This window comes from Botryllus schlosseri, chromosome 14 (genome assembly GCF_051294905.1).
Source record: "Botryllus schlosseri isolate E-star chromosome 14, Bs_hap1, whole genome shotgun sequence".
NCBI lineage: Eukaryota > Metazoa > Chordata > Ascidiacea > Stolidobranchia > Styelidae > Botryllus > Botryllus schlosseri.
Window position 1 is genome coordinate 10,930,331 of NC_137249.1, and position 144,179 is coordinate 11,074,509.

Consider the following 144,179-nt stretch of genomic DNA (forward strand, 5'->3'; position numbering starts at 1 on the left):
TTTGCTATTAAATTATTTTACTACTAGTTTCCGGAACGTAAGCTGTGAGCTTCGATCACTTCGTTTGTGGTCAATTTATTTGCAAGAGAACAATGCAGGCTCAGTAAAACGCACGATCATTGAAAGATTTGTCGCTCTCACGGGTTTCACCAACGTTTCGCGAACAATCCGAATATACGCAAGATACAGAGATTTTTATCGACACCGATCACTTGATGACTTGAAATTGACTCGTGAATTTTGCTCCGAGTCACGAGTCAATCCACATCTCTAATACGCCGAGTCAAGTCAAGTCAAGTCATTTTGGCAAAGTGACTCGAGTCAAGTCAAGTCATACGAAAAATGTGACTCGAGTCATCCCAACACTGCACCAGACTGGTTGCCGTATCCACATATAGTGCTGAGATCGTCATGGTAGGGATGAAATCAACCTTGAGGCTCTCGGTTTGTTTTATGTGACGGGAAATGAGTTATTCAAATGGCTCTTATTCTGCTGAAGGTTACCAACCCCTATAATAGACGGATTCACGAATGACGAGCGGTGCTATTGCAATATATAAGTAGGCCTATAGGTCCGTACAAATTCGACGAGACACATGTGTAGGCTTATCATACGTCCTCCTTTGGCCTCCTTTGGCCTCCTTTTTCGGGTTTTTCAAAATGACCTCCGAGGACGCCTAAATATCCTCCTTTTTGGCAATTCGTCCTCCTTTACAGCTTTTAGAGCTAAGATAATGTATAGATTCGAGTGAAAATGGGCATAAATGACGCTAGATAGGAAATTCTCGGTCCGAACGAAAGCGACGACCTTTTTTTTAGTCAATCAACGGAAAATGTGAAAGAAAGACCGTATTTGAGAGTTGAGCCAGAAAGTTGACCTTTGCTTTAGTCAACCGACCACAATGTCTGTCGTAGTACCCAAGTAGTTTTGCTCTATTTGTAATACTTGCTCAAGTATAAATATGATTTCCCTCTATTTTTAGTTCTACTTCTACTCCACCATATTTACAGATTGTCAAGTGGAAGTGTTACGTTCTTCCCATGAACAAAGTCAGATAATACACCCTGAACGAATTGCGTGATTTTCAAAGTACGATATGAAGAAAGGTTAGGTATCAAATTTTGCAAAGATACTGCGGCGATAAGCTATAACTAGTAAAAAAATTACTGCATGCTGAATATGGTATGTTCTACATGCACGTGTAGTGGCGGTCAATGTGACATTTCCGAGGCTCTATTACTCCAAAACCAAATGCAGCACCTTAGACGCGAGTGAGGGAACTTGGTTCTGAACTATGTCGTAGATTCGGTCACTATTAGCTGGATATGTGATGTGTTTGCATTTCGAATCCGCAAGAGCGGAGAGGGGAGGATGATAAAGATGCAACAACTTTCTTCGTGACGCCCCTAACAAGGTCTCGCAAGTTCCCCCAGTTTGGAACCGTTGACATATTCTATTACAATAAAGTCGATTGCTGAAATTATAAACCTTTATATGATACAGCTCTGAGAAATTCTACGTCAGGGGTCGGCAACCTTTTGCATGCAGCGTGCCAAATTTCGAAATATTATCAACCTGTGTGCCGAACATTTTTATTTTTGTCACAATTATCTTTCCTACCAAGGAATCCCAAAATACCGCTTATCTGAAGCAAGCAACGGTAACGGTTACGCCAACGGTTCATAAAGTAAGGGTCACGAAGATTATAAATGTGGGTCGTGATTGCATTATTTATTAGGCTTCATCAATTTTTCTAATTATTTGCTTAAGCTTCCCTTAAATATTTTGAGGGGGGGTCACCCTTATTAAAATCAACAAAACCGGCGTCACGCCTGAAGCGAGAATAAAAATAAATATGCCTAAAATACTTTACTTTCTGTTGATTTACGAAATAATTTCGGGGCACCTATGAGCTTGTCCCCTCCACTGAGGGGTTTGTGGTAGGTGCGGCAGCTACGGTCTTGTGTTGAATATCAGTTTGGGGCGCACATTGTTATTCAGATATTGGTTTTGTAAGCTGACTAAATAAATGAATGTTTTGTAACGAATCATGTTGTATACTACTGTGTAGCACGCGACTGGTTTTCTGCACCTTCTCTATCTCATACATGCCCGTGAAAACGTATATCATACTAACCTAAGACATGCATTTCTTTCAGCGTGTGATGCTTGGGTCGCGTGATGTTAGTAAAACTCGATTCAGGTCGCGATCTAGAAACTTTTCTAACCACTGGCTCACGCCTTACCTCATACATTTTAATTGACGTCGGAGACACTATCAAGAACACTATGGACAATCGATTCAAGAAATGTTGAACATTTTTATTCAGAAGTAACTATGGACCGCATTCGGCCGTGGTGTAGCATATCAGGTTGCGAACAAAACCATGACTTATGGGTTCGCGTCCCGAGGGCGTCATGACTTTCTATCTTGAACGCTTCTGTTTCACTTTGTGCAACAAACATGGTTATAATATGTCGTGTGCGTCAAATCATTTGGCATGACATAAAAAATCATCTCGAGTACTAATTGTGGCGCTCGTATCAGGGGTTGCCGACCCCTGCTCTACACTCTAAAGATGCAGATGCTTCCATTTTGTTACAGTTAATGGGAGTTTGTGACTCTTCCGAAACTATTTATTTACTTGAGTAGTACTCGAAGCCAGAAAATTCGACTTCTACTGGAGTAACTTTGTTCTCTACTTTGACCTCCTCTGCCAATTAGGGTTACCATATTTTTGTGACTCAAATTCCGGTCACCCTTTAGCGCCTACTAAAATGAGGTATGAACACATTGTCTGTCAATATGACGTCACGCCAGCAAAGCTTTACCTAACATAACATAACATGGTTGGGTTATATTTTTATCTGAACAAGTTACACACAATGTACAATGCGATAAGACACAATGCGATGTCATGAACAGATAGGAGGATGTAGAACGACACGCATCAGTAGCGATCCTTAACTCTAACATCCACCTCGGCCTAGAGTGCCCGATGTCACAGTTCTTTTTCGATGTTGATCTCTTTGAAGCCGCGGCCCTTTCTTCTAGTTCTTTTCCAATCTTTGTGAGTGCTTTCTTTCGTCGGGTCTTTTTCTGGGCTTTTTTGTCGCCGTAAGAACGGCAACGGCAGGGGAAGAGGAGCCCAGATAAACCTCCGACGGGAATCGAACGCGGGTCGCCTGCGTGCTGGGCGCTTATCGTAACCACTACACTATCTCCTTCGCCTATCGACTATGGAAAGGAGTGGTAAGCCGTCGTGCATTTGACAGCACTGCTATACTGTTACGTCGGTGCAGCTATGTGGTTGTGTGTTGTAACCAGGACCGAAACAACATTTTTCATACCCCTTCCATCTAAAAAAAAACACTATCTTGGGTCCACAATCCGGTAATCGATGCAACTTCTGGATGACTTACTTTATGCATCTGGTTGTTAAACTTCGTGAATGAATTGGTGAATAATATTGGTTCTTTCCTACATTACTAAATTTGTACCCTCTCTCCACCGAAGGATTCAGAGCCAGCAGTAGAGTTGGTGGATGATGATGACTTTGAAAATGCAGGGAGCGTAATTGCAGGGCTACATCGTTAAGTCATGTTCATGACACACGGACAAGACCATTTATGATCCGAAATGACGGTCCGCACCAACAGGTGGTTTTCAACGTTTTATGGTCGCGACTCCAGCTCTAATTTGAAAATGTTCCGTGGCCCAGATCAGAATTTGATAAGCTGATTACTAAAAAAATATCAGCACCATTTCTTAGACCTACTCACGGCCTATTTTGAAATATGATTACGTTCAACATTCCCGCGATCCCAAAAATAAAGACAAATGACCCCCAGGTTTAGAGCCACTGTCTTTCACTAAACCATCCAAACAGACTCTACGAAAATACCGTTCTCTTATAATTGCGATTACAATTCGACTTGTTTCGGTAAATGATGGCCCTTTTTATTTATTTTTGATTGCAGTTTTTGCGAGGGCGTTGGTCTCCATATTAAAATCAAAGTGCCACTAAATCGTGCGAAGCGCGAAGATAAATTTCAAGTAGCCTAAATAGGCTTAAAACAATCTTCTTTATATGTATTTGCGAAACAATTTTTAGCCTACTTCAAGCCTTCAAAATTCCGGACATTTCGGCATTTTTTAGAATTTCCTTCCGGGCGCAGTTTGAACAGTGAAATTCCGGACATGCACGGGAAATTCCGGACGTATGGCAACCCTATGCTAAGTACCAGTATCAGTGCCATAGTCATTGTATCACCATTGCAATAAAACGGTAACGATACTGCTGCTATACGTTTTGCTCTATTGACTACGGAGATATGTTTCAGAACTCTTCCCATGTCTGCGATCTGGGATTTAAACTGAATTGAAAATGTTTAGCAAATAAGAAATGTCTTTAGGAAGAGTGGCTGCACTCCGTTGAGGTCATAATACCCGGGTATTATCAATCTTGTTTTCTCCAATGCCCAATTCAGCCTAGCTTACGACGAGAGTTCGTTCTCTTCATTCCAACGAGCGTTACAAAACAACGCAGACAATGGAATACTTATGGTAACAAGCTGTATAGGAATATGTAGGCTGGTCTCATAGTTTCACCGGCATTTAAATTTGTCGAGGCTGATGTAAGGGACCGGCGTATATTATTGCCATCGCAAAACAAAGCTGCTCTTCTGTATACAGGACAATCGATCCTTACAGCTCATCAGATAATAATGCGAGCGACGCGGTATCCATGGGTTCCCATTATTTATCAGTAATGTCAAATGTCATTTAATACGAATGTACTCTTTATAGTGAAAGGATCCGCCATAACCCGCGTTCTTTGGTGCTACCAGCAAGTTATGAATAATACGAAGCGACGCGGAGTCCTATCTAGTTAGAAAAGTGTGTGTCAGATTGGATATAGACAGCTAATCACATCACTTACTATCGTATTATTAGAAAAGGGTGTACCAAAATAAGATCTTGAATGCATCTATCAGTTCTCCGTAAATTTTAACCTCAGAGGTAGTTTGATGTAGCATTGATCAACAGCACCTGGCCATACGTATAGATTTATATATAAATATGTTAAAGTAAAAATATAATTGAATTGCAGGAATTATTTCCTTTTAATATATCTGCAATTCGTAAAAGTAGAGGCAATCGCTTCAGGATCCTGTATGCTCAGAATTCTATGAGTAAAACACAAGTACAAGTCCTTCGTACATTCGACCATTAAGATCCAGGTTAAGTTTTTGCAATTCGGCACCAACAAATGTTTTGATTGCATTATTTCTTTTGAATAGCATTTAGACTGGATTGAACATGCTTTGAAATTACGCTAGTGGCGCTAGTGGTCATTGCGATAACGTGCAGCTGATGTTAGGTTACGGATGTGCCTAACCCCAATATATTTTGCAGAGTTTGTATAAACGTAGAAAATTACATAAATCATGAATCTGAGCCCGAGGTCAGCAACCGCATTGACAACGTACTCTCTTTCGAGCCCGGTTGGCCAAAGTTGGGAGAGTGCCCTTTCCGATGTCATTGGAGTGCTGCGCATACAATACAGGTGGGACGATTACTCAGCAGATAGCAAGAATTACTTGAACATAGAAATATTTTCAATGTATAAAATAAATATTATTTCACCCAGCTGATATTGTCTATATCGATTCTGTTATCCTAAAACATGCTGGGATTTATACGGATATTGTAATGACAGCCCTGAGTAGACAATGGCTCAAATCACGACACGGAAACAGTGGACCTTTTACTTCGTTGATTTTAGCTGGCAAGAGTTGAATAGAGATTGGTCATCGAGAGCAGGCCGACCCTGATTTTCTGCGGGTTACATTCTTTCCTAGGATATATAAGAATAAAAGATTAATTGTCTATGTATATATAAATTAGGTGAATAGCGTTCATTTCTCTCAGACATAGACAATGAAGGCAAATACTTCAATACCTTCCGGATCCGCCTCAACAATAATTTATCGGTCTAGTGTGTGAAATTTGAAATCTAGACATGACTGCGCGTGTGCTCGACAAGATCACCCCATTCGCGTCATCACGTTTCATTTGTTTATCCAAGGTCCGATGATGATGTCAGGACGTTCCTTGACTCAACTGAAAAAGTCCGACAGCTTCAAATAAGCACCGCTGCTAGAATGGAATGGAATCGAAGAGTAATCAAGGAAGAGATGGACTCGGGCATCCACAGCCCACCAGTAAATTATATATTCAATCAATCACATCAAATAAGATATAAACCTGAATATCTAATTCAGTTTAGTGCATGGCTACCCAATGGGTTTTGATGGCCTGTACAAAATAGTACGAACATTACAATTATAATTATAATTATAAGTTTTATGTATAATTATCACAGAGCAATGTAAATTATATAAGCCAGAAATCCTTACATACTTTCTAGTTTCTTGTCGCTACTGATTCTATTATTGTGTATTTTCTTTTGTGGGCGTACTCCATACTAACACCTTCTATTTATGCAAAATCATATTTCGGCGAACATACATTCCAGAGAGCGAGACGCATCGCAAAGGAAGTCGCTATCGACTATATTCGCAGGTACCTTGACGGCGAAGAGGAAAAAATAACGGTAACAACACGAAGTAATCCGGCCGTGTGCTCGATGTTCATATCTGACACATCCTTGATTACGCCAGATGTACCGTAGACTCCAAGATATCCAGAGAGAAAAGGACGAGACACTCGCTACGATGCTTGAGTACGAGCGCGAAAAGACGAGACTCGGCGACGAAAGCGCCAGAATGGCAGTCTCCAATCAGAAACTCCGGGATGAGAATGAAGTCCTTCGAGAGGACAAAGAAGAACTCAAGTAATTATACCCTACACTGGATTATGAGACCGAATCCTCACTTGCGGAATATAATTCTTTCAATCAGCACAGTTGCGTATTGTGTGTAGTATACAAAGAAAAGATTTATTTACTCTTCTGTGGGAAAACATACAAAAAGTCTTACCATAAAAGATTTGTTATGTTTGTAAATAACGCGTTGCTGTATATTTTCTCTTCTGTTTGAGATCGATCACACATTCAGGCATTCGCACATTCATTCATTATTTCACCCGATTGCTATGGCAATGTCACCCTTAAAAGTCATACAAACCAAAAAATACTGTACAAAACCGAAGACGCGAAAAGTAAGTAGTGTTGTCTGAAACAAAGTAGTAGTAGCAGAAGTAGTATAAAACAAACACTTAAGGAAATAGCGCAAGCAGGCAAACTCTACTATTACCTATTGATAACAAAGAAGTATGCCTGTACTTGGTTACTTACCGCAACTGTTATTGGAGAATGATTGTCTTCAATTTTCAGCTGTATGGCAAATTTCACCAGTGATAGCTGAATAATGTGTTATAGACTGGAGAACGCGAAATATAAAACTGAAAACGACCACGGAAAAGATGAAAATGACCGACTCCGATTAGAGAATGGGAAACTGCGCGAGGAAAATAAGAAAGTTCGACAAGAGAACCAGGACCTGCGTAACGAAAATGGGGCACTGCGGTCAGAGAACCAGAAAGTCAGATCGGAAAACCAGATACTCCGTGAGGAATCTGCTAGTGTCAGAAAAGAAAATGCGAAGGTAATTTCGTAGCCTATTACACGTAATATACCCACCCACCTTTCCATTATTGGTTCGCCGAATGATGTTTTAACTCTAAATCAGGTGCGTATGCAGCTTCTTCATCTTACCGTGTTGGGATCAAGTCACTACCTTCGAGTCACGAGTCATCTCGAGTCATTGCACATTTTGACTCGAGTCAAGTCAAGTCACTCGATTTTTGGAGGTGACTCGAGTCAAGTCGAGTCAAGCCAATTCAAGTCACGAGTCAAGTCACTAGTCGAGTCAAGTTGGATTTTCAAAGTGCGAGACATGATTCAAAGTCATTGCACTTTGCTAAGTGTTTTAAATACAAACGGAACCATTTATTCTGAGCCGAGGAACGAATAGAAAGATGATTAATTGATTATACACCAAAAAAGGCGTTGTATGGCTAAGGCATACGTAGAACTGCTAAACTACACAAGTAGCGGTAAAGCCCCAGTCTATAATTATCAGCAAAAATACAGGTTAAAATACGAAACCTTAGAAAGTTGACAAATAATATGGTGCAATGCCCAACCCACTTACATGTCCATGATATACAATTATGAAAGTATGAACGATATTCGTTCTATCTAAATTATACAAGCGCGTTGGTTAAATAGGGCACTGTGAGCAGTTTATAGAACAGAGATACATTGCTAATATATTACTTTGCGACAACGCAAGCTTTAAGCTCCGATCACTGCGTTTGCGATCAATGTATTTGTGATATAACTACGGACGCTCGGTATAACGTGCCATCGTTGGGTGATTGGTTGCTCTGACAGGTTACACCAGCGTATCGCTAAGAATTTGAAGTTATACAAGACACAGCGATTTAGTCGACATCGATTACTTGATGACTTGAAATTGACTCGTAAATTTTGCTTCGAGTCACGAGTCAATCTGCATTTTTAAACGTCGAGTCAAGTCAAGTCATACTAAAAAGGTGACTCGAGTCTGACTCGAGTCAAGTCATGACTCGAGTCATCCCAACACTGTGTCTAAGTGCGAAATGATGGAGATCCAGGAGACGGTGAGCTGGAATTGTCTCTTGAGTCTTTGCTTAGGGTTCAAAGTAGATCGATGTCTAAGCCATACTATCTCAAGTCAATACAAATTAAACGCCACCGAGTGTCGACCTGGTCTGCCTCCTTCTGTGAAACGACCTCTTTTGAAAACATGGAAGTGGTCATAATCTATATCCACAGGTGAGGGGCGAGAGCCAATCTCTACGCGACGAAAACAACGAAGTCCGATGCGAAATTATAAAGCTCCGTGACAACAACACTTCTCTTCGGGACGACAACGAGCGCCTGCGTAACGCCAACGGGTCGCTGCTCACCGACAACCGAAAATTGATTCAAGATAACCTAGAATTGAACGCCCGCGAAGACGAAATGAGAATGCTCGTCAACATTCAGCAGAGTCTTTTGTCTGGGAAGCCAGGGGCGACCAAGGAGGCACTTCGTCTACAGCAGAGCGCCCTCGATACCGCCGAAGATAGCTCGTAAACTCCGTTCTGTTATACACACTGTCCCCGTCATTGCCGCTTTACATGATTGTTAGAGTTTCATATCGCATAACACAATGATTTATATATCCGATTCTCTTGCAAATATATGATATATATCAGACATGGGGTGATTACTTCATGAATGTAATCGATTGCGATTACGATTACTTCTGAATCACGCGATTACGATTACGATTGCAGCAAAATCAGGAAGTAGTCGATTACGATTACGATTACATTGGAAAAGTAATCACGATTACTCATGATTACATTTATTTTGCTTAGAACTTATCTTACAAGATATACTGAACACAATATAAGGATTGCATCGAAAAGGCCTAATGAGATAACAACAACTTTCTCAATAAATGATGCGCCATTTGCTCGTTACGTCATAATGCTCCCATTGCCCAAGTTAATAGGGGACGATTTATCGCATCCAACGATTTGCATTCTTGCCATGTCCGTAACTGCCGCACCCCTAACTCCCCAATAGGGTGGTGAGAGCGCTCGAAGGGGACTCAAAAGTATTTGGTAAAACCAACATAAATTATAGAGTATTTTCATGAGATTTGATTAACTTGAACATTTTTTTCGGACTTCGCGATTTAAACGTCTCTTGACAGCTTGATTTTAAAATGCATACCTCTCACCGCCATGAAAAAAGTAAGCATCATTTACAGGAATAAGCATTTCGGTGCCGGTCATTACCGCGCCGCGACATACCAAAAGACAAATGCAGTTTCGGCCAACATGCGACTCCAAGAAGTGTATTAGGCTTACTTAGGAAAACTTTGAGCATGTGCCCATTGTCAACAGACGCGCTGGGTGTGCGTGACTAATAATCCTATCCTTAAAATCAGAGCCCACAATATAAATGCCACCCGGGTCACCCACAGATGAATAACGAGAGTGCAGTTATTTCTGTGTGCGTCTCACGAAAGTTTTTATTTTCGTCATCTACGTTTGGGTGACTGCAATATCTTTTGATGTTATATATAACAGACAGGAGGTCAAGTATTAACAACATACAATAAAGTAATTACACAACATACCAGATGTTATAATTATGAATTAGGCCTACATGCCCTCAGCTCCACAGGTAAATCTTACTATCGGGGGCTGAGAGAGGATTGAAAATGAATAGTAATATAATGCAATTACTAATATTATTGTCGATAATTCAGTCTTCAACTTGAACATTGACCACCTTATTGGGGCCCAAGACCAACGTTCGGAGTGCGGGACGAATTGCTGTTTTGGTCCTAATTCTAGCTACTAGTGCGGAGCATGGACCGGAGCCGGATTGGATATCCGGTCGGATTATTTCAATTTTGGCCGGACCGGATCGGAGCCGGATCAGTACTTTTTCTGTTACGTCCGGAGCCGGATCAGAGCCGGATCACTGCTTTTTTGATACGACCAGAATCTTTATGGATAAGCATGACTTTTATAACTAAGTAACTACCAACCAACTACACGCAAGTAACGGCCAAGCCAGTGCGAAAATATACGAGGCATATTCATGAATTCACGGAACCCCCGTACCGTGTAGGGCCGGATTTCTGGCCGGACTTTTTCATTTTCGACCCGGAGCCGGATCAGTACTTTTGCCTGATACGGCCGGAGCCGGATCGGAGCCGGGTCAGAGAATTGAACAACCGGATCGGAGTCGGACCAGAGAATTTGTCGATCCGCTCCGCACTACTAGCTACAACCCACGCTATCATGGCATATATAAGTGGATGGCTATGACGGCAGGTAAAGAATTATGAAATAACGATTGGCGCCCGTTTAAAGTATAGAGTCATATCAGAATAAGATAAAGTGAACATAAAATTCTGGTTTCTACTTAATACAGATAGGCTACTGCACGCTGCCGTTTCGAGAAACGGCAATGAACGGTCCGGTTATGATATATATCAGCAGCTGTTGATTTTTAATGCTTCGTTGTGGAAATCGTAATGTTTTATTTGGCGAGTACAAAATTTCAAATCTTTGCCTGGTGTACGTACGTACTACATAGGCCTGCTGGTCGCCAAACACCAGCAGACAAACTGCGTTTAACTATAAGCATGACCTTTAACTAAACATCAATACATCAGTTACCCTTTGCAACTAGGCAGAATGGTGATTATTATCCTGCTGCGAGGTAGTGGCGTCTGGAGTGTAGCGATAACCTGATATATCGCATGGCAGCTCGGCAGGTGTTCTTACAATCACACTACAATGTACGTCTAATATATATTTACATAGAATGTGTGGATACTTCTCACGCAATCATGAACGAAGCTAATACTTCTGACGTAATAATGAGCAGTGGTGTTTGTAAATCAGACGTTTGTGCTATCATTAACCTGGTATAATCTCTTTTCCTTGTTCGCGAATGTTGAGTTTATGTCATAGTCCTTGTACAAATAAAAAGTAATCGCTCTTTTACAAGGAAATCGATTTGATATGGGAAGTAGTCGATTACGATTACGATTACTTCGGAATTTTTCCGACTGTAATCGATTGCGATTACGATTACTTGAAAATGCTGTAATCGTCGTAATCGATTACGATTTCTAATCGCGATTACCCCATGTCTGAATATATAACCTATGAATATGAATTTTTTTTCTATAGCGGATGTGAAACAGAATGAAAATCAGGGATCCTGGAGAGGAATCAGTTGATATGGTCTTACAGTTGATAAATATACATGCCGGTCTCCAGATAGATGTTTATATGCGATTGCGGTTGGATATGAAATTCTCTTGAGGTCTTAAATGTAGCCTACCCACTCGCATCGTATATGTGCAGTTTGTCATTTACCGCTGTATAAGCCATATAGATTTGTTGATGACGAGATGCAGTATAGGGCCATCTAGTCAGAATATATCAGTAGTAACGTTATTCTAGTAGTAAACAGAAGTTCGCCGCCTCCCAATTATGGGCCCCACGGCCAGGCACAATTACTGCAAAAAGCGACTGTGCCGTGATGCCCGTCTTGGTAATCCTGTTTCTTTGAGCGACATATTGCATGTTTTTTTTGTTGCGATGTAAATGTGTAGTACTAAGTAAAAAATTTGACTAGATATCATTCACAATTATACCGTTGCATAATTGCTACAATTTCCAGTTTCGTCACTACCGTAACCGCCACACTCCCACAGACACCAAGCCTGGATTCGAGGGAGGGTGTGTGACGGGTCAAAACTCACTCCCCTGAATTCATAAATTATGTCGTGCAATAAAAATTTTCACATCGAAATGAACCCGATTATTTTCGGCTGACACTCGCCGGGGGTAATCGTCAGCATCTATAGTAGAGAATTGGAAAGAACATTGTATATACACAATCATATCGCAAAATATATGATCACCGGCATGAAATTCCGAATAATTGGGACGGAGAGAGTGCTTCAGCTCAATGTACTATTTTTAGATTTTACGCAAACTCCTTCTATAGGCACAGGCTTATTCTTGGCGTTTGATGATGCCCCACCCCCCCCCCAAAAAAAATTCTGTCGACAGATTCCGTGTCGTCGGGAGAGGACGTTCAAACTTTCATTTGGGTGCCTTGGAGTCGACTTTTATCAAAATACGCCAACCAAGACTTTGCCTAGACAGGAGGAGTTTGTGCATCATCTAAAAATTCTACTATATAGTTGATGACGATTATCCCCGAAGAGTGTCAACCGAGAATATTCGGGTTAATTTCAATGTGAATATACTGTTCTATTTTCTATTGAAGTTCTCTACCTGCAAAAATCCCTTCAACAATTTTGTGTCATTTTTTCAAGATGAAAAACCAATTTCAGGCTAGTCGCGATCAACTTGGCATTACCGGGAAATAAATTGCATCAGTGTTTACTGCCAACCGTAAAAAGATGGTAATTGTACGAAATATAAGCAATCAGGCGTGGAATAAAATAATGTTGAGATCTGCATATGTTCTTTTGGATTTATTCGTGATACGATGTATATCTTGCGTTAGCGTCGACAATATCAGCCACGCGGTACCTGTGATCGTGAAAGTTTCGAAATTGGTTTAATATTACACTAGAATTGCCACCCTTTCCAAGGATAAGATTTCCGGGGGGAAACATAGTCTGCGGCCCGCGCTTGGTTCTATGTCAAGGTAAATGGTTTGAAATGGCTATTTGTATACGCTTAAGATTGTCAAGCCCTGGCCTATATAACAATATGGTTACCATACGTCCTCCATTAGTAGAATTTGACCTTCTTTTTCAGGAAATCGAAGATGTCCTCCGAGGACGCCTAAATGTCCTCAATTTTTTAGGAATTCGTTCTCTTCTGCAGTTTTGACAGTCAGTCTAATGGACATATAGGCACAACACAACGTGATTTACCGTAAAAATTCTTGAATCGTCAGTTTTCTAGTTCGGAAATCTATGAAGTGTTCCCCTTTCCGGATCCCAAGTTACGGTAACCCTAATAAACATGTATTCACAGGTGTCAAACTTGCACCATTTTATGATGCGCTAGACAGCAGAAAGTGCCATTTAAAACGATTTTCCCACGTTTGTCAAAGTAAAATGATGATACACGTCACGTGCTCTGACAGTCTGTACGTTATAGCAGAGCATTATAATCACATGACACCATCGATCGTGGATTCTTAGCAAAGTTGTAAAGCTCCGTTAGAATTAATGGATTACCATGGATGTGCTATTTTTCTCCATTGATAGACAACCAGTTCGCTCTCATATCATTTTCAGTGATATTCCCGGTATGGTATAAATATATGCAAAACTATCGACATAACTTAAACTACCAGTTTTATAATACATTGCCTGGAGGCATTTTGCGAGTGTGGATGCCATCACGCTCTACCGGCTTGCCAGCTATTCTGAATGTCGAAAGTCAGTTTCATTATAGAGATAGGCGTACTTCGAGACGAGAAATGAGAAGATAATATGCGAATCCGAACGAACGGTACAGACGACTGATGGCAAACGCGGAATCAGGTAAGACAACGTACAGAATGTGCTGAATTTTCGGGAAGTGGGTACTTTGCTGCACATGCACAGTGGTTTATGTACTTTATGCGTTACTTGAATGAGTGATAAGTAAGGCTTATCTCTGTTGCGTGAATAAGATTGACTATTCTTTTTCAGTTCAAACATACGAGATCTCTAAGAGTTTTAGATTTATATGTTCGCGACCAGACACTGTTATTGCATTGTCAGGTTGATTGGCACGATGCTAGTTAATTCTAAAATGTTATTGCCAGCAGACGCCAATCGTTCTTCAGATTTTATACTCAAAATACAACCATTCAGGCACGCATGGGCTTGTCCGGGTTCGCAAAAAGTCCTCTATGCACGCACGTCCATATCCAGAACGAAAATTGGGGAAGTCGTAATATTATGGTTTTCAGTGACGTCCAATGGCATTATCCGAAACGGATACAGGAAGTGAACAGAGTGTTCTTATTTCCCACACTTGTGACGACGACACAATTTTATTGCGATGAGATCTTACTGAGTAACAATCACTTGACTATGACATAAAGATACAATATTTGGTATGGTGTTGGTTTCGTTAAATGACGATACTGTCATAAAACTTTGTATATCAATGGATGAAATCAACAGAACAGTAGGCCGAGGGGTAGTAATTATCCTACATGCAATCTCAAAAGGTAATGAGTACAAGCCTCGTCTCTTCCAGAGCGTGACGCGATTGTTGGTATTGCCATGTCGCCTTTATGATTGAGACGTGTATTGATATATCTCGTTGCCCAAAAATAAATTGCTCTTCGCTCTCAACCTTTAAAAACCCGAAATGTACGAATCTTGAAATGATGGTCGAGTGAAGCAGGACCGGATGTTCTAAAATTATCAGCTTTAATTCAAGGGTTCGGAGTCTACGGCTAAGGGATTGTCCGACTGATTGCCGGCTAATAAATGGCTGACGACGAATTATAATGATCGCTATCAACGTAGTTAGTTGTTCATGGTATAATTGTGGAAACACAATATTAGAATTGGAAATATGCACGGGTGGATCACAAATTCCGTAACTCTAATCTTGTATTCTGTAATTTGAAATAAAACGACGGTTATGATCTCACAAATTAATCCTATCGGTGCTCGATAAAAATCAACCTGCATAACCCTTCCTGAATACATATTCAATAAGTGTATACTATATGTAGCGTACTTGTAAAGTGTACAGTACAGGGAGAGTTGATAACGGTTTGAAATAACGCGAAGTAGATCTGAAGATTTTGGTCGATGTTGTTTCAATATTTTTACTAAACCTGGTTATCATTTGGACATGGAATTTGATATTATTTCCGAGTTGTCATGTAACTTTTCAACGAATTTAAGGGCGGAGATAATAAAGTTAGCTGATCGGGGAAAATGCTAATCATGTGATTAAAAACTGCTAATCGGGACGCATTTTTGGTGGAGATAAAGTTAGCTGCTCCGGAAGAATGCTAATCGTGTGATTAAATACTGCTAATCGCGACACATAATGCTGGAAAAGGTTGCGCGCCATGCTTAGTCAAGATGTCCCGAGTTTTCAATCAAGTGGCGTTATCTGTTGCATCATAATGCGAAAACGCGTTATAGGATGTCAGTTGTCAATTTGTTGAATGAAACAGCAGCCTGCTGATAACTATGCTTCCACACCACAGTAATAGCTAGAATTATCATCATCGCAAAATGAAGGTCGTGTCCAATTCGCACGGTAGCTAAGAAACGTATTATAGAACGTTGATATCGCTCTGCAACGGCGGGTACATAATTCGCTGATTGTTTAGTGAAGCCATTACCTAGGAGACAGTCATTATCGGAAATATTTGTGCGTAGGAATGACACGCATTGTAAGCCGTTTTTATACTACTAATACTACTTAGCTATAGTTTGTTCCGGTTTGTTAAATCATGAGATTAACACTAACTTTATGCTCTTGCAATCAACCGGTTTCCTTAATCCTGGGTTGATAAATCCTGGCGAACGCGACAATCGACTTTAATGCTAACCCAACTTTATTATCTCCGCCGTAAGTGAGTCCCGGGTGGAGACAATGATTGAGACACAGTTCGAAATGAATTCAAAATTTGAAATAACAGGTTCTCTAATCTCTGGCACCCATATCAACCGACTACCAATTAACAAAACCGTTGTCTGATGGCAACTGATAACTGAATCCTGACGAGATGGGTTAGTGGTGGACCAGGGTTGAGCGTCCAGTTTATCAATTCATAGGTGGTGAGGGTGCACCCCGAACGGGTTGGATTTACTGATAAAACGGGTATCCCCGGCCGCGCTGTAAGCTCTCGACACTCCGGGATCGCTTGCTTTATCCATGTACCCCCAACGACGGCGATGGCGCGGTATAAAATTTACCCTACCTTTGCTCCAGTTCCGCAAGTCAAGCTCTGTAGTTATAGCGATTTATTCGAACTTTCCACTGGTCTATAATACCCATTCACCAAAACAACCGTCACCGGTCGCAAATTGTTGGTTGTAATGTATGAGATGTGAGGCACACTCGCTAATAAAAATGCACCGTTCAATAGACTATATAGACTCCCCCTAATCCAGTGCTTCCTTAGCCTGTTCACCACTCCCATTATCGTAATTTGGAACCCCAGATTTCCACTTCTATATGACGGAAAACAAAGAGAACAATAAATAAGTCATTTCAAACGATCATTTATTTCTCATGGCTGCTCCGGGCAAAATTTGCTCTTATTCGCGCATACTATATCAATAACAAAAACATGGACTAGTGTAGTAAACGATAACAGCGAAAAAGATTTCTTAATCTGCCGAACAACCCCGCGCATTGGGATTAGGGCTGGGCAAAATCGAGTACCTGAGTGATTCGATTCTGAATCACGTATTATGCTTCGAGTCGAGTCGAGTATTCGAGTATCACACATTATGACGTCATAACGTAATGTAATATGTCAAAGTTCAAATATGTACCATTTACGCCAAAGCAAAGACTATAATGCCCGTTATCCATCACATTAAAGATGCTTTGATATTTTTTCGACCATACCGATTTCATTGCACTTCGTGACACTTCGTTATGGAATGATTATGACTTCGAAAATGTGTTATTTCACGTAAGCTTTGTAGCTTTGTACTATGTTTCGTGTGCTTCAATGCAGCCAATCAGTGATTTAAGCCTTCCACATTGGAAACTAGCATCAAAACTATAATTCTCGTTGATAAATTAACTTTCAGTAGCGAGGAGCTTGTAATTTCAGTACTCGAAAATATCGTCTTTTACTACTCGACTCGAATCATTAAAATTAATACTCGATTCAGATTCGAGTACTCGAATCATTGTGCCCAGCCCTAATTGGGATACGTTTATGGGGAATGAATGTTTGCTCAAACGCCGAAAACAAGACTTATATTTCCAATGAGCAGCATCAACCAAAACGGACGTAATTACACTTAATGTTCCCTCTAATTTTGGACGAGTCTGCGCAGTGCGCACACTCACCAACTCACTGCGCCGACCCTTGAAAAACGGTGCGTAACGACTAAATAATGGTCATCACGTCGGATATTTTGCGCACAACTTAGATTTCATGTACGCAGAGACCGTGTCAGCACTGCGCATTTGCGCACGCGCGCATTTGCGCACGTGCACAGCTTAGAGGGAACATTGCCTATGAGAACCTAAATTTACATTTACAATTTGCAGATTTACGTTTGAGATTTAGGCGTTTGGGTGACTCAAGAATAACGGAAGCGAGATAAATGTTTCGAGCAGCGCTACCGAAAATCATGTACCAATTGCTTGATTCGATTCCGAGTCGAGTCAGAAGCTTAGAGTCGAGCTGGATACATTCGAGTACAATTCATTAGGACATATCATAACCATAAGAGATGAAATGCCCAAATGTAGATTATATACGACCGCGGAGAATGGAATGGCAGCTACACCTATTTCTGTAATTTATTATTATTTTAAAATAACATGTCATTGCGATTTGGGACAATACTGCAGGTCGGTCACTTAAGTACAAAAAATCCCTTACCGTGAACGTGGTGGGTAGCCAGCTGCTGCACATATTGAATGATATGATATACCTCCCATCGAGGTTTTAAGGCTCCCTCAGTGACAAGACGGTGTCGCGACCGTAACTTCCGTTCCGGAAATTACAAGGAGACTATAATTTCGGTACTTTGAAGCATTGGCTCTCACACCGTCAACGCAAATCTTGGATTTCACCGATTTCTGACACGAGGGTGAAGATTAGTTAAACGATACTTTGAGGTGAAAAATATTGCTTTCACGTCCATTGCAATGGGTGAAAACAAGTCAAATACGCCAATTATTCTTAGGATATGTCCCAGGGGTAGAGTGGGTTCTGCTTTCGTTTATCACCCTAAGAAGGCGCTAAAGCACTAGTTTTACTTTACATTTCTATCATAAAACATTGAAACATGTGTTGAGCAATGGTACTCCTTCCCACCTTAAAGTGGGAATATCAGCGGTATAAGCATTACGAGATCGTTTTAATGATCGCTTGGACACTCGACCTCGTTTATTATCTCATTTAACTCGTTTACAATATGTAAATAGTTTAGATTACAACATCAATGACGCGCGTTCAAAGCGTTGACGCACTCAAGACAAATTTCCACATTGCCTCTTTGATTCACTCAAAGCCGTGAAGTCGGGGTTAATTCCTTTTATCGTATACTATGGAAAGACGGCAAAAGCGAAACGATTCAACTTTCAGATAAATATGTGCTGACCGTATTTCTTCCACTGCTCGCTGTTGCGATTCTCGCGTGTGTCGGAGGATGTTTTTACATGGAACGAAGAAGACGTATACGCCGGAAAAGAAATGGCGGTATGTTAGCGCAGAATCGACGCCATATCAAGCAGAACGAATCAAATACCTTTGTATTCCAGGCGTTGACCCGGAGGATACTCGTCGTCAACATGACAATGAAGACGCCACGTCTGTGATAAGCCTTAGCTCCGCGAAAAGACGACACTATCTGAACCCTACTCCGACGACAGGTATTCCGACAGCTGCGCTGTAAATATAGGGATATCATCCTCAAGGTTACGGAGGGCTCACTTGAAACAATGTCGACATCGTGATTACATTTAATTGCACATATAATTGAAATCCTTACACTCGCCAATGAAGAATCGATTCTATTCTTGGTAAAAAGTCGCTTTATACCACTGTCTGGCAGTGAGTCTGATGATTTGATGATAAGGCGGGCGCTGGTAGGAAATACCTTCTTTCCAAACCTAGTAATCTTCTAATCTGATCTAATAACATATTCAGATGGGATGAATTTTTGCGTCACAATGAAAAACTCCGTTACAATGCAAAATGAAAGGCTGATTTTGAGGGGTTCCAGGAACATCACAATAAAATTATATTATCGCAATCAGTACCCGGTAGCTTTCGATTGATACCAATTTAATCAAATTTCACGCTCGGCAAGCAAGTCGGAATATTACCGTCAAATTGCCTTTAGCCAAATGGAAAGTGTGACGTAAACCGATCGCAGTGAGCAGTGAGATTTGCTTGTGTTGACACCATTGTAGGACACTATGGTATTATAGTTGCCGAACAATGATTCTGCCATAGCGGTGTTCAATTTATTCATTCCTAGCAGATGCAACTGTAAAATATGCTGAAAAACTTTTCACGAATGATATAGTGAATTCCCGGAATTCAGAATTCACCACATTACCGAAAAACGCTGCTGTGATGTGACGGATTTGCTGTTTCTGCCAAGCACGCAATTGTTTTGTGTAAAACGTCAGTCGAACAGTAATATCTAAAGGTCACATGACTGTAGAATAAAATTAATTAGGCCTTAAGGTCTTGAGGTGGTGGCAAAGAAGCAGTTCGGCAACAAAATTACGCGAGTATCGCAAATGAACTGACTAGACTAGAGCAATCTGCAGTCGCATAGACGCGAATAAAATAGGCTTGGTTGAGTAATCGGGCAAAGCAAAATTATGCTGATTTCTTTACTGACTACATCTGCCCGCCTGATCATTAGAAATCAATCCTGAATTTCCACCAATCAACAATAACGGTATATCACTATCAGCCACCACGCTTAATATCGATAAAATGAACGTGATCAATATTCTTGTTCCAGGCCGTACTGTGAGAGGGGCGGCGGTGCGAAGCAATTACTCGTCACACGGCGAACCCTTGTACGAAACGAGCAGCAGACGTAGAGCCTCGGTCGGAAGTCGCTCTCGGCAATCGAATTGGGATGACTACAGACGCGTAAGCCCGTCCGACGAACCATCCGGAAGACCGACCAGTCGGTTCAGCAACGGATACGGCGGCAGGCCGTTATCGCGGGCCCGTTCGATGTCAGACATCCGGTATAAAGACGAGGATGACAGAAGGTCGCTGCGCCGTTCGAGGTCATCGAGTAGCTTTGGAAGAATATCCAGCGACATGGCCGACTCCGGATACAACGAGAATCCGAGTAACTCCGAAACGGAAAACACGTACGAGTTTTTAAACGTGAAGCCAGAAAACGACCAGAACAATTCGTTTGAAAACGGTCGGCCGCCTTCTCCGGCGCGGTCGTCTTACTCCGTACGTACTGCGCCATCCCGAACGGGACACGGCGATTATTATCAAAGCCGGGATGTGAACACCCGATCCGCTGTGTGGTCGACAGCGGCACCGGATTCCCGCCGCAACCGTACGCTCCGGCGTTCGATGTCACAGCCTGATCTTTCGCGAATGGCGGATTCCAAAACGTACCCGCAGGGGATTTTGAAAAAAGACGCCTTGAGCGATCTCAGTAACAGGCGACCGACTTCGCAGTACGGTTATTCCGGGAGTCAGAACGGCGCTAATGATTACAGTCAATATTATATGCAACGCCCGCACCCTGGCAATGGACAGCAAACGTTTGAAGTAAGTCCATCTAGCTATCAAGGCCGTAACCAAGTCACAAGGTTCCGAGTCACAAGTCAATCTCACTTTTATAATTTTGACTCGAGTCATTTTCAATTCACCACCGAGTCAAGTCCGAGTCCAAGAAACCTAGGAGAGGACCGAGTCCGCGAGTCATAGCTAGGGTTGCATTTAAAACAAATGGTTGTTTGAAGCACTTTGCTTAAAACACTTTGTTTAAAACATATTTTAAACAGTGCTTAAACAAAGGCCCTTTAAAGAAAAATTGTTTTTTTAAGTTGCATAATTAAAATACTTTCCGAAAGCATGTTGTATGAGCCTTCGGATGACGATGACCACGCGATATATAGCCGATGTATACGATATGGGATGGTTGGAACCCTCGAAATAGTTGGTTCAACAGCTGTAGTAGGTAGATATAGATCATTGGTATAGTGAATGAATGTTCTGATGATGATGACCACCGACCGTAAAAACGCTGCAAGACGATGTAGTCCTGGTTAAAGATATTTTTGGTCCGTATATGACAGGGGTTTGAATCCTATTTCGTCAAAGGAGCTATATTTACAATTGTGAATATCAATCCAATATGACGTCACAATAAACATGCGTGGCGTCATGGTTTAGAAAAAATAAACATGTTTTAAACACAGGATTTGTTTTCAACACGTCTGTTTTAAATTGATTTTTGTTTTAAACACCACCCTATAGTCATAGTGGTTTAACTCGTGTCCGAGTCCAAGTCATTATGTCCACTGTTCAGTTTTCAGTTCAATCCGGTTCAACCCACTTTTTTCAACTATGCTCGAGTGCAGTTTAAGAATGGCTCGCATTCATAATATAGTATTTTTCCTCATTCTTAACAGTTTCTGGCCCTATTTTCCAAGTATCAGGACTGATAGACGTTATACCAAAAATATTTTAACTTTACTATTCTTCGAAGTTGCAATGAAATGTCTGTCGTGGCCGTCCTAGTCTCGAGTCATATCACTTGGTTCGAGTCATGCACAATGACTCGAGTCACCAAAATATCGCGACTCCAGTCATTGCAACCCTGCTAGCTATTCTAGCATTCTCAGTAGCGCCAGCGTAAATATGTAAGCTTAAAAATCGGATGGTAGTCATCAATAAATCATCTATATTTTGATAACACTTGCTGTCGATCATATAGTCAATGCAGCTTTGGACGCAACCGCAAAACATATACACTATGACAGGGGTCGCCAACTCAAAACGGGTCGCGGGCCACTTTTCAAATTTCGTAGAGGCCGCGGGCCGCATGAACTTTTTTAGACACACACCCCTTTATGATACTGAAAACTGTCATATCACAAAATGCAACCAGAATGCTAGCAATCCCAACGGCTAGTTTGATGGCATGGAAGGTTATGGCTGTTGATAACATAATTCTATAAGTTGAATTCCGGATTATACAAATAGCAATAACTATGAATAGATGTAAATCGCGCGTAGCGCGAAAAAATTTTCATTTGAGCGCATCTCCGCCTCCCCTTCAGATGCTGTCGCGCCCCCACAAGGGGCGCGCGCTCCCCAGTTTGGGAAGCACTGCCCTAAGCCGTTGTCTACGCGTCTCGGTCTTGGCAGTGTTTGGGCCATTGCAAGTCAAGAAAATATGCCCAATTGCCCATTCACATCAGCTGATTCTCCCTCGATGGAATGCTGTTGCCATCACCACAGCCGTTTTAGCTACAATGACGAATAGTGATGTTGGGCACAAGAGAATAGCTTATTTTGAAACAACAACAACATGTTGAAACTGTAGTTAATTTCAGCAATTCAAATTGGTTTTCTTAGCTTTCCTCCTAAATCTCAAATCAGGTCGTGGGCCGCAGAATATGACTTGGCGGGCCGCGTGTTGGTGACCCCTGCACTATGACTATAGGCTACATGGAATCTGAAACGGATTGGGAAGTTTTGTCTGCGGCGATTAGAACATGAGTATATCTCATTCCATGAGCAGAAATACCTGATCCTGTCGGTAATCTCAAAAGCTTATTTTGCCTTCGCTTTATAAGAAATACTAATAGAATGTGATCGATTGCCACATCTACTTCAGAATCCAGCTAATGCCAGAGCGAGTTCGAGACCCTCGTCAGCCATGAGTTACAGAGCATCGGGATACGACCCTTATTACGCTCGACAATACAGCGCCGATTATTCCGGCTACGGAACATACGGACAAGTGCCTGCATATACCGCCAACGGATATCAACACCGCCATCATCAGTTGCCGGGGAAGTACACTACAGGATACGAGACATACGGAAATTACAACGATTATTGGGGCAATTATTCTCGCAATCACAGAATGTCGATGTATTAACGGAATGTAACCTTCCGGACATATGTGTAAAATGAGGCGATTTGTCTAATGTCATCATGATATGACACGGAAAATTACTTTGAATATAGCATATATGCCATCCCGGGCGTAAAAGTTGTGATGATGAAGTCACTCTTGTCTGAAGCGAGCTTCGGCTCGAGATAGCCGTTCGCACCATGTCGTCTTCAAAATATTATAGGTCAAGTTGATAATTTGCATATTTCTTTTCATTGGTGGTTAACCACGACTGTGACATCATAGCGACGCATCAACAGTTCAGTTTGACACATGCCGAGCTGGTACGAAGTACGAACGGTTATCTCGCTGTACAAAATAATCATTTTGTAAACTGGTCAGGTATTGCAGTTATCATGTGATTTACTGCGACCTGTCACGGATCTTGAACTAGTCATAATGTACATGTGTTGAGTCGTGCAGTATTTCCCTAATTGTATCAGCATCCCTTAATGGTGACGTAATGCCGCACGGGCTAAGGGTCCCTATTTCCGTATCCTATGAACCAAGATGTGAAAGAAAATGTTAGCATTAGCAGCTCTTACGTCTCTACCCCGTATCTTAACTTTGACGGTTAAGAATATCCGACGACCACAATGTACAATTGTGCAACTCATAGTTACTCGAGCTCATAGCGGCACAGATTTCCATGGATATAATTTCGATGGTAGAGCCTTGAATATCGGTAATCATAGGGAGGTGGGAGTACTGTTGTTGTTGTTTGTGGTATTCGCGGTGTTTCTGCTGCTATGGCCATTTACATCAGGCCAATACTTCTTATTGTGATTGCCGCCGACTTGTAGCATTGAACACTTCGGTTCTAGGCTTTTGTAAGATACTGCTTACACGCGAATACGGTTGTATTATCAATTTGTTATTTTTGTCGTTGCAACGTCATTTGTTATATTTACGTCACAGTATAGTCACATATTTGCTGAATTCTCGCAAAGAAGATAGTCATCAATTGCAAGGCCGGTGGCGAATTCTTTATAGGACCTAAAACGGCAGCAATGGCTTGATGAATAGAATTGCAGAATGTTTAGGATTTTCCCGCTTGAATATATCACTCACATTCGAATGCCACGATTGCTTAGCAAAAATTGAAAGCTGGGACTTCTCACTATGTACCATATGAATGCGTATAGCAAAAATATTCAGGATGCTGTTATGTGGGATGCTCCATTCTACAAAACGAAGTACATAAGTTCAAATATGAGACTATATTTGCATATTGTATATTCTGCACATTATCTCGTTTACATGAAAATGTTATAAATGTTGCTGTAAACACAGCCAGGTAACCGACTTGCTACATAACATATATTTCGAATATATACAATTACAAGATATAAGTGACTTGATAAAATTCGCTGCGAAGCATATTATTCTAAAATTTAAATATATGTGAGTCTACTTTCAGTCAATTCAGTGAGGCACGATCAGGATATGGAGAGTACTGATCCTATATGATGAAAGGCCTACAAAAATATACAGCACCATCGACATATTGCTGTATCTCTTGATGCCACAACAACACCAGGACAGCAGATTCGCCTTATAAACTTTATGAAATGACGGGACATAAATTACAGAATCCCCCATCTCTGTATTAAAACTTATCAAGGAAGATGCTGTATATAAGAGAAGTTACCATCCCTTGCACTTTACAGTTTCGTATTTTAAGGATAAATACATGGGCATTGGGCACCGGAGGGAGATACTGACATGCTATCGACCGGGAGACAATGTATAGTGACATGTCACCATGGAATTGTGGCGGGGCGGACAAAAAGTTTCGACGATGTCTAAGATCGTAAGACTGACGGACATCGTAGGGCTAGGTCAGGGATTTTCATCCTTCAAGTTTATAAACAATTATGGCATAATTAAACAATGTCTTAAAAAACAATTTTTTTAAAACGCATTTCTTTAAAACACTGTTTAAAACATGTTTTAAAACACTGTTTGTTTTAAATGCAACCCTAGTTACGATGATCCTGGTGATTTCAAAATTTTTCTTGAAGCTCCGTTTTTGACTTGGAGCTGGCCACTAGAACCAGTGGTATCAATAATCTTCGGAGTCGGAGCATTTCACATTTACGACACTTACGATTCGAAGCTCTGGTCGTAAAGAGGGTTGCAGACATTTTGAAAATGCCGTTTGCTGTCGTCAATCAGAAATATTTGAAAATACCGCGTTATACGGCCAGCCCGTGCTCCAGGTTATAGCGTCAAGAAACGTGAAAATGAGAGAGCTTGCAAAATTCGCTATTAGAACGAATTTCAGTTCTAGCGTTGTACGTTACGTCTGTGGTTCATAACTTTTTTTTTCTCCAGCGCCCCCTTTTGAAAATTTCTTGGGTCTGGCGTCCCCTATTTTAAGGACTGTAGTAAATCACAATGCGTAAGTGGTCGAAGTCCGCTTTCGGGTTGGGACTTCACTATTAGACCACTCGACTAATTAACGGTATAAGTGTATGTGTTATTATATCCAGGTTGTTATAACAACCATCGGGTAAGCCTACGCTTACGGACTCATAGCATTTGGTTCGAGATCGATGTACATTGTGCACATCCCGAATTCTCCTCTGCCATTGGCAATATGGGGAAATTAATGGTATTGGGTTTTGTTTTATTGCTTTGTGTGACTACTAAATCAACGGAGAATGTGGTACAGATTTGCCCACTCTAAATTTATACTGCACCAAGCTCTTAACGTTAACATGAATGGCGGTAACAACACTAAGCAGTATGATACGATGAAGGAATATTACGGCGATTTAATTTTGTAGCTCGCAAATAAAAGTATATTTAGTTAATCATTTTGGCCAAAAACTTCAAAACATCTTTAATGTATAATAGGCTACAACGGGCATCACTCTCAAAAGTTGTACAGTACAGTGCCTTTTGGAGTTCGATACACAGTGCGCTGCTGGATACAATACCTATAGTTCAAAACATGTAGTGGAAAATAACCCGAGTATCAGTATATTAATATTTTCATCATTTCAAAACACCACTGAAAAGATAGAAAGGTGTCGAAACGACTTGGAGTAGCAAGCGGGACGAGAGAGTTTGAACAGGGAATTGGCAATCCAAAAGTACGCTAAATTCATTCTACATGAATTAGAATAAACCACTGCATTCACGGAAACGTCGTCGGTGGATATTTCGCGGTGAGCACAACGAACACCGTTGTGATTTGACTGATTTTGTCGAATGTAAGTTTGCAATGAGAACTCAGGGGTATATAGAACTATTGTTCTGCAATATAATCATATGTCTTTACTATACACCATCTACTGCGAGGCCATTTTTTCTTCAGCGCCCCCATACCGCCCCCTGAGCCCAGCGCCCCCCAATTTCGCCCACTTAGCGTTTACGCCCCCTTCAAAATCAAAATCGCCCCCTGGGGCGCTGGAGACAAGGTTAAGAACCCGTGCGTTACGCAGTTGTGACTTGAAAATCATCAAATAGCAGGCAGTTTCGACTTATCGTTCACTGCAAGAGAAATCGTCCTCTTAACCTCATCATTCATCCCCTTTATCCTGTGACGAAAGAAATATTTATTTTGAAATTTGACATCGAATATGTAGCATGATTGTGGGAATAGATAGAGTAAACATATGGTCATGCAGTGCCGTCATATCGAATCACGTTTTGACGAAATAACTATCTATGTGCCTAACCTGCTTACGGAATCTTCCAATAAACCCGAAACTCTTCTTATTCTTGTCGGCTTCGTTTGCCAAAGCCGCCAAGAAATCGTTACCCATCATTCCAGTGGTTTTCTTTGGTTTTGACCCGCTGTTTTGCGTGCCAGTGGTAACCGCGGCACGTTTATCTTTATCTTTATTAAGCAATTTCCTTATGGCGAGAAGGCCGTGTTATTACAGTAATCACATCGGTGTGCCTAGATCACCTTACTTTGCTTTCCTCTTCAGAATAGTTTGTGACTTCGGGTAATTTTTTACTACGTCATTCAAGTCATTTTTTAGTAAGATGAACAGAGTTGCGAATCCTGGCGAATATATGTTCGCGGTTCGCCTGTTTGCGCCTCCCAGAGCAAGCAAACTAAAACAAGGCACATTTGTCCACTCGTGCTTCAGTCAGCGAAACATAGCGCTAAAGCCAAACCTGATTTCACCGAATGCAGTGCCGGCGCGTAAAGTGACAAATATTTGAGACTTTTTCTCACCGACAACTTGAACCACGCCGTTGCTTATGATGTACATCTCTCTTCCAACTTCCCCCTGCGACAGACATGAGATATTCCAACGCTCAACAAGCCTTTCAATTATGGCTACATCTGCCGGATTTGCCGACGTAGACTCCACAAGTCCTCGTAGCGGCACAATACATGACTTATGCATTTGTCGTCTGTGCCATCGTGATGGTGATGATGAATAAATGAATGAATGAATGAATGAATGAATGAGTGAGTGAGTGAGTGAGTGAGTGAGTGAGTGAGTGAGTGAGTGAGTGAGTGAGTGAGTGAGTGAGTGAGTGAGTGAGTGAGTGAGTGAGTGAGTGAGTGAGTGAGTGAGTGAGTGAGTGAGTGAGTGAGTGAGTGAGTGAGTGAGTGAGTGAGTGAGTGAGTGAGTGAGTGAGTGAGTGAGTGAGTGAGTGAGTGAGTGAGTGAGTGAGTGAGTGAGTGAGTGAGTGAGTGAATGAATGAATGAATGAATGAATGAATGAATGAATGAATGAATGAATGAATGAATGAATGAATGAATGAATGAATGAATGAATGAATGAATGAATGAATGAATGAATGAATGAATGAATGAATGAATGAATGAATGAATGAATGAATGAATGAATGAATGAATGAATAAATGAATGAATGAATGACTTACTTTCTGACAAATGTAATCTCCAGGCATGTATAAGATAGGGCGCAGTTTGACCACGAGATCGTAGAGCATTTGACGGTCGCATCCTTTGAAGAGATCGACTTTTTCCATTACGCATATGTGAACATTGACTGCGATCTCGTTGTGCATTTTTTCGGGAATCTGGTTTAGAAGTTGACTCTCGTCTGAAAACGTTAGCATAATTCCAGGTAACGCAGAGCAGACCAGGGGCAGTTGTTAACACATGATTGTAACGTATAATTATCATAGGCGACAAACTTGGGTATGATAGGTATGTCGAGCATGCCTTCTAATTCGTGCGGGTATGCGATATACCCACAATTTCGTTGGACACATATCAGCAGTGGCGGCTCGTGACAATATCGGGTGGTGGGGCAAGGGCTGCAAGCTACTTTTTATTAAGATGACGTCACAATGGCGTTTTCCAACGTAAACAAGTAACTTAATGATGGTACGGTAACATGAATTTGCCGGCAACAGTGATTTTAACAGTGGCGGCTCGTCCTATAGGGCAACTGGGGCATTGCCCCACCTAAAATTCTGTTAAATAACAATTCTTTAACATGTATAGACGCACACCTATCTATATAAACCGAAATCACAGCGAAAATCGTATACTTCTTGTCCTTTCGCTTGTAAACGACCATATATAGCGAAGTCTCTGCGAAAATCGAATTCTCTTCTGTGTTTTCGCTTTGCGAATGCCTAGCCGGGGCTTGCCCCGGTAGCGCTCATAACAAGCTTTCACTATCTATTCTCTCAAAGCCGCGCCCAATAAAGAAACGGTGATTTACTCTCTCCTATTCATAAAATTACCGAGCAACCGGGGCACGATAGCTCTGTGCCCTTAAGGTGTGATGTAACAATCGTATCTATAGCTAAACTCTGTTACCGTCATATGCGTTTAGTCGACCTTTGCTGGTATAGGTCGATTTTAATGGGGTTTCACACCATGAAAACTCTTGAAACTTGTTATGTCATGTCGTGATGGTGGTATTTAACACTGCCCCAAGTTTCAGGGTTTCTACTTGAAGTTTAGGGTAGTAATTCCGTTTCCGAAGTTGAGTGTGTGCTGATCCGTCATGTATCGCAAACAGATTTTACTCAAAAGCCGGTATTGTTATCCATTGGTTTTGACGATGTTCAATACTGAGATCGGTTATGACATTTGGCACGCTGTACCAAGTTTTAAGTTTGTCACTGAACTGTGTTAGTGGTAATTTCGTTTCCTAATTCGAGTGAGAGCTGACTCGTCATTTATGGCTAACAGATTATACGCAAAGCCGGTATTGGTCTCTATTGATTTTAACGATGCTCCTTACCTAGATCCGTCATAAGCTTTTGCACGGTATGTCTTGATTTTAGTATCGAACGCTGTGCCAAGTCTCAAGGTTGACACTCAATGATTAGGGCAGTAATTTCGTTATCAAGGTCGAGTATGGTAAAGATGTGCTCCGATCTGACACTTTAGCCTACAACACATTGCGGATTTCACCCAAAAGCCGGTGTATCTGCGGTAACGTTAACTGAGATGATGATATCATTCTCAGTTTGCATTCAAATATTTACTTTGATATTATATTCTCCAATGTCAATTTCACCGTGAAATTGTGGCCTTCAAGCCCTTTGCTTACAACCCCCTGTCAAGCGCGATAGTTATTTGGTTTTCGATGGCGGCTAACAGCTGATCACTTGATCAGCCTATTCCTCAGTAAATTTTACGCAGAATTCGGTGTTGGTCTGTTCGCATTAATTTTGACAGTGAACCATACCGAAAAGGGCCATGAGGCCACTTCTCGATAATGTCATGTAACAGTGTACCAAGTTTAAGGCTTTCATCCACGTATTTATTCGGTAATATATTTTCCAAAGGCGATTTCGCAGCAGACCTATAAGACAGTAATAAAAACGTATGTGTCGTGTTACAGTCTCCAGTTTCAAGGCCAAAATCTCTTATGCTCTACCGACTACCGAGACCAAATTTCCGAGGCTGCTATTCTTAGTTCTTTAGAATGATGTTTTGGATTCAATAGGACAGGCCCAATCTATGAGATAACAATTGCGTATCTGTCCGAATTCGTTGACCTTTCCAATTAGGCTTACGCTATCTCTCGAGTTATAGTCATTTCCATTTCTGCAGATAATTAGTCAGGTCTAATGCGAACATGAACCGTGTTGAATCGTTGTTCCGTACGCCGTTTACGCAGTTACCACACTTCAAGTCACAGCTCACCAGCGGACCTCTCGTGGCACATACGTTAAAATCACTGTTGCCGGGAAATTCATGTTACCGTACCATCATTAAGTTACTTGTTTACGTTGGAAAACGCCATTGTGACGTCATCTTGATAAAAAGTCGCTTGCAGCCCTTGCCCCACCACCCGATATTGTCACGAGCCGCCACAGGATTTTAACATATGTGCCACGAGAGGTCCGCCGGTGAGCTGTGACTTTAAGTGTGGTAACTGCGTAAACGGCGTAGGGAACGAAGATTCAACACGGTTCATGTTCGCACTTGACCTGGAAATGACTATAACTCGAGAGATAACGTAAGCCTAACTGGAAAGGTCAACGAGTTCGGACAGATACGCAATTGTTATCTCATACATTGGGCCTGTCATATTGAATCCAAAACATCATTCTGAAGAACTAAGAATAGCAGCCTCGGAAATTCGGTCTCGGTACAGCATAGGAGATTTTGGCCGTGAAACTGGAGACTGCAACACGACACATACGGCTTTATTACTGTCTATAGGTCTGCTGCGAAATCGCCTTTGGAAAATATATTACCGAATAAATACGTGGACGAAAGCTTTAAACTTAGTACACTGTTACATGACATCATCGAGCAGTGGTCTCATGGCCCTTTCCGGTATGGTACACTGTCAAAATAATGCGAACAGACCAACACCGAATTTTGCGCAAAATTTACTGAGGAATAGGCTGATCAAGTGATCAGCTGTTAGCCGCCATCGAAAACGAAATAGCTATCGCGCTTGACAGCAGGGGGTTGTGAGCAAATGGCTTGAAGGCCACAATTTCACGGTGAAATTGACATTGGAGAATATAATATCAAAGTAAATATTTGAATGCAAACTGAGAATGATATCATCATCTCAGTCAACGTTACCGCAGATACACCTGCTTTTGCGTGAAATCCGCAATGCGTTGTATGCTAAAGTGTCAGATCGGAGCACATCTCTACCATACTCGAACTTGATAACGAAATTACTGCCCTAATCACCGAGTGCCAACCTTGAGACTTGGCACAGCGTTCGATACTAAAACCAAGACATACCGTGCAAAAGCTTATGACGGATCTAGGTAAGGAGCATCGTTAAAATCAATAGATACCAATACCGGCTTTGCGTATATTCTGTTAGCGATAAATGACGAGTAAGCTCTCACTCAAATTAGGAAACGAAATTACCACTAACACAGTTCAGTGACAAACTTGAAACTTGGTACAGCGTTCGATACTAACATTAACTTACCGTGCCAAATTTCATAACCGATCTCTGTATTGAACATCGTCAAAATCAATGGATACCAATACCGGCTTTTGAGTAAAATCTGTTTGCGATACGTGACGGATCAGCACACACTCAACTTCGGAAACGGAATTACTACCCTAAACTTTAAGTAGAAACCTTGAAACTTGGGGCAGTGTTAAATACCACCATCACGACATGACATACCAAATTTCAAGAGTTTTCATGGTGTAAAACACCATCAAAATCGACCTATACCAGCAAAGGTCGACTAAACGCATATTACGGTAATCGAGTTCAGATATAGATACGATTGTTACATCACACCTTAGGGGCGACCAGCATATTTGCCCCGGTTGCTCGGCCATTTTACGAATAGGAGAGAGTAAATCACCGTTTCTTTATTGTGCGCGGCTTTGAGAGAATAGACAGTGAAAGCTTGTTATGAGCGCTACCGGGGCATGCCCCGGCTAGGCATTCGCAAAGCGAAAACACGGAAGAGAATTCGATTTTCGCAGAGACTTCGCTATATATGGGCATTTACTAGCGAAAGGACAAGAAGAATACGACTTTCGCTGTGATTTCGGTATATATAGATTGGTGTGCGTCTATAAATGGTAAAGAATTGTTATTGAACAGAATATTAGGTGGGGCAATGCCCCAGTTGCCCTATAGGACGAGCCGCCACTGCATATCAGCACAACCTTGCTGGCCGATTTTGTGGTTTGAAAAAAGTATTCGCCATGTATTCCGTAAAACGTACATATATGCTTATCTGAGCAAATTACCGACCTATTACATTAAGGTACGTTTTACAATTGCACAGTATATATTGTACGATGTAGATCACTAATCATAATCAGTAATTATCAGGCTGGACGGCGAGACGGCGATTTCGATGCCCTCTGATATTTCGAACGAATATACGCTCTCCTTATCTTACCGCATTTCTGCATTTACACTATTTCACACAAAATTTAGTCGGAGCGCGAATTTGGACAGTTTGTAATTGTAAGCATCTAAACCGGAATCCATTCATGCGCAATGGGCAATGGACATACTAGTTACTTCAATAATACTTAGCGATCGTTACACAGGAAATGTAGCAATGCCGCCAAAACGCCGTTATCATCAAGAAAACAATTGTCACATCTACACGCATTACGCATTCCGGAATTGTCGCGATGCTATCGATGTTACTTGTTACTAGGGTTGGGACTTCGGGATCAAATGTGAAATCCCGGGATCGGGATTTCCGAGGAGGGTTGGTTCGATTATGTTCACAATAAGAGCAATTCTGTTCACAATAAGAGCAGTCTCATGTTCACAATAAGAGCAGTCATGTTCACAATAAGAGCAGTCTCATGTTCACAATAAGAGCAGTCGTTGTATTATTCACAATAACATCAGTCGCAGCACCACCATATCCCCCGGACTCGATGTCCGAGTGGCAACATAGTCCGAACACAACCCAGACATGATGTCCGAACACCCCCAGACACGATGTCCGAGTCTCAACGCAGTTCGAACACACTCCTGACATGATGCCCGAACACCCCCAGACACGATGTACGAGTGTCAACGCCGTCCGAACACACCCCAGACACGATATCCGAACGCCCCCCCCCAGACACACCCCAGACATGATGTCCGAACACCCCCCAGACATCCTCATCCATACACGATGTCCGAACTCACCACGCCCCAGACATGATGTCCGAGTGTCAACGCAGTCCGATCACACCCCAGACACGATGTCCGAAACCCCCCCAGACACGACTTAACTTGACTCTGTGTCTCAAAATGTAAATTGACTCGTGACTCAAAGCTAATTTTTTTGAGTCAACTTCGAGTCATCAATTTATCGGTCTCGACTGGGTCGCTGTACCTGTACGCACGTACTTTACGTACGTACATCGTGTTTGGGGGTGTTCGGGCATCGTGTCAGGAGTGTGTTCGGACTGCGTTGACACTCGGACATCGTGTCTGGGGGTGTTCGGACATCATGTCTGGGTGGTGTTCGGACTATGTTGCCACTCGGACATCGTGTCCGGGGGATATGGTGGTGCTGCGACTGATATTATTGTGAATGCAACGACTGCTCTTATTGTGAACATGAGACTGTTCTTATTGTGAACATGACTGCTCTTATTGTGAACATGAGACTGCTCTTATTGTGAACATGACTGCTCTTATTGTGAACATTAGACTGTTCTTATTGTGAACATGACTGCTCTTATTGTGAACATAGGACTGTTCTTATTGTGAACATGACTGCTCTTATTGTGAACATGAGACTGCTCTTATTGTGAACATGGCTGATCTTATTGTATTATCATGTCTGGGGTATCTTCGGACTGCATTGACACTCTGGACATCATGTCTGGGGGTGTTTCGATATCATGACTGAGGTGTGTCCACACTGCGTTGCCAATCGGAAATCATGTTCGGACAGTACAAGCGCACAAGTACAACACACGCGCGTCCACGTCGTCCAAATATCATATGATCGACCGAAAAGATCATCGCTCCATCAAATATGCCGGACCTGATGTGTGGAACAGTATCCCGCCGGCCATCCGACAGTCGACGAGCATGTCCACATTCAAGTCGAAATACAAGCAATTACTACTAAATAAATACAGTCCATCCTCAAGATTACCGGACCACGACTGACCTATCGATCTCGCTTCCAATGACATGCCGCCCTATTTCTTGTCGCTTTCTTTTTCTATACTGTATTCTTTACTTTCATTCAGTGTGCATGCCTCCTCTTTACTACGCCTAGGCCAAGGTGGGTGTCCGATTCCATTGACAAATCCAAGTCGCTTCGACATCTTCCTGTCTATTCATTGTATCGCATTTTTTGTGGTGTATTGAACTGATAAAATTGCTAATAAACCAATGATGATGATGATGATCATGTCCCGGCCTGTGTTCAAATATCAAGTCTAGGGTGTGTTCATAAAATCATGTTTGGGGTGTCTTCGGACTGCGTTGACACTCGGACATCATGTCTGGGGCGTGGCGAGTTCGGACATCGTGTCTGGACGATGTCTGGGGGGTATTCGGTCATCATGTCTGGGGTGTGTCTGGGGTGTGTCTGGAGAAGGGGCGTTAGGACATCGTGTCTGGGGTGTGTTCGGACTGCGTGTACACTCGGACATCATGTCTGGGGTGTGTTCGGACTGCGTTGACACTCAGACATCATGTCTGGGGCGTGGTGAGTTCGGACATCGTGTATGGAGGATGTCTGGGGGGTGTTCGGACCTCATGTCTGGGGTGTGTCTGGGGGGGTGGGCGTTCGGACATCGTGTCTGGGATGTGTTCGGACTGCGTTGACATTCGGACATCGTGTCTAGGGGTGTTCGGGCATCATGTCAGGAGTGTGTTCGAACTGCGTTGACACTAGGACATCGTGTCTGGGGGTGTTCGGACATCATGTCTGGGTTGTGTTCGGACTATGTTGCCACTCGGACATCGTGTCAGGGGGATATGGTGGTGCTGCGACTGATGTAATTGTGAATACAACGACTGCTCTTATTGTGAACATGAGACTGCTCTTATTGTGAACATGACTGCTCTTATTGTGAACATGAGACTGCTCTTATTGTGAACAGAATTGCTCTTATTGTGAACATAATCGAACCAACCCTGTAGGGATTTCCCGGGATTTTCGCTCCTCAATCCCGGGATTCCCCGGGATTAGAAAAATAGTAAAATAGACATACAAGTTACACAAATAACATTTAGTCCTTGTGATATTGAATTGACGCAAAACTAAAGAGCATCAAGAGTATCATCGTTTAGATCAGGGGTCCCAAACTCCAATTTTATCGCGGGCCAATTTCGTAGTTTTTGATGACGCGGCGGGCAGCAGCATCAAATAGGGGTATAATATGTATTTCCCACTCATCCCAGTACGCCTTTTTTGTCGGACCTTGCAGATTGGCATTCCATACACATTGTGAAAATGTAATACACTATTGTAATATTCACGGTTGCCACGAAAAAGTCATATTTTTCAATATTTTTCAAAAATATTGTTGTGCTTGGCATAATTTGGCGACATAAGGAGTTGTATAGGCATAATTTGGCGACATAAGGAGTTGTATAGACAGTTAAAATCCATGCGAGACGACAAATGCATCGTGTCATCGTAAAAGCTGTCGCTTTATAATTTAGCAGCTAGTGGACGTTTGATGTGTGATAGCGATTCAGGTTTTTGGAGTGGTTTCAGAATGAAATTTCAAGTTCTCAAATCCGAAATCTGAAATGTTCGAGTTTAATATTGTCGAATGCTTGAAAAGTCAACACGCCGACGTGGGCCGCAAAAACAGTTCTGGCGGGCCGCGTGTTTGAGGCCACTGTTCTAGACAATCAGCCGAGTTTGTGAAACTGCTTTATTACCAAAATAAGAGATATGGCGCTACATAAGCCTTGGTAGATGCTGTTCACAAATCCCGGGATTTCATCGGGACCAATCCCGGGATCGGGATTGCTTCAAATCCCGGGATCCCGGGAGCGGGATTTCCCGGGGTCCCAACGCTACTTGTTACTCATGCAGTGCATTTCTCAGTGGTCCGCTGCGTTGGATTGCGCAAACGCGTCATAATATTTCATAAAATTGATGCATAAATTGTAAATTTATTCGATTCGTTCAACCGCGAACGTTGCGTATACCAATAAACTTGACCACCGCCAGACTGACTGCATGGCATCGAGCACACCAATATCGATATTTCAAACAATTGGGTATTTAGTAGAAAGTCGATTTTTGTTCATGAGGTCGCGACCCGCTCTCATGACTGGTACTGCCGCGTTTAGGCTACATAACCCACTATTCCACTAAATTCCATACTAATAAGACAGTGCGTATATTGAAACATCATATCAGAGGTGAAATACTGTACGTACGTCTTGTTGGTAAGACCGATGACACGTGGTAAAATGCGTCCTCGAACAACTATGACGTCACCGATCACGGCGATTGAAACGTCACAAGTTATACCGCATATCCACATAAAATCACGGTTCGTGCCTATGATGCGATTGCGTTGACGATTGCGTTGGCGATTGCGATCACAGAACACTTTCATAGTAATTGATTACGATTACATGGAAAATAATCACGATTATTCACGATTATATTCATTTTGCCTTGAGCACGTATTCGAGAACACCTAACGATTGATTTGAGACTGCGCCATGATAAAAGTGTGAGCCATGGGCCAAATGTGTGAGCCAAATTTTGACTATAAGGAATGACAAAATGTTGATTGGTTTGGTACCCACTTAAAGTATAGGACCAGCGTAAGTTAGTTAGACAGAAAGAACTTGAAATTTTAGCATAAAGAATAATGCTTCGCGTCATGTATACCAGTCTGCCGTTACGAGCAACGCCAAAGAATTCCCTGATATTGTTACATATAAAATTTGATATCAGCAACATCCGATTGAAACTGATTTGATATTTAAAATTGTCACGCTTCATTTCGCGGCATAAGCTTTGCAAATCTCTAATCGATCAAGGTAGCATTTGTGCGGTTTTCATACTCCTCGCCTCGCAGCAATCTTCAGAAGGTGTCTATACATGGCAAGCACAGCCAAGCATCAATTAACCGAATTATTTACCGAATATATAAGAAGAATAGTCGATTGACTGGTTTCCAAAATACGTGGAACAATAAATCATCCAGGTCTGCACGGCGCCTTGGCCTACAATAATCATCTATTTTGCTTTATTCACCAAGTATCTTCTGCGTCTCCCAGGTGTACTCGAACCACTCCCTGACTTTTTTCTGGACGTGGGGAGGTATGTTATTCTTCTCCATGTAATCGATACAGCTGTTTTTAGTGGCCCGGTATCCTTCTTCTTCGGCGGCGTTGGCTTGAACTGAATCGCGAACCTGCATAGTACAGATAGAGAGTTTTGGCATCTGTGATATGAGACGCTTCACTGGAATCAAAAGTATGGGCGAGTTGCTACTGAGTTGCTTGCTGTCGCGCACATATTTTATGAAAATTATGCGAAATTAGAGGTGAGAAAATTTTGACGTTCCAATGAAATTTCAGTTAAAGTTGAGTACCTTATGTATATACCGTATGTATATACCTCTCTGTACCAGTCGGTTTGATAGAAACTTAAAAAATACCCTGAGTGGGACTCTCGCCTAGAGGATATGTTTGCTCTCAGATTTGAAACTTGAACACAGCGGCCCATCGTGCCCGAGACATCGAGCATTGCGTTGTTGATTGCATTTTAAAGCTTTCTTCTGCTTCCATAGCAGTACCAAATATACTAGCGTGACTCAAAGTAATGAAAAGCTAACCTGTCCGATGACAATCGAAAATATGAACAGGCCCAAAAAGAAATTGAGAAGCTGAAATATAAGCTCGAAATTCGTCGTAGGTTTTTCCACATTGCCGATAGTGACCGTCGTGCAGAATGCCCAGTAAAAACATTTGATGTACCTAAAAAAAATTTAAAAACACATCAGTGAACTAATATATTATCCCTCAGAAAAAATCGAACAGATCTCACGAGCTGCCGTCATTTTGAAACCCCCACGGACTCTTGAAGTCCATGTAGTACGAGGTGTAGTAATACAAGCAAGCGTCCACGTGGATGAAATACAGTAGATAACAGGTCGTAACTGCCACTCTGCGATATAAAGGCGATCTGTTGATGAAAATTGTGGGTGGGTTTGAAGAAGTGACTGGGTACAATACCTGTAAATGTACGCATTGTCCAGCACCATTTCGAATTTGTTGTTGAATTCGAAAAATGAATGATACTGAAACGAAGAAGGTTACCGTGAGCACGTGCTAGTGAAACATACAGAACTTCGCAATACGCATATTACTGAAGGTGAAATCCGTAGGCTATATATCTGGATTGAATTTGAGACCGGATGCTCCCAATCGCGTCAACATATTTGAATCGATCAAAAATTCAACTTTTGTACATACGAGCTTGTACATAAATAACTGAGTGTGATTTTTAAACGGGCCGTGATATAGTAGTATTTGTAAGCCAAATTACAGTTGGACTGTTGTCGGAAAACCGAATTTGTCACTCGCCAACACTAGCTGCATAGACATAGATAGCATGATGCTTACCTTCAAGACTCTATTTACTCGCAAAACGGGGTGAAATCCGACGAATAGGTACAGTACTTCGAACGGTACTAGCGAAAGAGTGTCGAGAACGAATGCCTCGCTCTTCATGTAATGTTTACGTGTGTCTTTTCTTTCTGTCTGAGGAAACCATGTTCCAAATACCGTTATCTTTCTATATCTACAAGTAGTTTTCGCTTCTATTGAAAATTCTTACTTCTATGTAACTGAGTATCATCAATGACTATACTCTGGCCACATCTGTGCACATAAACATGTGTTAATATGAGTAGAGCTGTAACTAATATCTATGTATACACTATACAATTATACATAGCTTATAATATCTCTGACAGAAATGACTAAAATACACGGAATGGCGAAATACTTGACTACAGCCTACCAGTCCAGTTCAAGCAGTACACCTACACGTAGCCCTACTTGGCAACAGGCCATCACTGTTGTAAACTCACCTTGAAATTTCCACCTTCAATAAATTGGCACCGGACTTGAAATACAATCATGTCCACCAAATTAATGGCGTCGCAGATATAGTCTACAGCGAGCCAGTACTTTCGATTTGCGTCCACTTCAATTGGAAATGACATTCGCATGGGAATTGTAATGGCGTTGTACAGAAATGACCAGGTTACGAGCACTTGATAAAGAAGATAGATGTTGTCTACAAAACAAAGTGAAAAAACCGTGAGTTACTTGAGCAACTACATATAGAGAGCCTATAAATCTACCACAAAATCAATTTTGACACTGTATAGGCGTTACAAATCCTAACGCGTAAATGGGAAAATCATTAGATAACAATTGTTATGTTTCTGACTACGACTTCTACTTGTAACAGTTTTATGCAAAACTACTAAATTTATACACCTCGGATTTTGTGGATTAGTTCTGGAATATATTTGCATCACTTTTTGTGAGTGATATTGCCATAAAAAACTTGGCGAAACACCCCAGTATCCAGATGGAGTCATGGTCAATAACGAAATACTTTTTCGGAGCATTCAAGTAGGTTTTGATTACTTGCTCTACTTACTCAGGTGGTTCTGATTTTAAACTACTTCTACTTTACTGTTTTCACAACCTGTATAGGCATATCATAGATACTTTTTTAGTTACCTGGCAATCGTCACAATTTGGGTAGAAACTGACTACTTTACCCCCCTCTGCGTACCTGAATAAGGATCGATGGTTTCTGGTAATCGGTAATTCAGAAATCTGTGAAAAAGTGTTCGCTTTTCTGTAGCATTGACAGGAAGTTGTGACACTTCCTTATCATCTTCTTTTGCATCCTGGGTACCTGTGCAGAGGGCTCAATTATAATTAAAGTGATGCATGTCAAGAAAAATAAGAGTGGCGCGATGTGCAAACGATACAGTGACGACAACGATGGGCATTGGGTTCATGTTTGGAACATGATTTCCTGTCTCATTTTACTATTCATTTTTTAAATATCTTTCGATTGGTAGGCGTCGCGCGCAGATGATTTCGGTTAATAAAATGTCTTGAAAAGTGGTGATTCGATTCGGTTTTGCCTGCCTCTAGTTCAGTGGGATACACAAAACTATCTCTGAAAATCCAAATTCAACAAGTATTAATATCGAGTCGAAATCGAGGACTTACTGGCTTCCTTCTCGTTTTCCGAATCGCTGAATGACTTCTCTTCAAAGAGTTCTTTTTCGATAACTTTGGCCCTGCGGGAACATCTTTTCTTCCATATTGCAAACTGCCTTCCCGTGATGCGAACAAAGTCTTCTTGTGCCGCTGGCTCTTGCTCTTCGGACGCCATCATTCAAAAAACTGCGCACGAGGCTGATCAGACGACAACAATGCGACAAGAACAATTGAACACTGGTTTATCATAAGCCGATTGTAGTGATTAATGAATTGTGGACTCATAGATCGATCATTTCGGTCAATCGATCAAGTGCAGCGTTCACAATGCAGGGATATCTTAGGTAACCCGGTCACAATGTCGCTAATGTCCCGTGATACCATCGTAAATTCTCAAATTCTCTGGGAACACGATTGTGACACGTAACTAATAATACGTATGCTGCACAGAGAGGACAATCTATCTATTTGTGTTTGATGGATTCGCTCTCTCACACTTTCATGCCTGTAGTATAGAGGCTGTATTGCTGGCTAAGTAACAAAGTAGGCTACTTCAACATTTTTGAACTAGCCTACTCATGTATCCTAGGTTTGCCTATGCATAGTAGCATGCACCATACTTACTCAAGTGAGATTGAAGAGAGAGAGAGAGAGAGATATGATATTCTTTTTCGCCTGCACCATCGAGATGCTTTGACGACGGAGTTGCGATACGGCCCCATGAGGTCATCTAGTCTGCGCCCCCGTTTTTTTTCTCCTCCATGCTATCCGTGATTGCTGAGCGCCTAGCAGGATAGCTGCGGATACCATTTTTCGAGTCTTTGGTATGACCCGGCCGGGAATCGAACCCACGACCTACCGCTCGAGAAGCCGGACGCATAACCATTACACTATCTCGCTCGACAAGTGGTTCCAGCTCTGATTGAACAATCTTCATGCAAAACTTTACCAGTCTGCTACTTCTTAGAATTTGGATTTCGAAAAGTGGAACTTCTAGTTTTGGGATAAATTTGCATCAGTTTTTTTTAGTGAAACTGTCATTGAACCGTGTGAAGTAGCCAATGCATCGCGGCAGGGTTGTAATGACTCGACTCGAGTCCGACTCGAGTCACGTTTTTCAGATGACTCGAGAGTCATTTTCTCAAAATACGGAAATGACTCGACTCGACTCGAGTCAATTTGTGTATTGACTCGACTTGCACTCGAGTCATTGTGCATGACTCGAACCAAGTCGTATAACTCGAGACTCAGACGGAAAAGACCGAAGTTTCATTGTAATTTCGAGGAATAGTACAGTAATCACACTATTGAGATTTCGTCTATTGGTACTGGTACTTGAAAACACGTCCAGAAACTGCTAATAATGACGAAAATTAGTATATTATAAATGCGAACCATTTGATATCACCAAACAGAGTTATAAAAGGTGGATTTAACAAGCCTTTAACTGTAAACTGGGAAGTCAAGATAATGACTTGGACTCGACTCGAGTCATAATACCATGAATCGGACTCGAACCTCTGCTCGGTGACTTGGACTCGGACTTGACTCGGTGGTGAATTGAAAATGACTCGACTTGACTCGAGTCAAAAGTATAAAACTGAGATTGACTTGTGACTCGGAGCCTTATGACTTGGTTACAACCCTGCATCGCGGTAACTGATTATATTTTCGAAGACTTTGCATTAATTTCAAGTTTGAAAGTAGCCATCTCTAGGGTTACAATTAGAACAAAAATCAAATTAAAACAAAAATGTTTGAAACAAGGCCCTAATTTAGAACGTGTCTTTCATTGTTTTTTTTCAAGCCAGGACGTCACGATTCCATTGTGACGTCATAGTGGATTGGCATTGACAATTGAAAATATAGGGTAAATATTGCTCATTTGACTAAATATCGGTACTAATAATGTTGAACCAACTATTTTGAGGGTTCCAACCATCCCATATCGATATACCTCGGCTATATCGGGTGGTATTTGTCCGTAGGCTCATACAACATGTTTTTTGGAAAGTATTTACGCAATTATGGCATAATTTATCAACTTAAAAAAATACATTTTTTAAGGCCTTTTTTAAAACACTGTTTAAAACATGTTTTGAACAAATTGTTTTAAAACACCGTTTGTTTTAAATGCGGCCATTTCCAATAAAATTTTGAAAGTATGCGGGCCCTCGACGGAAATTACTTTTTGAAATTAGTTCATTGCTGATTTACTGTATCTCAGTCCAATTTTGCCCTATATTTAACATAAATTCTCAAAAAAGGACAAAATCTCAAAAAGGAGGACAAATCCTCCTAAAGGAGGACGTATGGTAACCCTATAGTGTCGACAAGTCTAGAAGATTGGCGTTAGATGCTTGTAATTGAGTGGAAATTTACGGCCTTACATCTATACTTGTGCTTGAGTAGCAACGATGGCTACTTTGACCACACTCCCAGCAAGCAATTCTACAAGAACTCCAGCAGCATTTCGTGCTTGACTTATCACTCGCATTTACGTATTGCTCGTCTACCTACGACTCATATCCATCTCGTGACTTTTGAGATCACGTTAATCTGATTAACTTACCGTTCCACCATCAATGATGAACATTTGTAAGAGTGCTGAGTACGGCTGTCATTACTTCCGAAAGTGAAAAACTTGTACAATCGGGGCCGTAACAGCACTTCGCCAGCCACCCCCAAAACATTGGTCTCGGGCCCACCATATGTTAATGAATCGCCACCCAGACCTTCCTCAGGCTGTTCGCTTACTACCGCTGCTTACTTATCCTCTACATTAGGGGCCGTTTAGTGGGTCAGCTTTTCTCGCCTAAACGCGCCACGCGCGAAAATTTTCTATAATTCATGATTCAATCGGGCAATATGATCGGGAATTGCATGTATGTTGCTATCAATTTTTATCCTCTCTCTGCTCACGTAATCAGATTTACAGGTAGAGCTGATGGTGAGGTGTGTTTGAAAAGGTAGGACCCCTCAATATTATAATTATACATCTTCGGGCGTATTCCCGTTGGCAGGAATGGAACAGCACTTCGTCAGGTCCCGCAAAGGGTCTGGGGCTCCCATAGGGTGATAAACCTACTCCCATCACCTTGTTCGCTTTTGCCACGAAATGAATTGTATACTGCTTAGTGGGCAAGCGCGAGGCGCGAAAATTTTCGAAAATTCATGATAAAATCGGTCAATAAGATCTGGAATAGCGTATATATTGCTATCTATTTCTTATCCTCTCTGCTCACGTAATCAGATTTACTGGTAGAGCTGAGTGAGGTGTCTTGGAAACTGCAGGGCCCATTGGTATGACTCCTTAACATGATGGTATTTCGTGCCCTCCTGTCTGGTGTATAAAAAATATAGAATCGCCATAACGTAGGCTACGAAACTAAAAGACGCACACGATTTCAAATTGGTATTTCTTCACTGGCATATAATTTTACCCTGCGGGATGGTATTTATCTTGTGAGATTGCCAGGACAGAATTTTGTTTATATAACGAAGTTTTCGGTTAGCATTAGGGTAGTCTTTTTCGGCCACGGTTATCTCGCTGCCGATCGTTCTGGCACACTTCTTGGAGTCGCATGTTACATGGCCTACTTTACATGTCTTGGTGCGTCGTGGCACGGTAATCGCCAACGCCAATATGCCCATAAATCTTCCTTATTTTTTCTTGTGGGAAGGAGTAGGCCTACCCAAAAATCAAGATAATTGGCAACTTGAAAAAGTTGCATAAAGTTTCAAAAAAAATAATCTATAATTTATGCTAATTCACGAAAAAATTTGGGGCCCCTGCAGAGCTCGCCCCCCCCCCAATTGGGGGGTTTGGGGTGCGGCAGTTACGGGCCTGTGTACAATAAACAAACGTACATAGTTTATAGTTTATTCTGCAGGATTAGATATTATTACCATGTCCTCCTTCAGGAGGATTTGTCTTTCTTTTTCAGGGAATCGAAAATGTCCTCCGCGGACGCACAAATATCCTCCTTTATAGCTTTTTGGCAGCCAGGTCAATGGACACAGGACAGGCACGACTACAAACGCCATAACTGACGTGAAATCTGAAATGAGGATGTTCTGGCGGGTCAGCACTCATCATCCGGGGTAGGACCGGGAAAATGACCTTATTTTTGGTCAACACATCAAGGATTTCCCGTAAAAATTTTATAATCAGCAGTTTTCTAGCCCGGCAATCTAAATTTTGTGGTTTTTAAAAAGTGTCTTCCTTTCCGAATCCCGAGCTTTGGTAACCCTAATTTAATAAGTACGGTAGATCGCTAGCGAGATATGGTCCTGATCTGGGTGGGTAAGTTTTCATTACGCTATTACAGATAACCAAGGTAAACCCTGCCTGCCGTAGGCGATAATCCACTCTCATATCCATCTCCAGTCAAAGACGTCATAACAATTCTTTGCGCCTCAGCGTTGATTTTGTTGTAACTGAGAGGTCCATGCACATTTGAACGTGTGCCACCGTCGATATCAACACAGCTCGAAACGCCGGACGCAATGGTCGGATTCATACAGCTGCATAAAACCACAATCTGTGAAACGGTTATTATTACTAGTGTACGCCTATCGCTCTGTCTAACTGACATGGCTGAAAAATGTGGCCTCAGTGATGCAACCGACCGACAAAAATTTGAACCCCACCACCAGCCACGACTCGAGCCAAGATTCAGCAGCAGCCGCCATCAAGTTTCCCAATACGCCATGAAGCCGTACAGCCCTTCCTTTACCACAGCAACGAAACAGACAACGCATAGAAAGCATCAGAATCTATTGTACTATCAAAAACCATTGCAATTTTGATATATTTGTAACATATTAGAATATAATTGATCAAAACAGAAGAGAAATGCAGCGGCCACGAGTGACACAGCACCATCGTAAAACTGATATGAATGACCAGAGGTAAGCAAGATGAACCGACAGGCTGGGAAAATTACAGTATTTTCAGTTTGACATCGGCTGCTAAGTCTGGTAATGTATCATGTGGGCGTGGGGGTGAGCAACTATAAAAACTAAAAGCAAAAAGTGCACAAATCGAGAGCAAATGATAATCGCGAAAATTAAAGCATGATAAGGTAATCGGCTGGAATTAACTACTACAGAAAAAGCACTGGGAAGACAAGCGAACCGTGACGGGCCACCAGACACTGAATCAGTATCAGTAACAAGACAAAATTCATCAGGTATCCCTGCTGTGCAGTGTTGGTCAGACAAGCATTTTGAACTGCCGCATCAGACCAAAAACTAGTTAGAAGTCAGCATCGACCTAGTTTTATCATTAAATAGGAAAAACACAAAGTGATTAAACACGGCCGACAAGCACATCTTCTGAAAATAGGTGCATCAAACTAAATTACATTGACCTATCTTTAGCAAGCAATGGTCATGACAAGTTTCACGATACACACACACGAGCGAAGGAATAACAAAAACGAAAGAAAATTCCATTGAACATAAAAGGTGGCCACACGCTCCAAACCGGAAATGCAAATCACCAACCAAAACAACGCGCTAAGGACCGACGCGAGATTACAGTTGGGCAGTAGTCAGTAAACACGCCACTCCGTAGTGCAGTAGTACTTACCATGAAAACCTCAAAAGCGGGTTTGGACATTGGCTTTGCTACGTTGATTAAAATCGTTAGGCAAAATTATTAAAGATTATCTAGTCGGAAGGGATATTTTCCAGGTCACGCACTTCCGCCACTTTTTCAATGTGCAAAACAGGTATACGATCAAAACCCTTCGGTACGATTTTCTATCAATTGCTGGATACAGAGACATTAGTTGTAGCGCCAAAGAGTTTCCGACACGCTCGGGCTTGACGCCGGCAGGAATGCAACGGTACGATCTTCAACCATGCTCGGTCCTTCTGTAAAAGGATTTGCCTTCTGCAGCCGCAATCTTGTTTGGGTGGTTATAAAAATAAGCCCTTCCTGGTTGTACGTTTACTGGATATATTGTAGTCGTAGTAAAATCTATCGGAATTAATCTTAATGGCAACTACTGGCTGATATGCTTAGATTCGCGAGTTTCCCACGGAAGCAATTACAAGTGTCTGACGGCGGAAGTAAAATGACGACAATACGAAGATTCAAAACAATCTGCCACACCCCCATACATGCTATAACACATCAATCAGGTCAAATATCATTAAAGCCGTCTAGAGCAGTGGTTCTCAACTGGTGCAGGTCAGTGTCAGCTTTCCTGCCAGTCTGACAAATTACAATTGCAAAATGCAAGAAGTTGGAGGCGTGTCCACTGTCCATTAACTAGAGAAATGAGACATGGAATTATAAAATGATCAAGAAATTTGGAACATATTTCTCTGTATCATGTTTTGCTTAAAACTTGGCGTGCAGTGCTGCAAGTGTTACACCGAACCGTCTAAAAGTATCCAATAACTTGTTGAAGATCAGTTGTCTAGGAAAATATTCTGCAGTACAATAGACGATAGCAAACAGCAACGCTTAGTTCTTTTGAAACCAACCGAACGATCAAAGCCAAGTTGGTGGTTTTTAACAGGGCTCCGACTCGCAAAATTTCAACAACACATATAATACCAAAAAGGCATCAGCAACTTGTTGACTTATATTTTGCTTCGATTTTTATTTTTCAAGTTCATCGGCCTGCAATACTTGTTTCGAAACTTGACCGGTCAAGAAAAGGATTTAGACGTACTGATCTGGAGCTTCTTGATTAACACATCGTATGAGTCAACCTACCTTGGAACGGTTGTTTTCGTTACGAGTTCTCCTCCGTCGCCGGGATCCATATTACCGGCCCGGATTGGGCGTGAATGGTCCTTTTGATCTCGTCGTACAACTCATCGATCGAATCCCCCTGCACGACGACGGTGAAATGCTCCCCGTATTCCTGCTCCACCTTCACGGCTCGGTCGTAAATTTTCAGGGCTTGCTCTTCGACGAGCCTTTTGTTCAATTCCCTGAATAAGAGGACAAGACCTCCAGACACACCGTTGGCATACGTGGAGCGGTCGGTTGACTTACATCAGCCACTGTACTGATTTCGGCTTGATAAAGATGGCAACGGGCCAGAGCTCAGCTTCTTGCAGGCGTTTTATGGCGCTGCCCGACACGTCCAGTATACAGTTTTTGTTCTGCAACATTAATGCATTTGGCATTTTGATAAATTGCTGAAAGGTTGGGATTGTTATTGATTGCGGTAAAATTACACGGAATGTAGACAGGCGGTTGGGTACAGAGATATAAAAGCATTGAATGCTAACGTTGAATATGAAGGACTTTGCAAACGTTATTGCATTTGGCATTGTGATAAATTGCTGGAAGGCTGGGATTAATATTGATAGCGAAAGAATTATACGGAATGTAGACAGGCTGTTCGGTACAGAGATAAAAACGTTTGAATGCTAACGTTGAATATGAAGGAGTTTATAACTGGTCCCTGAAAAGTTCATACACTTTTGCAAATTGGTTTAGATCACTGATAATAATAATTCAAAAAATATCTCGTTAATCACTTGATCAAAACACGTGATTTACTGGATTACTGGGCAACCTTTAGTGACTTTATAGTATGTGAGTTACAATCGATCTTCAATATTGAACATTTGTGGTTCTTGAATTCCAGTCCATGAGAAAAATTTCATTTTGAAACCGGCTCGCAGAGCAAAAAAGGTTGACTACCAAGCGATTACAACAAAAACAGAATGCATGTAGCAAAATAGTTTACAACTAGCAGCCATTAGCAGTACAAACCTAACCAGGCAGAATTTACTAATCGTATGCTACATGTGCCAGGGGCACTGAATTGAATGGGCATAAACAAATATTCTCACGGGTTATTTCTGGATAGCACTTGATTACACATAGATCAAATACTCAAATTGAATACCACAGTCTACAAGTACAGGTATTGTGGCCAAGCGCGATTCATATTTCTTAAATTTACAAACGCAATAGCAGCAAACATAACAATTGCCTTCGACCATTCTCTTCAACATGTCAACGAGGATGGAAAGTGAAAATTGATTAGCGTGGCTATACCACAAGGAGATCGCGACATTGTCTGGAAATTCAGTCCGCAACGCACCGGATTCCCATGGCAGGATGTTGGACCACTCGTGAATAGCGAATGAAACAAAAGAACCATACCGCAATCGAACAATTGTGTTTGATTTACCAAAATATTATCATTTCCACATACGCTGGGTGTTATTTCAGGTCATCTGCTTTGCTAACACACTATATAGATATTGTTCCGACTATCAAGGCTCTCAATGAATCTATAGGATCCCAACAAGATTGAATCTTGAATAACGGGCTAATGTGGTGCTGCTAACGGCCCAGTTTGTGTACTTATTCAACGCATTATGAGAATACAAGATGAATCCCGTCTCCACAATAGACTTTGGAAGTCAAACAATCGGACAGAGGTGGTCACGAAGTAGCCAGCGTTGGTACTCAAATAAAAATAAAGTAACATTGTAAATTTTTACTCCAGTGTAAGTACTAAGTACCAATTTCTAAGCAAGTAAAAATGCAGAGGTGGTCAAACTAATCATCGTTTGTACTCAAGTAAAGGCAGAAATAACATCATCATGACTAACTAGAGCACAAGGAGTGATTTCTTAGTCAGTAGAGATGTTCAAATTAGTCATATTTGTTACTCGTGTAATAAGTAACATCGCATATTTCCACTCAAGTATAAGTAGTGATTTCCAGTATCCCACCATACAAAACAGAGAGCACAAAGCTGCAAAGGTTTCTGGAAATAACATATTCCTGCAGTCATCATCAACCCACAACATTGTCACAAAGTGCAATGAAATCGGTAAGGTCGATATGGTATACCGAAGTATCATCAATGTGATGGAGAACAGGCTTTATATTCTTTGTGGTGGCACAAAAGGTGCATATTTGAACTATGATATCTTACATACTCGACTCGAAGCATAATACGTGATTCAGAATCGAATCACTCGTGTACTCGATTTTGCCCAGCCCTACTGACCGCCTCAGCAATAGGACATAAGACGTACCGGGAATAAAACACGGCATTCCATGCCTACAACTCACGCTCTCGGCGATGTCTCTGACCGACTGGATACTGGTGCCGTACAGATTCTCATTGTACTGCCCGGCTTCGATGAAAAGATGGTCCTGGATGTCTTTCTCCATCTGCTCCCGGGACGTTACAAAGTGATAGTCGCGGCCGTCCTCCTCGTTATCTCGCTTTTCCCGCGTCGTGTCTGAAAACGGATTGTCCCGTTTCATATTACAAGCAAACGCAAAGATTTCCTACCAAGAACAGCACGGGCACGGACAAATGTCGTCCCAAACTACAAAAAACAGTCGGTTATGATCACATGATCACATTCGTATTAGAAAACCTAGACAACAGATAGAATGACAAGTCTTACTATAGTCTTCCATACTAAAGAATAGACCCTAAAAAAGGTGACGCAAATGATGGCAGTGCGTGCAATTGCAAAAGAATGATATATGCAATCTACGTCGACCAGTCCGATACATTCAACCATTCTAATGTTTGCGAGGTGCCGAGAGCACAACCGCAATCCTGTGATGCCGGTAATGAGAACGGCAAAGTATTGAAAATCCTATTCCTATACGATGTGTTCAACGAATGAGATACCGTAGTAGGAAATAGAAACCGAATAAAGATTCCTAATAGACACTCACGGGGCACGCAGCTACCAAACTTCTCGGGTTCTTGAGCGATCAGATCGTCGTTAATCCTATCTTTGAAAGGTCCCAATAGCACGACCGGCCTTGCATACTTGACTGGAACAAAATTGACATGTTTACAAACACAGCCTTATCAGGGCGTCTCCAGAGTCCAATATTCATATAGTAATCAGACAAAGTCGATAAAAAAATCAATATATAGACGTCTCGCTCTTGACAATGTGACAAACATTCATTCACGGCATCGCATATCAAATCTGCAGAGCATGTCAGAGACTACATTTCACTGGGTTCGCCGAGAGAAATCATTTTAGCGTGCGATACAGGTTCGGGGATATGCCAGACATTGACATGGTGCCACCACTCTTTTGACAATCAAAAAGAAACACCAACCAGTAAATAGCTTCCACCAATAATGTAGGCTTTTGTTTGTCAAGTAAACAAGAGCTTGTGTGAAATTTGACAAAGTCAACAATTAAAACATACCACCGTAACGAAAAGTATGAACGAGTTGCAGCTGTTTATTAATCACGGTGAGAGACGACCAAACATAACTCTTCACGAAATATATGACAAAACGGAATCACATACGTCTAGAAATGGTGTCTTTGGAGTTTCATTTTCTCACACAACATAGTAGAAAATATATTACATTGTATAATGCATGGAGCAGCATAATAAATCTCACAAAGATAATGAGACATCCACAACGGAACACACAATTGTGTACCAAACGATCAAATGACTGATGTACATCACAGATTGTCAGATTGATCAAATCCTCTTGGCCTTACATGACAAGCAACTTAGTTTAGGTGTATGGATCCATCAAGATAGACCGAGAAAATTCATTGCAAAACTATCCATAAGATTGCACAACCTACCTCGTTTTTGGGTCACCTTCTCATAAGACAGCACGGTCTCTTCGCCTGAACAATGAATGAAATATTGTCCATCACAAAAATATGTCAGAGATACAATGAACACTTACTTATATCTTTATCGCTGGCGCTGAGATCACTTTGTAAAACATTACCTGTAACGTAGCGTGGTAAACATGATCTTGTGCGTTAACATTCACTGTAGTTCAGTATTTATGTCACACGGCGAACAAAATGGATCATCGCGTAATAATAGGCCTGTATTTGAATACATATGTATTCAATGGATGCACACCGCATATACCAGTAAGCTAGGCTAGTTTCGTTTTTATAATTGGCATCATCAGAGACAGAAACCTTCCACTAGCTTAGGCGCAGTACATTTTAATAAAGGGCAAAATATCCTTGCAGTCAGGCGCGTAGTCAGAGGGGGGTTTCGGGGGTCGAAACCCCTGCCTATTGAAGCGCAAAACCCCTTCCTCAAACGCGAAACCCCGTGCTTTTGAAATGACCGTTCAGACGCTAATACTCGGTTGCCATTGAATAAGTCGTATTATCAGTGTTGTGCGCGTCCAATAAGCGAGAGGCATGTTGCCAATAGCAAGATTGTCAGTACACATCGCACTGCACAATAGGCCTATAACGCGACACGGTCTTCCGCTGAGATGATTGCGAAATCAAGTCATTCATTACAACACGCTCGGCAATCGCCGCCTGATTTATTGCGTCTCCAAGCCTAGTTCCGCTGGCTCGAAGAATCGCATCTGTAATAGGCCCGGTGCGCACTATAGCATCGATGGCCTGCACAATCATGCATCTGCTTTGCGTGGTGTGCACGATATCATCGCTGGCCTACACAATCGCATCTGCAATAGGCCTGATACGAAAGATATATCATCGCTAGCCTAACTGCATCGCTAGCCTATAGTCCAACTATCGCGTCTTGGGCCTAGCATGGTTTGGCTGCTATCTCTTGATGGCTTGGAGACAGTGCCGTTAAGTGTATGCTGATTGGCGATCGTGATTAGTGAGTGACTTCGCGAAACTGAATGACATCGAATGTTCGCAAACATGTGCGACGAGTGAGTACGTGCGGAATTGATTTCCGCTAATACTTGAACATAACCATCGGAAGATGTGTGTCAAGGTTTGAGTTATAAAAGAGGACAGGTTTGAAGCACCTGCAATCGACGTCATTATAGCACATATTCCATAAAAACTCGGGCATTTTGACTTGCCCAAATCGTCGCTGAGGCTAAGTAAGACGCGTATTTATTTGTTCACAACAGATCAGGGAGTCGCTAATCAACAGCACTTCCGGACTCGTCGACAAGCTTATCATGCGCGTATAATCGTCAACACGAGGAGATTGTATAATCGTCATTTACGCATGTACTAAACCATAATGAATTGATGCTATATTAGTGAAATCGAAAAATATCGAAACCCCGCTTTATCATTTTAAAACCCCGTACTTATTTTTCGGCTGGCTACGCGTCTGCTTGCAGTTGGTATCTCTAGTCGAGTGAATTATCGAAAGAGCCGCTATCAAGTTTCTGGACTAGAGCGATGTTGTGATCAGCCAGGGAAAACCACGGAAAGATGCCAATGTCTTAGGAACATCAACACACGCAGACTTCTAAGATGGAACAATTCACTAACCATAACGCAAATGCACCCTATCGCATAACCATAAAGAACTTACTTTCGGTATCGCTGACATCGTCCAGATTCTCCCGGCTTTTGTAAAACGGAAACTTCCGACTGAATAGCAAGCTCTTTTTTCTTTTCACGTTGGTAGCATCCTATAAAGGAAAATGCAGATGAAGACTAGCCTACGGCCCGTTCAGATAAGGTTAGCCTTAAAAGGAATCGCAATTTTACCCTGACTTCCAGCGGTGGATAATTTGGCGTGAACTTGACTTGTTTCAATCTGGCACGTTCTTTTCTTTCTACTCGTGATTTCGATGGAATCACCCCAAATTCCATAGAGTCATTGCCGCTTTCCTTTAAAACAGGAATGCATGCAGTACTTTATATGCTTGCTATGATTCAACTATGAGCAATTGATAGTTAAGAAAACCGAGTCCACCAAGTTGATTGGATCAGGAACATCCCACATAAATCAGATGTCGATTGCCGTGTGAGTAGGTGTAGGAAGATAACAGCGTCAAATATAGAAATTAGATAAAACGATATGACAAACACAGAGCCGGCAAATAGATCTCAAGAGTAGCTACCCACTAGCACATCAAAAGAAATTAATGCAATTTTAGGTAACATACCACCCTCCTGGCTTGCCACCATTCATCGTCGCTTGCGTTTGTGACATGGAGAATGTCCCCGAGTTGAAACGATAATCCTAAAAGAATACAGGTACATAACTTGAATGAAATTAAAACATTGTATGCGTCATAAGCAACCGTAAATACAAGCGATGAGCGAAATATGTGACAACATCAATTCCAAACACTTTGATGTAAATTTCTATACAGAGATTAGGAGCGAATTTGCAATAACGTCACAGAATTTCCTGTTTGTAACTTTCAATGGGAATAAATGTATCAACTCAAGTTTGGCTCAAGGGCAATAATGAAGCGGATTCAAACGTGTGTGTTCCATAATTCAGGTAAATGGTAGGCAACATACTGTGCACGAGTATGCATCATCATTGGGATGTCGTAAAATATCAATACCGATTCCTCGGCAGTATATTGACACCAGTTTTTGGCCGTAGCAGAACAATTTTAGTAGCACGCAAACATGGTTGAAATGAATGATGATTACTTCCTGTTCATACCGCCGCCTGCTCAACATAATTTAACAGGACGGAACACAGCAATATAAAGTAGGTAAGGCTACTGGATAACCTTTACAATAAACATACCGCACATCTTACTGGCCCCAACACTATAGTGCAACATACCTTTTCCAGGTAATCCAGAATCTCGCGAAGAATCATAATCAAACAGTGCGCGTACATGAAGTGTCTTCTTTTGCGATGTTAATATCCCAATTGAGCCGGACAAGGACTTATTCATCGTAGACTGAAGAAATGCTATCTCCCTAAGCTCTGAAATAAATTAAGTTATATACTTTAGCTAGAAAAGCAGCAGAGAACTGGCTAAATAATGATTATATATTTCAGAACAACTCGTTCATAAAATTTGCCTTAGAGACAAGTGCATGTGAACACCGAATAGCACATTAATCTACAAACAGTGAAACTAATCAGTGTAAAGTAGCGGACTCCTAACATTGAATATGGTATTTCACTACTGGAATGGAAATCAATGCAAAAGAATAAATATCGGCATTCGATCAAGCACTGCTATATGATTACCAGCGTAACGGCAATTACCCGTGTGTACATGACGAAATCCATTCATCAATACATGGTATTGTCTGCATAATATGTACAATTAAATACTTCATCCATATTAGAAGACGGTATTTTTATACTGGTATTGTCAAGATATCGATATATTTCGGCCCGATCACGATCTATATAGCAGCCAACAGTACCGATCAGGACCAAAATCAATCAGACACAATTTTAAACTTTACGCCTATGCCATAATCATCTCAGAACTGTGGTCATCCACAAATTTGTAATTGTGTGCCATGACGACTTGGCTACATAGTTGTGAAGCAACGCCAACATCAATGAAATCCAGCTTATGTCTTTGTATTGTTTTGTCTAACGAATCTTGCCATGATATCAACAACATAAATGCCCGGTTCTAGTATAACGGTTTGATATTACTACAGCTGTTTTCATTCGTTTGAAAGCTTCCGCAGGACAGCAGCTAACAAACTCATCATCTCACGCCACTGTGATCTAAGTCGTTAACAGTAGTAATGGCAGATATAAAGGTTTTCATCTTGCCAACAATGACCAATACCGGTAATCTAAATGGAGGTAAAATGCCTTAACTAACAAGCGTCCGCTAAACGCACATGGAAAGTCTCAACATATTTTTGTTCTAGATTGTATCTTCAAGACTCAACACCGTATTTCCCAGATACCCTCACACTTTATAAAATATGCTGATAATTACGACAGGTGAGTAAGTTTGAAACGTTACACCCGATCGATAGGCAGGCATTCTGCCAGAATCACTGACGTCGCATTCCCGGAGTGCTCCCCGCGACGAGTATATGTGATCCGTGATCATGATCAACGACATTGAGTTGCTTGTTTACATAGCTCAGTGCTTGCGAACCGTGCAAATGTATAGATAACTCACCTACGCATCTTAGTTATCTATAGTAAATGACGACCATACGCGAACCGTACCTTGACGGTAATGTTGCTGTTGCATGGAAATTCAACCTTGACTTTACTAGTTCCCGAAAAACCTTTCTCGACGCCATATTAATTTACATGAATCTCAAAATGTCTCATTCACGTCATGTCAATTAGCATTCACGGTATGGGCACGGATAAACGCATTTCATAATCGCAACATCACAGGCTCCTAACCGGGGTGCCGCGGCGCCCTGCTGCGTTAATTGCAATGCTCCGCTAGAAATCGTGATACTGCGCCCTATTCTTTTGTTCAACTTTCACCCGCGATCATCATTAATTCACAACCAACGGAGTATCAACGTTTCGCGCCTCAGTCATTCATGGCTGTTCAGTATAAACTGCTTAGTGGGGAATTTATTGGTGTTTAGATAATTTCTTTCACCGCCTAGCAGTCGGCGGGATAGAGCTTTACACTCTTGTAACTGTTTGCTTTTTCGAAGAATAAATCGGAAGCCCTCATGAATGGTAGATTTCCAAATAACAGCCACGGAAATATGAACTCTCAAACAGACTGGTTCAACGATTTCTGGAATGCATAATATTGTATATAGTCAAAATGAATCAAGGTCGAGACTAGCTCCAAGTCGTCAATCAATTACGTGGCGATCACAGAACCACGAGATTTAGTGAAATTTAGTGAACCTGACACCGAAATCCTGAGTAGCCTACCTCTCATCGCATATTTACTAAGTCACACGTACTTCACACAAGCCGTTGGTCAGGATTACTGTAATGCACCATTAAAAGGTAATGATCTTGGCGGGCGAGATTGTCCAACCCCTCTTCATCTTTAAAACTTGAAGAAAAGATATGTCTAACAAATGTTTCCTGTCAGGTCCCGTACGAATTTCAATATCAAAATCGTCCTTCTTATTGCATATATGTGATATGATAATATAACTATAGCATCGCCATTCCATTCCACTGAATGCTGTTGGCAAAGGGCAAGATCACGCAGCCGATCACCCGTGTGCTGATTAAATTGCTTCGGCTTGAATACCATCCTTCAGGTCAAGCATGCGGGTCTTCATTCCAAATAACTACGTGCCATAACAGTAAGGTTACCATATTTCGAATTCGAGAAAGGAGGTCACTTTTTTCAAATCATAAAAGTTTGTTTACCGAATTTGAAAAAAACTGATTTTAAAATATTGACTGGAAACCTCGAGTTGACAAAAAAAAGGTCACACTCCGACTCGACTCCCGAATGACCAATTTCCCTACTTTGGCTGTAAAATTTGGTGAGTTGACTGAAATAAAAAGGTCATCACTTTCGTTCGACTCCCGATTTACACACTTTTTAGTTTAAATTTAGTGGTGTCGACTAAAGAAAACGGTCGTCACTTCCGATCGAACCACGAATTTCCCGCTCGAAAAACGTCCATCTTTGCTATTTATGCCCATTTTCACTCGAATCTGTCCATTATCTTAGCGGTAAAGGAGGACGAATTGCCAAAATGGAGGACATTTAGGGCGGAGATAATAAAGTTAGCTGATCCAGAAGCGTGCTAAGCGTGTGATTAAATACTGCTAATGGCGACGCGTAGAGTTGGAAAAGGATATCGCTCTGCAATGGCGGGTACATAATTCGTTGATTGTTTCGTGAGCCATTACCTAGAAGACAGACCATCGGCACGGTCATTATCGGAAATATTTGCGCGTAGGAATGATACGCAGTGTACGTAGTTTTTATAGATAACTTAACTAGTTATAGTTTTTGCCAGTTTGTTAACTCGTCAGATTAACACTAACTTTATGCGCCGCGATCAACCGGTTTCTTTAATTCTGGGTTGATAAATCCTGACGAACGCGATAATCGACTTCATTGCTAATCCAACTTTATTATCTCCGCCCTTAGGCATCCTAAAGGAGGACGTATGGTAACCCTACATAACATTCAAACGTTGTCACAAGTTGAGACCGGTACCACCAAGTTTTATCAAAAGCACGGGCATATGTGTCATTGCTCTTCTAATGCAGTTTCCCTTCACTACTTCCTATCAAGGGGCAGAAGGCACTGACCATATGCAAAATTATTTCACATTGCGCAATCCCTGACAAATTGATCTGGGATCGAAAATAAGCCCCGAAATGGTCAAGAAGTTATTGATGCTAGCGCTAGGTAAGTACTAGATGTAATGCCCAAATATATACACAATTCCAAGTAGAAGTAGCTGGTTCAGCGATATTCATAGACTACTTGAAGTAGAAGCATGAGATTTGATGATTACTCCAGTAATTTCCATTTGGTGAAACTACTGAAGTTGAAGTGAAACAGGTTCGAAATAAACCCATTTAGTAGTAAAAATACCTACTCGAGTATTCCTGAAGTACTTTGCGACTGACCGCTTACAATTAAGCCAGTGATGAGCTGGTTCAAGCCGAGGTGAACAGTGCATGGTTTGATCATATATATGATATCAAAAGAGCTTCAATATACACGTCGTATATGCACATTTCAAGAAACCGGACACAGACTTGGGTGAAGTGTGAATATGAAATTTGGAATGATGATGAATTCGTCCAACGTTAGTATGAACATTGGACATGAATCACTACCGGATATGGATATTAGGCAGAATTTGGAATTGAGAATAAAAAATCTGCCTCGTAAATTGGGAAAGGTGGTGGACATCATGCAACCCAAAAATCGACAATGCTGTAACAGGGCATCATGCGCAGCAGTATGAATTCAGGCATAGCCCCATAAATTCATATGATATATTCATATACTGCCATCATATCGTTGTGAAACAATAACGTCAGTGAAATTACAGCAATTGTCAAACTGCTTGAATTTTCCGCTAGGAAAATATATGCACTACGTATCTACTAGTAAAAAGTATGTAGGAAAATGTATCTCCGTTTCAGAAATATATGTGATAAATGTGTTGAAGAAATATGGCATGATTGCATCTATTGCATCTCTTCCTGATGCAGACAAGTGAGAAAAAATATTCAGATGTAGTAAAGCAATATGTGCGGCATTTGCAAGGGTTTATTCGTCATAAACTCAGACATCAAAATCATTCCATGACATTACTTTGCTATCGAAAATACTTGAACATGATAAGATGTTATTTTTTATTGGTCCACACCAATTTCGCTTCTATGTAGCTCTATTTTATCAAATCGAAATATAATCAATATCACAACTACGTACTTACTTGAGTAGATTTAAAGTCAGTTAATTCTACTACTACTTCCAGAAGTTTTAGGTTGTTTATGGAAGAATACTTCTACTCGTACTTGAGTAAATTTTTACCGTCGCTACTTCTACTTCTACTTGAGTAGCTTTCTTGACTACTGTGACCACCTCTGGCCTTGTTCATCAGCACGACCATCCTTATAAATAACAAAACCCAGAAAAAATTATAAAATCCATGGCACAAAACACCTTAGGCTGATTCACATTCATTTTTACATTCTCAACACACATTAGCTGTAAACAGGCAGGAAGAATCCTCAAACATTCCGAGTGATGTCAGCAGCCATCCATAAATTTGCCGATGTAGAATAGGTTGTTGATATTCCCCTATCACAATGTACCACTGTTTATGGCTACATCTCTATTTGGTCATTAGACATTACCTATCACTACCTACGGCATATTATGGTACCATGAGGTGAGTAGAATTAGTATAAATATCACTGTATGGTAGCTGGTATAGAAAAATACTCCAATGAATAGTTTTAATGTGTGAAATGTGATTTCTTTCTCCTACAGCATTCTGAGGTCAGGACTTGCATCCCCCAACATCGAGTCTTACCTTCAGGTTTGTATTGAACTTCCATTGTGATCGAATGAGATGACGATTTGAGAACATTGATAGCCTCGTCATGCGTCGCGGATGACACATCTACATTGTTGACCTTGAGAAATTGCAATGAATCATGAAGAACAATTGAACACAGAAGCGAAACTCTTAAAAATCTTTGCCGCAACATAAAGTTGGTTGAGCTGCTACGACAGTTCATTGCTAATTATTGTAGGTAAAAGATTTGCATAAGAAAACACAAAAATGATATTTCATTGATCTACAAAAATATGCCTCTCACATTGTGCCATTTGTTTTGATATATACTCATTTAAACAGGTAATTATGTGTGGTTTCAAAGGATCGATTGTGTTAGAACACCTTTAGTTGAGGCAATGATGGTAAATTTAACTGTAACATTTGATCATTTTCAGACAGTATTATGAGACAGTATTGAGCATCTGATAAGTCTAAGCATGTCTTTTAATTGTGGGATCTCAAAACCAGAGTCAAGAGAAACCTAACTGCATAATTGTGGTGTAGTCAACATCGAGTGACAACTGACATTTAATGACATGAATATTGATGAAATAATTATAAAATAGCAGTTATTGCCAAACTGCGTTACAATACCGATTAATACCAGCTCATATTCTCGCTTCAGAGAAAAAGACATCTCGAAAATCTCACTGTCAGGATATGATCGCCTTTGTACAGCAGCCTACTGGCTTCCGCGACACCGCCCTCATGAATGTTGGATATAAAAACACCGCTGTGCTTGTCACCACCGACAATGTTGATTCCCAAACCATCCGGGCCTTTGCAGAGGGTGATAGATCGCATGCCCCTGAAACCGATACGAAACAGTTAGCAGTAACTTGAATATAACATGAATGATAAGTCTTGAAACATTTATACACAGACATTGATTGCGGCAAAATTAACTCGGGGAAAAATCGAAACCTGTTGAAATCTTTTTTGATACGGAGCAAAATCTAAATCTTTATGACCTTGCGGTATAAAAATATGCCGCAAGCATTCAACCTTACATGTCTGCAAATTGCTGCTGAGTGTGGAGATAAAATTATAATATCCATAATAAATATGGGCCGTGTCAGAGCATAATGCTGTATATGATCACTACATCTTACCCAAATCCTTACCAGGTTTTCGAAAATATCTGTATAGATATCTCGCAATTTAACCTACAATACTGGCACATCAATATCACTTCATCATTATCGGTTCACGTTTTCGATAATGTACGTTTCGTAAATAAATATTAAAATGGCTGTCATCGAAATTGAGTAGTCGAATGAGCACCATGGCGAATTTGCATGTCGGTGTTGTACAGGATTGTTGAATTTAGAACGGATTCCATCTTGACTTAGGATGAGCAAAACTTCATTGATTTTTGCTGCCGAATGGTATCTAAAGACTCTGTGTGGGCCTAACGAATTTTCGTAACGTAACAAGAATGGTCGCAGATGACAGACACATATCTAAAGCATGCCACAGACATAATCCACTTATCATGGTGTATACAACAAAGGATTGGTAAAAAGCACAAAGGAAATCCAATCACAATCAAACCGTAAAAAGCCTATCTTACAGGTCTTGTAAGATAAGTTCAGACTATTAAAAATACTGCAGCACCGACTATGGTCAAAGCAGTGACCGAAAAAAAGTGAAGACAAGTTTATTACATAGGCGGAAAACAGCTAGATATTGCCCTACTCTCAATGTAGGCCTACACATCGGCAATACCTTGGAATATCTTGGTCCAGTCCAGAGTGGGTTGATAGATATTGGTCATGATCAGTGTATAGAGAAAGTTCCCGAGATAGATCTGAAATAAGGTTCACAATGTCGCGAACTTAATGATCCGTTACTCATACAAATTCCTTCAAGATATGGGTGTTGGGTATCTTGGATTTTAGCAATATTGCCCTGTGCAATAGTTCCTAACCAGGGGTCCGTGACTGCACTGATATTGACAAAATTAAATAACAGTAGTCAAAAAATTATATGTCAACTTAAGGCTACAAATTTTTCTATTGAACAAGATATAAGTGAAGCTTTACAAAAATAACTATAAATAGTTGTGTTTTGTTGCAAAAAGGACCAGATCGGCCATCCAGAAATGACGTAAATATTGTATAACTCAAACGAAAATCCATCAACATATATAAATAATCACTTATGATCACACTGTTTCAAGATCATCGTAAGAAATGTACTCGTCAACTTCGGTTCATTCAATGACACAAAAATGCTAACCGTTAGAAGCAATAGCGGACGTTGAATGAACTTTGGTGAGAAGTGGTGATGTACTTGAATACTCCGGAGCAGTATTCGAAGAGGCAAATTCATCGTGAGGTAACATTGAAGAAGGCTGGAGTTGGTTGAATTCACGGATGGGAACCGGTAAACTGAAGGCAAAGCATCAAAATACTAATTAAAATACTACAAGCAAGTGGGGTGTAAAATAAACCAGTGCCGCATAGGGGCACTTAATTTTGACAAAGAACACGTAAAGGTTGAGTACACTTGACACAATCATTCTAACAAAAGAGTGAACGGACCAATTGGATTGAGCAAAAGCCAAAGCACACTGATTGAAGACAAATGAAGCATAGATTCGGAAATTATTGATCTACTAGCTTAGCTACCATGGCAGTTTTGTTCTGCTTCTGGTTAAGAAACAAACGACTTGGTACGGCACATTGAAATCGAATATCTTACTGAGGCAACTCTGGCATGGTGTGTATTCAAAACTAATTTTGTAAATGGGTATTTCCTTTACTTATGTTGACGTCAGACATGGGTCACACTTTGTAACTGCAAAATATATGTATTTGTGAATAAGAGTGAATACTTTACCATGCGATCGCAATCGATCACTGCAAGGTTTTGCTGTAATCGTGCTTATCAGAATTAATCAGAATCAATAGTATTGGTGAGTTCTTGCCCCTTTCTGATTGATAACAACAAACACACACGGGTGGAATTACTGTAAGGTAAAAATGATATCTGTGAGAAAACCTACTGTACTACTAATCTGCAATCAAATCTTCAGAACTATTCCCAAGTTTACGAAAGTTTGATTGAATTGTCTGAATACATTATCGCAAGTTATTGTCACACAAATCAATAGGCCTAGTAGATAAACCAATAGGCTCTGCTGTTGAGATATGTTGTATTCTCAAGTGTATTGCGCTTTTGTTATTTTAATAACAACATGTCAAAACTCAAACATCAACACAGTTTGAGCTATGTTACCTTGTATCAGCAAACGGCTCTGCACCATGCAGGTAGTCATTGTGAGGCACGGTCTGGGGGAATTCTGGAACATGCAGACCGAATTCCCTGCGTAAAATTTTCAAAGCCACGGTATCCTTTGTGGATTTCAAGACTGAAACCGCGATGTCGTGATTCACCGCTTGCAACGATATCCCGTCAACCTAAGATGGAAAATTATGAATAGCCTACGAGTAGCGTTGGATACACATTCCAAGTTTTGTGTCAACGTTATGAACGAAACAAAGGTGATTTCTTATATAGGTCTTTTGAGACTGGGGTTCATGACAACGAATTATGGCTGGGAAACACAGTCAATGAAGCTGCCATGAGAAACTTGAGCATTAGGCCTATACACAAATAATTCAAACTATGTATCTTGCGTAGGACAGGAAAACAATGCTTTGTGCCGATATCTGCAAACAAAAAGTAACTTTGATTACATCAAAGCATACTGGGCTTGACTCACTTCAAGAATTTTATCTTCTGGTTGCAAACGACCGTCCTCCTCAGCTGCACCTCCTTTGATGATCTTTGTAATGAAAATTCCGTGGTCGTCTTGGACGTGCTCATTACCGATACCGCCGGCAATAGTAAATCCCAGCCCTAAAAGGATCAGAAATGAAAACATGATAGTGACAAATTAATTTCTTTTGTTGAATCCATGAACCAATGAAAATAGATAGGCCAGAGCACATCCAGGCTTTAGGTAGTGGCGTGGCTCTTGGTTATCAACATTCTCCCAGGCATATAATCCTTGAAACCTTCATTTCAGAAGCTCTAGGAATTACTGTGTCGTGAAGTGGAAATAGGAACACAGGACGGCCAAGGACAGAGGCACATTCATCCAACAACCCGTGAAAATGTATAATGCAATTCACACAAGTGTATCACCTTTCATGCCTTTGGATATCACAATTTCCAGAATGGTACCATTATAAGCAATGTCAACAGCGTCATGTATTGGCAATCTCCGAACAACCAACCTGGAATATATCGGTTTGGGTGAAATCACACGTCCCGTTTTGGGAAAACAAAATAGCTACCTGACAGTTGTCTGGCACAATTTTAAAGCTTCCACGGCCTCTTTGTGTTCCACATTCATGGTGTTGATGCCGTTCACGTAAATGATAGCGTCATTTACCCTGGAATATGCAATGCGGACACTCGACAATACCACATATAGCATATGTGAAATCAAATCACCAATAGCAGCAAAACAACATGAATATTTCATTAACTGATGCAATAAAAAAGAGACCAAGTAATTTCGCCCAAGAGCATCACGGGATCCAACCGAATCAGTGCATCTGTCCATCAACTAGCGTTACGAAGAGTTAATCTTGCTGGGAACCAATGTTTGACGAACAGTCCTGGCGATAATGGATCTAAAACTATGTGATGGTTTTCGGAAATGTATTCCTTTTCAATCTTGTTTGGTGATGATGATCCGGCTGAATTTCAATTTAGAATATTTTCCGAAAATATCAACTATTTCTCTCATGAGTTTGCTAAAATAAAAGATTCTCCACCATTATCTGTGGCAATTATGGTAATGTTACACATCAGATATCACAGAAAGCTAGAGGAATATTGGTCCCGCTACATTGTTTCTACTCTCTATGACTTCGCAAAAAGGAATTCGAATAAACCGTTATCCGTAATTTCACATACAAAATACAGCCATGCAGGTTACCTTAGTCTACCATCTTCAGCTGCTGCACCACTTGGAAGAATTTTCGTGATGTAAATACTGGGATCATCTCCTTCCAGAGGATTATCTCTGCCTCCAGCAATAGAAAATCCTAATCCAATAGAACCCTGCGAACAGATTAGTCCATTCATGGAGTGTAATTTAATCATGAAACAGACACTATTATTACAAAGGCTTCATAATAAACGGATCCTACTGGTTATGAATTTGTGATTAGAGAGATAGAGGTGGCATTATTTTCTTCCGACCAAAATAGATACCAAACATACAGCAACAATAATGGTGCAGAAGAAATGGTCGATCTTAGAGTCTAGTCTAATCACCCCGCACCAAACAAATTCACTATCTCTACCTCAATTGGTGGTAAATAAGAAATAATAGTAGGCTAATTGTAGGTAAATCGTAGCACCAAGGAAAAAAAATTGGACGCAAAGTCTGGGCTAACTATGGTACCAATGTCAATATGACCATGAGGTGATCAAGTAAATATTGTAAGATCTACCATACGCAATTCATTCAAAATGATGGGCCATGAGTAGTCGATAGACGTTTTGGTGAGCATCTTTAGCAGGAAACATTAACGACATTGGAAAATATTTGTGTACAACTTTTTACACTTCAAAGCAAAATCATCTACATTCAAAATTTTGTGTAATAAGGTGACAATCTGGCGCGTACAGAAAACTAGGTTCTCAATGCCCCAACTCTAAACACTATTCCATTCCTCAGTATACTGCAGATTAAGTGACATACAAACAGAAACACATTAAAATTGCAACCTATTGCGATGGAAAAATATCATATAAAGAAATCCCCAAGACATTATGGAATAATTTATGTGACTCAGCCAGTTTCAATTAATGGGTACATCAGCAGGATCACAACCTTGCATATATCATATCTAACCAAGATAGAAAGCGTTTGCGATCCCACACTTACAGCCATCACATAATGGTCCTAATATAATATCAAGACTTACCCGTTCCAATGTGATATTTTCATATTCATAAGCGGGTGATTTCACGTCTCGATACATATCGTCAGCGGCATGCTGAAAAAAGGTTTGGCGATCTCAAAAATAAGGTGGGCAATGTTGACAGAAGTGGAATTGAATTGAGAAAAAGGTTTCCAATTTACATCAATGATTCTTTTCCAAAATTTGGACTGGATCCGGCGGATGTTGCCACAAATTAGCTGAAGCAAAGGGTTATGATGACACTTTAGCACAGCTATTTAAAGTCTCTCCCAGCCAAATTCGCTGCGTAGAATATTCAGGTGTCATGATCACACGACATAGTTCCGAATCCCCCAATATTCCTACTCCACATTTTGAACCAGTCTGGGACATTCCATGTCTCATGAAGTTTTCAAAGCTGTAATGAATTCTTAGAAAGTACTTCTACTTCTTTTCAATTCTTTCTAATTTTGGCCTGCGGTCAAGCACCCTTCTACTTCTACTTGTAAATTGTCACATCCTCACTTAGCCTACATTGGAGTCGGATTCAATAATACTTAAATGGCCATCTCTGATAATGTCACAATGATGTGACTGGAAGCTTATAAATTCAATGACCATCTTAACAGACTTGATACGAATATATTTGCAGGGAAGTAACAGTCGTTATTTTCGTAAATGAAATTCCCGCAGCAAAGCAGGAATACAAGAAAACATTGCCTTTGGTAACAGGACGTCAGGACAAAGTCAGCAAAAATTCATCAAACACTTGAAATAAATACATGATTGTTTTGATTGTAGTGAGCGAGCATTCCATCTTCAGCCGTGCTTGCAGGACGCTCCGTAGATGGCGTGAATCTACGGACACTTGTCTTGGGGTGCTCTTTCTCGATGAGCGGTTTCGTCATGAGTGCATAAACTTCTTGAATATCTGTTTAATAAGAATGAAAAACGTAAGGCATATGAGTGTAAATGCTCCGGTAATATGTAGAAAACGGGTTGACTAAGCTTCATTAATGAGTGAAAATCTTGTCAGAAATAGTATAGGTTACTCACAACCTTACCGATAAGGGCACCAAACAAATCATTGTTCAGAGTATCCATTATATTTTCTATAGCGTTTCTCAAGTCCTCGTCTTCTCTGTCTGTTAATTTTTCGTGATAGCCTTGCAAGACGGAGAGAGCATGATCCGCATCTGGAAACGATCACCAAGATTGAGAATGTGATTGTCTCGTATAGCAAAAATGCTAACCTTGTTTCGTGACAGGCATTGTGTGTAGATATTATGGTCTTCACCGTACGTACTGTTTTACAATATTACGCGAGCAAATTCACCAACTACCAATAATCATGGCCGGCGCTTTCACTAAATATCCGGTCTGCTAAGAATATAGAGGCATTGTAACTATTCAGTTTGGTATGAGTGAAGTAAATTGCCCACGTAGTCCTTATTCACACTTTCATGGAAAAGGGCATACAAAGAGTTGCCCGACTCTATAATAGTTATGCTCTGTCTTCAAAGCGCCGTCTGACATACAACACTATCTGTAGGCTAACTGACACAAAAATTATTATTAATCAGACACTATATAAATCCAGGAGCCGTTGTCGCTTGCGGTCAAGTGAACCTGTGGCGGAATATCGCCGAAAAGCAATACCCAGGGGAATACTCAATTCCGTCTTTCGCAGTTTCTGCCATATCTCCAGCGAATTTGAGCTCTGCATTCGAGATATTTCAACTAAATTATCTCTGCATCACTGAACAAGTAAACAAGCCGGCGAATTCCAGCTGTGGGAGGGAGTTGATCGTTTTGCGGTCTCGTAGTGTAACCCATAAATAATAATAATAATGACGTGTATCTAGTACAGATTCATGTGCTGTTACATTGCATCGGTCCGATATTACACGAAAGGATTTATAACATATTCAAGATACTACGATAAGAAAATGATATATCGACAAAGGGCTAGTCATGTAGCATCCTTGGCACATGACACTCATCTTTAGCAAAAGCTGTGCTCTGCTTGGATTCCAAGAGGAGGTGAAGCTCCTGCACGCGATTGAAATAACATGCACTCATTTAGACCAGTGGTTCTTTATCTGGGGTGTGAGGACTTGTTCTAAGAGTTCCATAATTCAATCAATAAATCGTAATATTATATTTTCATCCGATCAAGACACACACACTGTACAGTGCAATAAGATACAATACGGAACAGGAGAATGCCGATATACCGGGTGCAGTCCATGAAGTGCCCATGTTGAAACTACAGCTATAAAACCTAATTGTCCTTATATTCGCCTTATGTAGATATTTTGTCAGTGCTCACCACTGGTGGTAATAGTCACACAGACGATACAAACACCAACTGGTAACCGGGCCGTGAGTTAGTTTCCTTTATAAGACCACTCCCGTATTTGTCAATATATTTACGCCTCTGATCACCAGAGTTATGCCAGGAAACAACTAAAACACAAACATCCCTCAATCCCACTCTGATACAGGGATATATCCCTGTCTGATACCTTCAAACGCTTAGAATTTCTACATATGCCTGCTTAATACGGAATATTAGTTACACATTGGTGCATAAGTCATAGTACAGTAACCAAGTCAGCTGAAATTGGTCTGCAAACAATCCAACTTAGGCAACGACAAAAATGACACCGTGTATACTGCATGATGTAATTTACTGATCGTTTAAAAAAACAAAAATAAAAACTGCTACCCGGTATAAAAATCGCATGCAAAAAGGCAAGCAGCGTTATGCAAAATACAGTGTTGAAGACAATAAAAACAGAGGACACGAGATGCTTAAAAAATAATTGCCTATTTCATTCCAACCAGAGGCCCGCGATTTTTTCGCAACGTGCAAAGTCACACCGATCGCAAGTGCTCGGGGTCGATAAAATCAAGTCGAGAACGTAGGAAAATTTACGATTGACAACTTGCTCGAGTCACCCTAGTGCAGGGCTGGCCAACCTTTTCCGCCAAAGGGCCACATTCGATCGACGAAATATTGCACGGGCCACCAGCCGCGCGAAGCGCGAAAATTTTTCGAAGTTCATAGCATAATAATATTGTCATTTGACTGTATTGCGGGCCTGCAGTATATCGCTGGGCTCAGTTTGCCAGAACTGGACTATTCAGCGCCTGGACATATCAATTTCGAAAGCTTCGACCGACATGCGTCAATCGTTTTGTGCCTAGGTTTCATAGTCGACGGTCTTTCTGCGAACGCAAACGCTAGGTTGCATATGTTGAACGACACTGCCTCGTAATCGAGAATATAGTTAGATTCAATCTGATACATTAGGCGTTCTTTCATTTTCACAAAGGTTTAACAATATTAAAAGCAAGAAATCGAGTGACAACATGTTGCACGAAGCGTGTAGATAACATTTACTTTTGATGACTTTATCGCAAAATATTCTGCTTTATTGTAGTGTACCAAAGTGTGACTGGCTCATGGAAATGCCAATAAGTCGTAACTGATATTTTAGCCATAACATCTCAAGTGTTGCTTCCAGACTAATCAAATTTTTGGTTGGCCTTACAAGTTCACAATATGTGCAATTCATTTTTTATACCATTACCAATTTCGGAAATTAGCTGGCGGGCCACTCAAAACCTTCTCGCGGGCCACGGGTTGGCCGGCCCTGCTCTAGTGGGAGCTGCTCGTTTATGCCCTGAACCCGACTGAGTTGTACGGAATCCCAGAGTACTGGAACAGACATCACGTTTCGTCTTTCAAGCTGTTGTCTTGCGGCGATAACAGCGGCTCTTCCGCTTCGGCCGCGTTTTCGTTCGGAGTTTTTGACCTCGTCTCGGACGAAATGACAGACTGCAGTTTCTTCACTATCTGATAGAATTCCGGTCTGAGAGCGGCATCGCGCTGGCAGCATTTCGTAATTAACGACGCGATTCTTTTGGAACCGTCGACGGTCGGTAACGTCGGGAAATTTTCCGACTCCATTTCTGCAGAAGACGGATACACGTCTGGTGGTATGTCATCGTAAATTGTCTAATATTAACGTTACAATAACAACAGGTCAATATAATGACTTGGAACATTCAGCCGATTTCAATTAACCAACAATCAGGTTTCCTGCCAAAGTTCAATGTGTAACTGATAGATGTTGATAAAAAAAGTGACTCAAATCTCTACTAATCTTAGGCCAAGGCAGGGTTGTAATGACTCGACTCGAGTCACGATTTTCTGACGACTCGACTTGACTCGAGTTATTTTCTCAGAATACGGAAATAATGACTCGGCTTGACACGAGTCAATCTGTGCATTGACCTGACTTGGACTCGTGTCATTGCACATGACTCGAGACACAGACGGCCAAGACGGACATTTCATTGTAATTTCGAAGAATAGTAAGGTAATCACACAATTGGGATTTGGTCTATTGGTACTGGAACTTGAAAATGAGACCAGAAACTGCTAAAAATGAGGAAAATTAGCATATTATAAATGCGCGAACCATTCGATATCATCAAGCATAGTTATAACAAGCGGGTTTACAAGACTTTAACTGGAAACAGCAGTCAACACAATGACTTGGACTCGGGCTCGAGTCACAATACCATGACTCGGACTCAACCCTCTGCTGGCTGACTTGGACTTGACTCGGTGGTGAGTTGAAAATGACTCGACTTGACTCGAGTCAAAACTACAAAAGTGAGATTGACTTGGAGCCTAGTGTCTTGGTTACAACCATGGGCCAAGGTGAAAAGGATCAAATTGGGAAAATTTGTTTCTCGTTACACAAATTGAAGTAAATCCAAAAACTGATTTTAAAGTCAGCAAAAATTAGCGGTTCAGCATTGAAAAACTGATTACTTAGAAGTAGTATACAAACAAACTACGTGAGTAAGTGGAACAAGTAGATGAAAACGAACTACAAAAAAGTAGGATTATTTTGTTACCCATATATACAATATACATGTTGAGCTGGACAAGAGGGCGGTGCGTCAAAAAAGTTTGGTAACAACTGGTTTGTCTGACACATAACCGCAATGACGAATATCCAATCATCATAAACAACATGCATGGAGTCACAATAACATCACAATGATGTCCAATTGTTGATGTACCAGGATAATGTTAATACCACATTAACATACCTAAGTAACATATACGTACCTTGCATGAATTCCTCGTCGGAAAGATCGGAAAATGGAGTCTTCCCGGATGAGAATATTTCCCAACACGTCACGCCATACGACCATACGTCGCTTTTCGAATGAGGTTTGCCCTGGTACAGTACCTCGGGCGGCAGCCATCGTATAGGAAGCAGTTGGTCGTTATGATTGCAATAGTCTCTGGAAATTGTGAGCGTAAATTCAAAGAAGAGCCATTGCTAATGCGGCATAACATGGAGACGGTGTCAGCTGTCATATTCTTTGTTGACTGAAGGCTTACTTTTCAAAACCGTCCTTGGAAAGACTGAGAACGGAAAGCTTGACAACGTGCTTCGAGCTGATGAGGCAGTTTCTGGCAGAGACGTCGAGATGACACAATCCCAGCGAGCCTAAATGCTCCAACGCCGCAGCTATTTGGCAGCACATTTTCATCTGAATAAAGAATCGATCAATGATGTGAAAGCCCACGAAAAAGGCAATGCGATTGTTCTCACTCTGGACTGCTTGCTGAAACGATGAATTTTACCCTCTCCAGAGGCTTGAAGACATAGTTTTAATATGCCCTGAAAATACAGTGGTGATCATCGGCACAGCGTGTAGGTAGTGTGCAATCTTGTTAAACAGATTTTTATTTTCAATATGATGTAATGAATGATGCAATGGATACAGTTTATAGTTGTTATATAAGAATACATAACATGACAAGTGACGCCCACATGAACCGAAATCATCATGAATCATAGGCTGTGCAAACAAGTGACTGAATAAACATTAAACAACTATAAGCAGACTTTTGTGATGATATGCCATGTCGCCAGAATATTATTATAGTTAGGGCTGGGCGCAACAATTCGGGTCCTAATTACGATACATTTATTGACAAAAATGTGTCACACCCATTCCAAGTATTCTGTGATGAAGCAGTCGACTGCAGACGAACGTTCCCTGCACACCCCGAGCAGACGCCCGATATTTTCGTGGTCAGCGGTGAACAACATTTTCACCTCTCGATTGAAGGCCAACGATCCGGGATGGCCCGATAATAAATTCTTTGATTCGTTTGGTGGATTTTCCGCACTGAAATGAAGCGTTGTCGATAGTTTCGACAGAATATGCAGTCATCGAATACAAGATGTCCTGTCTGTGATGACAGGCTCCCAGCAAAGTCGAACAGGCTGACTAATAGAATCATGACATCAATGACATTCGTGATAGGTAAAAAATTATCCTGAATACCAGACTACTTTACATCCAAAAAGATTGGACATCTCAGGAATCAGACTGATCAAGCACCAAGCGTAAACAGGCAGAAGCCAGTCATAAAAATTATAGCCGAGATGATATTTTATTTGAAATTCCTGACAGCTAACTGTATACAGGCATGCATACTCTGAAGACGTAGGGTCAACATATGCTGTAATTGCTCACATATACGACATGTGTTTTGTATGAGAACAAAAGTAATCGAGTATGCGGTACCGTATTGCTTTATATAAAATTTTGGTGTTGTCAAGAGCAGAGCCAAATGACCTTCTATATTCTATGCACGTAATTACGATTGTAGAAATGGTGCCAAGAAATGCTAATTAAGTCCAGTTTCTATTTAATGTTACCTATTCAAATTTTGATCTACCTAAATTTGTAAATATTGCGTCACACACGATACGCTACGCATACATTTCCGAATAGACAACGTGATTCAACATCAAATCCACAGTCAAATGATTAATAAGTATCAACAAAATAGCAACAATACAACATAATACACGATCCATATTCAAGTAACAGGAACAAAAGAACACTCAAGATTCTATGGGACACTTTGCTAGTGGTTCACAGATTTAATCTACTACCACTCCCATTAGATCAATGAAAGCAATCAAAAACCTAAAGAACCCATCCCAGAAATACCTCGGTTCCGGAGAGATTTTCTTGACCATCACTAAAATGTCATCGGTGACGTCTGGAATAAGCCCGGGCGCTTTCGACAACAGCACTTCGCCAAAACTGCCGCGACCTGACAAAGGAAAACATTATCGGATTGGCTCGGCTGTGAAAGCATCCTACAAAACTCACCGATAACCGCGACATGCTCCAGCTTCGAGTAATCGTACAGAAAATCATCGATGCCAGTAGGCAATGCCGTGACAGGGTCGTTATTCACACAATGGGAAGTACCTGAAACGGAGTGTGTTGGCAATAATCAAGGGCGTTGGAGTTTATTCAGCCCACTTCCAATATTCATATTATTGTGCAATACTCCCTTGTCTTCCAGCCAGTGCCGCTTGGGATTACTGACCAACAGATTATTCCCAGTAGGGGGCAAAACACTGCAGCCAGATGGACCCTATTACCAAATTACCATGCAGATGTGGGCGTTGTTTTTCTCCACACTCGTCAACCACCGGATCGTTATTCATACCGCTTACAGGATTCTCAATTAATCGTAATCGATTATTTTGTATACGTAATTTATTGCTTTGTAGAAAGGTGATTACTCAACTTCCCAAGTTTTAATTTAAGAAGGACCCTGATAAAAACTGAACAATGAATGGTGCAACGCGACCAGTCATTGACAGTAGAAACATCGGACTTGTGAACCTCACTGCTCAGAATTGCATGAAAACTGATTATCCACACCTGATGCTGTATTATAGTTGGCTAGCGTTTGATGTGCTAGTAAAACCAACGGTCTGTAATAGATCTGGTTACTAACAGGTACAGTTAGCTTGTAGGAGATGGTTGGTTGTGCTTGCCAGTTAATCGAAGTAGTATGTAAACCGCAAATATGCTCCTTTACCATATAAAAATTAGAAAATCTTGCAAGCGCGAAATAAAACATTACAATCCGAATATCAAGTTGTTAAATCTCAGCAGCTGCTGACAGACATCCTATCTATAACCCCTCTGATTATTCGAGGTCTTCAAAATGGCGGCTCGCAATATCTATATCCGATTATCCATGTTTATGTGGACTTTCGGTATTCTATATGTGTGTTATGTTATGTTACAAGACTCGTGCTTCGTTATGGCAGAAACCAATGTTCATTTTTCTTACTTGAAACGGGCTTAAATCATTATTTCACCATTTTCCGTCTAAAATGTTAATCTGCCATCATCGGTCACCTGCTTATCTCTAATCGTAATCGTGCCTTCCAGTATCAATTACATTGACACAGTAATCGCCTTACGCCTGCTCATCACAAGCAGCTGTTATAACAAGATACCGTCACAATTGCAGGCGACGGCACACACATACCGTTCATCATGATAGCTTCCTCCTGCGAGCTCGCGCCTTTACCCTTTTTGACGTGTCTTTTTCTCCTGCAAAGTACGAAATAGAGTCAAATAACGCAGAGCGATGTCGGAAAATTGATCAGGTAAACAGCAGGAGACCGCGACACAGTCTCCTCAAAGATCTTATGAAATTTCCAGTGACTTTCTCGTAAAGTACATGTCCGATGACAATAGACTGACAACACACTACCGCAATTCAAACAATTATCATTAATCATAATTCAAATAATATAAAAATTCCATCTCACCTGCAGTAAATTATAATAACGATAGTCGCACTCAGGTACGCAATACACCCGCCAGCCGCCAAAGCAATGGTTTGAACCTTTTGATATCGAGGGGAAGACTCGTCCTGTCCACTGCCCGGGCCGTCCGTTTTCGGGATAAAAGTACCGTCGCGTTCTAAAAATCGGGCACATTGTTTCGGTGGTTTCATTCAAAAATGCAATTCAGAACATGTTTTTTATATTAAGATATCCCCCTTAGGTTGCAGAGGTGGCCAGTAACAAAGTACTGTGCTTCAACTCTTTCGGAGTACTCGTAGGTTTTGGATAATTGCACAACTTATTCCGGGGGCGATCCACTTGCAATTCTATTTCACAGTTTTAATTGTCGTTTTTCAGGCAAAACTAGGCCTACAATACTACTTTTTACTTGCTTGAAAATCACTACTTGCATTTTCACTTGCACATGAGTAGAAATTAACGTTAATTATACTTCTCCTACTTCAGTACCAAATGCACTCTGACCAACTCCGGTAAGCGGTTAAGGTAACTGTTAATACAATCAGATATTATACAAGTTATTCATCAAACACTAGTTCTTATCCTCAGGTTCGATCCCAATTTGAATAAGACCAGCAGAGGTCTGGCTAGTCTCGACAGACCGAAACCGTACCCAGTTGACAATCACCTGCGACAACAAGCTCGGCACTGCGGGTGATGTTGAATCCGCAAGCCCGATAGTGACACGCGTACATTCCCGAGTCCGCAACGCTCGCATTTCTGACGATAAACGACCCGTTGTTAAGGATTGCGTACTTCATCGAATCGCTGTTGTCTCTAATGCCGAAGCGTCTTGCAGTGGAGTTTTTGCTTTCGATGGTCCAGTAGAGCTGAAAGTGACAGAAGAAGGCTGAGTTACCACAGTGTTGGCGGTTGCCGACAAGGCTTGACAGATTGCAGCAAGCTTTCACGACCAACATTCCATGTGAAATCCTATCCTCTAGTGACGCCGCGTGGCATGCGAGATCTTTTCTAGAGGTAAGATAAAGAGTTCAGTGGTGTTTCATGGTATTTATTGCGAATTTGTTGTACTTTGCAGTAGCTAAAAGCACAGTAAAACATGATGTAAGATTCACTTCAGTCCCAATCAGGTGTTTCTACAAGCAAGGGTGGTAGCAAAAATACTGCACGAGCCCATTATAGATTATAATAAGGCACAGCTGCGTGCGAATTGACGGCTCCAAAGTTTTTTTTGTGCCATTCAGTTATTACATAATAATGTTTCAATTTCCAGACAATTTGGTCACAAAGTATCTATTCATTATCACAGTAAAATATAGTTTGGCCGAAATAAAATTTTTGTGAATTATGAAGCAGTGAAAAGTTTTGCTTGATTTGTTTCGTTCCGGCAACAATTCGATAGATGACGGCATGACGCCAAATTTATACCACTTTATGCTTTTTAGCTGGTCATCGTCACTAGCCAATACCGGTGCACACGGTAAACCATATTGAAAATACTTAACCAAACCCGCTGACGTTACATAATGTAGAGTACACTTACTCGTGAACACCATGGCATCACACCACACAGTTACGTGCAGCAGATACAAACTCTTATGTAAAATAATCACTAGAAATCGTCACTGAAATATACCCACACCAGTTGCCTATTACATGTCACCCAAGACAGATTTCTTTCTATATTTTGAGAAGAATATTTACTGCGCGTCAAGTCATATTTGCGCAGCTCCTGTGCCAGACTGATCTACTCGAGAATTGGCCAATGTACAAGGAGGCATGCTAGTATTCACAAACAACAAGCGAGGCTTCGGCACATTACTGATCGGAAATTTTGGATTCTGAGTACACAGTCATGGTTCACATTCATTTATTCCTACGGTCATCTCAAAGTGGAGAAGAAAACTGTCAAAATACCTTCTCCAGCTCCAGTTCCGGAACGATACCGCAGTCAAACTTCACCGAACGCCCCTCAAACACCACCGATCCTTCCGGAGGCTTAACGATTTCCGGCTTTTCCCCGACCGACACCGTGACGTGGGCCTGGTCAGATTCGACCTGGCCCTCCTTGTCCCGCGCCACGCAGTGCGCCCGCCAACGATCGCCCGATTTCGGATTTGGCAACACCTTCAACGTTTTATTGGCAGGGCCATGTTCGATGACCGTGTACCGATCGGGATCCGTTTCTGCGAGCAGGTTAAAAGAGATGATTTGGACAAGGGGACGCACATGTTTAGCAGTTAATCGGAGCTGCCTACTTCTAAGTAGGTGTGGTGATCCGTAATTAGGCAATCATTGCTTTCCTCTGATTGCTTCTGTTGCACGAATACATTGTCGCTATTGTCTTGTCCCTCTATCCTTTTCTGTTCTGCTGTATGCTGTGTCGTAAACTGACTATCGCGTCGACATAACTAACTAAAGCTATATTGAAGTAAATGTAACCAATGTGTCTTTAAGCAACACACAACAGAACACAGCATACAGCAGAACAGAAAAGGATAGAGGAACATGGCGACAATGTATGGTGCAACAGAAGCAATCAGAGGAAAGCAATGATTGCCTAATTACCGTGGCAGTTCAGGATACCAGTTGACTGTAGGCCTTGACAAGACAATCTATGGATTGCTAATTTCGAGAAATCATTCGACCCGACAATCATCAGCAAATTCTTGCATGGACTGGGGACTGTAGGCAACTGCATTACTAGACTTGAGTGAACCAGAAAATTGCTGTTTTCCAAAATATTTCGATTTGCCCTGATACGAAATGACCAAATTAGCTTTGAAGTGCCGTTATGGATTTGGACGGATACTTTTTGATTGAGATACGGCCAGCGAGATGATCAGAAAACGATATTTTGACGCCAATATATTCCAACAAAAGCCCCGGGTGCTACAGAACATCCAGACTATAAATTTGAGGACCGCAGTCAATCCGTCCTACTTCCAAAGCTGGAAATAATATCACGATACGTCCACTTTCTCCCTGATGATATACAGCATGGGAAAATTATTTTCTAGCTACACGCATGCGATGTAGCGAAGATTTGACCGTAGGCAACTTCTCGCTTGGAGTTGATCAGAATCGAGCGCTAGGTGTACAGTACATCTGTACAACTGACATACTTTCAATAACGGCAGCTAGTGCTGCCAGTGGTACCATTCGGTATCTCATCCTTCTTTTGCAGGCGGTGGATGTTTGGCGCATTGAATGCGGACAGACGATAGTTTGTCAAAATGAACGGCAGTTGCCGAGATGGTTACTTTGGTTCAACTGTGATACATGCGTGTTTTGTTGCAATATTTACCAACAACCTAGGTGCTATCGATCTGGCCTTTTTGTAGTTGATTAGGTACGGCACTCGTGTTTTCAAATATTTTAGGATCACGACTGTTGCTCAATTTTCACAGAAAAAGGATTGAGAGCATATTTGCTGCTTGGCACCAACACCGGGACTGATAGCCGCGCTGCGCCATACCTGCGGTCCAATGAACTCGAGCGTTCGCCATGCCCCTCGCGCCGCAAAAAATCATGGCCGTCTTGTTCACCTCGACGCATACGTCGCTGGGACGTGGGTCGACTATTTTGAGTCGCTCTGCGAATGAGAACACTGTGACATCGTCTCACGATTATCTACTGCCGTTGTCGTACCTTCCACGTCGATTTTAGCGAACGAGGAATCTTCGCCTTGGTCGTTTCTCGCCACGCATTTGTAAGTGCCGGAATCGGAAGTAGATATGCTTTCGATGTACAGCTCCGGGCCCTAGAAATAGAAGAATGAAGTTTGAAACGATAAGACTCGAGTACACAAGGATTGAAGAGAGTGTTGCCATAGAAGTAAGATTTCCAAGGTAGGACAAATATATTTTAAATGGAAACAGAAAAACCAAGGTTTGATTTGAATAGTAGTTTGGGACCCAATGTCAACTAAGACGTTGATATTTAAAAGATGCACCTCAACCAAAAACCTACATCAGGCAACGGCATTATAAATAAGTGCAATATCAACAGTCTTTTAGTGACACCAATACAATCTCGAGCGACATATTATCAGCCATCGACTGACAAATTGTCAAGAAACGAACATAAGATTTGGAACGGCAGTTTACACCACCGAATACCAACACCAACGAATACACAAATAGGAAATAGCACAAAAGCACTTGCCGTATCTAAATCGTAACAAACACACGAAATCACAAAAGAGAACATAAAGTACGTGGAAAGAACGACAGTCGCTAAAAATCAGATCATTTCCCCACTAGAAAGAGCAGTTGCAACAATAAAAAAACTTTCAATTACAGCCTACGCAGCACAGAATCGAGGATAACAATCCGAACAAGTCACGGAGGAAAGTATCATTAAAGCTCATTTGCAACCTACTTTGATCACAAAACGGTCCTTATGCGACAGAGGAGATCCGTTCAAATACCAAACATAACTCGGAACCGGAACGCCTTCCGCAGGGCAGTTCAAAGTCACGTCGTCACCCTCTTTCTCCGTCCTCCTAATCAATTGCGATGTTATCCTCGGTTTCCCTGGAGCAGAGAACACAAACGATAAAAATCCCGCAAACGCCACCGCGCGACACACTCACGTTTGATGCGGAAGTGGAAAATCTTCGATACGTTCCCGGCGATGTTAACCGCGACACATTTGTATTCTCCTTCGTCCGATTGCCGCGCGGATACGATCACCAAAGTCGGATCTGTGGCGTGGCCTGCGTGGAAGAAGAGAGACGGTGATCATTTGCTTTTTGACACACAAGCAAACTCTGGCCTGACGGACATTCGAAAGGATTATACACCTTCCGACCTAATACGGCATTGTCACATTATATCTACGTTCTACCAAACGCTTTCACATTTCGTTCAACGTAATCTTCAATTCATGATAACGAGTCCACCTAGCCAGCGATTTATTCAATTGTTTACTTACACCAAGATAAACAGTGTACATACCGTTCTCCATATGATCAAATGTAAAACTGTAGTACTGTCTATCAAATCGTTTCAGACGACACACGGAAATGATAAAATTGGAGACCAACAAACAGGCAAGTAAATAAATCACAGTTTCAGTGACATCATGACTGGAAATGCCGACTAAAGTCAAATTTATTTGCATTACTCGATTACGATTCACGTTGAACGAGTCAAATTAACATTGGTAAAATCAAGAGAAGACCCGCCGATTGCGTTTGCGGCGCACGTTCACAGCAACGATTTCCGACTCAAAAGCATACAACAGGCTACGTACTTCGATAATTTGTGTTTGACATCCACCGTGAGACCGGACATCGGACACAGGTGGCCACACCAAAATCAAACAATTCCTCATCGAAACACAATTACGGATGACAGCACGAGCGGCATCCTTGCACGCCACTATTTGAAACGGATCAAATCCTCGAAGTCGATCTGAACCACTACAATGGCCCACGCAAACATTAATTATTTGCAGATGGTAACAAAGGTATCGCTACGGGTATTAAGGGTTCTGTATCATTGCAACGTTTTTCGTGCTGTCACAGCAAACATGAAATTATGCGAGTTTACAATTGATAATATATTGTTTACGATTATCACAAATTCTGATTTCAAATTATGGCAGAGCTGCTCAAAGTTTCATACAGTGTCCAAAAATCAGTGACAAATCATGCATTTCACACAACCACACTCCGCGGTTTTGTGCTCGTTGTAATAAGAGCCTGCCAGTTTGACCCATGCATAATAAAAATTTTAAAGCATCTTGTACCACAATTCAAATCATCCTAAATACATTTTTATTATAAAATTCACAAAATAAAGTTTGATACATCACATATTCACATTGGCGACAAAGCTGTGTGCAAGCTCTCAAAAATTGACTCAAAACGGATAGCATTACTGCCGCTTCTACGTAAGTAGCACCGGATTTGACCCGACGCCGTGAATGCACACAAAGTTACCTTCAGAAATACGCCTGTCATCCTTGTACCACGAGATAACTTCGGGCGGTTCCGCATCAACCGGCCCACAGTGAGTCTCGTGATTTTCACCCGGATCGAGTAATTCCTCTTCTCTGGCGTTATCAGTCATGGATATGTCTGTAATTAAAACACAGACTCAAGTGATCTTCATACAAGTGCTATTACGTTAATCGCTACAATGTCGGCATAGAAGTGTATACACGGCCGGCGCGATAAGACAGATATTCTAATATCTGGATATTAAAACTAATCTTGTTTGTCCTCGACAACTGTCTTAAGCATACGAGTAGATAAAGAAACACGGATGGAATTAGTTGCGCGTAGCAAATAGCCTGTCAATGGGGGATTGTAAATTAGAAAGTTACATGTTTGTTTGCTGTGGAAAATGTCGGAATAGGAGAGCTGATCACACAGTCACAGACCGATTGCAAAACATTAATACAGCACACTGTACAAGAACTGACCTCGTGGCATCAGCAATCAACCGTATGCAGCTTGTCAAAATCAGCACACCTACAGTAGATTTAGATGTACGTATAAAATTGTAAGGAGTTCTATAAATTTAGTACTATGATTAATTGGCAGCCTACTATTAATCTAGTCACAACCCCACCGGTAGGCTACTATTGGTGTCTTGATAAAAAGAAACGGTTATAGGGAATAACTGTATGAATGATAATCCGGAGGGCTAGCGTAGAAAGTTGATTCCTTCTACGAAATTACTATCAACCCTGGGGTTTCAACCTTGGAAAATATGCAATAACCTTACGGCCTGATAGGGGTTGGCCAATATATGCTGGAAACCACTACAGTGACATTACCATAAAAGTACACAGAAAAATATTAAAACAAAAATGATATTTCATTAGATTTTATGATGGGGCCATGAAGTAAAACTGTTTGCAAGTTGAATAAGAACTTGTTAAAGTGAAATGCGATCTTCAACAAAGCAGCCACTTCGTTAAAAAATATCAAGCATAAGAAAAACCCACGCGCAATAGTAAGCTCAGCGGAGCCCCTCGACGTTTGGCCGTTAGTCCCAGTGGCTTCGCAAAAATAGGTCCCTTCGAACCGATCTTTCACATCCTTAAGAAGCAGCGTCCCGTTTCCCAAGTCACAAGTCCTACAACTGTCTTGATTCCTAAATTTGTCAAGCAAGGTTGAACGCCCGTAATGACATTGCGAAAGTAACAATATCGGTCAGTGCAAGCAGACCCATAGTCTCCGTTAAACACTTGATTTCGAGTATTTGTATACAATATTGTACCATTAATGGGCTGGGACTCTTAATGTTGAATAAATAGTTGATGAAATATTTGGACAACAGTTAAAACTAGTGTAACAAGTCTCGTTTACCAAGAATACATTATAATCCAATGGAGAATATCCGTCCCTAGATTATGCAATCACAATAGCCCTAGCGACGAAATATCGGGTGAAATTTGTCACGATGAACCCATCATATATCATTTGAATTATGTAGCATAGATAACCACGGGAAGCCATGAATGTGAAATAATGTCGGGAAGCCTTACACTAAACTAATGGAAGAGAATAACATTAAACCCCAGTGATAATAAATCAACCGAGGAAGCCTCATTGGCACGTACACTATAATTCCCAATGAGATCTCCGTAATCCACAACCAAACACGGACTATTACACCAAGTTTAAAAATTGAGATAAGCCTGTCCCACTCAACAAAGAACACGGTTAAAACCCATTTCTATTGCTACAAGAAGAGCAATTATTTACTTTGTTTTGATGGAGCGTTCTCCATGGGACCACTGTACTCTTGTCACTGCGGGTTCGGCATCAAATATACACGTGAACATGGCCGTGCCTTTTGGGGGCACGATAAAGTCTTCAGGAGCCATCACCAAAACTGGGGTCGCCTTGTCTAAAATAAATCCAGCAATATATCACAGTTGCAGATACATAGATTGTATTTTTCAAAATTTAATGAATTTTTATGAAAGGATGGCCAACGATATAGCCATTACACCAACTTCAGGGGGTTAAACCTATCCATATCCGGCAAAAGAGATGGCCCGAGATTAAAATGAAATATGGGAAGTAAATCTTGGGCAATGTATCATCAAATATTAATAATAGCTAGGGCGATATTGGATACTCATCGTTTGGTTCAATTATTTACATTGTCAACGCATTTTTGAAAAGTTTCAGTACATTTGTCATTGAAAGCAAATGGCTATAGTTACCTCGAACTTTCAGTTCATAATTCGTCCTACTACATTTCCCATCGACACAGCACGAGTAAACCCCATCAAACACCAGAAGTTTGGCAGAACTAATGATCAGCCTTGTCGATTTGAAGTCAAATAAAGATGTGGCGTTTTTAGACAATTGCTTCCCATCGTGAATCCAATGGATATCTTTGCTCTGTGGCCTGTGAATAATACATTGATTAGTCGGTACAATACATGACAGATGCCAAGGGATGAATTGCATTGGGAAGGACGCGTTTGCCTGATGTGACTAAGCACGTGACCATGAAAAAGAGTTTTTTGTATTGGTTTCACACAATTACACATGAAAGCACTGATCTCTAAGTAAAATATACACAATGTATATAAACATAATTTAATGAAAATTATTTCTTGGTACACGAGGGAAAACTCCTATATCACTCTTTACATGGGGTCAGAAGTGAAATAGGGTACACATAGTTTCAATAGTTTGCAGCTTACAGTGCACATTAGGGCTGTTCAAAAATAACTTTTTTTCCTGAATCTTGCTGGTTACTTGATTAAATCGTTAGGTTGCCTTAAAAAACGACGCACACCAAATTTGAATTCATTCCGACAAATATTCACCGGTTACGTAGAGTTTGAAAATTTTGGATTTGCCCAAAAACGCAAAAAAAATTTCTTTTCAAATTTTTCTGCCAACCCCATGAAATTGTTGGGCTGTCTTCAAAAACTATGCAAAACAAATTTGACTCAATTCCAAGCCGTAGAAGCGGAGTTATTTCAGTTTTTATTCGATAATTCTGGGATTATCCTTGATTGGTGGATAATCCAAGAATTATCACCGAAAAACTGGAATAACTCCGCTTCTACGGCTTGGAATTGAGTCAAATTTGTTTTGCATAGTTTTTGAAGACAGCCCAACAATTTCATGGGGTTGGCAGAAAAATTTGAGAAAAATTTTTTTTTGCGTTTATGGGCAAATCCAAAATTTTCAAACTCTACGTAACCCGCGAATATTTGTCGGAATGAATTCAAATTTGGTGTGCGTCGTTTTTTAAGGCAACCTAACGATTTAATCAAGTAACCAGCAAGATTCAGGAAAAAAAGTTATTTTTGAACAGCCCTAGTGCACATATACTTTAAAGTTTAAAATTTTACCAAGAAAGTACTCAGCAAAGTACATTAAACAACTGTGAATACACAACTAGTCCTAATTCTTCGAATTAGTTGCCAAATCACACTGTTTGCATGGCTACTGAACTGATCATTGTGTTTTAGTGAAAATGAATTGGATTGTTTTCCAGGCTGCTTGGCGCTAATATGATAATTTGGGTAGTCTTCTTCCAAACCATTCTTCTTATACTTCCTTTGGAGTAGTTTCCAGCAACCGGTGACAGAACTATTTGTACTTATGCTCAAGTAAGATTTCGCAACACAACCATAGTAGCATCAGTAAGGGCTTTGACCCCATTAGGATAATAGCATTGATCATAATCGAAATTTTACCTCGGTTTCCCAGATGCGTTACATTTCAGCACCACTTTGACACCGGGCAAAATTTCTTGCTCTGAAGGCGGTGACATTTTGACAACATTTTCGACATCAGACCCTACAAAATTCCATTGTTAAAAGCTATCGTGATGGAAAAGATATGCAAGACTTTGCCATGCATTGTTCATTGAGAACGGGAGGGGAAGCAATCTGTCGGGTATAGCTTCCTTCTGGAAGTACTCAATGTAATTTCAACTAAACATTATGTACTTACATTTGATATTGAAATTAATGCCGTCCGAGTACACTTTGGCACGAGAATTCAAGGGATTGGCAACACATTTAAATTCACCCGCATCGAGAAACTTATCAATTTTATCAATGCGAAGCTGACCTTCTGTGCCAGTCATCATCCTGAAATTTGAACAAAATGAATGCAAAAATGAAATGTTGACCCATTTAACGTCTGAACAAAATATCTAACAGACAATATGAAAAAATAAAATTCGGGCTAAAGTCACCGATGCGGTACAAATTCACACTATCTGAAGTAGTCAAAACTATGAAGTTTTCAAGTGGCACCCTCTTGAGATCGGCCACGAGTGTATGTAAGTCGCAATAAGTTGTAGACCAGTGATAGAACTAACCACTGCCGAAGTGATTAATACTGATGGGTTGGAAATAGATCAAATACAAGAATGTTATCATCTGTTTTTACAGGGAACTGAAGTCATCAGAGACCCCAAGGGTATGAAATACAATATCCATGCGGAATGAATTATAGATGTTTCAAAAGCTACGTCGATGACTCACGACAAATGACATCGAAATTTTACCTTCTCGAATTCACAGCATTTTCATCATCCATAACCCATGATAAAGTATACCGATTTCTATAAGGCTTTTTTAACAAGCATGATAATATTGCACTTCTTCCTTGAATAGCGTCTATTTCCTTAGGAGATGCCTCAAATATATAGGAAGCCCGGCTACATGATCCGCATCGTAAGCCTTTAAAAACAAAATACAAAAGTGTCAGTTTATATAGGAGGCTATAAAGCAGACCTGGGCAAAGGCGGCCCGCGAACGTTTGCTTGGAATTCATAACATTAAATCTGCTTTTTAAATGTTGATGCGCGGACTAACTGTATCAACTAAACAGGAAATTCATTTACTTTGAAGCCTGTTCATTAATATGCCACGATTACGCTGCCTGAGTACCTCGCATGCGTAATCCAGATTCGCAATATAGGCAATGTGGAAAAGTATGAGTAATAATTATATTAACAAGAAATCATTTTTTCCATATAGCTTAAGCCTTCTTCAAACCTTCCTTGTTGCCATTGTCTCATTACGTATTATACGGTACATGTTTCAAATTGTTACGTGAAGAGTTTGCAAATCCCTAATTCGTAAAACAAGTCGATCAGTGCTCGCGATTACTTTATGACTCATCATATCTATGATCCAGAAAGGATGAAAGAACATGTAAAAAAGAGAAGCCGAAAGCTAAAATTCAAAGCAGGTTTAGAGCACTAAATATTGAAAGCATCAGAAGGGAGGCGCGACTCCCAAGTTAAAAGAAAATATTTTCGCCCTCCTTGCGATTTCGACACGGCATGCAGTATAGTTATTGTTCTGTGTATTGTCCGACTTTGATATTAAGAATTCTCGCGTCAACAACCAACCTTCCATGCCGTCAAGCTATCCTTCGGGATTGCTAGCATTCTGGTTAGCACTTTTTAATATGTCGTGATATCATGATCCGGTTAGGCGCGAAATTTTCCACTATCATAAAGGGCCTATAAAGTATGAGAACCACTGATTTAGTGTCTTAATTGCAGAAAGTGGAAAGGAGTTTAAAAAGAGAGTTAAAATGTACTATGTTTAACATTGTTTCAAATCATGTCTGCAAATAGATATTTATTTAATCAGTCACCACTTTCTCATTACCTAACATGAGCACATTAACTGAGTAGCATTTATTACCAATGTAATTTAGAAATAAAATTAAAATACGCTGGAGAATTTAAGCTAAAATTATCCACTCGACCCATCAACCTTTTCTCTACTTCTCATTTGGCCCGTGGAGGAAAATAATTGCCCACCCCTGCTATAGAGCGAGAAGAAACAAAAGTCTCTAATAGCTTAGATTTTGTGGCACATTTTTTAGTTTCAATTGACTGAAGACGATTCATACGATAAAATTACAGAACTAGGCACTTTGGTTCGCACTCCTGGACTCGGCAACGTGTATATAATAGGATATATGAACAACAGTGTAAAGCATTTCGGCTGGATATCGGTTTATGAGCAGATCTGAGGCGAGTCTGACTGCGAATTTAGTAGTAGCAATCACATGTTATGCGAAATCGTTATTCTCAATTGCAACTGGAGGAATATATTTCCCAAGTCGGCCTACAACTGGAACTAATGAAAACCAGTTGAGGAAAATGCGAGTAGTTTCAAAAAATAAGACACCTCAATATCCATCTTTATTTCTCACCAATATCAAATCTTTTCATTTTCTAGTGTGGAATTTTGTATGTCTTTTAAATAATATCAGTTGCATTAATAAACATGCTACTTGAAAAGGATTGGGAAGAATACGTGATAGCACTACAGACAATTCGATGTAGATGTGCAATCAATGCAATAAAACACTTCGCTTTGGCAACCGAAATGTTATAAATCATTCTATAAAATTATTTTGTTGTACTTACTGAGAGCGACGAGTAACAGAATTAATGAGACATCCATCAAGCTTTCTTTCGATATTTGATGCATGCAGGGAATCTCGTCAGCATGAACCGATCGAAACAAATACTAATTATAGTCTATAAATAACATTATTCCTATATCATCTGAATTAAAACAACACAAGTTTAGTTCACTATCTGTCAAATAGAACACTACCAGCGAATGAACGTAATTATATGTAAATTGAGCTTGAAATATGAAATTCAGAAAGAAAATACAAGTCAAAGTCATTGAAACTGCCATTACCATTACCGTAGTGATAAGTACCTGAGGTTCAAAATTGTAAAACCAACAAATTGACAACAATAGATAACAGTGAGCAAATCATTTGAAACAGATGCCAGGTCATTTAAAAATCAAAGCCCACATACGGTATCTCAAACTGCCAATTTGGCTTAATATCAGTTGATTTATTCAGCCTGAAAGGATCAAATTGTTTAATTAGATAGAATATAGCAATATCTTACAAGCAGAGGTTTCCAGGTTCTCGTTCTATCAAAGCAGTAAAGACAGGGATCAGCTGAATGGCTATAAAAAGTTCACTGACTGAATTACAAAAAAGGCCAGACTGGACTCAGTGGTTGTTTTCGTCAATAAGTTGCGCGTGACAGAAGGGTTTCTTCCATAGAATAATTAAGGAATTAAATGGAAAGTTGCACGTGACGTTTGCCACCAATTCCGCTCTGGCCAAAAGGTGGTTCAGGACATGCATTTGGAAGCAATAAGCATTTTATAATGTACGATGATCATATTTAACAGGTCAGTAATTGGATAATCCGATTAACCAATATGGAATCGGTGTCTCGTGCACACCAAAGATTCTACTGACTGCACACAGGTGTGACGCTGAGAACCGTCTTAGCACACCAAAGATATTACGCTAAACGTACCAGGATTCCAACCTGGCCGATTAGTGATTGATTACTGGTATGTTATGGAAGTATGCTATCAAATATTGGTAACTGTTAACGGCTGTATCTAAATGAGGATACCTAATTTTTCAAATTTGTAAATTCACTAATCCCTGGCTCATCAATTGCATGCCATTTCAAACTGTCACTGTATGGCAACACAATTGAATCAAAATGGCTATGATAAATCAGCATGTACGTAGCAGTCTCTTACAACAGAGAATATATTTGGTTCCATCAAAATTATATAAATACAAAGCGAAGATGTAGAACCAGGCTGTAGCGAAGGAATCGGGAGATCATCAAGTCAGCTACAGCCTGAATGGAGGTTAGGCGCATTATGAAACATGAAACTCAGAACACAAAAATAACACATTCGTAATGTAGCAAAAGAATCAAAAAAATATCAGATCATAGTGCTCGAAGTTGAAAAAGTGTATTTCTATACAAGCGATGTGGCTGATATATGTACTTTACTAACGTCCCTGCTGGAGCACATCACATCACATATAGTTTATTTTCTTATACGTTTATTTTTCTCCATAGGCAAAGCGGTATCTTTCGCGCATCAAACTAACGGTAGGCTATTAATGTCACTATACGGTCATCCATTCAAAAAATACAAATGTTTTTAGAAGTATACAATTGAAATACCGACATCTTTATCAATAATAACCCGACGTAGGAACATAAATTCTGCCGCGTACCCCACACAGTCGCGCACGCGAACGTCGCGAACTTTGCTGAAACAAATTGACGAAATTCACTTATTTATCGAGAGAATCAAAGTCCTCCTAGCGGAATGGCCAAACTTTGCTTTTGCATCGCAGTTCTTCATAGCTGCGTTGCAAATTGCTATGTTCGCAGCATAGCACTATAGATAACTAACCTACGGAGGTTAGGTTACTTATCTATAATAGCACAGCGTGGCGATGTGGTAGTACAGTCTCTGCAGTGGTAGTATCATAGCCCTTATAAAGGCCATGGTAGTATAATCAGTAGCTGGTCAAAGTCGTCAAACGCTGGTATAATAATAATCGGTATAAGACAGATATTTGTTGATTCCTCCTACCGAAAAGAAATTCGCATTCACGAAGGAAAATAATACCAAAAGAAACTTAGCGGTAGCATCGGCTGTTGTATTATTTTCATCTGCTCAAGACAGAAGATGCACAATACGATTTAATGAACACGTATGAGGATGCTGAAACGACCTAGCATCCTCCTCGATGCCCGATGTAGCAATGTTCGATCTTCACCTCTTCGGCCGTATTTTTAAACGTTTTTTCTTGTTATTTTTCATTCGTTCCTTGCATTCGTACTTCGTCGTTTCCTCTTTGTAAAGACTCTGTAAGAAGAGCAACGTACTGATACTGGAGGAGGAGCCCTCATAAACCTTCGTCACTACTTCGGATTTTCGGGGACAGTCTGGTGCCGAGAATAGAACAGGGGGGGGTGGAGGTGAACTACGTCAACTCAAAGTGTACGTGCTGTAGGCGTCTTTGGATAAGTAACTTTGACTACATCGTGTAGGTATAACTGCCATTTGCCCCTATTCTCCAAAATGTTTTCCACATCTGGGGCGATAGCGTAGTGGTGAGCGTCGGCACCATCCAAGCAGGCGGCCTGGATTGGATTTCCGCAGTCGGAGGTAGCTCTAGGCTCCTCGTCCCTCGTGTCGTTTTTCTTACGACAAAAAAGCCCAGAAAAAATAAGACTCGATAAAGAAAGAAAAGGAGCAAGAAATAGCTTCTGAAAAGGACCGACGAAGAAAGAATAACATCGAAGAAGACTGTGACATCGGGCACTAGGCGGAGGTGGATGCCAGTTCATGAGACCCCAAATGGTTGTTCGGCATCCACCTATCTGTTCATTGCATCGCATGGAGTGTCTTGTATATCGCATTGTACATTGTGCGTGTGTCTTGGCCAAATGAAAATATGATGTGTCGATTGATTGATTACAAGGTATAAATTTTCCGTGGAAACAATTTATGTTCCTGTAGAATGTGAGTAGTGGTACGATCATTTAGGATTACATTTTATGCACCGCATTTTTGTGCACCTTGATAAGACACAAACCTCCGCACTGAACGTGGGCTTCTCCATTAGTACGTCATTGGTTGTGATCGGGTTACACAAGAGACACGACTTTTCGCTAGGCGCCCAGCGCACCGACATAGTGTTAGGAGAGGAAAGTTGGTGGTGCTGACTCCATAACCTGATGGGTCCCCTCCATCTGCGTTGCTGTTGAACATAATGCATTCGCCTCCCCCATACGTAATCCGCATAGGTGTTCAGTAACGATCGAAGTGCTTCTACTTTCCGAAGTAGACTTTATCTACTTCTACTTAGCAGTCTTAGAATTTTCTAGGCAAAACTCTGAAATACCTACTTTTTACTTAAGTAAATCTATTTAAGTAGAAATTGACGGCGTTACTTCTACCTCTAGTTGAGTAGCGACGATGACTACTTCGACCACCTTTTGTAATCCGTATGTTGAGTCTGGGATCCTGATCGGTAGGTCGTAGGTTCAATTCCATGCCAGGTCAAACTTGATCAGTAAAACTGGTATCCGTGGCAACCCTGCTTGGCGCTCAACAATTCCAGGACAGCACGGAAGGATGGCCTTACAAGGGTAATTCTACACTTTGCTAGTCCTGTGGCATTCGTACATCAGGCGCTCGCGGTAAGCATGTGAACTGTGCAGTGCAGTTATGAACAGACCGTGCGTACCGTACATGTATCATCAGTCGGTGCATAACTGTATATACCAACAAAACATGAAGGCAAAAATAAATAACGTCCTATTCCTGTTCTCACTTTCAACGCACTGTGTTCATAAATGTCTACCGGGTCGTGTGATGAAATTGCAGTAACACCGAGGCAATAACAACGGCGAATAAATAATTTTCATGATAGCGGGCTAGGGTAGATGGTACTTTCCACAAGAGAATGACGCCGCGGCCCACACTTCTGTCTCAGGAATCATTATGCTGTCGTAACCTCCATCTCTGCACGCCTTAAATAGATTCTTCCCATTCAATTGATAAAGGCAATGTTTATTTCAAGTCCAGTATTTTGCTTCATATAAACTATATCTTTCTAGAAGCAAGCAAATAAGGTATTCGGCTGAAACAGTTAAGAGCAATGGATCAAAATAAAACAATTTGTATCTATTAAATGATAGAATGTAAATTGATGTCGAAACTGTAATTTAATTATAGGATTTGAGACACCACGAAGAGCTATTTTGAGCACAACTGCTTCATCATTAATTGTGCCGTCAAAAGTGAACAAAGAAATAAGGAATCACAAAGATATCACTTGTACAAATAATATGGATTCAACCAATGCTTCACCCTATTGACAGGAAACCATCACTTTCATGAATCATATGATTCATGTACCTTTCCACCACAAGATAAGCTGTAACACTGCGGAATTGCAGCCACCTGCATTACCGCAAACGTGTTATAGCAACTGAAGATGCGGTTGCTTAATGCAGTGACCCAATGCTCCATTTACATAGAAATCCACCCTCACCGAAAAATTAGAAAAACTTCTTGGCTGCGTCTTCTCGCGACATTCTGCAAGCATTGAAAAGAGGTTACACTATAGGAATATCAGCATTGGATAGTTTTACTCACCTCATAGATTGGTAGGCAATGATAATGACAAGTTGAACAACGGCGATGGCAACAAATATTCCGACAGACACACAGCTAGGCATTTCGGGTTCCGGGCACATAGGCTTGGGTGTGTTGGCCTGCAAAGTAGTGAAGACTTTTGAAAATGGCCCTAAAAAGCATATGCCTGCATGCTCTCTTACAGCATGCCGGTTATTGCATAAGACAATTATGTCCGTGGTTAATGTTCAGTTCATCAATATCACCAACACCAGGTGTTGATATACTGCAAAGTGTAGATGAAAATTCGAATATGCAATGCCAAAAGGATTTTAGGAATTTGTCTGGTAGGATGGTCTATTCACTATCAAATTTATGCTAACTTGGATCCTGCGATTTCATTATTTAACATAGAGTAATATCATATCAAATTGCACTCATATACAATTTTGACATTTTCTGTAATTTTTACCATGAACAATACTTTAACATTAGAAATGTAGTTTTTCGGTGTGTGAGGCTTGGGTCAGATATGGGTTGTGCTATAAAAAGTTTTACAACAACTTGGTACCTTACAGCATACCACATAGGTTTTGAATTCCTTTAGACAAACTTTCAAGAAAACTAGGAAATGTTGATTCGAGAAAGGTTGAACATATCGGTTACCAGTGACCGCATTCCAATGGTGTAGCATATCGACTCGCAAACAAAATCATGATTTTACAGTTTGAAAACTTCTGTTACACTTCACGTTTATAATATGGTGTGTGCGTCAAATCATTTGGGGAGGCATGAAAAATTAGCTTGCACACCACAAGTGGTTGCCGACCTCTACACATGCACTTATTCGGCTTCTTTGTCAGTCAAGCATTTTTGACTTCGGAGTGACGTATCAGATCACAACACCCATGAATAACGAGACCGCAATGTCAGTACAAAACCACCAAACCGACCTGTTTCCTGATGATGGTTCCCACATCCTCTCCGATTTTGCTGAGATCGCTTTGCACAGTTTGCCGAAACTGAATGGCTTCGTAAGTATCGCCGGCCGGCCTTGGGGCTCCGCCACCCGTTTCCGCTCGTTGCGTCTGCTGACTTATCTGGTTCAGCATTTGCTTCATCAAGTTGAGTTCATGTCTGAGGAAACAACAACACATAAACGAGCGATTCGTGCATTTGAACACAAGATACAACAAGATACAAAGTCCGCAGTCTACACACATTACACATGTGTCGCATCAGAGTAACTTTGCAAAAATTGAAGGTTACTTATTGTAATACACAAAACCTTGAGTATTGTACGCTAACGATTCTATATAACATACAGGAACGGAAAGTTATTGACGAGTTACTGTCATAATCTCGCACGAAGATGGCAGATTCATTCATTCACTCAGCAATTTAACACCAACGTAAATTCAGCAGCTTGCAACAGTGGTCAAATTTGCCGGAATGTAAAAATGGATTATATTGACCTCAATCCTTTAACCGTATCATAAGCTTCTCTTTGCAGGTTCATGACGTTATCTATGTGATACGTTTTTGCGTTATTGTCAGCACCGGCGGCAGGCGCAGCTTGACCTTCCAGAGCATCCACGGGTTGCGACTGTATAACATCCAGCTTCGACGACATGCCCCTCTGGTGATCCAGTAACTCTTGAAGCATACTGGATACTGATCTGCAATTGGCATTAGAATAGTAGGATGTACATGCACATACACATGTTGACTCAGCATCGAATACCGCAATTCCTCTTTCAAGTTGGACTGGATTTCAAAAATTGATATCAACTCCTTCGATGCAGTTCCTTCGTACTGTAATGAGGCATTGAAATTTCAGGTGAGACCTCTGGCAGAACTGGCAGTATTGAGATGGAAGTGCCCACAATTGGCCAATTCCACAAGTTTCAATCAAATTACGTTATTGATGTGGCCATGTAATATCATGTCAGCTAAAAAAAAATTGTCTGGTATGTAAAAAAAGGCAACCCATTCATTTCCTTCAACTTTGGTCCAGTCATTAACAAAACTCACTGCTGTACACAATTTACTATTGCTACACTGGTTCATTCGACCTCAGACCCCCCAGTATTTCCCAGATTATACTGATGGCGCAAAATTGATTTTAAACTCTGCAAGTCATTTTAATGTAACGGCAATAGCGACAGCTGACGACCGATTGCATTTCCGCAAACGACAAGACCAAGAAGTATAGCATACCAATTCTTCAGACTGCAACTTTTCCTCTTGTGAATCGGGATGCTCCTTCTCGTATTCCTCCTGCATCTTATTGAACTCCTCCATATTCTTTTCATATTCTTCTCCCCCTTTTAGTTCATCCGAATCTGGAACCTACAGAAGTTGATTTCCATCACCGTGCCCATTTGTTCCGCAACAAATAAGGAATTGCTTACCTCTGGTCGTGTTTCGATCAAACTCGAGGTCAAAAATTTAATGACATCATGATCATCTGAACATCAACAATAGCTTTGTTTTGGTTAGGAACTGTTCCCAATAAATGGAGCAAAATAGTCTGCACAGTGTTCAAGGGCTGCATTGTGATGGTTTGTAAACACTCAGTAAATATGGCAATGTTGAGAGTAGGGCTTGGCAAAACGAGTATCTGGGTGATTCGATTCGAGTACCACATATCATTACACCGTTGCCGTAAAAATGACTTTTTAAATTTCAAATACGTATTTTTTTGTGGCCACAAGGAAAATGTTGCCAGTCACACGTCATCAGGGTTGTAATGATTCGAGTCATTTTTTAAAATACGTAAAATGACTAGACTCCAGTCAATTTGTGAATTGACTCGACTTGTACTGGAGTCATTGTCTATGACTCGAACCATGTCTATGACTCGAACCAAGTCATATGACTCGAGACTAGGGCGGCCAAGACAGACATTTGGTTGGTACTTCGAAGAATAGTTAAGTCATCACATTATTGGTATTTTGTCTATCAGTCCTGAATATTGGAAAATAGGGCCTGAAACTGTTGGACTGAGGAAAATTACGATATTATGAATACCACCACTCCATCTCGAGCAGAGTTGAAAAAAGTGGGTTCAACCGGATTGAACTCAAAACTGAACAATGAACACAATGACTTGGACTTCAGTCACAACACCATGACGCGGACTCAGCCCTCTACTCAGTGACTTGGACTCGGACTTGACTCGACGGTGAATTGAAAATGACTCTGCTAGACTCAAGTCAAAACTATAAAAATGATATTGACTTGTGATTTGGACACAACACAACCCTGCACGTCATGCAAAATAGTTCTCTACTTTGGGACCAAGACTATTTTGCAGCGCTTTGTGACCATGGAGAGGCTCGATCACTATGTGACAGAAACGTTCGTAGCCTTTTTGAACTTATGTTTTTCGTTGCTAAAGTAGTTAGTGTGAATGCATATATTTTCGTTACCTATTACGAAAAAAAATCGACTCCCACGTCTAGAATCATTACAGTTGATACACGAATCAGTATTCTAATCGTTGTAGCAACCCTAGTTCTGATATCATCTGAAAACCTCAGAATTATATTTCACTGGAACTACATTACCTGCTAATCCTCCTGTAGCAGCAGAAACTCCGAAATAGTAGTAGGTGGGAAGGTTTACATTCTCTACTACGGTACACGTTTGGAAGAAAGAATCGTCCGCAAAATTTCCAGAAGTGTAGCTCACCTGAACTCCAAAATGTTCACAATGTCATCAAAAACGAATAGGTTTACGGGCGGGTTGACTTACAGTCAGAGTAGTGCCTTCGTACCGAATTTTCACTTTCACAGGATATGGCTTGTTGCGGAAATCAAACCTGCAGCTTCCAGAATGTTGATTCAAACCATCGCTAAGCAAAACATATTGATAAAGCTTTTGTGGCCAGCGTCAACGAATGTCGTCATACCTATCGTGCTGGTATTGCTGGGTGCCATCGTTGGTGACTACGAGGATAGATGGGTTGTCCAATTTGTTATCATTATCGAACGAGTCTAGGAAAACTCCAAGGCCTTCCCATTGGTCCTTTGCACCATACACTGTACCCAGTTCCCCATTGTGAGAAGTATACCACAGAGCCTGAAAATTGACTTAAAATATATCAACGGTTACTGTTACTGATATGGGATCTGATCCACTGTAAATGGGAGCGCTTTGAATTTTGAACATCGAATTCGCAGATGGAGATATACACCATGTCCCATGTCAAGCTGGTTAAGAATTACAACACCAGCGTTAATATCCCAATAAACATGAAAATAACTTACAAGTCCATCCGCACCAAGTCTTCCGCGCCCTTCTATCCGTATGTGGGCTTCAACTTCCCACTCTTTAGATTCGAAGGGCGTTGTCGACCAAGCAAGACCTTTCTTATCTCTTATGGATGGAACAATCCTAATTTTATCATCGCCAGCGACAGAGTCTGAAGGAAACAAAGCAAGTATTAATAGTAAGTGGTGCAAGCCTATTGCAGGGATGCCAAATTCTGACCTGGTCAAAATAGCCAAGGACAATAAGCAGAATCATGCCATCACAAATTCAAATTGTTTGGTCAAATTATAGCTAAATACAAACTAGGAAGGAATACTTCCGAAAGCCGATTTTAGAATCGTGTATTCTTTACTTCACAGGAAGTTGATCGGACTGAGTTTTGAAAAATGTCTCCCTCTCACAGAGTGTGACGTGATTTGAAGTTTTCTGAAGCTCTGCAAGGTAGGCTACTATCTATGGACCGAATACTCACCTAAATAACAGAAGCAAGCAAAAAAGGCCACACTGATATTGCAGTGACCTCATTCCTGGCGAGAACATAACAAATCAGGATATAAAATGCCTATAGACTACCAACCAAAGCCATCCAACCCATGATAACTTAGATTGCCATTTGGACTAATTGGCAATGCACTTTCTAAAAGCTATGCCACTCTACACTGAGATTATGGCAACATTGTGGCAGAGAATTGACAAACCTACAAAGATTACCAACCTCCATGCAGAGCCCAAAAGGGGACAGTCATGTCAGCTTGAACAAGGTGCGGTCCTTTAAAACTGTGTTTATATTCATACTTTTTATGTCGTATCGATTCTTGTGCAGACGTTTCTTGACACAAAAGTAACGAAAAGGTGTATAGGCAAATATAGATTGTACAAATGCTTCTCGTTGAAGACAACTTTTCCGCCATGATTGCGATTCTCCGGTGCTTCAGGAAAGATGCGTATCTGAAAAATTGAATCATGTTAACTGTGGTACTGGTCATCACTAGTGCTGTTTGAGGGGGTTCTGCCCCAATAAGAATATAATTTTTATCATCATAATCAGTGCAACAGCAACTGTGCCAACTAGCAATTAATTGATACCAGTTTCATCAACTATTCGGCCCAGTTGACGGCTCTATAGGAAAATCGGACATGTCTAGCTCATAATTTTTCCGCTGTGGAATGTATGCAGCTCATGTCCCGTTTTCAAATTTTGAGATCAATTTTTCAAATTCCACATTCATGTTGGTCACTTATAGTTTAAAAATTAACCATGACAAAGATATGGCCGAATGAAAATGAAAACTTTGCAAAAATATCATTTTCTCAAAATGTGTAAAATAGACATAAGCTATTCTGATTCTACATAGTGACCGAGTGACGAATGGAGAGTATATGTCCGTAAACGGAACTAATCATTAACAAAACCTGTACAAGTGAAGCAAATGTTATAAGTTATACAACAAGCATGGTACAGAGTGCAGACTGGAGGCTCGATATAATAACAGTCTATTTAAATCAAACTCTCAGCAGTAGGCCTATATATGGCACATGGGAGTAAGAGATTTCAGAATAATTGAATAACTAAATAACAATACTAAACTGAAACACTCTTTATAATACCGTAGTTAATGCACAGGGGAATAGGTCTACTTCATCAGACTGTTAAGCGAATAGCATAGACGCGATTTATTGATATTTTTATTCAAAAACACCAAATGATTGCTATATAATGAAAAGATAGAAGGATGTTGAAACAACTTGACAGATGCACAATTGCACATGTATCATGGAGTCGGTGTCCTGTGCTCACACAATTCATTTTTTCATTATTTTTTGATAAATTTCTTCAACTTGGAGAATCATCGTTGCTCACATGTTATATCAGGCAAAACGTACCGAGATTCCAGTAGGGGGCATGCGCTCGCCCGTTCATGAAGATGTGGATAATCTGCACAGCCTGATTGGAATTGCTGGCTTTTTTGCCTGATATATCAGGTGAGCGCTGAGCAGCGATGATTTTCCAAGTTAAAGTTATTCAATAAAAAATAATTATTATTGAAACAGTGTGAGCACATGGCACCGATTCCATGCAGGTGCACAGCATTGTTTTGTAGAGATATCGGAATAGCGTTACGGCGTTATCTTATAGTAGATGAAAGCCACACCTGTCAGTATCTGGAAATGCTACCTGATACTATATCAAATGATCCTGTAATTCTATGCAATCGGTGCCAGCGTTATTACTATACGCAACTGCAGTCATTGCAATACCATATTTTGCAGAAAAGTACTTACCGCGCCGACGCCGGCTATGTTGATGTTGATTGCACACGAAAGTCACACGTCGCGTTTAAGCAGCGATTACGCAATCAATGCCGAAGGCTGTTCCAGCTGAGTAGGTCAAATTTGCATATCATAAATCAGCCCTGCGACGGCACAAATGAAGCGTGCAGTGTATATCCAGCGTGTACTCGCTGGTATATCACAACTTTCACTCCACAGACGTAATTTAGTTTAACGATCCTTATCTATAACAACTCCATATCTAATCGTGGTTACACCAATACGCCTATACAAATCAAGTACCACCATTATTGCTGTATGTTTGTTATATAGGCTATTTCTGTTGGATGAAAAATTAAGACGCTCTCTCGCTAACAAATGACATATATATAATTGCTCTAACAGAGGGACGCGGACAGAGAGTTACCCCGGCGTGGTGGCTAACAATCAGCATGTTTACCGTCATTCACGACTGAATATAATTATACGAGTAGTCGCTCTATTTGTCCTTTCCAATCCTGTTTTTTAGTTAGCATCCAGATACCCGAAGTAGTAGGCCATCCTGTATCAATGACTGTTGATCCTACCCATTGTAGCAGACCGCTGGTGCTTTTAATGCAATGTCCCTAGTTAACGCCAGGTATCTGTTATGAGGGAACTATACTGTGCTCGTAGTCCTATGATTTGACCACATCAAGACAACCATTAGAACTCTACTATCTCTTCTACTGTTACGCAATCTTCGTAACCATATTCCTATCTTTTTCATATGGATAGAACACTACGAACCAGTTCTTATTGGCTCAAGCTTTACAATTACATAGCCTACTTTGTTGCGCAGTTTCGGGTATAAAAAACCCACATTTTCTCTCTCACCGCCCTGGGGACTTGAGATTCATCTACGAAATTGACGTACTTATCTTTCTGCAATACATCCATACCGAGTGAACCTGTGAGTTAATAAGTCGCCAACCTAAAGACAGCGAGGTCGCCAGTTCAGCTACCTATTACCAGTGTTGGGATCAAGTCACTACCTTCGAGTCACGAGTCATCTCGAGTCATTGCAGATTTTGACTCGAGTCAAGTCAAGTCAATCGATTTTCAAAGGTGACTCGTGTCAAGTCAAGTCACTCGTTTTTTGGAGATGACTCGAGTCAAGTCGAGTCAAGTCAAGTCAAGTCACGAGTCAAGTCACAATTCAAGTCAAATTGACTTTTCGAAGTATGAGTGATGATTCAAAGTCATTACATTTTGCTAGCTGTGTGAAAGACAGAAATCATTTATCTTAATCAAATAACGAATATCTAGATTAATATAAATGCAAAACGACGGTGTATCCCTCACGCGCACGTAGAACTGGTACGTGAGTAACTGTACACTGTACACTGTACAGCTACCTACTATACAGTCAGTTCTTATCAGCCAAAATATAGGACCTAATAAGAAGCTTCGAGAAGTTACAACAAATTGATATGGTTCAATAGCCTACACTACCCATCTACACGTCCGTGAGAATATAAACGCACGCAATATATTCGTTCGATTTAAATCATACAAGAGGATTGGTAAATGTGAGCACTGGGCAACATAAGCATTGAGTCGTCTAAGAAACAGAGACACATTGCTATTTACATCGATTTTCTACTTTTGCGGTCAATTTATTTGTGATCTAACAATAGAGGAACCTTGTAAAGTACAATCACTGAAAGACTGGTTGTTCTTACAAGTGACGCCGGCGTATCTCGGACAATCCGAACATACAAAGCATGCAGTGATTTATTCGACACCGCTTACTTAATGACTTGAAATTGACTCGTAAATTTTGCTCCGAGTCACGAGTCAATGCACATTTTCGAAGCTCCGAGTCAAGTCAAGTCAAGTCATTTTTCCAAAGTTACTCGAGTCAAGTCAAGTTATACGAAAAAGTTGACTCGAGTCTGACTCGAATCAAGTCATGACTCGAGTCATCCCGACACTGCATTACTCCAGACACGACACAGCCGTTAGTTACACCATTTGCCCTGTTATATTCTATTGACATCAAGATAGGGTTGTAACCAAGTCACAAGTCAATTTCATTTTTATAGCTTTGACTCGAGTCATTTTCGATTCACCACGAAGTCAAGTCCAAGTCAGTGAGTAGAGGGTCGAGTCCGAGTCATAGTGTTGTGACTCGAGTCCGAGTCATTGTGTTCACTGTTCAGTTCAATCCGGCTCAACCCGCTTTTTCAAATCTCCTCCAGTGAAATAGAATGGCTCGCATTCATAATATCGTAATTTTCCTCAGTCCGATCAGCTTTCGATCCTATTTTTCAAGTATCGGGACTAATTGACGAAATACCAATAATATGATGACTTTACTATTCTTTTAAGTTACAATGAAAGTTTCAAGTCATATGACTTGGTTCGAGTCATGCACAATGACTCGAGTCAATAAAAAACTTGAGTCGAGTCATTTTACGCATGTGAAAAAATGACTCGAATCAAGTCGAGTCATTAAAAAATCTTGACTCGAGTCGAGTCATTGTAACCCTGCAACTTTACAACCCCCTATAACTTGTGACAATGTCAGACAAATGCGTCGATGCACGTCATGACCAAGGCAAGATCCATACCATTAGTCATATAAAACTTTCACGACTTTCTTTCCCTACATCATGCAATCAAACTGATGCAATTTACTTTTATTCCTCAACAAACCATCATCCATTCAGTAACACCTGACAATCATGCAAAATAGCTGCGAAAACGAAATTGGCAATGAGATTCAGGAAGAACTAAGAGAGTAACGACAAGAAAGCACCTCAGAAGTATGCACTAAAACATATATCATGATCGATCAGTAGAGGCAAGATATAGCTATTCGATGCAAATAGTAGTGCAAATGCGAATGCTTCAAGAGTAACACCGAAAACATGGCTGGTAATGCTGCAATAAAAAAGAGGATGGACAGTGATTAATTAGAACTTCTACAATAAAAACATACATACATACATACTAAAATAGAAAGATGCACCATCAATAAGGAAGACAAAACATATCAGGTTGATCAACTTCTTAATAGATTTTGATCTCGCTGTGCATTAATGGATTTAAGCAGAGATCAGATATGTGCGGTTGTGTGGACAATATGAATAAGTGATAAAATTTCACAACGTCACAATGAAAACAAGTCATTAATGCAAAAAGAATGGTATTAAATTGAGTGAATTAGTTCATCCCCGGTTTAGCCTGGTAGCACAATTGCAGAATTGGGTCCTCTGAATAAGGTCCTATACATACGATGACTGCGGAGTCATCATAAAAGAAAGTTGCATTGGGCCACTTCACTTCATTTTAACCAAAATTGAGGTCATTCCATAGTATATAAAATATCCAGAACTCATCGTTCAAAATGATGTTTCATAGTTCTCAAGATTCAAGGTTAAATAGACCTGATCCTTTCAAAAGCGCATTTCAAATTATTCACTATTCCACTGGACAGAGGTGTTGAGTGCGCAGGTGAACTCAGCATTAAAGACGGACCCAGAAATCTAACGCCACAGCCAGAACTTCACATTGCTGGTGACAATAATTTCTGACTTACATATGAATTGAAGTAGATTTATGAAAAATGACAGAAGGCGAGCGTTGTAATAAATTATACAATCACTCGACTGCTGTGGATACTATAAACGGCCACATGAAACACAGGAAGCACAATTGATTACAGAAGCATTACAACATAAGCACGCAACGGTAATAATATTTATCGGAGGTGGTCTACAATTGTACTCGGAACTGAGTACAACCAAAGCTACCAGCTAGACTAACTCAAGTCTTTTCATTCTCACATTTCTACTTTGCCAGCTCAGTGCTTTGAGTGCTTATCACTCGCAAATTTTATCAAGAAGAGAAATCGTTTTGATGAAATAATTAGTTACCAATATTGAGCAAGACAGCTGCTTTGTGGAGTCAGCTTGATTTGGAAAAGCAGGGATGATTGATAACAAAAAGCATCTCAAATACGCTTCAGCACTTTAGCGTTCGCATACAGTTCCAATTATTTCTATCAGACTGCAAGTTTACACCACCAAAGTATTACCAATGAGGAGAGGTTGTCAAACTAGTCAGTGTTGATACTCGAGTATAAATAGAACTTATACCAAATATTTCTATTCAATTACAAGAAGTAGTGACGTCCATGACATGTAAAAATTACTTCAAGTGGGTGTAGAAAATCCGAGTCCAAAGTATGAGTAGTTTCAAGAGGTAGACTTGATTGAGGGGTGACTCCTTTGGAAATTGCAAGATGTGTATTTGCGACCAAGGACCAAGGCTAATGGCACTACAAATAGGTACAATTTTCCAATTCATTTTCAAATACCGTGATACGAGGGCCATTTCGCCCAGTTGAGATAACAATTTCAGTCGTAAAACCTATCCCAAAACTATTTTCTACTTAACAAAAGCCAAAGAGCAGGCAGATTTGTCTAAAAACAAAACCACTCGAGTATATATTGCAACCAGCCAAAACACACGAGAAAACATCTCCTTCTATTTGGGTAGCAACGACTACTTACTTTGACCACCTCTGCTTACTACCAGCGGAAATAGTATGCAACACTCGACAGGACTATACTGTCTGTAAAGGCTTAAAAAAGTAAACACACAATAATAAATCGACGTTACTTCCAAAGCCCAGAACGAGATCAACACACAACTACGAATTCTCCTTTAGAGTCGAGAGCAAAGTGGACCCAAGACTGAGCGAAATCGGCGTGCGGCGTGAGCCTGGAAGCTGCAGCAGCACGGTAGGAACACACAAGTTCGATTTGGTCGTTTCGCAAGCGATGATGGAAGGTTCCTTCACGCGATAACGATCCACGCCGCCGGAGGCCTTGAAACGACGCGACGAGTGACCCCTTTGTAGTATACTGCCAAAAGTGGCTGGTTGTTTGAAGCTGACTCTTTTCGAGACTGACGCGACTCTGCTTGTTTCGGGATGGTTTTGCACGCCGTCTGCTTTCCGTGGGTTGTATTTCGCCGTGGAGTTTAGAAGCGGGATATCGATCATCCCGCTGTCCTGCTCCCGATGGAAGACGGTGACGGGCTGCTTGCATACTATTCTAAAAGGGGTTGGGAAGCGATTATAATGAGACCTGAAGGGTCATAAGATCTCAGGCAGATGTTTATAACAGAGGTTGGTACACAGTCCTCATTGTTAAGATTTGTACTCATTTTGAAGGGCTAAGTCTTATCAAGCTAGATTGTCCTTATTTTTGACACTCCGGTCGTGATTATGACTGGACGAAATTGATGACCTTTTTTTAGTTATCAGTTTACCAAAAAGGTAATGAACAGATGGTATTAGGGCCGGGTGAAGGTGTTTTTCAATCCTCAGATTACAAATTCGCGGTTAAACCAATTAGAATTTTTGGTTGTCTGTACTTTTTGATCCATGTCAATGGCAGCCATGTTTATAACTCCTAGCTCCTTCGGGAAGCAATTAATAGTTGGATCAGCAATTTGAACAATCTTGAGTTTCTTAATTTGCACCCCTACATAGTAATCGGGGGCGAGATGTGAAAACCTTTCACTAGAGTTCCGAAAGCAAAAGATAATAGTCAAAATCGTTGGAACGGCTATCCTAATGACTTGGATGTTTGAATTCTTTCTGTAATGCTCTGTAGCAGGGGCTTTTAAACTGGGATCTGCAGACTAGTTTTAAATGGTTCGTGAAAAGCCAAAGCTGAAAACACAACTATAAACTGCATGGTTTGTTATATATAAGATTTCCTCTCATTGACTGTGAAGCGAGCTCGGCGGGAGTGTTGACCAAATCTTCGGAAAAGGGCACACACGAAAAATGGAGACAAAGAGCGGTAAAAATTAAACGCTCACTTGGTTCTGAAATTCAGGGAAGTGGGGACAATGGAAAACGAGGTGGTCGCGTTTTCGACGGGGGCGCTTTCGATTAGCGTAGAAACGTTAAATTGCAATTCGCAACGTGATGTTCCCGTCTTCTTCATCGCCGGCTTTGCGTAAAACTTTCTTTCGTCAAACATGATATTCACGGTGGCGAACGGCCGTCTGAAAAAACGAAAAATACAGGTTCACCCGTCCACCGGAAAAGGATAAGGTACTAGAGTTCATAGCCCTGGTTCTAAAACGGTCTGCAGGTACAGGAAAACTATCTGCGGTTATGTATCTGACGGGTGTCAACCCAGAGCAATATCCTCCAGCATCATTACATATGTATAAGGTTATTTACCGAGATGGTCGGTGAATCTCCCACCGGTTTTATTGATTCCACTTCCGACTTTTATAGTAAAAATGGTTACCTGAGACATTTAGTATTTTGTAAGCATCAAGTTCTCTTCTATGCATCATTTTACGAGTAAAATTGGAAGGTAATATAGCAATAGCATTTCCGATATAACAGCAGAAAATCAGGGTTGTAACCAAGTCACAAGGTTCCGAGTCACAAGTCAATCTCTCTTTTTATAGTTTTGACTCGAGTCAAGTCTACTCATTTTCAATTCAGTCCAGGTCAACTAATAGAGGGTAATGTCCGAGTCATAGTGTTTTGACTCGAGTCCAAGTCATTAGGGTCACTATTCAGTGTTGAGTTCTCAGCTTAATTCAGTTTAACCTACTTCGTCAACTATGCTCAAGTGGTATAGAATGGCTCGCATTCATAATATAGTCCTTTTCCTCAGTCTTAACAGTTTCTGGCCCTATTTTCCAAGTATCAGGACTGATAGACAAAATACCAACAATGTGATACAGTCAGTAACTTTACTATTCTTTGAAGTTACAATGAAATGTCTGTCTTGGCCGTCCTAGTCTCGAGTCACATGACCTGGTTCGAGTCATGCACAATTACATATTACGATACCTCGCTCATACGTCTACAAGCAAATGTCAGAGAGTTCAGAGAATGTGTTCACACATGCCTGAATCCTAAACCTAACACCAGAGGCAGTCAGACTAGTCAGTGCCAGGTACTCAAGTCGACGCAGAAGTAACGTCTTAAATTTCTACTTTCTACTTAATTACAAGAAGTAGCGATTTCTGAGATATGCCAAAACTACTCCAAGAACAGGTAGAACGTGAGAAGTCTGAAAATTACCTGACGAAGCAGCTTCAAAAATTAGATTCCGTCGAGGTGTCACAAAATTTTAGCAGCAAATCGGAGGTGGCCGCTTTCACGATTGAAAGACGCGGCCAACACAATATGAATAATGACGACAATGCAAACAGGCGTATGGTTCCAAAGAGTTCGGAGTTCCCATCATGCAGGAGCTATTTCACTTTCATGTCAAGACAATGTCACCCGAAAATCTATCCAAAGCGTAAAAAGTGAGTAGTCATGCTTCAAAATTAGAGGAAATAGACGAATAGACAATTCTGCACGAGTATTCAAAAGAGTACTTAGCTACTGGCCATCTACGCGAGTACCTCCAAGACGCGAGAATGCAAAAACTCACTTGGCCATATGTTGCATTCGGAAGCTCTGCTCGCGATGAGCTCTCTGGACGTTCAACGCGTCTTTGATTTTCAGACAGATCATCGCCGCGCTCAGGGCGAGCACAAAGCATGAGAAGAAAGTGCTGAAGAACACAAACAGGTCCATGTTCGTCTGATCCTGGAAATGACCGCACGAAATCAAGCAAGCGGTTTACATTCAAGTTTTTTACAAACAACTTTTGTTATCTGATTAGACTCTCTTTATGGATACGGATTTTTGTCTCACACGGATTTATCATCACACAGGGAGCATTGAGACCGACATAGTTTCGCGGTTCATTCGCTTAATAACAAATTCATTGGTTCTAAACATTACACGGACGCAATGATGCGAAACGACGGTTTGATGAACAAGGGGATAAAAGTACCAAATGGGGTGATTGGGAGGCGAAAATGTTAGAACGTCCTAACGTCCAGCGAGGTATATATAATTAACACCGACAAAAAATGCACGTGAAGATGGCTTGTTCTGGATATGACGCGTAAGTTGACTAAAAATAAACGTAAACTCAGCGGAAAGTAAACGCAAAAACCGGTTTTAGGAGCACCTACTCGGAAAAATTCCCCTATTTTTTTAGTCAATTCACCAGCGATAGGAGTTGGGCGAATAAATTTCACGTTTCTATGTCCGCTTTTTCGGATCGGTAAATACGGGGGCAAAAAGTTGTGTCGAGCTTGATAAGGGGGCGATGAGTCGAAAAAGGTTGGGAACCACTGCTGTAGTTGTACAAATCAAAGTACTCTAGTTGTCCAAGTCAGGGTCCTTTGACTAACCTGACGGAACACAAATTTCGCAGCGGCGCCGTATCTTTTCTCCTCCGCATAGAATTCCGGTTCAGGATGCCAGGTCATAGTGCTGTCATAGTCCTTCCAAGCGATCTTCGCGTTCTGACTGATGAGCACCACAAAAAACCTGTTCATCTTCAAATCAAACTTGTCCTGTGGCACGACCACGATCAGTCTGTTTTCAACGTCGGTGATCTCGAGCGCGGTACCAGGCTCGAAAGTGACGTACGTATTGATGTCCGACGACGCTCTCACTTTAACGTGCTGCAAGTTGAAAGGCGTTGAAATCAAGGCTGTGGAGTAGTTTAGTTCAAAAATATACTTTTTTAATTTTACTGGCTGTTTGATAGTATTGTTTATGTCAGCTAAAAGACGCGGCACATCAAATTTGACTCAACTACAACCGGTAGAAGCTTGCTACAACATACAATACATACGTAATTGAGCTTGATTTAAACCTGTAGAAGCAAAGTTATCGGGGTTTGAAAAAATTGTACAGCGGGTAATTCTATGTAATTAATAGCAATATAATTTCCCACCGTAAATACTATATTTTCAAATCACAAATTCCCAACTCCACTAGCTTTGTTTCTATAGGCAGTATTCAGATAAAATTGTTATGTATTGCTTTTAGACAACCTTGCAAGTTCTTGGGGCAGCCGGTAGAATTCGAATCAAAGAATATTTGAATTTTTTTAAATAAATCTTTCCTACTCTAATAGCTTCGGTTCTACAGGTTGTAGTTCAACCAAATTTGATGTGCAGCGCGGTTTTAGCCAACCGAACAATTTCATCAACTCGCCGGTAAAATTTGAAAAAGGAAGACCCCACTGTGTTGTCGTGGAGTTTTCCTAAATTTTCTCTTGACGGGGTACGAGTTGCAAAAATTTTATAAAACTTTAGAGTCGGAGTTGATGAAACACTGGCTGGAGTAGGGGTTTGTTAAATTGCTCCGACTCCGCCTGCTTTAAAATATAACCAAATGTTCTCAAATGTTTCTAAAAAGTACTGGTGCGGTTTGGAAGTAATGAAATTTTTCACGTAGGCGAACCTTCACAAACGGAATTTCTTTCTGTGAGCCCAAATTGTTTGAATTCATTAAAATAGGTTGAATCAGTCGGTGATAATAATAACTAAACTATAATAATCTTATCATCTTCTCAGTAGATTTACAGGAATGATGTAGTCGGAGTGGTAAAGTGAACCGACTTCACAGCCATGCTTCAAATCGTGCCGGTGGCGATGACCAATATAAAAATTTTCACCTTTGCTTTTGATGTTTGAGAGGCCGCGTGACTGCCATTGGTCGGTTCCGATCCGGATAGATCCATTCGATTCTCGGTGTGGCTGCGCATGAAAAACGACGTGAAATGTTCAACTAAGTGACAGCTCATTTGCTTGACAAGGAATTTAATTCCGGTGGGTTGAATTGATACGACTGACAATGCTCATGATCGGTAAAGGTCAGGGGTTAGATTAGGTTGGGGTGGAGGTTATCAGTTGGATCAGGCTATTGTAAGTGTTAGGAGAGCTTTCGTGTCACCAGAATGATTAATCGCTCAGTTGATATACATATATACATATGATTTTTAACATATGTGCCAGCGAGACACGGCGTTGGAATTCAACTTCCATGTGCCCGAATTGACAGAGATTATATATGGCACGAACTAACTCAACCATGAACCGCAATGGTCTTTTCCCACACAATGCAAAGCTTTTTAGAATGGCGACATACCTGCCAGTTATGTCTCTTTTCGATCTCGCAGCGAGATATCCTTCACAGGCCACCGTTTGAGGTTCCGTTCTAGCGTAGGTGTGCCTGTAAAACGGCGATTTATTGGGATGATTTCTGCCTGCTGTTAACTTTGGAGTGATAAAACGATCAGATATCAGAGTCCAACTTATAAATCAGAGACAGTCAGAGTAACATCGTAAATTTCTACTGAAGCACAAGTTGAAGTTGCGATTTCAAAGTAAATAATCAAGTATTCCAGGCCTAGTCTTGTCTGAAATCATAAACAATTGAGTAAATATTGCGAGTAGACTCTCATCAGGCAGTACTCACGTGATCTGAACCATCTCGCTGCAAAGAAACACGGTGAGTTTCCCGGCGCCGACGTCCACGATCAGTTTGATGTCCAAATTTGTAAATTTTGGCACGATATAATACTGGGTCCTCCGGCCGTACTCGAGGATGTGGTCGGGGAAGACGTGGCGGGCTTGCGCTCCCTCGTAGGGACACCTGGGTACAGCACGCCAGTCGAGGCACACCTCGTGATCTTTGTACATCTTGAAATAAAAGGAAAAAACGGCTTTCGGAACGTCGCGGCGAGTCAATATGGAGGTCAATGACAGAGTATTTCAACTTTTTTGAAGGGCAAGGAGTAGATTAGGCCCACTTGTGCTACTACTCAAGTAGTTATGATTTTAGACTGCTCCCACTTCTACTTGACAATTTTCAGTTTATTAGGAAAAACTAGGCCTACAATACTTACGTTTTATGCTACGAAGATATCCTTTTTTCTACTTGTACTCGAGTAAAGATGAAAGGTCAGGAAGAAAGTAATTCCAGTTTTTCAGAGTACACAAGTACGTTTTGCCTACCGACACTACTTGAAAACGTGCCTTCCGAGTCAATGTTCTATTCGGGTTGTTACAAATTCGACTACAAGCCGAGCTCGAGTCGACTTGAGCAATAGAGGTGATGGAAATAAAGTCCAACTCACTGATTGCAGTCCAGTTAGCAACATATTTTTCAATAATTGAATATTTCGCAGTACGCCGCGGTAATGAATTACTTCTACTTTTACCTGAGTAAGTTTTACTGACTTGTGCTACGCAAGTGTTTACACCATTGAATACTAATTTATTATTAATATTGTTCTTTCCAAGTCTCTGACAATTGCTGACAGTTGCTGACAATCACCCCGTAACAAATGTCATTTCAATATGAATATACTATTCAATCGTATATTGCAATTCCAATTCTTCTTGTAACAGATAGATACTTCGGATTTTGTAGAGTAGAATTAATTTTGAGATAAGTTTACATCCCTTTTACGTTTGAAATCGTCATGAGAACCACGTGAAATATCCATTACAGCAACTGCTGACTATATTTTCGAAGATTGTAGCTATTTGCAGATAGAAATTACGTGTTAGTCAAAGATGCATCTTGTGATTTCAAAAGGGGACCGCTACCGATTACCTAACTGCTAAATGTATGCATCACATCGTCCAAATCTACTCTTTGAAACTACCCGAATACTTATCATACCTTCAGCTTAGTACTTCCACTTGTAATTGAGTATGAATTTACAGCATTACTTCTGCATCCTGCAGCACTGAATATTTTTACGACCCAACACTTATATATTGTATCATTACCACACTAATCTCGAGGCCGGTCAAGTTTTCACGCCATCCGTAAACACTACCATTCTCACCTGTCCATAACAATGTCCTCCGTCTGCTGGATTTCCGATATACGAAGGCTTACACCGATCGCACTGTTTCTTCCAGCATTCTACTTTGTCGCCGCTTTGCCATAGAGCAGTGCTCTTCAACCGGGGTGGTCGTACACCCTAGGGTGTACCAGAATTCGCAAAGGGTGTACCACTCGGATGGGGTGTACAGGGGTGTACCAGATCCGAGTAACAATGAGACGATGGCTAGCTATCACAAATGCCGGTTTATAGGTCAGTACAGACAGGTTGACGCACAGGTTAACGAGCAATATGGTACAATGTTATCTCAAGTGTAATACTGTACACCGCTTCATTGTGATGTCATAAGCAAATATTTCTTCTATTTATTTAGCCGTCGGCAATAGACCAATGGTTCCGTTTGGTGTTGTAAAGTATGCAGTTAACAAACATGTGTTCAGCTAGTCATTTGTATTTTATTGATTTATGAGGAAACCGCCGCGATAGCTCAGACTTTTTGAATCCGTGCTTCCTACCCGACGCTAATAAATACCGCAATGCACATAAATGAAGTGACGTAGCTTACCAGGGTCGAAACAGCTTCCATATTGAAATCGAAACCCTTTTGTTTTAAAATGCCCATTGTATGTCCAATCTTTCGCCATACATTTGCAATTTAGTATTTTGTTATAAGTGATGTAAATTAGCGACAATAGACTGTGTATAGCAGCATACGATCTGAGGTTACTGACATCTCTTGCAGCCCATGTGCTACTATCGACTGTGTGTGGTGTGTGGCAGGCCTGATGCGCAGTAGGCTGGTGCGCCTGCTATCATCGCTGATCTGAATTACCGCTTCTGCAGTAGTAGCTTTACCTACTCTCCCCCCAATACTGTTACATTTAGGTTGATTATCGTTCGTTATATCATGCTGTTTTTGCTCTGACACGAAATAAATTCCAATTTGCGTAGGGTTACCATACGTCCTTTTTTAAGAGGATTTGTCCTCTTTTTTGACTTTTTGGAAAGTGTCTTCGGAGGACGCCCTTTTGTCTTCTTTTTCTGAGATTTTGTCTTCTTATTTGAAAATTTAGGTCAGATTTAGAGCAAATTGATCTGCCGTAAATCAGCACAGAAGTGACGCTCCGGCGGGTATTTCGGAGTGAAAAACTGTGATTTTAGCTCTGAGTGAAAAGTTGACCTTTTTTGTCATCCACCTAGCAATGCGGAGAGAAAAACGATATTTTGAGCTCTGAGCGGAAAGATGACCCTTTTTTTAGTCAATTGATCACCAAGTGGGAAAAATTCACCGGTTTTTTAGAATTCTTCTCCGGTTTTGCAAGTCTCAAATTTCTGAAAAAGTGTCCTCTTTTTAGATTTCCAAAATATGGTAAGCCTAAATTTACGTGGCGGGCTGCCTAACTGGCTGCGAATAGACTCTGTGACCAAATACTATTTTATTCAAATCCATTTTTTTTGACGGCAATACCTCCGCTTCTACTGGTCGGAATTGAACCAAATTTGAAGAACATAGTTTTTATAGACAACCTAATACTTTCATGGGGTGAACAGAAAAATTTCAAATTTTTCGTTATTTATTTTTGTATAGTAAATAGAAACTTTCCTCTCCCGTAGCAAGGCGGCTACTAGTTGGAGTTGAACCAAATTTGGTGTGTAGGCTTAAGTTAGGTAACCTAACAATTTTATCAAGTAGCCAGTACTATTTGAGAAAAATAGTCATGTTTGAAGACCCCTAATGAACAGGGGTGTACGAGTTTTGAGCAAACCTTAAAAGGGTGTACCACGTCGAAAAAGGTTGAAGAGCACTGCCATAGAGCCTTATGCAAAACGTGAAATTGAGACATTCAAGCGTTTGCATTGCGAAAAGGATTTGAACCAATTGAGGCTCGTTAAAGGGGCACTGCGCTCTAAAAATGATGTGAACTCAAATTGAAGGGCAAAACGAAAAAAAAAATTTGGCCGCAGCCATTTCCTTCAGAACGCCACCGTACTGGAGCTGCCATTTATTGAAATTTCCACAGGACCTTCACGCTCCAGCTGTCGCGGCTGCGCGTCCTTACTTAACCCGTTACATGGCACGATGTCTTCACCGTCGCACTTGCTCGGCGCGATTAGGCAGTCGCGCAGAGAATGAACTTTGGATAGTTGACATATTTCCTTTATAGCATCGGCTGACAACTATCTAAAGTTCGCTCTCCGCTTGACTGCCTAATCGCGTCAAGCAAGTGCGACGGTGAAGATACCGTGCCATGTAACGGGTTAAGGAATGGCGCGCAGCCGCGACAGCAGGAGTGTGGAGGTCCTGTGGAAATTTCAATAAATGGCAGCTCCATTACGGTGGCGTTCTGAAGAAAATGGCTGTGGCCAAAAATTTTTTTGTTTTGTTTTGCCCTTCAATTTGAGACCACATCATTTTTAGAGTGCAGTGCCCCTTTAATAGAGCTGGGTACAACGTCTACAGTACTAGAAAATTGATTCAAGTCAAACTCATAAAAGGCGGTACTCAAATCAAATTACTCAGGCACTCAGATTTAGCCTAGGCCTATTCACCATGACTTTGTCAACAATGTTGAATTGTTGACCCAAAAATGGCTCCTAAATATCGTTAAACACTGGTCATCAAACCCTTCCGAATGATGGTAACTGGTAACTAACTCCAGAAAAGAAGACACAGTTTACAAGTTGAAAAAGTTAAAATATCGGAACAGAAAACAAGTGATTTGTTTAATATTTTCGGGAAATACTATTATGTTGACTGAAAAAATGGTCATTTTTTCAACTCGACTTCCGAAAGACCCGCTCTAACGTACAATCGCAATCGAAGTCCATATTTCGCGTCATTTACGGCGTTTTTTATTTGTACCTGTACAGCCTGGCTGTCAGAGCTATAGAGGACATTTGGGCGTGCTCGGAGGACATTTTCATTTCTGGAAAAAGGAGGACAAATCCTCCTAAAGGAAGACGTACGGTAACCCTACTAACAGTCACCGGAATGCCTACATTTTCTTCCTAGATATTTGTTAGGTTGGATCTTATCATTCTTAAATGACAATGATCACAGCTAAAAGCAATATCACTCTTGAATTGGTCAGCATTGTTCAAGTATGATACACCAAGACGGCTAACACATAACGTAGTGAAATCCACATATTCATATTTACGTCTAAAACATGAATCCACCGGAAATGGCTCGGGTAGTAGATATGCAAAAAGGTATTGAGTAAAAACGCAGAAAATTGAGTCTTCACAACATACACATTCTTACATTGCATCTTTCATCCGAAGACATCGTATTGTTCTGGCACTTACAAAACCCGCCTGTCTTCTCATCGCATTGGTCGCTGTGTCCGTTACATTGACACTTTTCGCACCGCTCGTTCAACTACAAAAATGTATTCCAGTTCGAATGATTTCGGAACTATAGAACAACGATACCCGCGTTACAGGTCCGTCGCAGAGCACAATAATTATTGGCCAACGTATATCGCAAAGAATTTTAGAAAGGTTGGGATTTGATTATAGCACCTCTACATAAATATTCTAATATTTGTTGCTAATAGTTCTTTAGCTCAATCTTTGTTCTAAATCTAAAGTATACTTTGAATATGATTTATTCCTTGTACAGGTGGAATTGTGGATGTATACGCGATTAATGTATCGGTTTAGGAGTCTGGCTCGCCAAGTGGCCAAGTGGCTTCATTTTCTCATATCAGGCCAACTGGAGAACTTGTCCGCTCCTGTCTTAAAACATAACCACTAGAGTAAATAGTGCAAGTGGGCAAAATATAGTTTGAGTACTCCATAAAAGTAGGACTTAATTATTGAATCCCTTGCTTTATAAAAAAGTAGCCTCATAACGTAAAATAGATCTCCCAAACGATGACATTTGAATAGTCGTATCAAAATTGCATCAATTGATTAAAGAGTTGCTAAAATATCACTGTCTGCGATTTCATTTCGACACGAGCGATACTGACATTGAAATATCCTTTCCTGCACTTTTCACATCGGTCACCACGGCTGTTACCCGTACAGTTCACACATCTCGCCGAGTCAAGGAAACCGAATCCGCCTATCATCACGCAATTGTCCGATCTTCCGTTGCAGTGCGTCTGAAACACACCAAGCACACGGTGAAGCAATGGCATACCCGCAAGAGGAATTCCACCGACAAACCTTGCACTCAACACACGGTTCGGCCTTGGTCGGATTCCCGACATATCCGGCGGCGCAAGTCGAGCACGTTTCGCCAAAGGTGTTGTTATGACACAAAAGGCATCTGGTGGTAAAAAATAACGGTATCAAGCATGAGCAACAGAGGTTCGCTAGCATTGTGCATACTTTCAAAGAAGTCAAAGCCATTACCCGATCTAGAGATGAAGGGAGAAATAAAAAAATCTCGGTGCAGCTTAATGAAAAACAGTCTACATTTTGACTAGTCTATTAACATACATTAGGGCTACACTCCACAGATACCCCTTTTGGACCATCTCGGACCCTCGCGGACCCCCGAAGTAATGGTTCAAATTTAGCTCAATCATCGTACAATCGTCATCTGTCTCGTGCAAATGATAACTGCAGGCTAGTGATAAACAGCAACGGAATGGCTTTTCTTGAGAAAGACATCATACTATTTATGTAGAAATTGGGTTGACTTTTCTTATTTCAAAGCGAATTCTACAACTGCATTTCTTGAAATATGTGGTCGTGTCTTGAAAATCCGCTGAAAATTCTTTTAGACAAAGAAAGGTGGCGACGAATGTAATAATAACGTAGTAACGCGTAACGATTCCGATGACACATTTGGGTATGAACGCAAGTCGCAACAATTACGGCACCAAAATTTACAAACAATTTTTTTTATCGGACAATAACTCAAGCCTGTTCGTCTCTATCTAGCACAGGGGTCTCCAACACGCGGCCCGCGAGGTCCTATGTTGCGGCCCGCGACCTGATTTGAAAAAAATTCAGAAAAACGCTTAGTAAATCATGTTGAAACGCTAAAATTGATTTCAGTTGAAACATAATGTTGTTGTTTTTCAAAGTGAGCCATTCTATGTGCCCACTATCACTATTGCTCACTAGTTGATACGGCTTCGGCATGGTAATATCATTCCATGGATGAAGAATTTGCTGGTACGAATGGGCATATTGCCTTGACGTGCAATGGCCCACCACTGCCAAGACCGAGACGCCTGCAAAACGACTTCGGGCGCTCCAAAAGACCATGCTTTACGAGGAGATAGTTGTCTAGCAAGTAGGCCTATACCGTGTATAGCTAACCCCAATATTGATTCTTCAATCCATGGGTGGCCAATCTGCAGCAGTAGAAGGAAAATTATGCGGCTGTCGACACTTATAATAACAACCCTACGTTTTCGCAGATACCCCCTGCATCAGCTGCATCTGGGAATCTGATCACATTGGCCGAGAAAGGATAAATATTTTATAGTAATATGTGAAACTATACTAATATTTATTGACGAAATTCACTCATGAACATGAAAAAATTTTCGCGCTACAGATTGGTTCTCTGTGGCTCTTTACAACATAACTACTAACGATTGGGTGCGCATAGTAAGCCGATATGTGCATATAGATTAGTTCGGAGTGTACCGGCAATGGACATGGACATGATAACGTGGGTATTTGGCCCCAGCTAGTTTATCACGACTAACCACCGGTATGCGGCCGCAGGCTACATGAGTACGCGAAATGCGGACGTGAATTACAAAAATGTTGGCCACCCCTGTTTTAGCGGCTAAAGAGTGTTGTCATATTGTCAGGTATCGTGTACAGCTCATAGTCCAAAATATAATGACATTGATGATCATGATACTTTTTGTTGTATTTGTGTTTGTTCAATAAAATATTAGTTCTTTTGTGGTGACTATAACCGTCGCCTATGTTAGAAAGCACAGCGTTGTAATAACGTAGAGTTATCAGACGTGGTTGTTGAACTGCGTTGCCTACTTTTATATCGATATTGATGTCATGCGGCCCGCGGCCTCCAGGAATTTGGAAAAGTGGCCCGCGACCTATTTTGAGTTGGCGACCCCTGATCTAGCAGCTCATCTTGAAGTTATGGTTATGTATATCTCAGGAAAAAATGGATTTTGTAAATATTTCGAAGTGACCGTGATTTACTTTACTAATCCAACTATTTATTATTTACAAAATCCCCAACAAAACATCTCTATCCACCTATACGACCTACGGATAACAATGCAATAACATGTAAATAAGACGCATAAACACTGAAATAACATAAGATACCATAAAATGGATGATAAGCAATGAAAGTGAAGCGGCACGAGTCGGTGGGCTTGAAACTTACTTTTGAAGATTCTTTTCCACGACACATTCGCTATGGCCGTTGCAGTTGCATGTGACATTGCAGCTGTCTCCAGCATATCCGAAAGCACATCGACACCGCCCAGGACTTATACACTTGCCGTGGATACAACCTTCAAAACGAAATAGCAAATGTCATTCAAAGCACAGTATTTGCTAGTAGACTATAATTTGCCTGTCTCAGCCCACAACTACTATACACGCGTAGTACTATCAGATCTGATAGCATACAAAAGTGTATGAATTATAGAGGTTATCAGTACCAAAGTAGTTCTACTACTTGGAGTACGTTATGCCTAATTGCACTGCTTTACCTACAATTTCTAGGCAAAGCTACTTACTTTTTGCGGATTAGATTTTGTAAAGTAGAAACTAGTTGCAGGATAGGTATTAGGGTTATTAATGTAAACCCCATGCAATTGTCAATTGTCTACAAAAACGATACAAAAATAATTTTGACGCAATTCCAACCCGTAGAAGCAAAGTTATTTGAGTTTTTCATTCATATTCCTGGGATTACTCACCGTCCAGGCTATTTTTAGGAATCCAAAATTTTCAACTGCCATAACTTGACTTCTACCGGTTGGGAGCGAGCAAATATTTTTAAGCAACACACGCTGGTATAGTGCTAAATTGGAGTCGATGCTACAGTTCCTGTTGTACGCAATAGCCTACTGACTAATGACCGCTCTGAGTTCTCTTGCAATCCTGATCACACATGCAGATCAAAGGAGCTTTCTCTAATAACACAGAACAGCCAAATAGTAGTAATTAGTGGTCAGAAACCTGTAGATTTACCAGGATCAAATCATACTGCAATATATTAACAAATATAGAAATAACTAAGGTAAATGAATTCAATTGTCGATATACGACTCTGCGACAGAAGCGCGAGCACGCCCGCTACACTACCCGCGGACTATTTTGTCAATAAGATTAAGGTGGGGGGGGGGGGGGGATGAGGTTGGGTGCAGGGGTGCGTGAGAAGATTATTGGCACCCTGCTGGGACAGCTGTTACACTCAGAGTCCACAGAAGCAACTTTGTGTCAAGCATACAACTGTTTGACGCCACTCTTCGCGAAATAACGACAAAATTAAATAGTTTACCTTGCGAGCACACGGGCTTGCATGTTTCGGTTGGCGATTCTCTGTCGTATCCGTTTTCGCACACACATCGGTAGCCCTCATCCATGTCTTGACAGGCTTCGTGTAGTTCAGTTGCGCAGTTGTCCCAACCTTGTGCGCACTCGTTCTCCAAGGGACACTCAAAGTACCATTTCCGGCCCGTTTTATTCTGGCGGCAAAACAGACACTGTTACGTCGTTCTCACGAATGGGGGTAGCCTTGTTCTACATGTTTTGAGTAATATGCCGCCCGTATCGAAGTTTCAATATTTCCTCAGCCGGAAGAATGTGTCGTAACACTATTCATTCCTAAACTAATATGGGGCATAAATTTTTTTAATCAAAAACATCATCTCTTGCTACTCAGTAGCTACTCGACTAGTCGAATCGTTATGCTAAGCCCTGCTTGTTTCTGAGAATTAAGATCGAAAGAACCAATTCCTCACCTGAGACTGCGCGGCATTACGACAGACCCCAGTTCCTTCTCGATCTACCCAAAAGCAGTCCACCTGTCGAGAGCACTCCCCACAATACCGCATATCTTCACACCGTTTCGGACAGGTCGCCTTGCCACCGACAGACAAAGTCCCGCAATCACCGCCTACAGGACAGACGAGGTAAACGTCCCGGGAATCGACGCACCTCTTTTTTCGTTCGACCCAAGTGCAGCCACGTCGCGCGCCGCGGATACCGTTTTCAAGACAGGACTTGCAGTCGTTGAACACGTTGCAATCTCGCGGGCACGCGTCCGTGGCTACGTCGTAGGACTTGGCCCATTTTGAAGTGTCGGAAGATGGTGCGCTTTGGCATTTGCACCTTTTGATGGTTTGATAATACCGGTCACGTGCTGGCTGAAATAGTAGAACTCTTTAATGACGGCCCAAGTCAAGTTTCCTGCCGAATATATTACTATTTATCATTTTGCCGCTTGCGTCTTATATTCTCTGCATTACTTTTCATTCAGTGCGCATGCTTCTTCTTTACTTCGCCTAGGCTAAGGTGGGTGGCTGATCTTAAAGGCTACTCCAAGTTGTTTCAACACCTTCCTATCTTTTTAATTGTGTCGCAGTCTTGTGATGTTTTGAAATGATGAAAATATTAATAAAACTGATTGATTGGTTGATATTTTACATTCCAATGGCAAAATACAAGTTGGACATTTGTCGATTAATTAAAGAAATGAAACATTAAAATTGATTTATAAATTCAAAATGTATTTTTCTGCACCATATTGTAATATAGAGTCCAAGGTCTACTTTGCTTAAAAGTAGCCTACAACTTGCCTATGACCAGTTATATGCGAAATCTTGGAAGACGTCTTAAACAAAATCGTTTTAAGTCAGTAAAATTTCGCGACATTTGGCAGTATAATAGAGGCTAGAAAAAATTCAGTTTTCTCAAAAGAAACCGAACAAATAAAAAGTCGGTGATTTTTGACTAGATGTCTTGGGAGAAACTTCAATTGAACCACATACGACATGTGTAATATCAATACGCAGCAGCAAATTCCTCATTGTATTGAAGTTTGCAATATTTGCTTTTGAGTCACATTTTGGAGACCAACTCCTATGATGCGAAGTCATAGAGTACATGTTTTATCGGGATAATAATAAGAAATTAAAACCTCACTGTAGCCTTTGTCAAACAGATAATATCTTAGAATAGATTCTCACCTCATTCACCATGCTCCACACACAATCCCGAGACTTGGACTCGCACTGCGAGTAAGTAAATCCATTGCAAGGATCACAACCTAGCATTGTATAAACCCACGTTAAAACAGAACGCGCAAAACGATGACAAACAAATATTGACACCTTTCACTTCCCTGGTCGAATTGTCGCAGTCTACGAATGCGGATACACACAACGACTCGATGCCCTGGTCGGCTTGACACCAGCGGCATAATTTCCGTGGAGTAGAAGATGTGTCATCGGTGACACCGTTACATGCTTTACAGTCTCTGCGAGACACAAAGGACACGCAGATTAAGTACTTACGTCAATATCTGCACACAGATTGTGTAACTGCTGGTTACATTTTAACGATGCACGGTGCTACTCAGTCTACCAAAGACAAGGTTACGAGTATATATTGTATTGTGAATAAATAAAGAAAACATTGACAAGGATGTGATTTCTGAAATTCAGGGCAAGGAAGTTGTCACTAAGGGACCAGAGAAGACCAATACACATGCTATTTACAAATTATGTTATAATATCAGGGTAAGGAACGCGGCGAATATTATCAAGTTCCAGTATATTACTGCTGCACGAATTGTGTTGTCCTTTTTCCTCATGGGCTGGTGTTCCTAATTTTACCTTACGTTGTAGCCTACATTGTACAGTATGGACAGTTCATTAACACTCAATACATACTTCCTTGATTATTGGTAAAACAAACAATCATCCTACTCTGTACTCATGCAAACTCAGGTTAATTAATCTGCGATTCACACTACAAACTACACACTTGATGACTACAGTTTTGCTACAGTACTAAAAGAAATACTATTGGATTAGGAATAACTAAGCAACTGTGAGTCTGTGACAATCGGTAATGGAATGCAAAAATTGTATGATGTACATAACTACGGAATAACCTGCGCTGAAAACCTTCAGATCACTCTTTCAGTCAGACCTGATAGAAAAGTGAGGTGTTACAACGACAATAAAATAAAAGTAAATACCGTGCTGAGAAATGGGATAAATTCAGGATTTGAACGCGAGATTGAGCAAGATACTCGATCTTCTCCAAGAATCTCAATGTTTTAGATAGTTGGAATATGAGAATTATAATTAATTCCGTATTTGGATTTTTGAATTTGTTTTGCTAGCCGTGTCTACCTGTAGAGAGAACATGAAGGGATGTATTTCATCTCGATGTCCCTCGGCAAGTTAGCGGAAAAGGTCGCATTGCAAGCCTGTAAATAGAATACATGAACATTGTCCACCTCGTTCATCAACGGCAAAGAAACATTGCATATACCCATGCACATATATGCCTCTTACCTTGAAAAATGAAACACAACCATCCGTAGAACCATAACAGAATCTGGAACCGTCGATGTTTGTGGTGACAGAAGGACAAAGATCAATGTCAGACATCGCCTAATGGAAATTTACCAATTACATCATAGCTACAGCGACCGAGAAAATTGCATACTCACTATCAATGAGTTACTCATCTTCTCAGATTTTACGCCGCCGAAAATGTATGTTTTGTTAGAAACAAGCGCAACACTGCTAGAGCTCAGGGATCTGACACAAACATCTGTAACATGGTAAGTTTTTGCAACTTTATCAACTTTTTTACCCTGTTTAAAATCAGAATCAATCCTCTTCGAGATACTATCAACCAATTTGTGTTGGATCAAGTGGTGTTAGTAAACACGTAGATATATTCAAACAGACAGGTCACCATGTGAAACTGGACAAGGTAGCGTTTCGTGATAGATGTTCTCAAGATTGGAAATCTTTGTAACTGTAGCCAAGTCCCATAGCAGGACATACCAGGGGTAGAGACAGCTAGGTACCTGTACCTATACCTGGGTACCTATAACTTAATAATGACCCGTTTTTTTTCATATCGAGAAATACCGTAGCCCAACATATATTGAGTTCAGTTCGGACTACAGATTTTTAGTGTTTTGTAGCACCGTGAGTTTAAAAAATTGGCACAAACCAAAATTCAATACCATCCTGTATTACAGTGTTACTTTTTCAGAGAGACGATGCTAAAGTCAATCAATATTTCTGCCACCCCCAACCGAAAGTTACTGACTTTCTCACAAGCGATACTCACCAGACGATATCTTGATCCAAACACGATAAGCATAATGGTAAAACCACATTTCCGACATCATATCTCCGCTCGTGGCGTCTCCCACAAGAGTAATCATTCCTGACACCCTCGCGTCGTAATAATGAAAAGCAGCTTGAAACCAGGCTGGGTTCGTCTTCAATTCTCTCATTTTGAAAACAGGTTCTACGTGCCAACTTTCGGTATCTAACCGATACAGAATGTCTGACGGCTGGGGAATATTGCGCACGACATCGCGAACACCGCCGAAAATGTAGATTTTCGAAGACTGCTTATCGCATACAGCCGAGTGGCCGTATATACCAGTCATGTACCCTTGTATTTTACGAAGTTTTGCTTGCATCCGATTGATGTCCAAGGTCCAAACCTGGAGATAACCAGTAAGGTTCTGATAAGATGGGAATATTCGCATTAGTGAGTCGCACCCTGGCAACGGGTATGCATCGGGAAGAATGAAAAATCAATGAAAGAAAAATGGAATTTAAATCTCAAACAGGCCCTACACACCAGCAGGGGTGATCATGATCAAAGTAGTCACTTTTGGTACTCCGGTATAAGAAATAACAACACAGTAACGGCATAACTTTCTACTCAATTACAAATGGATGTAGCAGTTTCCAAGACAGCAAAACTACTTGAAACCTAAGTAGAAATAAAGGATTGAAAAGCAGAATGCATTTTCGCGACTGATACAAGATGACGAACGACACTAGAGATACTACATTCAAGGGCTATTACGCCAAGTTGTTGTGACAATACCACTCATACAATTGATGCAGGCATATCACAAAAGTACATTCTACTTTACAGTATAAAAGCACAACTGCTCCAGCCAGTAGTGCCTCGTCACTGACCACCTCTGTCGGGCTGTCCTTACCTCGTTAGAGAATTGACCGCTTGTGTTGTAGCCTCCAATAATAAGATACATGACCCCGTCACAAGACGTCATGGTGTGTCCGGCAAGCGCTGGTAAAGGGTTGTTCTGATATAGCTCCCATCCGCTATCTATAATCATAGCAAGAGCTCTTGGAGGAACGGAACTTCAATATACAATTGAATAGTGTATTCATATTGAAATGAACCCGAATCGTGCATCAAAATATGCCGACCAAGCCTGCGTCCACCATCTAAAGATTGTACATTGAGCTTAAGCGATCTCTTTGCCTGATTGTTCGAAATTTCATACCTGTGACGCCACATTTTGTGATACGATTGTTGATACAAAATGTTGTTTCCAATTCTCTACAAGTTACTGACGATTACCCCTGACGAGTGTCAGCCGAAAATATTTGGGTTCATTTCAATACAAATATACTATTCAATTGTACAATTATAACATCACCAAAGTGTTATTTCAGTAGAATGAAATATCAGATTCAAATATGCAGGATGCCACGTGGACTGATCGATGAATGGACATGGCAGAGATATTGCCAAGTAATATTACCGTCAACTGACAATGCATGTGCTAATATGATTCTAATTTGTTACCGAATTGGCTCAAATTATGAAGTTATTCTTGTGGTGCTACCCGAGTCAATCCAGGATTGACTCTTGTAAAAATGATGCTACCCGTAACTGAAACATAGGGATTTGTTGCACGGGCACATACCTACCAATAAACACAGACAAAGCGACAAAATGCAGTTGCATACAAAGAAGACAAGTGAGAAGAATTACTTTCAGAAAACTTCCAAAGTTCCGATGACACTTGCAGATTTTCAGTCACGCCTCCGTACACGGTAAACGATCCCTTGCCAACGTCTGAAGCAGCGCTATGGTAATACCGAGGAGATGGACAAAATTTCAAGTCAAACTGGTGCCATTCATGGGTTGCGACATCATACCTGAAACGGCAACAGAGAATTGACTTAAAGTCTTGAAGCAGGAAGCCACAAATTCCCAGCACACCGAAATACAGTTCATTCCAAGCGATCTCATTTCATTCATGTCGAGTGGAGTGAATTCGAAATTGTGGTGGAAATGATAAGGTCAACTGCACAAATCAGCCTTCCTAGAGAAGCGCTTCTAAACCAGGAGTCCGTGGACCCCTTGGGGGTACGAAGCAGCAAATCAGGTGGTACGGATCCAGTGTGAAACTATACGTCAGTTAAATCCCAATTCGCGAATTAAAATGAAGTCAAATAGTTTCTGGCAGATCAATTTAACTAGATTTCGATTGCGATTTCGTAACCAGGGATTTGTTGCTTTCTATTTGGGTACCATCTTCTCCAATAAAATAATAACAGGCTAATACTAAAACATAAGTTACAAAAATGAGAGTTACTTTCTTCCCAATTATGAGAGACTGGTTGCTTAACGTTGTCTGGATGCATCTAGGGGTGTGAAACCAGCGTTAGGGGGCGTCATGACAAAGTGCTGCTCTGATCCTGAATCGAGGGTACAAGTTCAAGTGGTACGAGCGCTAAAAAGGTTAAGAAACACTGTCCAAGAGGAAGTCTAGAATTCACCTGTTCTATTTGTGACATACTGTCATTATAGCAAATGAATTTTTCTGCATAAATATTAGCACATCCAGCGTGCCTAGAAATCAGCGTACTGAAAAACTTAACAGTCCTCAATGGCTCACGAGTTCAAAGTTTGCCATCATCTACTTGAATTACTCACAGCGCGTGAAAATACACTTACTTCCATAAATCCCCGAAAGCACGACCGAGTCCAACTCCGCCGTGAACCCAAATCGAACTTTGCAAAGCGACAGCGACAGATCCGATACGGAACGAGGAAAAGTTACCCAACGCATGATTTTGCGTCCACTCATTTTCCGATCCGTTTCGTGTTTCAGAAAATCGAGGACAATCACTGACGGCGGAAAAATTGAAGTGACCATCCTAAAACAACGAAATAAATCAGTGTATTATACGAACAAATGTGCCTACATACAGTGGAAGGTATTACCTAAAGTAAAATCATGCAACTATGAGTGAATAACCGAGCGGTATGATGATACAGTGAGCAGTAATTAAGATCGTTCATGACTAGGATATGATAGGCAGATTTTGACTCCATGGATATCAGGCGATGACCTTCAATGGTCAATATTATCACAGGTCAAATGCATTTAGATTTAGCCCAAAATATGCACCATACAAGCACAATACGTAAAATGGATGATAAATTTCCTATCACCAATCTGACGACAATTATCTAGAATTCTAGATGCAGTCTGGTGATAACAATTGTAAGAGACCTTTTCGAATAATACAAAGAAACACATAAAACCGCATCCCGCACAGTGGCATCCTCTGCCGTTACATACCGGTGCATATTTGACACTCTGCAATTTGGAGGTTTCCAAACTCTGATTTCCGGAAAAACACTCGCGCAATGTCTCGAATTTTGCGGAAAATCCCGTCGAAACATGTTGTCCACGTTGGAAAATAGCGGCGAATCGAATTGTAGCAGATCCTGCGAATAAGAGTAGAGCTAAAGTAAAGATTGAAGTAAAAGCAGTCAGCGTTGGTAGAAGTAGCGATTTCGAAGCATGGTTGTAACTAAGTCATAAGGTTCCGAGACAGAAGTCAATCTCCCTTGTATAGTTTTGACTCGAGTCAAGTCGAGTCATTTTCAATTCACCACCGAGTCAAGTCCGAGTACAAAGGGTCGAGTGCGAGTCAGAGTGTAGTGACTCAAGTCTGAGTCATTGTGTTCTCCGTTCAGTTTTGAGTTCAATTCGGTTCAACCCACTTTTTTCAACTCTGCTAGAGTGATGTAGAATGGCTCGAATCCATAATATCGTAATTTTCCTCGGTCCTAACAGTTTTCGGCACAATTTTTTCAAGTACCAGGACTGATAGACGGAACACCAATAATGTGGTGACTTTACTATTCTTCGAAGTTAATGAAATGTCTGTCTTGGCTGTCCTAGCCTAGTTTTAAATTAGATTTAAAATTTCAAAAAGTTCGATTCGTTCGTGGGATCACGTACTTTTATGATGTAATTAGGGGTCAATATTTTTGAATTGCAGAGTGCGACTTGGCGACCGATGCAAAATGACCCTATGAATAGGTGGAATTTTAGAAAATTTATACAATTACTGTAATGATCAGCAGTTCTGCCTGGTTTTTATCACAATTTCATCCTTAAAGTGATGCATCCTCCACCTACTTGACACTTTACAAATTTGGACTTATAAATCTGTAATCTAGAAGTGTAAACAGTCTCAGAACATATTCACGTGAGCAAGGAGCGTGAGAAAGAAAAATCTATCTGGATGTTCTTAAAATTATAAGTATTTCATTACTGACCAACTGTGAATAAGTAGTTACTACTTATCACTGAACAGTGATTCCTTTTATGAAATTAAGATATTACGGAATTGCCACTAACCTGAAGTGGCTAAAATTGTGACGTCGTCACTCCATCCAGTCCCGCACACTTCGCCGATTATATCAAACGAATCAGATCGCCTGTCACCTTCGTACACTTGCACACGGTCGGACTAAAAAAAGGGACAAATCAAGTTACGATCGCAACTAAGTAGAATATTTTACGTACGTGGCAGGGCAGCGACGAGTTTTTCTCGAAAGTAATCTTGATAACGCCCGGCGTATCAGGTACGATCGTCCATTCGCAATTGTGAACAACATCATCGTTTTTCAATCGCAGCATAGACCCAGCATTGCCGGGCGGCATCCAAGATCCTATAAACCCAGTACTTTCGCGAATTTCAAGTCTTCCGTCACATGTTCTGTAGCAGGCGCCGCCGTCTCTGTAGCATTAAGAAATATACTTGTTTTGGCATTAGTTCATAAAATTTTTAATTATGAACCGATGCAATTCTACTATATTGCTCAAAGATAACAAAAAGCTACGTCGACGTGGCTACTTGTGCTTCGTCGACAAATTTTTAATTCAGATGATTAAATTCTTTGAAAATGGATCATTGCTTTGTGCCGTCAGTGAACGAAGTTTCCCATTCTCTGACAAGGACATAATCGATTAATTTCAAATACATGACAAAATAGTGATTACCAAAATCTAATGACTGTGTCATTACTGAGGGTAGGATGTGAAATTACGTATTTGTCAGTCCCGAATCCAGTGTTTGAAATTTTGAATTGGAACTTCCATGTTAGCGTCACTCGGCAACTGCCTATATTTTGATATGAAACAATCACAGGAAATTTAAATCATATCGTGATCAATTAGACCAGACTTAGACAAGGTGCCGATTAACCCCGAGTTTATGGTAAAATAGTTATGGATATGTGTATTGTCCGACTTTGATATTTCAGAATTCTCTCATCATCAGCCATAACCTTCCATGCCAACAACCCATCCGTTGGGATTGCCATCCGTTGGTCTTTTCTATTTTGTGATATCATGATATACTCGAAAGTTTTCACTATCATAATGGATAGAGTGCCTAAAAAGGTTTGAGAACCACTGTTTTAGTGTCTTAACAGAAGAACGTGGAGAGGGGTTTAGATAGAGTTAAAATAGTATCATGTTCAACATTGCTTCGAGTCATGACGACAAATAGATCATTTTCCAATTAATCGCCACTTCCTCATTACCTAACATCAGTCACGTAGTAGAATTTGCTGCAGCCCATGGCTTTTGTTCAAAATGCCGCCTAAATTTTGAAAGTTTTATATTTACTGGAAATATTGTTGTGTTGACTAAAAAAAGGGTCATCACTTCGTCTCGACTCTGCATCACCCAGCTTTTTCAGTACTTCTGTAGTGTTGATTAAAAAAATAAAGGATGCCTATTTTGCCGCCTCTTAGCAGCCTGCGGCCCATGGCACAGAGCCCCTGCCTAACATCAACACATTCACTGAGCAGCATTAATAACAATGTAATTTAGAAATAAAATTAAAATACGCTGTAAAATATAGCTTAAAATTTTTCACTCGGCCAGCCAACTTACTTTCTACTTCTCATTTGGCCTTCAGAGGAAAATAATTACCCACCCCTGAATCAGACAATATTCCTTGGATGGCTTGACTCGGAGAGAGAGAGCAGTAAAATAAGGATTAAACAACAGACATTTTTCTTCATTGAAACAGCAAATAGCAAATACCCAAAAGTAGTTTGAGCATATTGCTTTGCAAACCGCAAGCCGAGTAATGCAATTTTGCAATATTAAATCTACAGCAGTGGTTCTCAACCGCCTGGCTTATGACATAGAGTGTGACAATTGAAATCGCGAGATGTAAAGCAGATTGTATGATACATTATTTGGCATGGAATTTAAAGCAACGGTACATGGAAAACAGATTGATATGATATGTTAGGTTGAGATGGAAGTTAGAACAACGGTACAAGTAAAACAGATTGATGTAATAGGTTAGTTGACACGGAATCTGAAACAACGGTACATGATATCCAATCATGTTCAAGGAAGGATGTTATTGCCTGTTCTTGTCTCGTTATGCAGTGCCTGGTACACAATATCCATCGGTATTCAAGGAAGGAGGTGGCTGAACGGTTATCGCCTAACTATACAATGTCATGTGCTACCCATTTGGTAACAGAAGAGTGCTACTGACAAGAGGTATGACAGCTGCAGCCGAACTGAACAAGTCTCCACCACTTATGGAACAGATTTTGACAAGAAAAGCATCGCCGAATGGGAGAATAACGCCCGAAACAAAAGTGAATATTCAGCCATCAATAAATGCTGATGTTAGAAAAGTACAGGCTACTGAAACCGTAGACAAAACGAAACTGTCACAGAGAGCTCGAAAACGATACCACCGAAGGCTACGGGAGAAATCTCACTCGTCTATCAAACTAGACGAGGAAACGTTGGCAGCTTTTGAAAGATACAAGCGTATGAAAATACAAAATGATCCTGAACAATGGGAAGACGTCAGAATGTGTGAAGAGCTCATGCATATGACAGAGCCTAATTACCAAAGTCTCTTCCAGAAAACGCGAATGATGAGACACAACGAAATGATGGCATTGCAGACAGAAACGAAGCAGATATTGCCTGAAGGAGTCGTGATTGCTGATGAAGGAATGTCGGAAGGCAAGAACATCTCGAAAGGCGCATTACAACCTGATGAAAGAATTCTAACGCATGGAAATGCTACGTCCATTGCTAAAAAGACAAAAAGAGAGCTGCGAGCAGCTTCGAAGAGAGCAAGAGTATGTGTTTTAGCCGAAACGCACTGCGACTAGTGCCATGAGGAAGGATCTCCGCTCCGCGACATGTACTATAATTTTGTATCTCAATTCCAAAATGCGGGAAGACGTACGCTTGTCCATTAATTAGAGAAATAAAACTTCAAACAATAAATTGAGCGAGAAGTTTGGAACGCATATTTCTGCATAGTGTTGTAATAGAGATTCCATGGTCTACTTTGAGCGCATGTCACAATTGTGCAAGTGTTGTACGAAACTGTTTAAAGGTAGCCTACAACTCGTTTCAGACAAGTTATATGTGAAAGCTGCCGTAGACTTTTAAACAAACGTGATCAAATTTCAACATTGCAATCAAGTGATACTAGCAGTATAATAGGGTCTGATCATTTCAAAGGATTCCGAACAACCACGATCAAATTAATGGTCTTTAACAGGACTTTGCGAGCTTCGCCTTGCGGAAACTTCAACAGAATCACGCATGAATATGTACTGTCAATGAGCAGCATTAAACGAAGTTTACAATATCACATTTGAGTTGCATGCATGTCGTAATTAAACTTGGGTTAATTTCCATTTTTGAAGGTTCACCGGTCTGCGACAATTGTTTTGAAGTTTTACCGGTCCGCGAGGTCAAAAAGGTTGAGAACCACTGGTCTACAGGACATTTTACGAGATCTCAAAAAAGCTAAGAATGTACTGTACAGCTGCGATGTTGAAATAGTTGAATATTTATCTTAAATTTCACAGTCATCGCTTACCTGGGATTCCCATAGTATCCGATCTCGCAATTCTCACAGTGTTTTCCTTTGGTGTGATCCTGACAGAAGCAAGTGCCCGTGTCCTGGTCACAAAGTCCAAAAGCAGAAATTCCGTGCCCGTTGCATTCGCACGGCCAACAAGCACTTTTATCGGGCGCGTGATAAAACCCAGTCACGCATTCGCCGCAATCATGTCCCGTCGAGTTGAACTGGCAAAGATCGCAATTACCTAGCAAAGAAGTATCGCTAAACTATGAAGCTTAAGCAAGGAGTGATTAGAATACCTGGTCCGCTCGAGCATACACTCAAATAGTTACAGCCGCAATCGACATCGCACACAGACTCTGAGTCAGAATCAGTAGACGTGTATCCAAGATTGCAAACACATTCAAATGTAGGCGGGCCGCTGGAAAGTAAAAAGTATAAAATAAATAAAATGAAATTCTCGTTAATTAAATACTCGCGCACCTGCACGTGCCGTTACCGCAGTTAGCGAAGCAGCTTTTCTCACAATCGAAACCGTTGCCCGCGAAGCCCCTACGACACTCGCACTTATACGATCCATACGTGTTTATGCATCTTGCATTTTTGTGGCATCTATTCAGAGGGTTTCCCCGTGGCCATTCTAGGAAGAAAAGCGATTTGTCATTCACAGTTAATATTGAAGAGGCAACATTTTCAACGAAAATGTATTTTAATTTTAGCTAGGGCTAAAAGTTGTATATACCTATAGAGATACAACATAATATAAGATTTATAATTATATATTCGTAGTAAAGAAGTAGGTAGTATTCAATGTAAAAATACTTGTCTGGGAGATAATTTCTATATACAGTATTAAATTGCAATGACTGATCTCAAATCCCATTCATATTGCTATCGGACCAGTTCGATAGACCTAGCGAAGATATGAAAAGTTGAAGACGAGTCAGAAATTCAGACACAAAAACCAAAACATACCTTGAAGAACGCACTCATCAACATCTGGGCATGAACTGTAGCTCCACACAAATTCCTCAACAAGATTCGAAGCATTGGGTAGAAACGCAGCGTTGCAAGTGACGGAAGGATTGAAAAAGTTCCCTTTGGTACAATAGCCCTGGCCAATTACAAACAAGTGTAAGACAATTGAGCAATGGGCGTTGGTGCGGGCAAATTCCTAGTTGATAGCACTGCTCGAGATATTCCAAGTGTCAGTAACAATAACTACCTCACAGAGATATAGGCTATGGCAACGGATAGAGAGAGAAGGGAAGCATATTTGCCCTGATGGATTATTAACTGAACTGCAATTGCTAATTAGAACAGATTTTATTGAAATTTTATTGCAATGGAGCAATAATGAGCAATGACATACACACCCGATCGCCTGAAAACACCATCTGGTAATGTGGGACTTCGTAGGTAATGGGTATGATTATATCATTACATAAAAACGACGTGGTGCTATCTCAAACGCACAAACAAGGAGAATATCTTACGATCAAAGGATTCTTCGTATCACTGCACCATCCACATCCATAAGTTTCTAGGCAGCTTACGCAATCATAGTGTTTTGAGCACCTGCAACATGTGAAAGCAATCAATTTACCGGGGTTATGAATTGGAGGAGGAAATTCTCATGGATGTGACTCCAAAGACTCCGATATCAAACAATTTTTCAGTCGTCATAAATAGCGAATCTCAATCATACTAGTGATGAATTAATAAATCCACAGTTGAGTCCGAGTCACAGCGCTTCTACTCCAGTAGTCATTTCGTACCAGTACCCTCAAGCAAAAATCCAAACAGCAGTTTCAGAGTCCATAGTTTACATATACAGGCCCTGCATTGTCAGATTACCATGGCAATTTGCTCACCATAGTGATATGAGTTCATCCAATCACTACGATTTACTTGACCAAATATAAAAAATGGCCAAGCAAATAGTGTGAACTCAAACTGTTGAAGTTGAAGCAGACCATCTTCTGACAACAAATCTGCGCAGTCAAAGACTTCAGAATTCAACTCATGTCTATATACAACACTATAAACAACGCATCAATAAAATTAGCAGCATCAATCATTAGAATTCGGAAAGAGAATGTAAGCTACTTACACCGGACATTCCTCCTTCCTGTCAACCCAGAAAGCGCACTCTCCAAACGGATACGCAGGCAGGTGGTGTCTGGTCGATCGATAGCAGATTTGCTTCATAACACACCACGAACAGCCCGGCGTTGCCCAGTCTCTACTGTCGGACGACATACAAGATTCGCAGTCTTCATATTTTGAGCACAGCACGGGGCATTTTGAAAGCTCAGTGGTGAGATCGTCTGGCAGAGATTAGACATGAACATTAATAGTGCAGATGAGGAGATAGGGAATTCCACCTGTTTATTTCACAACCTTGCTCGGATACACATGGTATAAGCGTGCGACATAACAATGGCCTTGTATGGTCTCACTTATTGGGTACAGGCACCGTACCGTGTAATATCCGTCGCCTGAGAATGAGTGTTGGGATGACTCGAGTCAAATTTTTCGAATGACTTGACTTGAGTCACTTTGCAAAAATGACTTGACTTGACGCTTCAGAAATGTGGATTGACTCGTCGACTCGGAGCAAAATTTACGAGTCAATTTCAAGTCAACAAGCAAACGGTGTCAATTAAATCACTGCATCTTGTGCATGATTGGATTGTCCGCGATACGCCAGTGTCACTTGTGAGAGCGACTAGTCCTTCACTGATTGTACGTTTCACTGATCATCCATTGTTCATCACAAATAAAAAGACCGCAAACGAAATGATCACAGCTTACGTTGTCGTAGTATTAGTAGATTAATCTAATAGCAAAGCATCTATGTTTCTTAGACGGCTCAGTGCTTACATTGTGCAGTGCTCACCTTTGCCAGCCCTCTTGTATGAATTAAATCGAACGAATATAATTTATGTGTTTATCTTCTCAGGGATGTGTAAACGGGTAGTGTACTGTACCATATCAATTTGTTTCAACTTCCCGAGGCTTCGTATTCCATCCTCTATTTAGGCTGATGATAACATATTGTAGCACGCAGCTATACAGTTACTCGCATATTTTATTAGAAGTTCTACGTATGCGTGAGCGATACAGCGCATTTTTTCATATTCAACTTACATTCAACTTACATCCAAAAACGAGTGACTTGACTTGAGTCACCATCGAAAATCGATTGACTTGACTCGAGTCAAAATGTGCACTGACTCGAGATGACTCGTGGCTCGAAGGTAGTGACTTGTCCCAACACTGCCAAAAATCTCTTACCGCTACAGGTTGATGTTCGAATCGCTGTGTGTTCCTCTTTGTAGGATAAGAAATGTGTCCTTGACAAGTACCAATCGTGCAAAGAGTTATTACTTGTTAGTGCTTGGAAGGCACAGTTTAACTGAACTTTGGGCGAGTGATCATTGTGATTATATACAGTGAACAGAACTACTCACAGCAGTAAAGGCAGCAACACAGCCCGTCGTTACACACACTCAAATTGCCGATACCTCAACCAACCGCATCGGCAAGATTAGATTTAATCATGTGAAAAAAACATAATCAGCATCCCTACACAGCAGTGACGGTTCACTAGTGACTTTATTCTTTAAATTTTAACAAGTAGGATATAGTTTTTGGATGGATATCTATCACTTAAACAAGTGGAATTGCCACAACAGCCAGGCGATGTAGTTCAATCACAGGAACAGAGTAAGACTTCGAAAATATCACCATTTGTGATGCCGATAGTTATTTTGCGCAAGTCACAATGATGCATCTTATAATTTGCAAGGTTGTCACGAGCCTCGTTAAAATCACGGACCACTTTGACTACCGGTACCGATTATTTTCAGTCTAGTCCAGTGGCTCTCAAACTTGGGGGCGCTCCCCTCGGGGGGGTGAAAACATCTGAAGGGGGGCGCCAATCTACGGTCAGCTGAAATTTTTATTGAGCTCCGCGCAATTTTTTTCAAATCCAAAGTTATTGACTGTGTATATAGTCCGAATTTCATATACGAGAACTCTCTCATCAACAGTCATAACCTTCCATGTCATCAAACTATCCGGGGGGATTGCTAGCATTCTGGTTGGATTTTGTGATATGACGATAAGGGGGGCGTGACATTTTTCACACTCATAAAGGGGGCTTGTCTAAAAAAGATTGAGAACCACTGGTTTATTCCAACCAAGTTTCAAATGCGAAGCTCACCAAAAGGCAACCATATGTAGGCAGGGATCATGAAAATCAATTCGATATTGAACGGTTACCGCAGTCACAGCTTTAGAAGCGTCTTACCTTTTCTAGTTCCGCGCATACATTGTCCGGTGTCTTCATCCCATCCACAGCTCTGTTCATTTACGCATTCATCACAGGTCATGTGATCGGAACATTTGGCGCAGAATTCCAAATCCAAGACGACGCCGGTCCATGGATAACTGATTTCCGTAGCTGAAGACCGTACATTTTTCTTTAGAACAGGGGTGCTTGCAATTTAACGGGTATGCCGCAAGACGTTTTCGATAGATTGCTTTTGGCAGACCGAGCAGCACTACTCAAAATAGGTAATGATTGGAGCTGGGCACAATGATTTGATCACTTAAATGCGGGTAAAGTATTAATCGTTATGATTCGTGTCAAGTAGCGAGAGACGTTTTGAGAGACGCTTCTTAGCAGCAATTTAAAAAAAAAAACTCAAAATCACAGATTGTCAAAGTAGTCATTGTTGGTACTTGGGTAGAAGTAGCGAACTCCAAGTAAGTAAAAAGTATTCTAGACCTAGTTTTGTCTTCTCGATAATATACACGCTTGTTTGCCCTGCTCTCGTCTAGCTTTGTGGCGTAGTTGGTTAGGCGTTGAAATTCCTAATCCTGCGATATATTACTTGTTAGTTTCGCATCCCATTAAGGTGTGTTTTACAGTTTTGAAAAGTGAAGCAAAATTTTTTGGAAAACCCCGCCGGTGCCAGGTTAAGTAGAAGTCAACGTAATGGATCAAATGCACAAACAAATATTGGTCCAATACGGAGGCCGATTACTGAAATTAGGTTCCAAAATCACGAGTTTCACCTGCTGGATATAACACACTCATTCAGAGTGCAATATTCCCCATGTACCCCTGCGCACCCTGTTGTATGAAAATCTGCATGGGGTGCACCGAGCACAGGTGTGCTCGGTGCACATGTAAGCAATGTTCCCTCTAAGCTGCGCGCACAGAAAAATGTGTGCCGCGCACAAAAATATTTACCAGTGCTTAGAAAAAAATGATCACTAATCTTTCGCAGAAGGCGCTGATGATTATCAGACCGAATTGGCGACCATTTCAGAAGTACATCACTAATTTGTAGCAGTAATCGCTAATTTGTAATCAGACGAAGCAACACCATCTCCTTTTGTAGAAAATGTATTAAAATGCGATAAAAGACTCGATACCCTTAGTGATCGTCAGACTTTCGAGTCAAAGTGATGACCTTTTTTTTTAAGTCAAAACCACACATTGCCGGAGTCCAGCCGGTCCAAGGGATCGCGCGGTGAGTTTGCGCATACTTGTGAAAAATTGGAAGGAACACTGCATGTGAGCATACAACACTTCAATATGGGACAATTGAGCATGCGGGTACAATTTGAGGATAGCATCGGGTATGGTTTAAATTGAGGATTGGGTTAGGGTTAGGTTTGTTGTTAGGATATATATATAATGGTTGATTTTGGGGTTAGAGTGCGGGGGGTCAGGGTAAGTTTTGGGGTTGTGAAACCACATGCTTAAGTGACGCGTGCTAAAGTGTCGCATGCTGATCTGTCGTTTTTCATGGTGTCGGGCACCATGCTAGAATACTTTAAAAAATAAATGTACATTATTACTGACCAATTGTGCTCAAAAGCCAAGCGTGCAGTGTGACTTACTTGATCTAGCGCAGAGATTATTAGTCTGTTCCGACAATGTTGACTTCTTCATGCACTCGTGTCGTTGAGAGCACCACGCGCACGACGCGTCCGACAGGCAACTCAAGCAATTCTTCAATGTAGAACAAGGCGGCAACCCGAATTGCACGGAGCTTCGGTATTGCTCCAAATACGCGTAGGTCAGCGGCAAAAAATCTCTACCGTAACTGGTGGAATCACTACAAAACGACACCGACTAAAATGCATCCTTGGTCGATCAAGTGACCAAGTTGAGTAATCACCTGAACCGTATCCCTACTTGCATTTTACCGTTCCACCTGTCCGTTCGTGAGTGGCTGAATGTCATCTCAATGTAACGCCTGGATGGAGAGATGAAGTTACCTCGTAAGTTACAATGGATATTGCTCAAAGACTAAGACAAAGATTATATTATTTACTGATAGGATAAATCCGAAAACAAAAAGCCTAAAAGATGAGTCAGAATACAGAAACTTACTAACACTGGGATCTTCGGTTTTAGGTTGGCTACTAATTACTGTTAGCGACATAGCAGGGACGGGCAGACTTGCTTCAAGCGCGAGCCGCATATCAAAAATCTTGACTTTAAAAGAGCCACAACTCAAAAATCAGAATATATGGCGTCACGGTGAAATGTAGGCTATCGAATGAAGTTTCTTGTTCTGTGCCAATACGTTACGTCTCCACCTGAGCTGAAATCAGACTGGTATTATGTCCTAAGCACTGCCGAGCAGTTCTTTCAAGTGCTGATGAAAATTTACGGAAGATTCAATCCCGGTAATCTCCACAACATTTTCTTGGCCGGTCATTGCAGTCAGCAGTCATTGCTTCACTTCACAATACAAATGGAAGAGCCGTAACCACCATTGCTAGCCCGGAAATGATTGTGACCAGTGCTGGCGTAATCAATTATCAAGTACATTTTTGAACACAATGATTTATCATTGATTGATGGCCAGGCATCCATTGTTGCGGATGAAACGTTTCTGTGAACTCAATTCGAGAGTTCAATTGCAAATTTCTAACCCTGTAGTGCCACCTCCTCCTAAATTTTACAAATCTTGTGTAAACCATATGGAAAGAAATGACAGGAAAACAATACATATATTGTTAATACTCGATAAAATGCATCAATTTATAATCAGGTTAAACCTCTCGAGCAACATGACGAAATAAATGTGCATTATGCAATCATTAAAGAGCCGCTATCAAAGGCTGAATGAGCCGCATGCGGCTGCCGAGGGGCAGCTTACCCGCCCCTGCGATATAGTGAGTGTAAACAGCAAAATATGGACAAAATCCATTAAAACGCTCAGAATCCGAACCCAAGTCCGTTTTCATTCCAATTAAATCATTACCAACATCAATCATTAACATTACACAGTAGGAAGCCTTTAACCCAGTACTTCCGAACCCTTTTGTGGCCGCAGTCCAAAGAAAATGTGCCGTGGCCCACCTTTAAATATAAGCTTTAGCACCTGACGAAGGAGCGGAGCTCGTGTGATGAATAAAATTATTACGTTGCAAGTGGACACTAAACAAGGTGTGAAAGCAACCAAGACCTAAATATTTTCTATATCTCCGGCTATCGGTTCAAAGAATTAAAGAAAAGAGGTTAGCGTCTTAGTCCAGACGTACTCACCGCATATTAAAATAATGTTAGCAGCCTATTTGGGTCGGCGAGGTCATTGAGGTCAGGGCACAGAAAATGGCAAACCACTGCTTTAGCTATTGATAAGTGATAACTAAACAAACATGTATGTCTACCTATATTTACTAAGCATATCAAAGGATGAAATACTTTTCCGACAGCCTTACAGAACGGAAATAAATATCACAACGCAGAAAGAAACGTATTGCAACGAAATGGTAAATTGCTATCCTTCCCCCCCTAGCATTTCAGTCTCAAGTAAGGGTGAGGAAAAGGATGACTAGGATCTGTAGAGAGAGATAGCATGGTTATCTATCTCCCCTCCCCACAGACGAGTCTTGGAGTGCCAAGGCGATATTAGCACAAAAGACAGTCTCTCTCAAGGATTGACGACAGCGCGTCGTGACCTGGGCAAGGGATGAGATTCTAACAGTCCTGGCTTGTTGTATGGCTGTAATCGAGCCAGGGCCAGCGGTGGCCGTGGGGTCGTCGTTGCAGGAGGCTCGTAGACATCATTAGGCAAGTTTTCCGGCTGAGCGGCTGGTTCTGAGGCAGCAGACGGTGTGGTATGGACCTCGGGGTGGCCCGTCGCAGGTCCAGGATCCTGAAGCGGTGTCGTTGTAAATGTCGGGTGTCCGGGCACTGAGAATGGCGTGAAGCGGCGCAAGTGTTGTCGGTTTCGTATGGTTACGCGGCCAGACCCGTCAACGCGAATGACGTACTGGTGATGCTGGCGCACCTCGACGACAACGCCTGTTCTCTCCCAGCGTTTCGGATGGTTCCCAACTAGATTCTGCAGGTATACATGGTCACCGACTTTCAAAGCAGGCAGCATCTTGGTGTGTTCGCTCCATTTTTCGTATTCGCGACAGTGTCGCCGTGCCATGGCAAGTTCCCGGTGGGCTACAATTTCTCGCCATGATTCATGGGGTACGTAGCGCGCATATGGGATCGGGATAGCATCGCGAATAGGGCGTCCGAATATGATCATCGCAGGGGAGACCTTAGTCACCGGGTCAATGGAATTGCGGTACAGCAACATAGCTCGTTGGAATTTGTCAACATCCAATGAGCCGCCGCTGGATGTGTTGTCCATGAGCATCCGTTTCACCGTCTTGACTGCAAGTTCGGCTCGACAGTTCGCGTGCGGGTTGGCGACCGAAGATACTCTGTGGGTTACGCCCCACGATTTCAAGAATGCCTGGGTCTTTCCGGCAGTAAACTGTGGCCCGCCATCAGAAGTCAGCTCTTCTGGAATGCCAAAAGTCACGAAGGTTTGCCGTAGCTGCGAGATGAGTCCATCGGCACCAGAGTTCGAGTGACACGCAATCGGCCAGTTAGAGTACCGATCAACAATGACAACATAGTCCTTGCCATTGTGAGAAAAGTAATCACTGCAGATCATCTGGAAAGGGTACTCTGGGCGTGTCAGGACGGCTGGAGGCTGCATGGGGTTGGATTTTGCGATCCTGTGGCAGTGACCACACTGGTCTCTAATGCGAGAGATGTCGACTGTGATCAGTGGCCAAAAAACGGAGTCCCTCGCCCTAGCATTCATGGCAGAAGTGCCCTGATGCCCAGCATGCAACGCGGTCAGGATCTCATGACGCAGACTCGAGGGTATCACGATCCGTTGTCCCATAAGAATAACGCCCTCCACAGTGCTTAGCATCGACGAGAACCTGTGGTAAGGACGCAAGCTCGCAGGCATGATGCGGAGGTCGGTCGGAAATCCTTCACTGATATACAGGCTCAGTTGCTGAAGGTCGCTATCAGAAGAGGTAGCTTCACGTACCATGTCCCATGTGACAACCGTCGTCGAGGCCCGAAGACTGGCAGTAACGGCAGCCACGGTTGAAGCATCGTCAGCAAAGTCTGGCTCATCGTCGATCAGTCTCGGAATCTTGGACACGGCGATAGGACGGCGCGGTGTGAGATCAGTTTCGGGTGCCTCTCCGGGCAGCTCAAGCCTGACGGGAGGGCCATGCGGGTTCCTGGATGCAGCGTCTGCAACGTGATTGCTCTTGCCGGGCACATGGACAATCTGAAAGCGGTATCCAAGGGTCTTTTCCTTGAGGTTGAGGAGCCGTCTGTTGGTGATGTCCGACAAGGACCTGTCATTGAAGACCCGCACAAGAGGCTTATGATCAGTGGCGACGATCAGCTGGGTGCACCCAAGGACGTAATATCTCGTTTGGTGGAGCGCATATGCGACAGCCAGTGCTTCACCCTCAATGGGGGCGTATCTGCTCTCCGCTGGGTGAGTAAAACGGCTTCCGACCAGGCATAGTTTCCATCCATCCGGACAACAGGACGGCGTCACAGGAGCGCACTTGCAGTACTTCTGTGTCATGAAAAAGCCAATCCCGGTTTCAGACCAATCAGTCGCGAGGCATGTTGGTCGGCTAGGGTCAAAGAGTCTCACCCCATTCTCAATTTCAGAAATGATCGCTTCTTTTGACAGCTGGAAGGCGCGTTCCAATTCTTCAGACCAAGCAAATTTCCGGGCCGGTTTCAGCAGGTCTCTGAATGGCGTCATCTGCTGTGCCATGGCAAAGGTGTACGCTGCTTGATTCACCAGTCCGAACCATGCTCGCACCCCGGTAATGTCAGCAGGTGTAGGGAAGTCCCTTATTGCGTTGAGGAACTTGGTGCATGGGCGGATGTTGGTCATGGAGATCGTCAATCCAGCAAAGTCCACTTCTTCTTGCGCAAATTGAAATTTCTTTGGATTCAGAGTGATGCCATTGCGGGCACATAAATCAAGCCATCGGCACGTCTGAAGAAAAGCAGTTTCAATGTCCTCCGCCCACATGCAAGTGTCATCGACACACTTCACTTTGTCTGGGAAGTCGGAGATGATTGCGTCGAAACGTTGATTATATGCGTCACCACTCGCCAGGAAGCCTTGCGGTGCAACCTTGTATCGATAGCGTCCCCATGGTGTGATGAAGGTCGTGATGTGTCGGTCCTCCTTTCTGATTGGCACGGAGTGGTAGCCATTCCAGGCATCGGTTACGGTTTTCAGCATGCCCTGGGGTACTCGATCCGCTAAGTGGAACGGCGCCGGGACATGGTGTGTTTGTCGTACAGAGTGCTTGTTTTGAGGTTGCAGGTCGACCGTGCGCCTCGGGGAACCATCTGCCTTGCCGGTGACAACCATCCGTGAGCACCATGTGGTGGGGGTATTAGTACCGACCCTTTCGAGCACTCCTAAGCGTACGTCCCTCTCTAGGTCAGAGTGCACCTGTTCTTGCCAGTGAATGGGGACCAGAGCGGGTTTGTGCGTCGCGACGGGCGTGGCATCCGGGTCAACGTGCAGATGCAGCTCTTCCCCTGTCATCAGTGGCAGAGGTTGGTGTTCGCATACATTGAACGTAGTCGAGCCGTAGTAATCCAGTAGCCAGCCCTTCAATCGGTCGACATGTTCCCTAGTTGGCTTTAAACCAGGAGGTAGGGTGTCGGGAAGGGGCGGTGGCTGAGGTTCACGGCGAGGGCAGGAGCAGGCAGGATCATTTTGTTCGATCGCTGCCGTCGTATGAACATCCTGCGAGCCACGATTGTACGGGAAATCCTCCGGTATGATGCCGAGCGTGGCTAGGGCTTCCCTGCAGAGGTAGGATCTGTCAAGCGTCGACGACACATAGCACATGATGCGGGCTGTCCTCGCAGTCCCACCGGGTCCCGCGAAACTGATATCCACAGCGATTCCACCAACTATGCCCAAGTCTGCATGAGATGGGCCCTCCATGATTAGCTTAACAGGGAGCAGATCACGGCGGTCGATACCCAGTCGCACAGCGATGAACAAGGGAATGATGGAGCTCTGGCAACCCGTGTCAGCTACCATGTAAGTCCGGATGGAGGAAAGCCGAGCGGAGGTGCGAATGGGGTGATCCAGCAGAGAATGTGCATCGGGAAGCAAGTTCATCGAGACCAGTACGACAGGGTGAGGTTTGGATGGCCGTACTTTCCAGCCATCATCGAACACGTGATGATCGAGTCTATTCACCATAGCTGAAAGTGATGCTATCTGTTTTGCCTCAAGAGATTCCGAGGGGCAGCACAGGGCGTCATTCGAGAGCTGAGAGTCGATGCAGCTAGCAGTTCTTTCAGCAGGGCTGGAGGAAGATTCACTCCGGGCCTCCAACTGCTTGGACTTATGCTTCGCGCAAAGCCGGTACGATTTATCCTTGTGGCCCCATTTCCCACAGTCTAGGCATTGCCTGCAGCAATTTGTGTAATGGCCTTTGGACGAGCATTTCGTGCACAGTGAATGCCAGGCTTCACAGTTGCTTTTCCGTGCGTCACGGTCGTTGCGGGGGGCATGGGCCCGTCCGCCGCAGGCCCAGCACATCCTGGAAGGTTGAACGGCAGCTGCAGACTGTGGTGTCGCAGGGAAATTACCGACCTCGGAGTGCGTCAGGCGTCCCTGTTCCTTTCTGGCGATGAAGGAGACAGTGTCTTCCAGGGAGCGGTCTGTGGCAGCATCACCGAGGATATCAGAGAGGATATCGGGATCGGCGATGCCCCGAATAAGGTTGTCCTTTATGATCTCAGAACTGTAATCGAAGACGTGGTTGCAGCCCTCCTCCCGACAGGTCGATGTGTACTGACACAAGGCAGCTTGACCACGCAGGCTAGCAAGAAAGGTGCGGATGCTAGAGCCGGGGGTCTGAACCATCTTGCTGAGCCTGAGTCGGTGCACTAGTATACTTTCATCTTTCACAGCCAAGCGCTTGACCGCAGCGAGCAGATCTTCAACTGCCATGGCATCAATGTCGCGTCGGATATCCTTCAGTATATCGGCACGTAGCTCGGAGTCACAACAGTGGAAGAGAGCAGTAGAGGCCATGTTGTCGGAGATGCGACAGCCAGTTTTGTACATACGCCACTCTCTCGTGAAGGCTGACCATCTCTCGGGATCGCATCCCGATGCGATAGTCGGCTTTTCCAATTTGAGCGGGGGCCCAGACTCAGTTGTAGCAGCGCCATGAACAGTCCTGTCGTGGATTTCGAGGGCTTTGATGAGGGCAGGAGCTAACGCCTCAGCCAAATCCTGTGACTTCCAGGGGCAGTCCTCAATGGGGCAGTCCAGTTGAGGCATTTTCTTGATACAGCTGTATTAGAGCGCTAGTCATAAACAAACATGTATGTCTACCTATATTTACTAAGCATATCAAAGGATGACTAGGATCTGTAGAGAGAGATAGCATGGTTATCTAATAACTACTATCACTACGTCAGTTTTTAGGCACTAAATAACAGCAGTGATGGGGTGACTGTATGATGCAAAACTCAAGTACCGTATTAGAGAAAGTTTGACATATACATTGAAGCTGAATCTAGTTTACATTACATCATCACCAACGCCAACCATTAATATTATGGTAGGAAGATTTAACCAATTATACTGCAAACTATGATTTGCTTTGGCCAGGTGAGAGCAGCATCAAGTTCACATGCTACAATTAATTTATATAAGTAGGCAGGTAGGCCCCATCAAGCAGGTGTGTCGTCATTTATAACAGAGACCTTGATCAGCTATTATCAATTGGTGTGGTACTTTCCAGCCGTATGGAAAGTAGAAAGCATTTTACCGATTTGATTAAATTATAAAACATATTTACCCTTGATCCTGAAAAAAATTGCTCGGAATAGGATCGGATTGAACGGCGGCGTATGTGTCAGTGTCGTTCAACTTCACAATGACATCTACGGGTCGAGGATGAGTACTTCGGTTCATCCTAATTGTCGAGTTTCCTGAAGTAGAAAAGACCATGTTGGACTTTTGATGGTGTGATTGATCGTTATTAAAATATACGGCCAATGCGCACAAGTGATACATCGATGTAAGAATTCCCCGATTTGTGAGAGATTTTAGGGTCGAAATGACAAGACAAATCTGTCTTATCGTGACTAATCTTTATCGGAATTTGTAGAACACACGTTGTTTTATCAGTGAACATAAACAGTGGCATTTTCCGTTTGGAAATGGGTTCGTTTCCATCAAACTTTTTGTTTGATTTTTTGGGGGGCAAGAAGAGTGTATGTACAACTGTACGTTAGGGCTCTTCAAAAATGACTTTTTTTCTCAAATCGTACTGGCTACTTGATAAAATTGTCAGGTTACCCAATTTAAGCCGACACACCAAATTTGGTTCAATTCCAATCAGTAGCCGCATTGCTACAGGAGAAGAAAGTTTCTATTTATTATATGAAAAAAATAGCAAAAAATTTTCTGTTCACCCCATGAAAGTGTTAGGTTGTCTATAGAAACGATGTTCACCAAATTTGGTTCAATTCCAACCAGCGGAAGCGGAGTTATTGCCGTAGAAAAATTTAGATTATGAATAAAATAGTATTTACGGTGACCCATTCTTCAATTATTTATGATAATGGTGCCCACCGTAAATACTATTTTATTCAAATCCAAATTTTTCGACGGCAATAACTCCGCTTCCACTGGTTGGAATTGAACCAAATTTGGTGAACATCATTTCTATAGACAACCTAACACTTTCGTGGGGTGAACAGAAAATTTTCAAATTTTTTGCTATTTATTTTTATATTATAAATAGAAACTTTCTACTTCTGTAGCAATGCGGCTACTGATTGGAATTGAACCAAATTTGGTGTGTAGGCTTGAATTGGGTAACCTGACAATTTTATCAAGTAGCCAGTACGATTTGAGAAAAAAAGTCATTTTTGAAGAGCCCTACTGTACGTACATCGTTCTCGTACAGTAATACAGGGTTGCACATGAAGAAAATAACCGTGGTGAGTTGGCATGATTTTTATGTACAACATACTGAACTAAGATACTTTCATTTAAAAAAGAGTGCTTTACCATTAGTCCACTCTGCTTACTTTCAAACTATTCACACGGTGAGTAATTTCGTGACAAACTAACCAATACCCACTGATAGACGATGATTTCACTCAATAACACATCGATGATTTTCGAAATCGGAGTAATTGTAATTATTCTTTTTGGTCTTCACGAAAGACCAAATAAATCCATAGCTGCCAAAATATGTGATCGAAGATAAGGCATGAATGTTACTGAGAGAAGTTCGAATTGTTGCTGATACTAATCAAAATTTGCCGCCGTTCACACTGATTCCAGACAGTTGCATCATGCACACTGCACAGTGCACACCAAGGTGTTATTGATCATGTATTCAAATCGTCTATCACCAATGATTGGAAACGTTATCAAACCCTAATACGAAATTCGGTGGAGCTAATACCTACTTGCCATTCAATTGTCTGATTGTCGAATTATGACACTGACTCTAATTGAAAGTGAGATTAAAATCTCATCCTCAGAATCTAATCATTCAAATTGGTTCGGCTAATCATGTGACAAGAAACTGGAGGATGATTGGGTATTGAACATTGACGAGTAGTATTTCAGAGTAAATACCTACTATCCGATTAATCACTTTCGTTACGGTGACATAGATTGCCAATGATTGTCGAATCACAGAGGTGGCCACTTTGCCGTCATGCATCAACACATTGGCCGCTCTTTGACAATGACAGTTACGTACCAACTACTATTCAGTATGTCATTAACTTGTCACAACTTTGAAATAAGTAGGCCTATCGAGACAATTCCAACTGAGACAAGATTCTGCTGATTACATTTTATTACATTTTCCCACAATACCTAGTTGCCCAGCACTCTGAAAAAATGTGGAACATTGTACGAATACTGAATTTATAATGATAATACAAAGAGAAATCGACATGTTAATGAAAAGATCGAGCACTCACCCTTCACAGCTCCAAGTTGGAGATGCACATAGTTTTTCTTGATATGATGAACTTTGAGCAAACCTTGAATTTTGACTACTTTCTTGCCATGGTTCCTTGGGTCCTTCCACTCGACAAACGCTCTTTTCAAACGACGTGCCTGGAGTGACGGAAGATGAAGTGAATTCTAGGATTATGCAAATAGTGAATTCATGAGCATTGCATATTAAAACAAATCAGTAAGTGTAACTTTAGAAAGGTTTCGACTTACGTTGTCCGGCCTTGATCGATCATAAATATCGTTATATTCCATCATGACCGCCCCGGGTCGGATGTCATGAATCATACACTGCTTCGGGGACTTCAAAATGGAGATTTCATCACTGCGCCACCATGGCTTGCCGTCATTTCGTCTTTTTATGAAACCACATCGCGAGGCATCTCCAAAAAATTACAAAAAGTCGCTAAACATTCAACTTCAATACAGTAAGAACCTGAGTGAAAGTGGAACATCACACATTCACAAGAAGGTTGCTG

General features: G+C 41.3%; 7 protein-coding genes across 12 annotated transcripts in view; 2 read left to right on the forward strand and 5 right to left on the reverse strand.

Moving 5' to 3' along the window:
* The first annotated feature begins 5,398 nt into the window (after positions 1-5,398).
* LOC145455733 (uncharacterized) lies at positions 5,399-9,273 on the forward strand. The gene is made up of 6 exons (XM_080333712.1): positions 5,399-5,571; positions 6,094-6,229; positions 6,544-6,621; positions 6,689-6,861; positions 7,408-7,633; positions 8,848-9,273. The coding sequence occupies exons 1-6, from the start codon at positions 5,453-5,455 to the stop codon at positions 9,148-9,150; spliced, it is 1,035 nt and encodes a 344-aa protein (XP_080189838.1). The 5' UTR covers positions 5,399-5,452; the 3' UTR covers positions 9,151-9,273.
* Positions 9,274-13,499: 4,226 nt separating this feature from the next.
* Positions 13,500-24,841, forward strand: LOC145455600 (uncharacterized). The gene is made up of 5 exons (XM_080333578.1): positions 13,500-14,128; positions 18,886-18,999; positions 19,062-19,172; positions 20,282-21,063; positions 23,141-24,841. Exons 1-5 carry the CDS (start codon positions 14,110-14,112, stop codon positions 23,405-23,407), a joined length of 1,293 nt encoding a protein of 430 aa, XP_080189704.1. The 5' UTR covers positions 13,500-14,109; the 3' UTR covers positions 23,408-24,841.
* A 1,298-nt stretch (positions 24,842-26,139) lies between these two features.
* LOC145456016 (cyclic nucleotide-gated channel beta-3-like) lies at positions 26,140-41,151 on the reverse strand. Its single transcript, XM_080334047.1, has 11 exons — positions 40,536-41,151; positions 40,102-40,227; positions 39,383-39,621; positions 38,913-39,050; positions 38,523-38,587; positions 38,335-38,454; positions 38,123-38,264; positions 37,540-37,699; positions 28,282-28,463; positions 27,560-27,675; positions 26,140-27,496 (listed from the first exon to the last, which is right to left on the reverse strand). Exons 1-11 carry the CDS (start codon positions 40,717-40,719, stop codon positions 27,346-27,348), a joined length of 1,623 nt encoding a protein of 540 aa, XP_080190173.1. The 5' UTR covers positions 40,720-41,151; the 3' UTR covers positions 26,140-27,345.
* Positions 41,152-45,304: 4,153 nt separating this feature from the next.
* On the reverse strand, positions 45,305-66,799 carry LOC145456367 (disks large homolog 4-like). 2 transcript variants are annotated; one of them, XM_080334441.1, is made up of 24 exons: positions 66,415-66,799; positions 66,226-66,357; positions 65,944-66,092; positions 65,186-65,257; positions 64,189-64,313; positions 63,539-63,637; positions 63,387-63,478; positions 62,962-63,098; positions 62,475-62,656; positions 61,527-61,624; positions 60,960-61,041; positions 59,883-60,039; positions 59,205-59,307; positions 54,049-54,195; positions 53,408-53,484; positions 53,007-53,129; positions 52,828-52,927; positions 51,233-51,277; positions 51,126-51,170; positions 50,236-50,337; positions 49,612-49,784; positions 47,563-47,672; positions 47,278-47,498; positions 45,305-46,424 (listed from the first exon to the last, which is right to left on the reverse strand). In XM_080334441.1, the coding sequence occupies exons 1-23, from the start codon at positions 66,431-66,433 to the stop codon at positions 47,297-47,299; spliced, it is 2,571 nt and encodes an 856-aa protein (XP_080190567.1). In that variant the 5' UTR covers positions 66,434-66,799; the 3' UTR covers positions 45,305-46,424; positions 47,278-47,296. The 2 variants fall into 2 exon arrangements, with proteins under 2 accessions (XP_080190567.1, XP_080190566.1); XM_080334440.1 differs by having other exon boundaries at positions 61,473-61,624; positions 66,415-66,796.
* A 2,009-nt stretch (positions 66,800-68,808) lies between these two features.
* LOC145456366 (inactive tyrosine-protein kinase 7-like) lies at positions 68,809-87,947 on the reverse strand. Its single transcript, XM_080334439.1, has 23 exons — positions 86,256-87,947; positions 84,369-84,543; positions 83,807-83,946; positions 83,548-83,650; positions 82,051-82,238; positions 81,584-81,728; positions 80,821-80,969; positions 79,808-79,945; positions 78,455-78,577; positions 78,241-78,395; positions 77,509-77,620; positions 77,336-77,452; positions 75,775-76,043; positions 74,525-74,726; positions 73,861-74,014; positions 73,575-73,639; positions 72,392-72,493; positions 72,227-72,332; positions 71,212-71,392; positions 70,810-70,878; positions 70,596-70,747; positions 70,317-70,495; positions 68,809-69,142 (listed from the first exon to the last, which is right to left on the reverse strand). Exons 1-23 carry the CDS (start codon positions 86,317-86,319, stop codon positions 68,901-68,903), a joined length of 3,330 nt encoding a protein of 1,109 aa, XP_080190565.1. The 5' UTR covers positions 86,320-87,947; the 3' UTR covers positions 68,809-68,900.
* Positions 87,948-90,243: 2,296 nt separating this feature from the next.
* On the reverse strand, positions 90,244-97,544 carry LOC145455921 (protein ERGIC-53-like). The gene is made up of 13 exons (XM_080333953.1): positions 97,393-97,544; positions 95,825-96,057; positions 95,106-95,260; positions 94,748-94,917; positions 94,591-94,690; positions 94,404-94,527; positions 93,246-93,301; positions 93,052-93,183; positions 92,576-92,646; positions 92,307-92,510; positions 91,785-91,968; positions 90,853-90,971; positions 90,244-90,792 (listed from the first exon to the last, which is right to left on the reverse strand). The coding sequence occupies exons 2-13, from the start codon at positions 96,018-96,020 to the stop codon at positions 90,756-90,758; spliced, it is 1,548 nt and encodes a 515-aa protein (XP_080190079.1). The 5' UTR covers positions 96,021-96,057; positions 97,393-97,544; the 3' UTR covers positions 90,244-90,755.
* Positions 97,545-100,049: 2,505 nt separating this feature from the next.
* The window catches only part of LOC145455294 (multiple epidermal growth factor-like domains protein 8), a 54,500-nt gene continuing 10,370 nt past the window's right edge, over positions 100,050-144,179 (reverse strand). The window contains exons 9-46 of one of the 5 annotated variants that reach the window (XM_080333247.1): positions 143,914-144,083; positions 143,664-143,802; positions 141,512-141,644; positions 134,494-134,571; positions 134,213-134,430; positions 132,609-132,761; positions 130,404-130,620; positions 129,787-129,868; positions 129,266-129,404; positions 128,774-128,930; positions 128,590-128,711; positions 128,306-128,534; positions 124,948-125,161; positions 124,780-124,891; positions 123,724-123,857; positions 123,078-123,280; positions 122,109-122,275; positions 121,306-121,433; positions 120,411-120,795; positions 119,776-119,879; positions 119,618-119,716; positions 119,453-119,529; positions 118,424-118,569; positions 118,280-118,359; positions 117,053-117,457; positions 116,590-116,776; positions 115,465-115,594; positions 113,304-113,406; positions 113,105-113,239; positions 112,393-112,509; positions 109,128-109,265; positions 107,747-107,970; positions 107,417-107,500; positions 106,944-107,025; positions 105,667-105,942; positions 104,853-105,010; positions 103,264-103,452; positions 100,050-102,488 (exon numbers count right to left, since the gene is read on the reverse strand). In XM_080333247.1, coding sequence (XP_080189373.1) covers positions 102,083-102,488; positions 103,264-103,452; positions 104,853-105,010; positions 105,667-105,942; positions 106,944-107,025; positions 107,417-107,500; positions 107,747-107,970; positions 109,128-109,265; positions 112,393-112,509; positions 113,105-113,239; positions 113,304-113,406; positions 115,465-115,594; positions 116,590-116,776; positions 117,053-117,457; positions 118,280-118,359; positions 118,424-118,569; positions 119,453-119,529; positions 119,618-119,716; positions 119,776-119,879; positions 120,411-120,795; positions 121,306-121,433; positions 122,109-122,275; positions 123,078-123,280; positions 123,724-123,857; positions 124,780-124,891; positions 124,948-125,161; positions 128,306-128,534; positions 128,590-128,711; positions 128,774-128,930; positions 129,266-129,404; positions 129,787-129,868; positions 130,404-130,620; positions 132,609-132,761; positions 134,213-134,430; positions 134,494-134,571; positions 141,512-141,644; positions 143,664-143,802; positions 143,914-144,083 — 6,320 coding nt within the window. In that variant the 3' untranslated portion in view covers positions 100,050-102,082. Of the gene's footprint in view, positions 102,489-103,263; positions 103,453-104,852; positions 105,011-105,666; positions 106,900-106,943; positions 107,026-107,416; positions 107,501-107,746; positions 107,971-109,127; positions 109,266-112,378; positions 112,510-113,104; positions 113,240-113,303; positions 113,407-115,464; positions 115,595-116,589; positions 116,777-117,052; positions 117,458-118,279; positions 118,360-118,423; positions 118,570-119,452; positions 119,530-119,617; positions 119,717-119,775; positions 119,880-120,410; positions 120,796-121,305; positions 121,434-122,108; positions 122,276-123,077; positions 123,281-123,708; positions 123,858-124,779; positions 124,892-124,947; positions 125,162-128,305; positions 128,535-128,589; positions 128,712-128,773; positions 128,931-129,265; positions 129,405-129,786; positions 129,869-130,403; positions 130,621-132,608; positions 132,762-134,212; positions 134,431-134,493; positions 134,572-141,511; positions 141,645-143,663; positions 143,803-143,913; positions 144,084-144,179 lie in introns of those variants that run through there. The other 4 variants (XM_080333246.1, XM_080333249.1, XM_080333248.1 and 1 more) reach the window with 4 other exon arrangements.

Coding starts and splice junctions, on each gene's coding strand:
- LOC145455733 (XM_080333712.1), top strand. CDS start 5,453: ATGAATCTGAGCCCGAGGTCAGCAACCGCATTGACAACGTACTCTCTT. Junction 5,572..6,093: donor GTGCTGCGCATACAATACAG/GTGGGACGATTA, acceptor TGTTTATCCAAG/GTCCGATGATGATGTCAGGA. Junction 6,230..6,543: donor CGGGCATCCACAGCCCACCA/GTAAATTATATA, acceptor CATACATTCCAG/AGAGCGAGACGCATCGCAAA.
- LOC145455600 (XM_080333578.1), top strand. Junction 19,000..19,061: donor ACGCCGGAAAAGAAATGGCG/GTATGTTAGCGC, acceptor TTTGTATTCCAG/GCGTTGACCCGGAGGATACT. Junction 21,064..23,140: donor ATGGACAGCAAACGTTTGAA/GTAAGTCCATCT, acceptor CATCTACTTCAG/AATCCAGCTAATGCCAGAGC.
- LOC145456016 (XM_080334047.1), bottom strand. CDS start 40,719: ATGATGGCGTCCGAAGAGCAAGAGCCAGCGGCACAAGAAGACTTTGTT. Junction 39,051..39,382: donor TTGAAGGTGGAAATTTCAAG/GTGAGTTTACAA, acceptor TGGTTTCCTCAG/ACAGAAAGAAAAGACACACG. Junction 38,588..38,912: donor GAGTAAATAGAGTCTTGAAG/GTAAGCATCATG, acceptor TCTTCGTTTCAG/TATCATTCATTTTTCGAATT.
- LOC145456367 (XM_080334440.1), bottom strand. Junction 52,928..53,006: donor ATCCACCGCTGGAAGTCAGG/GTAAAATTGCGA, acceptor TTTCCTTTATAG/GATGCTACCAACGTGAAAAG. Junction 49,785..50,235: donor GTTTGGTAGCTGCGTGCCCC/GTGAGTGTCTAT, acceptor ATCCGTTTTCAG/ACACGACGCGGGAAAAGCGA.
- LOC145456366 (XM_080334439.1), bottom strand. CDS start 86,319: ATGCATCAAATATCGAAAGAAAGCTTGATGGATGTCTCATTAATTCTG. Junction 77,453..77,508: donor CGCTAAAATCGACGTGGAAG/GTACGACAACGG, acceptor TCTCATTCGCAG/AGCGACTCAAAATAGTCGAC. Junction 72,494..73,574: donor GGAAGCTATCATGATGAACG/GTATGTGTGTGC, acceptor ACTCCGTTTCAG/GTACTTCCCATTGTGTGAAT.
- LOC145455921 (XM_080333953.1), bottom strand. CDS start 96,020: ATGGCGGAAAAGTTGTCTTCAACGAGAAGCATTTGTACAATCTATATT. Junction 93,302..94,403: donor TGCTACAGGAGGATTAGCAG/GTAATGTAGTTC, acceptor GTTGATGTTCAG/ATGATCATGATGTCATTAAA. Junction 93,184..93,245: donor TGATCGAAACACGACCAGAG/GTAAGCAATTCC, acceptor CAACTTCTGTAG/GTTCCAGATTCGGATGAACT.